Below are 144,179 nucleotides of genomic sequence, written 5' to 3' on the forward strand. Positions count from 1 at the left end.
GAACTTGTATGACCTGAATCTAAGTTTTTTAAATTGTCTCTAAGATTATATTCAAGGTTACATTTGAGGAAATTTGAAGCACACATACATCTATAGAGGTTTTAAACTTGAAATCACATATAGGCCGTAAAAGGGATGCATGGAATGGGTTGAGCATTTTTAGCATGGTTGCCTTTTGATCTTGCAATTCTAAGGACATAGATGATTTTAGAAAATAGATTAGGTTTGTGAATTTTGGGACCCAAATGCAAATAGTGAAAATTTAGGATTTTAGTGGAAATTTTGTTAAGTATAGGGGCAGTTTTGTAAATAATAGTTATTTAACCATTTTGATTATGAACATCTTCTTTAGTGGCTCAAATCCTAACTTAGAATAAGTTTGATAATTTATTTATGATTTATTAATAAATATTACATTCATGATATAAATGTCATTTTGAACATGAAGCATCATGTTATATGATATATTGAATATTAGTTACTTGCTTACATGAAATGTAGAATTTCTACAATTTTTGCATATCATATGAAATTTTCATCTTCACAAAAAACATACTTTATATGTCATGAAAAACACTTTCAAGTATAGTAGGAAAATATAAATTTTTATCATGACCCTAAAGGCTAGGATGTGGAATTATTCTAGTAAAATTCATTTGTACACTCTGGAGTAAATAAAAATGAAGTAGTAACTCATTGGTTGACGAAGAACAGTCAACGATTTTTGAATGAATTCTTTTTAAAGAATACTGAAGCAGAATCAAATTTATGACACATAAGGCTAATGGGTGCAAATGTATGATGTTGTAATGATATTATGATGAAATGTTATGTTATCAATACATTGAGAAGTACTAATATGCAAACAACATAATTTTAACATAAATTATACTACGGTCACCAGTAGGAACTCACAGTACATATGGGGAATTGTCATGATAATATACATTTTGATGTTAATGTTAATATTATTATTAATGATAACTTTAATAATGATGAAATGTTACGTTCTTGAAAAGATAAACCGAAAAAATATTCTCTATAAAACAATGTGCATCAAAATTTTTTTTCGTAGGACTTAAAAGAATTTTTTATTCTTTGTTTTTCTTCCCCCGCCCCCAACCTCTTCCCTTCACATAAGTTCTCCCCCTTGCCCCGTCTGAATTTCTCTCTCTCACACACCCCTCTCTCACCTTGTCTCTCTCTCTCTACCCCAGACCCACTCTCTCTTTCTTTCTTTCTCCCAACCCCATCATTCTCTCTCTCTAACCCCACCATATATATATATACACACACACACTCTCTGTCTCTCTTCCTTTATCGTACATATATATTTTTTCTCTCTATGTGTGTAACCTCTACCACAATCACTGCTCCTTATTGTTTCATTACCACTAACGACATTTTTAAGTGAGTTCTTATCCCTCATAAATAGTATATTTAATGAATTTTGAATATAAAATTTGTTAATATTTGGTACTGTGAATTGTTGAGAATATACCTAGTTGAAAAGGCTAGTAGGGTGTATTGAAGATTGATTTAATATTCAAGTGTTAGTGGTGGGTATTAGCTAGAATTAATCCATATGTATGTCACTATTATATGGTTGAGTGTAGACCTTACTTATATTGAAATAATAAGGGGATGGAGGCCGATGTATGTGCTGCTCGGCAACATATTCGTAACCTAACAATGTGAAGTTTATCAATTTTGGAGGATAATCTTTTAGAACAAGTTTAAATTTATGTTATTAATGATTGTGTGAAATTGTAGAGTTAAGTGAGATCATTTTTAGAATAGAAGTTAATGAATTATAATGGCCTTGAAATAGGTTTCGAGTGACCGTTAGCAAAGGAATATTGTGACTATTTTGACTCGAAATCAAGGTAAGTGGCTCTTTAATAAACTTTTACTGAAAGAATTGTTGGTTTTGTTTAGAATAGTGCACTTGGGTATTATATTTTAAACTAGTGTAAACTTTAGATTTGTGCACATTGATCTTATGGTATTTTGGCTTTACTTGTGGGATTTGTGTAAATTTTGTAATAGTTGAAATGTTTGAAAAATGCTATATGATTTATTAAATTTGAAAAATTAAATGTGAGCATGCTATTTATTCTTAAACCCATGATATGAATGTCTTTGTGGCATGTTCGACCTTCCTCGTAGCGTGATATCTTCATCGCATGATATCTTTGTGGTATATTGATATCCTCGTGGCATGATATTTTTGTGGTATATTTGTGATTTCCCTATTATCACATGACCTTGAATATGATACTTGATTGAATATGTTGGTTGAGATAGAATTGTATTACCATAATATTTTATTGAAAATTTATTCACTTTCTTCTAGTCAAGAAAATTGCCAATGCCCATCCTTCCATTAAATTGCTACTTATTGAGTACGCGGTAGCTCACCATTTTATTTCACATATTATTCAGAATTGTAGAAAGTTTCTTCCTTTGAAGTCATAGCTTTTGAGTCAAAAATTCTAGAGTGGACTTGGGTTAGTCACTTAAGGTTGGAAGTTTGCAAGCATGATGGTTTTGGTTGTATAAAGAGTTTTTGAAGTATTTATATTGTAATTATTTCGAATTTAATTAATAGCTCCAACCGAACTTGTGAATGAGATTTTGATGATCATTGTATGATAGTTATGAATAATTTGAAGGTTGTATATTTGATATATATTTATAAACAGAAAAAAAGTTTTAAAAATATAAGCGAAACTCTGTCTGTTTATTGCTTCGGATTTGGGGCGTTGCAAATGAATGCTGATCTGGTTGCTAATCTTTACATGGTTAGGACGCGTTACGCTTGAATTTTGAATTCTGCAAAAGGTAGTGGGGCCATTCAAAGATGGATTGAAGTTTACGAGATTAATATTTTTTTTTTTGGGATTTCGTGAAATGCATGATAAACGGCAAACAATTAAGTAAACATGATGTTGACAAACGGTACAGATAAAGAAGTACAAACAATTGTTAAGCCTAAGATGATGACCCCGAAGCATGAACCTACAACCTTCAAAGAAAAGTACAAGGTCTTCCCGGTGGAGTGCCCGCAATACCAAGAATATAATTAGCTTGCTTTAACTAACAGCTGCCATAGGTGATTAGGCTACGTCTCCCTTGTTCTTACATATAATATACCAACAAAGACTTCTACGAATAAGTAATCTATTGATTAAGGGAATGTTTGGTTTACTCGGTAATCTTCTAAAAGGAATCTTACAAATTAATATAATTCAAAACTATGATTGTAAAATTAATATAATCAAAAATTGACACGTGACATAATGATGCCATGTGACCTCCTTTAATTATCAAATGAGAGGTTGGCAGTGGCCTCGAATTACAAAAATAAAAATAAAAAATTAGATATACATTAATTTTACGAAAATTGAGAACTCATGAAGTCTCGCATTACAAATAAGCAAAAATCAGGTGTTGATTTTGCAATTAATCAAGCATGCCTTTTACTTTCATTTGATCAATGATGTGTGCGATCCTCTACTCATTGCACATCATTCTCAATATATAGGCCGGCAAACGCATTAAGTAAAGAAAATAGGCCACTATTCTATATTGGATAATGCGGTTTGAAAAGGTTATGTACCGACAGTTAACCTTTTTTTTTAATCTTTTTTTTTTTTTAATTTTTTAAGCGATTTTATGTATTTTTTATATAAAAAAATTAAAAGATGTTAAAAAAATGAATAAAACAAAAAAATTAAAATTAAAATAAAAAATTAAATTAAAATACAGTTACAGTTGGATTTGTAGGTAGGGACATCGGTCCCTGTAGCTGTATCCTTCTATATGACGCGTTAGCGAAGACATCCAATGACTTTCGAATTGGGGTAGCCACTAGCCTAGCTTAGTCCAGGCTCCAAGCTGAGCTGTAAAACCATCCATATTCTCGCTCATACGCTTTTGGAGCTCTTACTTTATATATATATATATATATATATATATTCGTCAGTAGTGCTTCATCATCAACGATCAAACACTCCCGTTTTGTTCCTCTTCATGTATTTCACCTTATATATTATTATTGGGCGCTGCTTATAGAAGAAGCTATTAAAGAAGATATGGCTTATCTATCTCTGCATAGAGGTTGGTCAGCTATGGCGGTAGTCATGCTGGCTTGTGTATCCATCTTTTTCCTCTCGAATGCCGGTTGTGGCGGCGGTGTGGCTGCTGCTCGGCTCCAAACCACCAGTGCTCTGTCGACTAATCTTCTTGCAAATGGACTTGGGAAAACTCCTCCTATGGGGTAAGCCCCTTTGATCTGTTTCTTTTATATATTAGTCTTAATTAAGAAATAATTAAGAATCTTGCTCTTGGTGTCTGTATGTATACATATACACACAGATCTAAAAGAAATGTTCCATCCAAGTTTCCCTCTTTTCTGCCAGTTTTGATCAGTTGCTCAGAGATGAAATCTTCAGATTGACCTTAGAGTTGTTCTTTCAGATGGCCGGTTTATAACTGGTTGGCATGAGATGTAGTTTAAGCTTAGGATGATGCACTGATGTGAATCTGGCACATCCAGGATCAGTAATACAAGTTTAGGGATGTGAGTATATATTAATTCTTGTCGTGCATGGCGGTAATATCAAAATAGCCCACAAAAACCATTATATAATATATATATATAATCATATTTGTAATTTTAGGGTATGCCAGCCAAGCGTATTCTTTTTGAAAATATAGATAAATATGAGAGCTATATAAAAAATATTATTTTTTTAATGATAAATTCTATTTTTTTTAAAAAGAGTGTTCAGTACTTGCATGCTTTAAAATTGTATTTAATATTATTCAGGAAAATACTTTAGATATAAATGGATCATATAAAAATAAACCCACAAATTAATATGACTTGATGTAATATATCAGATTATAAAATTACTTTTATTATAAAGTAGATCTAATGATCTCATAAAACCAAATTAGTTTATAAAATTATTTTTATATAATCTTTTTATATATGTAGTAGTTCTTATATATATATATATATATATATATTTAATATTGATATGTATAATCCAGTTTTAATATATTTATCTGACATATCATGTTTCATATAATCCAGTTTTCATGCTATGATATATCAAGAAGTTATTGAATTTATTTTCTTCTAAATCCTGAATTTCAAAGAAGTCGAATCAAAATGACTTTCTTTTTCTCCTGTGTGACTGAATATGTGAATAATGATGAACTGATTTGAATTATAATATTTTATAGGATTTTAGAAAATGAGAAAAAAATTGAGTAAAAATATTATAAAATTAAAATAATGTTAGAATATAATTTTTTAACATGTTTATTTTTATTTTTATTATTTTTTTAGATTTGAAAAAATTGTATTGTCTTTTATGTTTTGTTTGAAAATTCAAAAAAGTTATAATAATTAAATTAAAAAATTAAATATAATAATATTTTCTCTTAGTGCCAGACATATATAATATCACGCGCGCATGCATGTGATATGAAAATGTCTCCATTATTTCACGAGTGCTTACATTTCACCAACTACCACGTGGTTAGGGATTATAATATTATATGGTTCAAGAATCTCTTGAAAAATCTTTCCTGCATGCTTCTCGATCCATCCAACTCATTTTCGGACCCTTTTTATCCTAATTGCATTTTTTATTTTTTCACTCTCAAAGGATAACCGGCCCAGCCGAGAAGGTTCCCAACCCCAACCCTGCCCCCATAAAGAAATGCAAAGATACCCTTTAAGTATTCCCTCTTAAAATAATCAATAGTACTGTCCTTTGGTTCAAAGTCATATATAAAAGACCAAATAGATTAGGTTAATCCTCATTTCTTTTTCCTTAATTTAATTATTGAAGTTGATTTTATGTTTGGCAGTTGGCAAAATGGCCAATTATATATCTACAAAGTGGGTCCTACAATATTTATGAAATATTTAATTTCGTTCGAATAAATTTGTATAAACAACATCATCCCGCTTATATGTTGTAGGGCGCATTTCATTTGTCCATCTCCCTTTTACTTAACCGCGAAGTTCTCATAAAGTTTTTACGAAAACTCGAAAGTATGTTTTCCTAATTTGTAAGTTACTAAAAGTTAGTTTGGATTTAGAGAATATAGAAATGATATTTGTAGTCGTGGTTGTGCAAACGGTGTGCAGTCGCTTTAAAAAAAATAAATTAATATGGGACCCACATGAAAAAAAATTAACTTTTTAATCGTGGACCTCACTCTTTTTTTAAAGCGATTACGCGGCGTTTGCAATTCCACGACTGTATGTAGCATTGTTCTTAGAGAATATTTCATCTCATTATATTATTATAATTTTTTTTGAATTTTTACACAAAATATAATAAATAATTCAAATTTTTTAAATTTTAAAATAATAATAATATTAAAAAATAAAATTATAATATTAAAATTTTATTCAACTTTCAAAAAAACTTTTTCATTTGATCTCTGAATCCAAACGAGCCATAAATTATCATTCATATTTCATGATTACCATCACCATCAAAGTTGAAACATGACTTGATTGACTCTTTTTAATTTTTCTAGCTTTGTCAATTGTCATTAACTTGTTATAATTTACAAGTAAATTAGCCGATTCATTATGAAGTTTAAATGTTGATGATCAGATGGAATAGTTGGAACCACTTCAGCTGTCAAATTGAGGAGAAATTGATTAGAGAAACAGGTAATTTAGTCATCACCTACATTAATATTTGTTTAGGAAAACTAGACTTTGATGAAGTTCCTCACATAGCTAGCTTTCTGTTGCAAAATCTCTGGCTACAGCGGATGCAATGGTGTCGTCGGGACTCGCCGCAATAGGATACGAGTACATAAATCTAGGTAAGGCGTCGACAATTTTCTGTATTTTTGCAACTCTGTAGTACAAAATACGATTAAGCTAATCCTCAACCACTTTCAATATATATCTTTTAGATGATTGCTGGGCTGAACTTAATAGAGACTCCCAGGTATATATCTCTTGTATATATGCACGAGAATTAATCGTACGTTCTATATTATATGCATGAATGTTATAAAAGTGATTTTACCAAGTGATCGATGTGTGCATCATTCAGTTTTATGAGTAATATTACATAAGGTCATCAAGTGCGTAAGTGATGTACAATTGTTTTGAAAAAGAGTGGAATCTATTATTAAAAAATTAATTAATTTTTTCATATAAGTCTAAAATTTACTCACTTTTTTCAGAAATTGCACAGCGCTTACGCATTCCATAACTGCAAATATCATTTTTTTAGTATTAATTTGCCTTTTGTAAAAACTTGTGTTATATAGCCAAGAATTTTATTAATTTTGTACATATGATCTTAATATAGAGTCCTCTCCTCAATAAGTGGATGCATTTGTGAAAAAATAAATAAAAATTTATAATGTGTATATATTTTGCATTTATTTTTCAATAATTTGTTTATGGATTACATGTAAGTACTGGAAATATAGATTCTCATAAAATTGAATTATGGCAGGGAAATTTGGTGCCAAAAGCTTCAACATTTCCATCTGGGATCAAGGCATTAGCAGATTATGTCCATAGCAAAGGGTTGAAGCTTGGGATTTACTCTGATGCTGGGTATCGATTTAATGTTTGCTCATTTTCCATAATGATCTTAATTCTAGTCTATACCTTGATCAGTACTCAATTTATTTCTTGATATTCTGTGTAGAGCTCGAACTTGTAGTGGGACTATGCCTGGATCCCTAGGCCACGAGGAACAAGATGCAAAGACTTTTGCTTCCTGGGTAACATTTTTATTTATTTTTATTTTTGAGGGTCTATTAGCCATAAAAATATTAACTTGTAGTGCCATTTTGAGATGCTAATAACTGGTAATTTATCCTACACATAATAGGGTATTGACTACTTGAAGTATGATAATTGTAACAATGATGGCACAAGTCCAAAGAAAAGGTATTAGATAGTAATTGTCATTCTATATAATGTACACATGATTTTAGTTTATAAATTATAATAAGGAATTCTCAACCTACATGTGTTGTAACAGGTATCCAAAAATGAGCCAAGCTTTATTGAATTCTGGCAGATCCATCTTCTTTTCTCTTTGTGAATGGTGAGTAGATAATTGAGAGTTTTTTTTTTTTTTTTGCATCAAGCTCTATGTTTTTAGAATAATGATTTGTATAAGTCCCGTATAGTTTCTTTGTAGAAAAGTGGGATCTCCTACTTTTACGAAAGGTCTACGCAAGACTTGCACACTTTAGATTTATATCTATCATTGCTCTTGATTTGAAGTGCCCAAAAAGCAACATTTGCCATTTAGAAAAATAGTATTACAACAAGAGAAGCTAAGACCCAGCCAATTAATTATGGTTCCCCTGCTTAACATGGAAGTGAGTAGATGGAAGTAAATGGTTCGTTTCAATATTTTAGGGGACAAGAAGACCCAGCCACTTGGGCTGCTAAAATAGGAAATAGCTGGAGAACAACAGGTGACATCGAAGATAAGTGGGAAAGGTAAGATCGATGCTGATTATAATGCTCTTTTTCTCTCCATTTTTGCCATACACAACTTTGAGAATACTATAGTCTTGGTATTTTTGTTCTTTTTTTGGTTTCAATTAGAGGTTTTGCATGTAAAGTGTAAGTTTCTCCTTACTAATTATTTTGTCAGCATTGGTATTAACAACGTGGCTGGAAATAAATAGATAATTCATTACTCATTTCGAAAGTTCTTTCATTGTGAGCTTAGTTGTTCCATATTTGCAGGCTCTTTGAAAAAAGTTCTATTAAACATTTTAAAATAATTTGTATAAAAAATCCTGGTTAATAAATCTCTCATCATTATCATCATTATTATTATTATTACTTAATCATTTGTCATGAATTCTGTATGAAAATCTAAGCTCGTGATTCGACTTTGATCGTTATGGACTGGCACCTAGATCGAGTCCTAGACAGACAAACCTATATTGAACCAGATACCTAATATAGGCCTAGCCGCTGGAAAGAAATGTAAAAAATAAGAATCATTGAAATTAGATCAATCGACCAAAATAACCACGAGAGGTTTGATCTAATTAACAAATGATGCATATTTTTTTAGTAATTTACAATGTAATTAATTGCAACTTATTGCAAAACGGGTAATAATTCTTAGTATTGGTTATAATTGTCAAAAATGATTGATTGATTCGCAGGCAATTTTCATATTTGTGTGGAATTAATCCCTTAATTCAACAATGGAATGAGTCTTGTTAATTTGTTCTTATATATTCCAATGACTCTTTAAGGAAAATTAATATTTATTTTTACTTATTTCTAATTATTAGCATGACATCGCGTGCTGATCAAAATGACAAATGGGCATCTTATGCTGGACCTGGAGGGTGGAATGGTAATTAAACCCTATTTAATTGGTAATCTTCCTGATGTTGTAAGAACCATATTGATCTAATTTATAATTGACGTCAGATCCGGACATGCTTGAAGTTGGAAATGGAGGCATGACAACAGAGGAGTATCGTGCTCATTTTAGCATTTGGGCAATAGCCAAGGTACACATGATATCATGAATTACTAAAACTGACTCATTACATTTTTCAACTTCCACAAATTCGTCAAAATTAAAAACATAACGTGACACGATCTTGATAGTCAAATGCTGATAGAAAGTACACATATTTTAACGTTTTTGCTAGTTTGAGAGTGAAGTTCTAGGATTTGGATTCATTAGAGATCTGGATCGAACTCTCAGGTCTAGAGTATGAGAGACATAGATACATAAAGTAGATGTCTCAGTAATTTCGCTTAGACAATATTAAATGCATAATAAATATTGTGAGGATTATTTTATGTAATTATTTTATGTGGACAGACTGATAATTTGTTGGTGTAAAATGTATTACTTTGAAAAATAATATTAATTAATTAATTAATTAATTAATATTTTGATGTGAATAGGCTCCTTTGTTGATTGGGTGTGACATTCGAGCAATGGACAATGTGACATTAGAATTACTCAGCAATGAAGAAGTTATCGCAGTCAATCAAGGTAATTAATATTGATATAATGCAAGCCATTTGAAAGTAGGAAAATTTTTTATCAAAAGAAAGTAGGAAAATTTAAAATTGCTTACCATTAGTACTTTTGGACAGACAAATTGGGAGTTCAAGGGAAAAAAGTCAAGAAGGATGGGGATCTGGAGGTAAGCTTTTTATCTAATTCTTCTCTTTTATCTCTTACAAAGTCTATATTTTTCCATCAATTTCAAAGTTACATAAGAATAATAAGAGAACTGCTACAATTATAAAACAATTTTATAAAAATAAACTCACAAACTGGCATGATTTCATGTGATATGTTAGATCTACTTTATAATAAAAGTAGTTCTATAATCTGATATACTATATTAAATCACATCAGTTTGTGAATTTACTTTTGTAAAATTTCTTTGTAACTAAAGCATTTTTCGAATAATAACATTCAACACATATTCTAAGAAGCCCAATTTCTTAGTGATTATATATGTTTTGAATGCTAGATTTGATCAATCAATACTCCCTCCATAGTTGGAGTGCCAAAAACAAGCATTGAACATAGAGAAGTATTAAGTCTACACGTAAATCTTATACAAAGAATTAGTTTATTAGCTGATGGGTTTTGATGTAATGCATCAGATTTACCTTATAGTAACAAGAGTTTTACAATCTGATGGATTGCATTAAGCAACATTAACATGCAAATTTTCTTGTATAAAACTTGCCTGCATGTAGACCAAATATTTTTCTTAAAGATTACTCTTACATATATATATATATATATTTCTATATAAAAATTGTAGGTTTGGGCTGGTCCTCTCAATGATGGCAAGGTAGCTGTAGTTCTGTGGAATAGAGGGCCATCAAATGCTAGGGTTTCTGCTAATTGGTCTGACATTGGCCTTAAATCAACAACAGTGGTTGGTGCACGTGATTTATGGGAGGTAAGATACATATCATTTACTCACATATTGTCACATATAATATCCAAGAAAAAGGGATCTGTTATCTGTATTCTTGAATAGTGTAATCAAGAGGTTGTTTGATGAATCGTGCAGCAATTATCAGAGTCATTAGTGGACGGACAACTCTCTGCTAATCTTGAGTCTCATGCTGCTCGAATGTATGTTTTAAGTCCCCAATAAAGCTATGATTGTCCAAAAGAACTGAAGGCTTCGTAGTTTGCATTCAATAATATTTGAACAAGACTTGTAATTTTTTTTTTTTTTTGGTCATCATTTGTATGGCTCGATAAATTCAATTATACGTAGTGGAGCTTTCCATTTCGAAGCACCTATAAAACTTAGTTTTACACCCTCCAACTATTATTAACATCTAACGATTCTTCAAATTTTTTTTTTTTTTTCGATGGAAACAGACTTCATTGAATTCATTCAACAAACCGAAGTTACAAATGTGACTTATCAATACAAGAAAATCCAGACTATAAGCCAACCTACGCATCTGCTCTGGAGTATCCCCGCACACATAGTGGCGGACATTGTCTTAACTTCTAAATCTCTCCTACGCGAGAGAGAGAAAGAGCGCGCTCTGTATAAACAAAGCGGAAAGAACCCATCCATCCTCTCAAAGAGGTGGAATACGGGACACTACTGCTATGGACACCAAGTCCAATAGCCTATTTCTATATTACTAATAACTGAAGAGCAAAGACTACAATACAACATACACAAAAACAAAAACAAAACAAACCACAAGCACCGACGTGAGCCCCGACAGCACACCTACTGCAAGCATCGGCGGTACGAGCCCAGAAAAACGGTGCGAGCACCCAGCTCACGCACGGACAGCAACCTCCACCATGGAGGCTGGCCGTACAATCACCAGCCGTAACATTGCCCGCCACTCTCGACCAAACTCTTGCTTCAGGTTGGGTCCGATGTAGCAGCTCATCACCGATCAAAATATAAAGAGAAAATTACTAAAAAAAAGACGCTTCCAAGGCACGGAACAAAATACATGCTAATGGCCTACGATCTGCAGTTGTCAGTCATGATGGGCATTTCCCAAACAATTGGCTGTTTGTCTAGCCCATGCCGCAACTGTCACTATCTGCCTGTCCGGCTCATTTCCTGCACATAATCCGATAGCGTGTTCGCCTCAATCCTCCATGGCCCCACTATCTGCCCGTCAAAGCCTGTTTGAGCTCAGAAAAGCCACATGAAGTTCCGCCATGGACTATAACTTGTTGACCCGTCGTTGTCCACCTGTTTGAGCTCTCCCTCAGTTTGTGTTTTTGAAGATGAAACCAGAGCTCGGCCATGAAGCATGACCCCGTTCTTGTTAGTCAGCAAGTTTTCTAAGAGACCGACCATGACAACGAACACCAGTAGCCCATTACGTCCCCATAACCGCAACCCCTAAGCCTTATTGACAAACGGCAAAACCAAACACAACAACATAAAACTAGAACGGACCAACAGAAGGACTGGAAAAAACCAAAACAAACCAAATAAAAACTGACGTACACAAACAACCTAAAAACACTAATAACCAGTAAAATGCATTGAAAAGAAAGTGGGTCTTGATCGGCTGTCTTCATGTTGTCCAGCCCACGCCTCAAAAAAATTACGCCCATCCCTATCTGTCCCCCGAAAACGCCGTGAGAAGCTTCACCCCATGACAGAACCCCATCCATGCATACCTCTGTTTTCTTGGCCAACAAACAGAGCATTCCCAAAAACACTCCTTCTTGGCCAACACAGAGCCGTCCATGCACGTCTGTGTGCTTCCACCTCCTCCATTTTGGGATCTCGTCCGCCGAAAGCGTTTCCGCAGGAACGCTACCATGCATTCCGTCTAGATTGGACCCACCATAGTTTGAGCATTTCAAGCATGCATCTGAGAGCGCCACCACCACATTAAGACCGACTCTGAGACCCTCCACCTCCATCGTGTAGGACCACCACACCCAGCTGCGTGTTTTTGTTTGGTGCAAGACTCAGAATCAGCCAACTAAGCCATGACCCTCCACCTCCATCGTGCAAGACCACCTCCCCCAACTGTGTGTTTATGTTTGGTGAAAGACTCGGAATCCAACGAATCCAAGACTCCCCTTCTCCATCGTGCAGGACCACCACGTCCAGTTGAGTTGTTTATAAGGTGAAAGGCTCGGATCAGTACATGGTGATCGGGCTGTTAAGCCTCCATACCCACAGCCAACGAACCCTTATTTACACACATAGCAAAAATAAACAACCCAAGTAGGAAGCTTGGGAAAACAGGAAAAAAATTAAAGAGGAGGGAGGGAGGAAGGAGCCGAGGCTCCCGCCTCCCTCAGTTTGGTTGCTCTGTTGTGTGTTCTAGAGAGAAGTAAAATCAAAAAAAGGCTCAACGATTCTTCAATTTTAAAAATATACTAGACTACAATTTTAGGATCTACTCCTTCCCCCTCTCCCTCTCTCTCTCGTAAAAAAACCAAGGACTCTAGATCTGATATTTGTCAAAGGTGTCCTCCTCCTCCTACATTTGTTTTCCCTCCTTCCTCCATCTACCTACCTTATCTATCAAGATAATTCTTTTTTTATTATAAGTTTTATTTTGCTTCATTCAAGGTCCAAAAAGACAGATTTATAGCTTTCCTGGTAACTTCTAAGAGACACGCGTGGTATAAACACACTCCCAAGTTGCAAACCTTTCAGAGGAAAGTGACGGTTTTGCAAAAAACACTGCTCGTAGTCCTCATGTGCTGCCCACATATGCATGTTGTCTTCATGCACCACCTCTTCAGGTAGCTCTTCTCGCCACACATGTCAGATCACCGAACCCGCCACCACCAGATCTTTCAGATCTAATCTTTGTGGTTGAAAAGAGACAAGCGTATTGTCTTCACATACTATTGTAGATTTTGAAGCCTATCGGAATTGGTCCAAATTGTAATCTTTTTTTTTTTTTTTTTAACATCTATCTTGTTACTTTCCTTTTTGGTTTCCTTATTGTTAATTAAAATAATTAAGGGGTTTGTCTCTCATACTTTTGTTGTAGAGGTCGAGTCATCTTCTTCTATAAAGAGTGGGGTTGGGTCTCTATTTAGGCAGAGAGTGCTGTCTCTTAAACTTTTGTCTGTAGAGAGTATCAAAGTAGTGAAGACCAAACCAATCATAAAATGAAATCATATACTGGTGGAGTTCCAAATGCATTATTTTGGTTTATGATGTCATGTTTGATATGGGGACAACTTAGAATGTATCCAATCATAGATATAAATTTCTTGATGAATGAATGATGACAGTTTCCCTTAAAAATATATATATATATATATATTAGACTACGTAAAATTATAATAGAAACTCTAAAATAGGAAGTTTGAATCCAAAAACCACTAATACTAATTAATTTTAAGATTGTCTTCAATCATTACTTCAAACGGTCTCTTGGGGTGGTAGTACAATCAGTCTTTACTAGTGGTGGCTACCACGCCAAAAAATGGTTGGAATAACCATTAAACATGGTTAATTCAGCCGTTGCTTGTGGTGGCAACTGACACTAGCCACATAATAGTGGCCTAAGCTCAACCTAGATGCCCAATCAAGTAAATTGATGGTGCTTGATCATCTAAAAAGTTGGGGATGCACCAAATCTTGATGGAGAAAGAAATCAATGATGAGGGATTCTTAAGAAGGCAAACGGATGATAGTACCGTTGGTTATCATTCTTGAACAAAAATAAAAATAAGGAATAAAAGCGTAGGAATAGTTACAAACGGTGTGTGTCATGTCTTGGACATGTAGGAAACTTAAATCTACAAAAGCTCGTATCCTAGTTAGCTTAAACCCCTCGCTAGGTATCATCCCTGGGGTTTCCATCTGTCTAGAGCTAGTGGGGTAGAAGGAAAGCACGAGCTAGTGAATTTTCCACGCGCAAGCACAAAGGAAATTAGTGGGATAACTGGAAGGGATATTTAGGGCCTCGAAGAAGTAAGCTAAAGGGCCCAAATCTGAGGCGCTAGGGGCTGAACTACGAGCCTAAGAGTTAGTCTTATTAATATGTATTGTAGATAATGGGAATAGATAACACATCTGACTAATCAGGAAAGTGATCACTCTCATTTACATGAAAAGCTTTCAGGATAAACTTTGGAGATTAGTCGTTATCGCTCTCATCACACTCTTATAAATAACACCTGAAGGTAACACATTGATTACATTAATTCATATAGTTATATTGAGACCCCTTCCCTCTAACTTAGACATTGGAGTTCCAATGGGCATCTGGTGTAGCTCTATAAATTTGCAAGTTATCCATACTGTTGGTGGTGTAAAACATGTCTTTAACAAGCTGCAATGTGTTTGCTTTGAATAATAGCCATATTTCTTCTATATCATAGGTTCGATGCTATTGTAAAGGAATCAACGTGAAAAATAATTTTTTTTATATTTTCTTGTATAAATAAACTAATTCTTTTGTTTTGTCACTTGCTAATCTAGTTTAAAAGCCTGACCCATGCATTTAAGTTATTGAGTTAGATATTCAAAAATGGGAAATGATATTCCACCTATAAATCTTTTCGAGGATTTTCACTAAATCTATTTTTTAGGTTAAGGAAGAATTTTTTTTAATGAATTTGTAATTTTTCTTATTTATTTAAAATGTTAAAGAGGGTTTAAAAAATGTTTGGATTTTTTTTTTTAAAAATTTACACTAGCTTGATGTAATACGTCAAATTATAAAATTATTTTTATTATAAAGTAAATATAAAGTATCACATGAAATTATATCAGTTTTTTATAGGAAAATTGACCAATGATTGCTGATCTGGTTGCTAATCTTTACATGGTTAGGACATTTTTATTGAGATTTGTCGAAATAAGTAGTAAATCTCACTAAAAAAAATGTTTACGATCAAGGTTTATGAGACTAATATTTATTTTTGAGATTTCATGAAATGCATGATAAATAAGAAACAATTAAGTAAATATGATCATGTTCGCAAACCGAATAGATAAAGAAGTACAAACAATTGCTAAGCCTAAGATGATGATGACCTCGAAGGATGAAATTACAGCTGTCCAAGAAAAGTACAAGGTTAGAGCCCCAGTTTGGGCCTTGGCTCAGGGTGGAAAGTATTTCAAGGCGTGGTTTTAATCCATTTATGGGCAATTCACAAGCAGAGGTAATGGTCAGGTAGAGACAGAAGGAGACGAAGGCAACGGTGAAGAAGGCCAACAAGTCAGCGGAAAGAACAGACACTCTACATCTACCTCTTCCCATACAAAGATCTCAACGACCGTCAAAGCTGGAAGTCGCCCAGCAAATGGGGAAAAGGTACGGTTTTTAGCGGATTCAGAGGAAGGGATGGTAGCTTTGGACGCTGCGCACCAACCCGGTATGGGGGGGAAAAGAGAAGAAGGGGGAACAGCGGGAAGAAAAACTGCATGAAACAAAGGAAGATGGGCCGAAAGGCAGGTATGGGCCCAAGAGGAGAATAGAACAAACCTATACCCACTCGAAGCCCAAGGGCCAGATGATATGTTCTCCAACAGCTAGCTCACTTGTAGAAGGGGAAGACAGAGTTATACTTTCACTATAGTCTTCACAAAGACAAAGGGAAGGTCGAAGATGGAAACGGCAAGCCTGGGTGCTAAAGAAACCAGCTTCATCCTCATTAGTAACCTGATCCCAAGGGGAAAAGCGGTTAGCAAAGGTAAGTAAGGATAACTCTAGTCCTTTGAAAAAACATAAAAAACTTTTGTTGAGTGGAAAATCAGTGGAGGATGCCCTCCCATTGGAGATGGTGGTGGTTGCGAGTCAGCCCCCCCCCCCCCCCTTTTATACTACTTCATCAACGACTTTATACAATTTTAGAAAGGGAAACACAAAACATTGCATATCAATTTACTACTTAAACTATTACAACACAGAATATTAAAAATGACATTGCCTACTTAATCCAAATGACGTCACTTTACTCAAAAAGTTGTGTTGTACTAAGTAACAAACTTAATTGTCATCTTCCCTTCATACTTTATGCTGCTAGTAATAGAATTAACTGTCATCTTCCCTCCATACTTTGTGCTACTGTCCCCCATTCCTTCCCAATTTTGGTCATCTTCCATGACTCCAATCCGTGACATGCATATGACCCTAATTCGAAAATCTCTTTTTAGTGCGCTAAGCCTAGTAGCTCATGTTTCGACCCCCCCGAAATTAGCCCTTTTCTCCTTGTAATCATCAATTAAGTTATTTTTTTTTTTTAGAATACTTAGATTTAACTTTTAAATATGATTTTAGTTTTTACTTAGGCTAAATGTTTGACAAGATCCTTATTTTATTACGTATTTTAATTTTACACAATAATTGAAAATTTGCATTTTCAAGCAAAATCCTCATAATCTCAGGTAGATATGTAAGGTCTACCCTACAATTTTTATTATTTTCAGCATAACTCTTTAGGTAGTAATCGAATATTAAATATTAAATACCATGAAACTTACTTTATATCTCATTATCTTTTTCATAAATACTACTACAATTGAAAAACATAATTTAATATCAACTAAGGTGATATTTTTGTGTTTGCCATTTCACAACTCTATGTTAAGTGGTAAAGGAATATGAAGTGCTATTAAATGAGAACAATATTAATTTCAAGAAAAATAAAATCATGAAAAAAAAAAAAAGAATTGTTCAATAGCCAACATTTTGAATTGGTTCTTATAAGTTGCTTATTTGACTCAATTTAAGACTAATCTGTTATTAACCTTATCTATACACATGAAAGTCTTGAAGCTCATTTCTATAACCTTAAGATCCTATAAATTTCTTTATGATATTGTGGATGGCCTTCTGCTTCCGATTAACCAATTAAAACGACCAAGACTGAAAAGGTTTGGAGAGAGATCACACTACAAGAAATTTGATCTTTAGAGATGAAATTTTTCAGAGACGAATTAAATATCATCCCTAAAAGTACTTATTTGGGACAAAAATTAAATTTCGCCTCAAAACATGGAAGATGTTTTTTACGAGTTCGAATAGACTTTCTAGGAACTAGATTTTCTAGGATGAATGAAATATCTTTTCAAACTAGACTTTTTGGGCAGAAAATAGTGTCTAAAAAAAACTTTTGAACGTTCACAAACATGTTCAAACAATATTGCAATTCACGTTAGATTGTTTACATAACTATTTGAATAATAGTCGTGGGGGGAAAATATAGAAAATTGTGTTGAGGGAAAGGTATAACCCATTCGAACGCAATATTGAATCATTCAAACTAATTTTTTTTGTAAGAAGTTATAATTAAATCTGGTGGAGATGGTTGCTATACGGTTCAAATGTACCCATACTTATTTGAATAGTATTGTAATTCATGTTTGAGTGTTGACATAATTGTAACAATCGTCATGAAGGGAACGTATACGAAATTGTACTTGGGGAAATTTAGAAACCATTCAAAAGTAATATTTAATCAGTCGAATGAATTTCTTAATGGGAAATTATAAATAAATTTGGTAGGGATGGTTATTTGATTTATAAAACGTTCAAATTTCTCATAAGAGTCTTTCATACTGTGGCGTAGACAATCAAAATAAGTTTAATTATAGAAAATGGAACTATTAACAGTTTTGTACCATTAATTAAAAATCAGAGAAAAAGTATTCTCTCTTTTTCTCTTTTAGAGAATGAGATGGTATTTCTAATTTGTTGAAGTTTTACTTCAACTAATTTTCTTTGTCTTTCTCTATTCTTTCTGATCCGAGTGGGTAGTATGGAGTCATTGGTAGAGTTTTGTAGTCACTTACATTTGATAAAAGAGGAAGGTGTTATCGCTTTGGAGGGGAATGCAACAAAGGATAGTATACGTAAGGGGGAACTATATTTGATTGGTAAGGTGTGGCTTGATCAAATCATCCCAAAATTTGTTACACAATCTACCATGGAAAAGGTCTAGAGGCTAAGCAAACAGGCTGTCTTTAATGGGGTAAGGACTTATTTGCTAATCATGCAGATAAGCAAAGGGTTGAGGAGGGAAAGCCATGGTTTTTTGATAATGCGATCTTTGTCACTAAGAAGTTTGAGGGGCTTGTCCATCCCAGTAAAATGAATTTTTATCATGCATCATTTTGGTTACAATTGCACAATCTTCCACTGGCCAGCATGAACAAGGAGTGTAGCGTATGAATTGGGAGTTTAATAGGGGATGTCGAGGACATGGAGGTTGACAAAAATGATCAGGGATGGGGCTTGTTTTTACGCCTCAATTGAAAAAACCTCTTACATGAGGCAGAACAATAGCAATTGATGGGAAACGGTTCTAGATTCCAAATCAATATGAAAAGCTCCCTTTATTTTGTTTTACATGTGGCCATATTGTTCATGAAGCACAAAAGTGTTTAGTAGATGTTTCAAAGGATCCGAAGAGCATGCAGTTTGGTTCTTGGTTACGGGATGCACAATTGGGACGTAGGGTCTAGGACCACTCTCAAGATCATACTCTTCATTCAGATCAGGCTATGAGTGGTGGAAAAAGGCCATATGAGCAGAGCAGGGTGGTGCTACATCATCTGAACCATTACAAGTGAAGACCTCAAGTTTAGAAATTGACAATGGGAAGGGAGTGATTTCCGGTGTGAAACAAGTATCTTCCAATATTCTTAATGGAATAGCGGATGATGGGGGCCATAATGTGATAACGATAAAAAATTCTTTTAATAGTCAATCTTTCCATACTCATCGACTTGATCCTAAGGACTCTTTATTGCATGATAAGGGTCACCTTTTGGTTGAGCAAAGGAGAAAGGTGATGGGCCAGGAAGTGTGTGGCTTTGCGGATGATAGGCCTATGGCCTAGAAGAAAGGTTTACAAAGTAAGAAGAAGCACAAGTAGTTATCTATTAAAAACACTATTCTCACAAGGACCAAGCAACAAGCAGGAGTTGATGGCTTTGAGTTTGAACTTGCTACATCTAGTCAACTATCCTCAAAGAAAAAAGTGCTTAATATGAATGATACTAAGACTAAAACACAGACTTCTTATAAGAGGTCAAAACTGGACAGCTTGACTGGAATGAGTATGGAAGGGTCTAGAGTGGATGTTGAATGTTTGTTATCGGCAGGAGTTGGTTGCCAGCCCTGCCGACAGTCAGGAGTTTTACAAGTTGAAACTCTTGTGAGCTTGGGAACCCATGGGGAGTTTGAGCACTTTGAGACATGATTTGAAAAGAAGATGTCAATGTCTTGTTTCTGCAAGAGACAAGACCTAGTGTTAACATAATGGATAGATTGACGTTTACTATGGGTTTCTCTAACTGTTTAGTAGTGAGTAATGAAGATCGTTGAAGGGGGGGCATTGCTCTACTTTGGAAAAGTCAACTCATATTGAAGATTCTTCATTTATCTAAATCTCATATTCATGTTGAAATTAAGTTAAATAAGGAAAGTGGTATCCTGGTTCCTAACAAGAGTGTATGGTCATCCTGAGGTTTCAAAGAGGCATGAAACGTGAGCTTTGTTAAGGTCAGTTATTGTACCCTCAGGCTGTGCTTGACTTCTGTTGGGTGATTTTAATGAGATCTTACACATGGAGGAAAAAAGAAGGGGCAGGTGTAGAACAGATAGGCGCATGAAGAACTTTAGAGATGTTTTGTATGATTACCATTTGTTAGACTTGGGTTTTTGTGGACCTCAATTTAGCTGGTGGAATGGGAGTCAGAATGGAGGAAGCATTTTTGAAAGATTGCATAGGTTCATAGCTAATAATGAATGGAGATCCATTTTCCCAATGATGGCTATTGAGTATCTTCTTATTGCTTATTCAGACCATCTTGTTATTAGATTGAAGCAACATGATGATTGTATGGCAGAAAGGAAAGGGCCTAGTTTTAAGTTTGAGGCTATATGGATAGATTTGACTGAGTGTCAACAAATTATTACCTCATCTTGGGACATGATGGGAGAAGGAGTTTTCAATGGTTATGTAGAAGATCAAAAGGTGTGGGGAGAGGCTTCAGTATTGGAACAAGCAAAATTTTGGCCATGTAAAGAAACAGATTACTAGAGCTCGTGACAGACTTCATCTTCTGTATTAGGTTGATCCCGATTGTTTGAGGGCTAATGATCATAGACAAGCAAATGTTGAGATGCAAAAGACAAAGGTTAAAAGCTTTATGGTTAAAAGAGGGAGATCAAAGTAGAAGATTTTTCCATAGAAAAGCATCCAAAATGTAGAAAAGAAATTTTGTCAAAGGGGTTAAGGAAAACAATAATGTTTGGCACATGGGGGAGGGAAGGGATAGAGTTATTTTAGAGTACTTTCAAACCATCTTTACTGCTACAGATCAACAAGGTGATGTGGGTTTCTTGGATGGGCTCCAAGGTTGTGTAACAACTGAGATGAATGAGAGTTTGCTTCAGAATTATAATGCTGAGGAGGTTATCAAGCTCTTAATCAAATGGATCCCTCCAAGGCTCTTGGACCAGATGGCATGCCTCCTTTATTCTATCAGAAATACTGGTATGTGGTTGGTAGAGATGTCTCTGAGGCTGTGTTGAAAGCTCTAAATGAGGGGGTATTTCCATCTGCCTTAAACCATACCTAACTTATTTTGATCTCAAAGAAGAATAAACCAAAAGTAGTGGTAGATTACAGACCAATTAGTCTTTACAATATAGCCTATAAGTTAATTGCTAAATTACTACTAATAGACTCAAAAGAGTTCTTGCATAGATAATTTCCATGGCTCTGTCAGCTTTTGTGCCAGGGAGGTTAATATCAGATAATGTTTTAGTTGCTTACGAACTAATACATTATCTGAGACAGAAGAGGCATGGAAAGAAAGGGTACATGTCTTTCAAATTATACATGAGTAAAGCATATGATCGAGGGGAATGGGGCTTTCTTGACATTATTATGGAAAAAATGGGATTTGAGGAGAAGTGGAGGAAGATGGAACCCTAGAGGGACCTATCATGCCTTCAAGAGGATTAAGACAAGGGGATCCTCTATCCCCTTATCTTTTTCTTTTATGTACTGAGGGTTTGGTTGCTTTGTTAAAACAAGCAGAGGAGAATAAGCTGGTGAAAGGCATCAAAATCTATAGAGGTAGCCCAAGGATCAACCATCTCCTGTTTGCATATGACAGTTTATTCTTTTGCAGGGTGTCTATACAAGCAAATGAAAATATCCATCAATTCCTCAAGATGTATGAAGATGCCTTAGGCCAAAGTGAATAGGGAAAAGACTGCTATGGTGTTTAGTGCAAATGTTGATCCTCAATTGAAGCAAAATATCATGGCCTTTTGGGGAGTATAGCAAATTCAGCATTTTGAAAAGTACCTTGGACTTCCATCAGTGGTAGGCAGATCAAAGAACAAGACTTTTATGGATATCAAGACCAAAGTTTGGAAGAAATTGCAAGGGTGGAAGGAAAGGTTACTATCTCAAGGTGGCAAGGAAGTCCTGATAAAGGCAGTGGCTTTATTAATCCCTACATACTTGATGAGTGCTTCAAACTGCTTGGGAGTTTATGTAGGGATTTGGAAAATATGATGGCTAAGTTTGTTGGGGCCAAAGAAAGGAAGAGAATAAAATAAGATGGGTGAGTTGGTTTAAGATGTGTGTAGCCAAGTCTTATGGGTATGGGTTTTAAAGACCTACAAAGTTTCAATATGGCATCATTGGCTAAACAGGCTTGGAGAATTATGAATGAGACATCATCTTTTTTGCACAAAGCGTACAAATCAAAGTATTTTCCCAACTCATATTTTCAGAATGCTCAATTGGGAAATGCACTTTCATATGCCTAGAGAGAAATCTAGGAGTTCAAAGGTTTTTTGCTACAAGGTTGGAAATGGCGTGTAGGCAATGGAAAGTCTACAAACATCTGGCCAAATTTCTGGCTGCCTAGTCAAAGACTTGTCTTTATGGTTCATGATCAGGATAGACTACAAAGTTACCAAACAATTGCCCACCTCATTGATGAAGACACTAACTAGTGGGATGATGAGCTATTAAGAAGCCTTATGACCCCTCGAGGCTTGCAACTGTGTATTTAGATGGGTTTTGGTGATCTAATTATGGAATCTGATTCTTTGTTAAGTGTTAATACTATATTAGCAAAAGGGGATTCAATGTCTTCACTAGGTAATCTGATTTTCTCAATCCAAGATCTACTCAAACAAATGCCAAAGTTGCAAATTCAACATGCCAGTAGAGTTTCTAATGCTGCAACTAATGCAATAGCAAAATATGCATGGTTTGTAGAGAGTTTGACAGTTTGGAGGGATTTAGTTCCCAATTATGTTTCCCAAATTGTTTGGCATCAAGCCTAGTTGTAACTCTTTATGATGGTGTTATTGCAATGACGATGATTATGTTATTATAAAAAAAAAGTTTTATTATAGAAATTTATTGAAAGATATTCAAATATTTTAAAAATAAATATTATTTGAGTCTGTTAATTATCATTTTCAAAAGATGAAAAATCTACCTATACTCATGTGATGGAAAATTTAAGCCCTTCTAGTTACCCTGCGAAGTCCGATCAGGCGTAGTGTGATGGGACTTGTACTTACGATGCTGCTTCATGATTTGGGCTTTGCCCCTTCAGATTCTGTGTCAGAGGCGTCGTTCCACTTTCGCGCCTCTTCACCTCCCTCATTTTCATATTTGACACGTTTCCTCCCTTTGAGTCGTGCCTTGTCACATTGTATAGCCCTTCTTTAGTGAGTGCTCCCCTCCACTCCAACTCTGTTGAATATTTTTCTTCTTCTCTAGGTTGCCTCTTTCTCATTGCATTCTCTACCTCCTATTACCTTCGTCTCGCTCTCCTTGCACTCGTTATGGGGTCTCAAAAATCTTCTTGCCCAACTACTTCGCAAGGGGGTGGTAGATCTTCGCGACCCCACTATTCTTCTGCCAACTATTAAGGACATGTTTCATATACCTGCTCACTCTATGACTTGCAACTAAGGGAGAGAAAAAGTCGAGAGCATATAGAAAATGTAGGTTTGGGCTGGTCCTCTCAGTGATGGCAAGGTAGCAGTAGTACTGTGGAATAGAGGGCCATCAAATGCTAGGATTTTTGCTAATTGATCTGACATTGGCCTTAAATCAACAACAGTGATTAGTGCACGTGATTTATGGGAGGTAGGAAACATATAATTCACCCACATATTGTTACATATAACATCCAAGAAAAAGGGATTTGTCATCTGTAGTCTTGAATAGTGTAATCAAGAGTTTGTTTGATGAATTGTGGAGCAATCAATAGAGACATTAGTGGACGGACAACTCTATGCCGATCTTAAGTCTCATGCTTCTCGAATGTACGTTTTAACTCCCCAATAAAGCTATGATTGTCCAAGAGAACTGAAGGCTTCGCAGTTTGCATTCAATAATATTTGAACAAGATTTGTAATTTCCATTTTTTTTTTTGTATGGCCCGGTAAATTCAATTACACATAGTGGAGCTTTCCATTTCGAAGCACCTATAAAACATAGTTTTGTACCCTCCAACTACTTATTAACATCTAACGATTCTTCAATTTAAAAATATACTAGACTACAATTTTAGAGATCTACTCCTTCCCTTCCTCTCATAAAAAACCAAGGACTCTAGATCTGATTTTTGCCAAAGGCGTTCTCCTCCTCCTACCTCTCTTTTCCCTCCTTCCTCCATCTACCCACCTTGTTTGTCAAGATAAATTTTTTTTATTAGTTTTATTTTGCTTCATTCAAGGCTGAAAAAGATAGATCTATAGCTTTTCGGGTAACGTCTGAGAGACACATGCGGTACAAGCAGACTCCCAAGCTGCAAATCGTTCAGAAGAAAGTGATGGTTTTGCAAAAATCACCACTTGTAGTCCTCATGCGCTGCCCACATCTGCATGTTGTCCTCCCTTTAAGTAGCTCTTCTCACCACACACGTCAGATCACCGAACTCGTCACCATCATATCTTTCAGATCTAACCTTTGTGGTTGAAAATTGATAAGCATATTGTCTTCACGTGCTATCACAGATTTTGAAGTCTACTGGAATTGGTCCAAATTGTAATCCAATTTTTTTTTAGATCTATCTTATTACTTTCATTTTTGGTTTCCTTATTGTTAATTAAAATAAAAAAAGAGTTCATCTCTTAGAATTTTGTTTGTAGAGGTCGAGTTATCTCTTTCTATGAATAGTGAGATTGGGTCTCTATTTAGGCAGAGAGTGCTATCTCTTAGATGTTTGTCTATAAAGAGTATCAAAGTAATGAAGACTAGACCAGTCATAAAATCAAATAATGTATTGGAGGAGCTCCAAGTGCATTATTTTGGTTTATGATATCATGTTTGATATGGAGACATCTTAGAATGTATCCGATTATAGATATAAATTTCTTGATGAATAAATGACGATAGTTTTCCTTAAAAAAATATATATTAGACTACGTAAAATTATAATAGAAACTCTAAAATATGAAGTTTGAATCCAAAAACCACTAATACTAATTAATTTTAAGATTGTCTCTAACCATTACTTCAAACGTCTCTCGGGGTGGTAGTAATAATCAGTCTCTACTAGTAGTGGCTACCATGCCAAAAAATGGTTGGAATAACCATTAAAAAAAATTAATTTAGCCATTGCTTGTGGTGGCAACTGACACCAACCACATAATAGTGGCCTAAGCTCAACCTAGGTGCCCAATCTAGTAAATCGATGGCGCTTGATCATCTAACAAGTTGGGGATGAATTGAAGCTTGTTGGAGAAAGAAAGAAATAATGAGGGATTCTTAAGAAGGTGAATGGATGACAACATTGTTGGTTATCATTCTTGAAGAAAAAAAAAAGGATTAAAGTGCGTGAACAGTTACAGATGGTGTGTGTCATGTCTCAGACGTATAGGGAACTTAAATTTACAAAAGCTCGTATCCTAGTTAGCTTAAACCCCCAGCAGGGTATCATTCTTGGGGTTGCCATCTGTCTAGAGCTAGCAGGGTAGAAGGAAAGTACTAGCTAGTGAATTTTCAACGCACAAGCACGATAGAAATTAGCAAGATAACTAGAAGGGATATTTAGGGCCTCGAAGAAGTAAGCCCACATATTAAAGGGGCCAAATCTGAGGCACTAGGGGCTGAACTATGAGCCTAAGAGTTGGTCTTATTAATATGTATTGTAGATAATGGGAATACATAATACATCCGACTGATTAGGAAAGTGATCACTCACATTTACACAAAAAGCTTTTGGGATAAACTTTGGAGATTAGTCGTTATCACCGTCATCACGCTCTTTTAAATAACACCTGAAGCTAACACATTGACTACATCAATTCATATACTTATATTGAGACCCATTCTCTCTAACTTAGATATTGGAGTTCCAAAGGCATCCTATACACCCCTCTCATTTCATTATAGGTTATCCGTACTGTTGGTGGCGTGAAACACATTTTTAACAAGCTGCAATGTGTTTGCTTTGAAAAACAACCATATTTCTTCTATACCATAGGTTGAATGCTATAGTAAAGGAATCAACATGAAAAATAATTTTTTATATTTTCTTGTATAAATAAACTAATTCTTTTGTTTTGTCACTTGCAAATCTAGTTTAAAAGCTGACCCATGCATTTAAGTTATTGAGTTAGATATTCAAAAATGGGAAATGATATTCCACCTATAAATCTTATCGAGGATTTGTACTAAATCTATTTTTTAGGTTAAGAATTTTTTTTAATGAATTTGTAATTTTTTTTATTTATTTAAATGTTTAAGAGGGTTTAAACAATATTTGAAAATTTTAAAAAAATTTCCACTAGTTTAATGTAGTACGTCAGATTGTAAATTAAGCTATTTTTATTATAAAATAAATATAACGTATCAGATAAAATTATATCAATTTTTACATTTACTTTTATAAAATCTTTTTATAACTATCAGACTTATGATCGTATAGGAAAATTGACCAATGAGTGCTGATCTGGTTGCCAATCTTTACTGGTTAGGACATTTTTATTGAGATTTGTCCAAATAAGTAGTAAATCTCATTAAAAAAAAATGTTTATGATCGAGGTATACGAGATTAATATTTATTTTTGGGATTTCGTGAAATGCATGATAAATGAGAAACAATTAAGTAAACATGATCATGTTCACAAATGGTCCAGATAAAGAAATAGAAACAATTGCTAAGCCTAAGATGATGCTGACCCCGAAGGATGAAATTACAGCCAAAAGTACAAGGTCTTCCAGGTCGAGAGCCCGCAATACCAAGAATAATCAGCTTGCTTGAATTAACAGCTGCCATAGATGATAACCCTACATCTCTCTTGTTCTTACATATGGGCTGGTTTTAATTTAGAGATGAGATGAGATGATTTTAAATAAAATATAAAAGTTGAATAAAATATTTATTATTGTTTTGAGATTTGAAAAAGTTAAATTGAGATTTAAAAAAGTTGAATTATTTATTATATTTTGTGTGAAAATTTAAAAAATTTATAATGATAAGATGAAACGTTTTCCAAATCCAAATAAGGCCATAATATAGTTTTCCAAATCCAAATAAGGCCATAATATAGTTTTCAAAATTCAAATAAGACCATAATATACCAACAAAGACTTCCACGAATAAGCTATCTAAGAAATAGTTGGTTTACTCGATAATGCTATGAAAGAAAACTTACAAATTAATATAACTCAAAATTATAATTGTAAAGTTTTTTAACAATTATGCTAGGTACAAGCGGGATGGGCAAGCGGCGGGTAAACGATTGCGTACGTGGAATAAAAAAATGAAAACCAAAAGACAAGAAAACAAAAAGGAAGAGCAGAGCAAAGTAGTAGAGTAAAGTTTCTTCTTCAGCGAGAAGACCACCAAATATAAAGCAAATCTCTCTTTTCTCTTTCTCCTGGAAAATCTCTCTCTTTCTCCCTCTTTTTTCTTCCAATTCTATCTTTTGGGTTGCACTAGTTTTGTGTTTTTTGACTCAGGAATTTTGAATAAATCCATCCTTTTCTTCTTCTTCTTTTTTTTCTTTTTTTTTTTTTCAGTGTTAGTTATGCAGTTTGATATCTCCCTCATGTTTTTGGGTTTACTTGTGAAACAAAATTTCAAGTTTTTCCTTTTTAATGCTATTTTAACTCCATACCAGAATGCGAAGAAAATGGTTATGAATGTGAAATCTCTCCCTTTTTTTTTCCTGTATTTCTCTTGCTTTTAATTCTGGAATAGGCACTTAACTAAAGAATTCAATGGGACTGAGGTAAGGATAGCTTTATTTCAAATGAATCCATTAGGTTCTCTCGGATCTGATGGATTCTCCGCAATATTTTATCAAAACCATTGGGACATAGTGGGAGAAGACATAACTTGAGCTGCCCTTGACATCCTAAACCTTGAACGTGACTTGACCTGTATCAATGAGACTTATATAGTTATGATTCCTAAGGTCAAAAATCCTCAATTAGTCACTGAATTTAGGCTAATATCTTTATGCAATGTCATATAAAAAATAGTGTCAACAGTCCTAGCCATCAGACTGGAAACAATATTGCCTTAAATCATATCTCTCACTCAAAGTGCCTTGGTACTAGGCAGATTAATAATAGATAATGTAATTGTGGCTTTTGAGGCCATGCATGCCATGAGAACTAAAGGAAAAGGACAACAGGAATACATGTCTTTGAAGTTTGACATGAGCAAAATATATGATAAGGTGGAGTGAAACTTCTTGAAAGTCGCAATGAAAAAGATGGGTTTTAACCCAAGATGGTTTGAATTGGTAATGAAGTGTGTTTCAACTGTCTTACTCCCTACTTATCAATGGAGCTCCTCAATCATGGTTTCAAACTACTAGGGGAATAAGACAGGAAGATCCCTTATCTCCCTATCTATTTATCCTGGTAGCAGAAGCTTTGAGCTGCCTCTTGTACCAAGCTAAAGCCTTAAAGCAAATTCACAGATAGGAGTAAGTTGTGCATTAATCAGTTGCTTTTTGCAGATGACAGCTTATTTGAAATAGGCTTTGGATAGAAACTCAATAAGGAGAAAACTTCAATATTCTTCGGTGCAAATACTAAGAAGATGACTAAAGATCATATACTTGACATGAAAGGCCTTAGAGCTACTCAAAGCCATGAAAATACTTTGGCTTGTCTACCTTTATAGGCAAATCACAGTGTCAGGCTTTCAAAGGAATCTTGGGTAGAGTAAGAGGTAGAGTGAGCAATTGGAAAAACAAACTCCTATCATAGGCGGGAAAAGCAGTATTACTCAAGGCCATTATTTAAGCACTACCAACATATTATATAGGGGTATTTAAACTGCCAAAGACACTTTCTTCAAGAACTGAATAAAGTTATGAGAAACTTTTGGTGGGCCAACAACAAATAGAAAGAAAGACACACTGGGTATCATGGAACCAAATGGTAAAGGCAAAAAGTGCAGGAGGAATGAGATTCAAAGACTTCGAATGTTTCAACAGTACATTGTTAGCCAAACAAGTATGAAGGATCATGCAATAGCCTCAATCACTAGAATCACAGGTCCTTAAAGAGAAATATTTCAACAAAATGGATTTCTTGAAAGCAAAAGTAGGGTCTAGATCATCATTCATATGGAGAAGCATTTGCTTAGCTAGACACCTAATTGGAAAGGGATCAGCTTGGAGGATTGTCAATGGCTAGAGCACATACATTTGGCAGCATAGGTGGCTTCCAAGTCCATCATCATACAAGGTCCAATCTACAAGTCAGGTGTTGTCGAGGAAGGCTAAAGTAGCAAATCTTATCAACCATTCAGAAAAACAATGGAATAAGGACTTGATAAGGGAAGTATTTGAGGAAAATGAGGCTGAAACTATTCTTAAAATCCCAATTAGCTCCTTTGGTGCAAATTAATTTGGCTAGGAAAAAAAAAATGGAGCCTTCAATGTGAAAAGTGCATATCATCTTCAAATGGAGCTGAAAACTATGAGTGAAGGTCAACCATCATCTTCAATTACTAAGAATGCAGATTGGACCAACTGTTGGAAGCTTAAAATCTCGAATGCAGCTAAGAACATCATGTGGAGAGCCTGCCTTGAGTCATTACCCACAAGAATGAACCTGGCCAAAATGAAAATTTTTGAATCTCCTAAGTGCCCTATATGCAGAAAAAAGGAAGAAAATGTGGCAAATATTCTATGGAATTGTCCCTCATCAATGGATGTGTGGAGTCATGCTTCATTTGGTCTACAAAAATGTTCTATCAAGTCAAAAAGTCTTAGTGAATCCGTTGAGGCACTAATGTCAAAATGTGATCAAGATACAATGACACTATTTGCAATAATAGCAAGAAACATTTGGTATAGAAGGAATCCGTTTGTTTTGGAAAACTCATTTATTCACCCAAATACTTTAGCCAAGATAGCAAGGAAATCTTTTGAAGAATTTAAAGCTGCACATAAAAAACCAACAACACAGAATCGAAGGATTGTAGAGATAAATAATAGATGGCAATCTCCACCTTTAGGGGTTATCAAAATTAACTGGGATGCAAGTTTGAGTGAAGGAAGAGGAAGAGTAGGCTTTGGTCTAGTGGCTCGGGATCATGAAGGCAGAGTGTTGGCTACCAAAAAATTCTCAAAACCAAGTCTAATGGATCCTCTAAAGGGAATAGAACAACAACTAGATAAATGGGACAGAGTGGGAATGATCATTAGTGATACAAAAACTAGGCTTTCATCTTTAGCTAGTTGGAGGGTGTCTCATGTCAAAAGATTAGGCAATGTTTATGTCCATAATCTTGCCAAAGAGGCAATCCCAATTCCAAATGATGTAGTAAAAAATGGTTATCTGTTCAGACAACTTATCACTTGTAACCCCTTGTTAAGTTAATGATAGTTGATGTTTTTTTTTTTTTTCAAAAAAAGTAAAGAAAATAGGCCACTATTCTATGTTATGCATTCATAAAGAAACCCAAGACTTAGGAATTGGAGTAGACTTAGTCCAGGTTCAAGCTAAGACCCAGGCCCATAGGTATACAAAACACAACGTTAACAATTAGAATATTATTATTTTAAGATTTGAAAAAATTAAATTATTTATTATATTTTATATAGAAATTTTAAAAAGTTATAATAATGAGATGAAATGCTTTCACTATCTAAATGGGTTTTAATTTTGCAATTAATCCAGCTTGACTTTTACTTTCAGTTGATCAATAATGTGTGTGATCCACTAGTCAGTGCACATCATTCTCAATATAAATGAAGGTACACGCATTACATAAAGAAAATAGGCCACTATTCCATATTACGTGTTAGCAAAGAAATCCAATGACTTTAGAATTAGGGTTGACTTAGGTTGGTTTGGATAGTAAAATGAGATGAGATGATTTTAGATAAAATTTTAAAGTTAAATAAATTATTATTAGTGTTAAGGGGTTTTTCTCCTAGGTCCAAAAGACCTAGAGGTGGAGCCCAATACCCAGAGGCTTGTGCCCTGCATTGAGCCACTTGGTGGCCCACCCAAGGGCTCTCGAACCATCTACCACGGCAAAAAGAATTTACTATCCTGGGAGCACAAGAAAGCTACCACGACAAAAAGAGAAGAAAAACAAGCCATCTTGACAGGAATGAATCCTAAGATGAAATAGAGGATCACGCCGCATTAAATGCACTTACCAAAAAACCATGCTGCATTAAATGATATGTTTAATAAGATTCCTTAGATATATACTTTGAAGTTTTTGAATTATTTTCTTTCATTTTTTTTTTTCATATAGCCTAACCTAAGCCACATACAATATTTTTTTGACCGTTCTGATCCGAAGTAAGCCTGTAGAAAGAATGATTGAATTCTCATTTGTTAATGTTCTTATCATAAGATCAATACTTATTTGTTGTTTATTCATAATTATCTAAATCTCCATGTGATTATGTACTCTACTTGTTAACTCCAAAGTGAAAGCCCTTATACAAAACACTATTATACATGTAAGTTATAGAGTTGAACTTTTTCTTGAGACTTTCTTGATGTTGCATATGTCAAGGTTAGTGGTAAGATGGTTATGCCTTGGGGAACACACACACGCTTTGTGAATTACTATAGGTGGATTGATCTATGGGTTGATTACCTCTCTACGGGGTACCAAAGGGATAGGTGTAATGTCGAAAGCTAGTTTATCTCTCCCACGGTGGAGTACGGGCCATCATTTAGCTGCTGAACATTTACATTTCTCGTGAGCTTCGACAGACGGGAGCGGGTACAGTCGTAAACTGCCTAAATAGACTACGTCTACGTATGGGTCAACAGGCAGGTTTAGCCCTCCAGTGGCCCAACCTCCCCAGCAGAGGAGAGCGGGTTAGGCCTTGAGGCTTCTTAAATGAGTTACCCCATCCTGCCACGATGAAGAGTGGATACAGTGCTAGCCTGAACATGACTTACCTTCCCTGTGACACCAATGGAAGGTATGGGTCCAGTCGCTGATTTGAAATATTGCATATTTTTATACATTTAGAATCAATATATTTTAATTCTTTCATTACATTATTATTAGTTTTAGATAAAATAATGATTAAGATGCATAAATCTGAGTTGTGATTTAAATTGATAAACAACATGAATTTTGCTTAATATCATAACTTGCAAGTTAATTAGACAATGTTCCTTTACATATATAACATATTTTTAATATTATATTCTTTGTTTTTATTTTATTTTATTTCTAATTATTTTTTATTTTTATATAGGCTAAGAAATGGTTTTTCATTTATAAAAGGGAATTGCATGCATACGGACTGAAGTGCTTTTGGTTTATCAAATTAATTCAAGCCGCATGGATTGAAGGGGACCACACAGAACCATATAAAAGGGAGACTTTTGAGTTGCACGTATTATTTTAATTTCCTTGGAGAGCATTAGGGCGCCACACATAGCTATTTTGGCCTTTTCACGCCGCACAGGAGAAAAAAAATTGCTTCTTTTAGTTTCTGATTCAATTCACGCTGCACGTATTTTTTCTTTTGGAGATTCAATTCATGCCTCACGGCAATATACACTTTGAGGAATTGCAGTGCATTGAAGAGCTCCTTAAAGGGTCCAATTGCTACTACAGTCTAGGCTCTTCCACTGCTTTCAATCTCAATCTCCATTCATTTGGCTTGCTCTTTCTATTCCCCACCTTTTATTTAATTTCAATTCGAAGTTTGTGGTCTATTCATGATATTTTTGAATTAAAAGTTTGAGCATTTTATTTGTTGTTTATTTTATTTTATGTCAGTTATTTTTCTTGTTTCTTTAAACTTCTATTAAATATACATTACAATTATGTTTTAGATTGATTAAAGGTTAATTAGGATTTCAATAATTTTAGTTTATTTTTTAATTTTTAGATTAATTAAAATTGTTTAATGTATTTAAATTTTTAATTGTTAATTTCAATTTGTTAGTCTTTTATATTCCATTTCGACACTAAAAACTATCTAAAAATATGAATCTAGTTTATGACTAGTGCATTTTTTTTATTTTTGTTACACTCTTCCATTCATTGTACATATCACCACTTTTGTTTGTAAAACTTTTCTCTATTTTATACGAGTTTGGATTTAAGCAACTTTCCCTGAGGAGACGATTTAGAAATTTTATTCCTAATTATTACACGACATCCTTCTACACTTGGGATAACCTTTGTGCTACCCCCACGAACGAGAGTGGGTCGAGCCCCAAGGCTGCTTGAGCAACTCATCCTGTCTCACCATGGTGAAGAATAATTCAACTATAAGGCCGTCGACTAATTACCTCCCCTAGGGTGTTAATGGGGAGGGTGTGGCTTGAGTCACCCCTACCCCTTCTTTGGCAAAGTGTGGGTTAGTCCTAAAACTTCCCAACAAAACTGTGCAAAGATTGTCTCCTCCAATGGATAACGCCTCAAAGCTACACCACATACCAGCCAAACAGCTCAGCTTAGTGAACGTCAATGATTGTCCATGCAATGGTTTGACTTCTACAGCATACCCAAACGATCGGCCCTTTATTGCCAAGCACAAGGATCAATGGGTCGAGTTTTAACCTAAGTGCTACTCAACCTTTGCAGGTATATTTGGGCAAGCTTGACATTACATGCCGCTCGGCCCCTCTCGCAAAGTGCAAGGGTCAACGAGGCTAGCCTAGCCTTACCTGCCGCTTGACCTTTGTCAAAGTATTTGAGCAAGCCTAGCCTTACATGCCGCTCAGACCCTCTCGCCAAGCACGAGGGTCAACAAGGCTAGCCCGGCCTTACATACTGCTCGGCCCCTTCTCACCAAGTATGAGGATTAATGAGGCGAGTTTCAGCCTAGATGCTGCTCGAGCTCTGCAGGAATATTTGGGCTAGCTCGACTTTACATGCCACTCAGCCCCTTTTTACCAAGCACAATGATCAACGAGGCAAGTTTCAGCCTAAGTGCTACTCGACCTCCACAGAAGTATTTGGATAAACCCGACCTTACATACTGCTCAACCCCAACTCACCAAGCATGAGGATTAACGAGGCGAGTTTTAACCTAAATGCTGCTTGAGCTCTGCAAGAGTATTTGGGCTAGCTCAGCTTTACATGTTGCTTAGCCCCTTTTTACCAAGCATGAGGATCAACGAGGTGAGTTTCAGCCCAAAAACTACTCAACCTCCACATAAGTATTTGGACAAACCCAGCCTTACATGCTGCTCAGCCCCTTCTCACCAAGTTCGAGGATCAACGAGGCGAGCCTATCCCTACACTTGATCTTCGTCAAAGCATTTGGGCAAGCCTGGCCTTACATGCTACTGGACCTCTCTCTCCAAGCGCTAGGGTCAACAATGTGAGTTTCAACATAAGTACTGCTTGACCTCTGCAAGAGAATTTGGGCAAGCTTAGCCTTATAGGCCGCTTGAGCTCCGTCAAATTATTTGTGCCAGCTTGGTTTCACATGCCACTTGGACCCTTTTTGGCCAAGCCAAGTGCAAGGGTCAAAGAGATAAGTTTAGCCTTAAGTGCTGCTCAACGTTCCCCTAATGGTCTGAGTCTTTACGGCCTTATAGGCCCCTCGACTACCCCTCCCCGGTTTGACGGATTGGGAAAACGACAAGGTGGGGTAGCTCTAAACGTCCTGACCTGCACTCGTAGGTGGGAAGCCACTCACTCACAAGGGAAAGAGAGAGCCAAGCCCCCAGCACAAGTAGTACCATCTTAGGCTCAACACTTAGCCACTCCTGAAGGGTATGCGCGAAGTGCAAACAGACAATAAGGAAGTGAAGACAACATAACACGGGAATATAAGCAAGGAAGAGTTTACTCATTAACGATCAAAGTGTTTACAAAGAGGAAGATTACAACATCCTTGCAAAGGACCTTACAAGAAGAAAAAACAAATGTGTACAATTGAAAAAGGAAAATAATCCATTGGCAAAATCATAGTAGGCAAGGTCGCCCAGAGGCACACGCTCTCTTGCACCATCCCAGAAGTATATGAAAGATAGAAGCCGGAGGGCATTCTCACCTCATCCACCTCGAGACCCTTTAGCTTTGAGACTTCCACCAAAAAAGCTGTTGTCAGAGTAAAGCATTTTCTAGTAGAAGTTGTAGACAAGAGATTCTTGGAGCATGATCATCATCGCTATCAAGGATTTCAACGATGTGTCAAGCTTAAGTAGAGCCCAGCAGGGACCCTAGACCTGGACTAGGGCTTCCTTTTCCTCCTACACCAACCAAGCTTGAGTGAGAGGCCTTAGTCTGACCTGATTAAACAAACGGATCATGATGTAATAATGGAACATGGATTGCATGGTGAGTCTTGAGATAGGAAAAACCATTGAACAACGTGGCCATGAAGCCTAGGCTGCACCACCTCTACAATGCATCTTCAAGTGACAAGGAACAACATGACCTTAGAAAAAGTTTCCTCTGAACATCGTAAAGAGTCACTGAGCATCTGTTTCAATGCGAGCCTATGGCAAGCTTTCATACAAGAAGCCTCGCCCAGAGCCAAAAGGCTCATTAGAGTTAGAACTCACTAGGTAAAACCCACACAATGAAGACAGAAAGGCCCTAAATGCTTGAAGGGTATGAGGGAAAATATGATGACAACCCACTGAGTAGGAAGGACTTATATAGGCAATTCACGACGATTGACTCCTTGAGATTTTGAGAATGTGTGTATCCCATGGCCCTTTCAAATACAGCATGAATCTCACAATTGGCGAAACATGGATCTCACGGCATACCCAGTAAATATCATTTGGTACCATTAATGCAAGAAGAGTATAACGGGTGAGCATCAACATATAACTACCCAAAGCCCACGGGAATTCACATGTGACACATCAATTGCCAAACAGGCTTTGCCTAGAAGCCTAAGACTACCATATGTCAGAAGTACAAAGTGTAAAATGCAATGTGCAAGACCCCCTCCTCGAAGGAGGAACACCTCACAAATAAGTACAGTGAGTGGATAGACAACCTCGACAAGTTGGACATGAGAGAATGGAAAGCATGGAGCAATGCAACGAGAAGCAAAGTATGTATACAATTATAATAGAATGTTGAGCATAGCGATCCTTACAAATTAGATATTAACAAGGAGGGATTTACATCATGCTAAGTATAAGAAAGAAAAGCAAAATCAATCAAGGGAGGCATTAGGGTCCATTTCAGAGTCAACAGAGCCCACCTCAGGTGCATCCAGATTTGCCAAGTGCCCGAAAGGGTTGACCTTAGCACCTTCAGGACCGTCTTCCTCGAGGTCCGACAACCTCGGGAGGATGATCCATGGGAGAATCATATGCGGCAGAGAAGGCATCAAGGATCATTGTCCGGCCAATTTCGCCAGCATGATTAAGGGTAGTGAGATCAGAATCAAGCTTCTTGAGATTGACAGCCCTCAAGTGGGCCTCCAATGCTCTGGAACTCTTTTTAGGATTTAAGATGACATGGTCCTGCATCCTCTTAAGATATTTGCATACCCAAGCATCGTCGTGAATGTAAAGGGCCCTCCCCAGCTAGTCGCTTATGCAGGTTGCAACCTGCTGCACCTAAGTCAAATCACTTCGAAAGTCTCTGATGATCACATCCTGGGCAACGATCTTGGTCTAGGCCACCGACAACTAGTCTTCTCGATCCTTCAAGGAGATCGACAGGGATGAGCACTCACCTCCCAATAGCTTAAACCCAGAGTATTAGAATCGCGGAGGCCCCTCAGCTCTTCATTCTCCACTTGAAGATGACCTAATGACTCCTGAGTAGTCATGGCTCGTCCCCTAGCCATCATGAGCTTTGCCTCTAGGCAGCTTCTCTCCTCCCTCTCCTCGTTGGCATAGTGGAGAGTCATCATCACCATAGATTGAAGCTCTAGATTCTCCTTCTAAATTGCCTCCTGGTTGCTCACGATAAAGTCAACCAACCTATCAGCTCCCTACAACCTACCATGACAAGTAGCAATAAAGTGATAACAAGAGGACAAAGAAAGACAAACAAAGCGAGAAAAGGGCAGGACAAAGTGAAGAAAACCTTGGAGAAAAGGCCCCGCAAAGATCTAGCCACCAGCACCAAGGCCTCCACCTGCATAGTCTTGCCCTCAAGACCAGGGGACGTGGGAATAGCCTTTACCAAGCCACCTACGGAAGGTGATCATTGGTCCAACCTAGCACTGTTAGCATCACCCAAAGCCTCTCTTTCTTGCCCATTGGTCGAAGGGATGGGAAGACCTCGGTCGGGGGCAGTAGGTCGACCTAGGAAGGCAAGTGATCCATCCTCTCTCCTGAGGCATGCGAGCTGGCCTCCTTGGACGTTGGAGCAGCAACCAAAATCCCCCTGACAGTTGGCGAGGTGGGCACAGGAGACTTAACAACTGATTAATGAGCCTCCTCGAGAAACTAGATAACTAGCCCAACTGGGAGGCGAGCAGTAGCAATTGTGGCCAATATACCACTTGCAAAAGCTTCACCATGGGAAGACCCTCAAGCTGACATATTCTCCACACCAGGTCCACAAAGTCCCCATAGGCATTCTCAGAATCGAGGGTCCCGACCATAAACCAAGTAGTGGACACCAAAGAGGGTGACATCTCAATGTTGGCTTCAGGAGGCAACTCCACCATGTGTGATTGATAAGAGGCCTCATCTAAAAGAACCCTCCAGAACTGCATTTAAACTAAGTTGCCCTTTCGAGTCGTGTCCTAGGGTTCCGCAGGCACTGTGGGCACCCTTGAGTTGAAAACCACCATAGGCTCGACGACTAGAGCAATAGAAGAAGGAGTTGCTACAGGCATACTAAGGCCAAGAGACTACCCTTCTCCCAACCTGCGAGCAAGCTCCACGAAAAGGACTGGAGATGTAGGATTTTGGATAGGCGCTACGGGCCTCGGCTATTGGATGCCGACTGGCCCTAAAGATTGGCCCAATAGAGACACAGGATCACTGCCAGCCCTGCCTACCTCTAAGCAAGCTTTCTTCCCCTTCTCCTAGAAGGGAAGGCTCGGAGTGCATTTTTCGGTGAGGCCTTAGGCGGACGAATGAAAGTGCCACAGCTGTAATGGATGGTGTGACCAATGAGAGGAAGATACGCGCTAGGTTATCCTCCCCGAGAAGGACCTTTGAGTGAACAAGAAAGGGTCACTGTCTCACCCACTTCTTAACGATAGTGATGCAGTGCAGCTCATTGGGAGTGGCTATTGGATGCATGTCCTTATCGCATGGGAATGATGTCTCATTGGGCCCTAATCGGGAACTCGGCACAACCAATTTGCCCAATTGGGCGAGGGAAGAGTAGCCTCAACGTGTAAGAGAACATGCTGAGAAAAAGAGCGATGCGTGATGCCAAACCATTAGAGATTTTGGCCCTCTCGCAGGGCCTAGAAGCTTTGAAGAGCACTATGTCAGGTATGCAGTAGGCAGAGATTAGCAATTATAGAAGGTAGTGAGAGGCCTCCAATCGCCAGAAGTGACCAGCATAACACTGCTCTAGAACGTCGGATCAAGGGGTTGAATTGAGCGGCAGGAAGAGGAATAAAGACCCGACGAGTGGAAGGATCAAGGGGTAATAGTGTCATCTCACCTTGGGCAACTGGGTATAAAATGACAAGTAACAATATTGAGACGGGGAAGTAAGATAAATTCCTATCGGCCTAATCTGATGAGAATTGATGAGATAATTGTTAGGAAAATTTTTTCCAAGCCCAAAAGGCCCAAAGGTTGAGCCTAATACCCAATGGCCTATACCCACCGAGCCACTTGGTGGCTTACCCAAGGGATTTGAGGCTTTGAGACGGAGGGTAGTCTGCTATCTGAGGAGCACGGGAAAGCTGCCCTGTTGAAAGGGGAAGAAGAACAAGTCATTTTGATGGGACCCCCAAAAAGGAAACAGAGAATCGCGCCCCATTAAATACACTCACCAAAAAATCACGCCATATTAAATGCATTGCTTAAAGGGTCACGCTGCATTAAATAGGTATGGGACAAGGGACTTCAGAAGGGCACCTCTCCCCCCAACCGTAAGACATGGCTACTTAGCCCTCGAGGCAAGGTATAAAAGGGAACCCAAAATTTGGGGTTACGCTCTACATACTCGTTATGCTTTCTAAGTTCTCTACTTCTCTCTATTCTCCAGCATACTTTCCGAGAACATTATTAACTTAGGCATCGGAGACTCCCTTGGCCACCTAAGGGCCACCTCCCATTGATCCCTTTTCTGTATTCGCATGCTACGACACTGAAGACTCGAACTTTTGAGACCTAGGCCTATAGGCATACGAAACACGATGTCAACAACTAGAATATTATTTTGTAATATTATTATTATTTTAAGATTTAAAAAAATTGAATTATTTATTATATTTTATGTGAGAATTTAGAAAAGTTGTAATAATGAGATAAGATAAGATAAAACGCTTCGACTATCCAAACAGGTGTTGATTTGACAATTAATCCAGGATGACTTTTACTTTCATATGATCAATGATGTGTGTGATCCTCTAGTCCGTCCACATCATTCTCAATATAAAGGTAGGTACACGCATTAGGTAAAAAAAATAGGCCACTATTCCATATTAGAAATGCAATGACTTTGGAATTGGGGTGGACTTTAAAGGCTATTTTAGACAGTAAAATAAGATGAGATGATTTTAAATAAAAGTTTAAAAATAAATAAAATATTGTTAGAATATTATTTTTTAATATATTTTTTTAAATTTGATCAAAAAATTAAATTATTTATTATATTTTATATAAAAATTTCAAAAAACTTATAATCACGAGACATGATAAAATAAAACGTTTTCACTATTGATTTTACAATTAATCCTGCACGACTTTTACTTTCATATGGTTGATGACGTGTGTGATCCTCTAGTCAGTCCGCATCATTCTCAATATAAAAGCAGGTACACACATTAGGTAAGGAAAATAGGCCTACTCCATATTACACGTTAGCAAATAAATGCAATGACTTTGAAATTGAGGTAGTCTTAAAAATAGTAAAATAAGATGGGATAATTTTTAATAAAAATTTAAAATTAAATAAAATATTATTAAAATATTATTTTTTTAATATTATTATTATTTTAAGATTTGATCAAAAAATTAAATTATTTATTATATTTTATATAAAAATTTAGAAAAATTTTTAATAATAAAATGAGATGAAATAAAATTTTCTCAACTTTCCAAACAAATGTTGATTTTGCAATTAAGTCAGCGTGACTTTTACGTTCATTTGATCATTAATGATGTGTGTGATCCTCTAGTCAGTGCATATCATTCTCACTAATATAAAGGCAGATACATGCATTAAGTAAAGAAAATAGGCCACTATTCTATATTACGCGTTTGCAAAGAAACCCAGGTCTCTGGAATTGGGGTAGGCTTAGTCAAGCCTCCAACTAAGCTTTAAAACCAACCGTATTCTCGGTCATACGCTTTCGAAGCTCGCTCTTATATATATATATATATATATATATCCATCAGTGCTTCATAAACAACGATCAACCACCTCCCGTTTTGTTCCTCTTCATGTAGTTCACCTTATATATTATTACTGGGCGCTGCATATAGAAAAAGCTAATAAAGAAGATATATAATGTATCATGAAGTATTTGAAAATCATACACATCACTTAGTTGAATTTATTTTCTTTTGAATCTTGAATTTCAAAGAAGTTGATCAATCAAAGCATCGTCTTTCCTTTTCTCTTGTAACTGAAATATTTTATCCTAGTAGTTTTTTTAAAAGAAAGATAATTATCTTATTCATAACCAACTACACTTACATCAAAGACTCATACCAAATAATTTGTGAGATACAATCGGTCAAAGAATTCCACCAAATTATCAAGTCATCTAGATGCTAGGCATATTTTACCGAAGTGTGAGCTGCTTCATTAGCCATACGTCCATTATGCTGAATGGAACATTTTGATATCAATTTCATCATGTTCTTGACCTCATAAACTAAGTTGCCCCATAAAGACATTGAATCACATGGAACAAGTATTTCATTAACCATCAGAAGTGAATCACAGCTTTCAACAACAAGCTCATTTATGCCCAAGGGGATGCAGACTTGTATACCTCTTAATATAGCAAGTAACCTCCACTTCCATAGGATCATTCACCTCATTTTCTTTCTTATTAGCAGCCAGTAACACACCACCTGCATCATTCCCACACCTGCTCTTCTTTGGTCACTGAAAATGACACCATCAACATTTAACTTCAACACCCTGTGGGGAGGAGGCTGCCAAATGCAACTGTTTAGCTGCTGTGAGGGCTTTTGTATTTTAGCTTCTTTGAACTCTTGAACTAAGATCAGCTCATGTTCAATGACTTACTTAGGTGTTAAAACTTTGTCTTCATACACCTTTTGGTTCCTTCTGTACCACAAACCCCAAGCCAATAGAAAAAAAATTTCGTGCTGCCCCTTATTGCCTCTGACCATGACTTTCCATACAATCTACAAAAAATCCATTTTGTCATCAATTGCCATAAGATCATGACAGTAGTGTTTCCAGGACTCTCTAATTAAAGGGCAGGAGCATAAATCATGTCTCACATCCTCTTTCACTTCATAACACCACTTGCAAGAAGCCTTCTATATTATATGCTTCTTTTTCAATTTCTGCAGAGTTGGAAGTCCATTCTTGTAGGCTCTCCATGCAAAAAATTTCACTCTATTTGGAACCTTCATCTGCCATAATTTCTTCCATAGCTTTCTCTGATTTTTAGCATTTGAGCATTCACCACCTTGTCGATAATGATCAAGAGACTAAAAATGCCTATATACACTCTTAACACTGAAATTTCTATCCATATAAGGTAGTCAGGTCTCCTTTCTACATTGAGCATAATCTTCAAAACATCACCTGCTTCTCGAGGGGGGTAATATTCTTCTGACCATTTCCACATTCCACCATCGTGTATCCTCATCAATAAGGCTCTCTACTTTTGAAAAGTCTTGCTCATCCCTTTGAGAGGAGTTATAAATCAGTTTATGGCCTAAAAGTCAGTAGTCTATCCATATATTTATTGACTTACCATCTCCCACTCTCCATCTACACCCTTTCAATAGCTTCTTCTTAGACTCCCATATACCTCTCCATACATAAGAAGGGGCAGGTCCTAGCTTTGCATCACTTAAGCTTGTGTGTGGGAAATACCTGGGCTTAAAAACTTTGTGCAGCAGTGATGTGTATTTTGTCATTATCCTCCAACCCTACTTGGCAAGTAGGGCCCGATTGAAAATTTGTAAAGTTTTGAAACCCAACCCTCCATTTGCTTTAGCCTCACACATTTTCTTCCAGCTTACCCATCTAACCTTATTTTCATAATTCTTTTGGCCCCACTAGAACTTAGCCATCATGTTTTCCAACTTAGTGCAAAGTGTACTTGGGAGTTTGAAGCAGCTTATGATGTAAGTTGGGATAGCCAATACCACCACCTTAATCAAAACTTCTTTTCCTCCTAGAGACAACAACTTCTCTTTCCTGCCTTTATGCTTGTTGCATACTTTTTGCTTCAAATCAAAGAAGGCTTTCTTTTTATCCCTACCCACAATAGGAGGAAGTACAGTGTATTTCTCATACTGTTGGTACTATTGGACCCCCCCAAAATGCCATTATCTCCTCCTGTTGTCTACTTGGAACATTCTTTCTAAACACCATCAAGGTCTTGTCTCTATTCACCTTTTGACTAGAGGCTTTCTCATAAAGCTTGAGGAGATGCTGTATATCAGACTAGTCTGTAAAGTTTCCCTACAAAACAACACATTGTCATTTGCAAATAAAATGTGATTAATCTTTGGGACTGCCTTGCATATTTGTATGCCATTGACCTGTTTGTATACTTTTGCCTGTTGAAGTAATGATATTAATCCTTCAGTGCATAATAGAAATAGGTAAGGGGATATGGGATCCCCTTGCCTCAAACTTTGAGTAGGGAATATAGGAGATTTTGGCTCTCCATTCACTAGTATTGAGAAATAAACTGACTTCACACACAGCATAACCAAATTGATCTATTTCACATCAAAACCCATCCTCTTCATGACTGCCTCTAAAAACTCCCAATTCCACTCTATCATATGCCTTACTTATATCAACCTTCAAGGACATGAAACCTTTTTTATCAGCTCTTTTTTGTATGAGGAAATGCACAAGTTCAAAAGCCACAAGGATGTTATCTATAATGAGCCTTCCAAGTATAAAGGCACTTTATGAATCGAAGATGAGGTTTGGCAGGACATCCTTGAATCTATTTGCCAGAATTTTTGAGATCAACTTGTAAATAACATTGCATAGGCTTATAGGCCTAAAATTAGAGATAAACTCAGGCTGCTCTTTTTGGAAATCAGAGTGATGAAAGCGTGATTTATTTAACTTGGAAACTTTCCACTATTGAGGGCCATCAAAACAGCAGCGGTCACTTCTTTACCCACAACACTCTCAAAATTTTTGATAGATGATTGGAGCCATTCCATCAGGCCCAAGTGCCTTAGTAGGGTTTATTTGTTTTAGAGCAAAGCTAACTTCATCTTCACCAAACTCATTTGAGAGCTTCTCATTCATATCAGTGTCTACTCTACCTCTCAATCCCTCTTAAAAATCCAATTGGCTAGCCTCTTCAAATGCTTTGAAAAGAGTACTAAAATACTCGAGTATGAGCTTGTCCCTGTCTTCATTCATCAGTCATAACCCATTTGCATTTCTGATCCCTTTGATAAAATTCTTTTTTTTCCTCTTTGTGGCTTTATTGTGAAAAAACCTTGCAATTATATCACCTTCTTTCAACCATAGAGCTTTTGATGTTTGTCTCCACATTATTTCCTCCCTCTCTAGCCATTTCTGCATTTTAGCTCAAGCTACTCTATGTTCTGATCTATTTTGACAGCCAGGATCAAAACTGTGCAACAGTTGCAATCTTGCTCCAACCTGTTCAATTCCCTTCTTGACATGTCCAAAGGTATGATTGTTCCAAACTGTTAGTTTCTCTCCACATCTCTCAAGTTTCCTCATAATAGTATTCAATTCATTCCCCCCTAACTCCCCTTTCTAGTTATCCTCAATAACCCTTTTGCAATCTAAGCCTTCCACCCAAATAGCCTCAAACCTGAATAGCTTCTGTCCCTTCCTCTGGTGGTTCTCAAATTTCATATTTAGTATGATGGGCACATGATCAAGGTAGGCTGATGTTCCATGTTGCACATGAGCCATTGGATAATTTGAGCACAGTCTCAAATTAGTAAGAAACCTGTCAAGCCGCTCATTGATACAATGATTGAGCTCCCTTTTGTTTCCCCAAGTGAACTAGCGCCCTATGTAGCCCATATCCTTAAGTGTACAGTCATCCAAAACCGCTCTAAAATCCAACATCTATCTTTCTGGCCTTTGTTGACCCCCACATTTCTCATTGTTCTCCAGTATCTCATTAAAATCTCTAATTATTAACCAAGCTTGGTGTTGAGCCACTTTGAGTGATCTAAGAAGGGCCCAAGTCTCATGCTTTTTAGTAGTGTCAGGGTGACCATAGACTCTAGTAAGGATCCATGGTTAAATAGTATCATCTTCTACTTTAACCTAAGCATGAATACATGCCTTCGAGTAGTTAAGAATAGTAAGCTGAACTTCCTTCTTCCAGATAATGAAATTCCTCCACTTCTACCTTCATAGCTAACTGCCATTCAATTTTCAAACCCAACCTTAATTTAGTCTTATTTCTTGCAGAAACATGACCTTGGGAACTTCCGTTTGACCAAGTCATGAAAGACACAAATTCCCCGTGGGTTCCCAAGCTCATGGAAGTTCTGGCTTAAGCGAATCATTGCTCCTAGCAGAGCTAATTCACAGCCTCTACCGATCTCTTCAAAGGTGACTCTGTCTTTCTCCTCCACTACCCTCAAAGCTACATGTTTAGAATCATTAAGCTTCTGTTTTTTCATATTATGGCTTTTAGCAATCCCACAACTGCTATCAATCGATACTATCTTCTTACTGCACCTTTCTTCCATGAACGTGTTTTCAGATTTCCCTGCATGAGCTGTAAAGGAAGTTGATGGGCCTATGAGCTGCTTAAAGGAACTGGATCATAGAAAGCAGGCCCATTAGGTATCTCTAGTTGACTCTTAATATTCTTTCCACTTCCCATTTTCGTTTGCCTTTTTTAAAGCTCTTCCTAAGCCAGAGTCCTCTTTAACTACCAGATCACCTCATTTGGCTACATAGCCATTGCCCTCAAATTATGCTCGCTCTGATTATTTCCATCTCCCTCTTCCGCTTGCCTTTCACTTCCTATAATAGCCTCCTCATTTTCACATACTCCCACGATCTACTCCATAATATCCTCCTGACTTTTTGTGATCCTCATCTACAATAGTTGACCTAGTATTTTGATCCCTTGTCAGAGAAAAGCCACTTTCTATTGCACTGTCACCCCCAAACACCTGTTTGTGATGCTTCTCCGTCGTGATAGGACCCCCCATTTGTTGTATGTGCTTCCTTCTTCCATCCAAAGCCACCCAAAACCAGGAACCAAATTGAGTTGGTTCATTTTTAAGTTGAATAGCTTCGGGACAGACCTCTATTTCATGTAAAATTCTCCCATACATAAAACAAAATCGTGGTAACTTCTCATACTGTAATGGGATCCAGTGCTTCAAGCCATGCAAAGTGATTGTTCTTCCTCTGGCTGGAGGTTTACATAGATCTAGTAGAACCTTCACTCTCATAAAACTATCCCATCCCACATCATCATCCTCACCCTCCACTTCCTTCACTACCCCTAGTGACTTGCCCATTTTTTCTCCACACTCACCATTCATGCCAACCAGTAGTAGGTGATGAAACTGAACCCACAAAGCAGTCTTGTCAAACTTCGTCATAGTCAATTGGATAAATCCATCAAACTGGTTAATCACAAACAAGTGTTTATTGAATAGCCAGCTCCCCTCCATGAGTCTACTTTTCTCAGCTTGAGTGGCAAATGTAATGACAAATACATTTTGCCCAACATCTAGGAAAATGGCTAGCTTATTCAACCTCTATATTTTGGCCATCATTGATTCCACAATGATCTTTCCTATTGTTCTGTCTGTCCATATCTTCCCTATGAAACATCTTTCTCCTTTGCTTTAGATCTTCTATGGTTTCTTCACTCTCCAATTCAATAGCAGCATCTTCCTCTTCATTAAGTTTAAAATTCCCCCATAACTCCAGTAATCGCTCCATTGTTATCTCCAGAACCCCAGCTACTCATGAAAACAGACAAGACCCACCCTCCTCTACTAGAACACTTTGGTGACTAAACACTACCATCTCTATTCTCTCTAGAGAGTAGAGAGATGAGACTAAAATTACCCTAGTAATTATGTATCGAGAGAAAGAACGATATAAACATATGAAATAGGTCTTACAACAATGAGTATTGTTTAAAAAACTCGCAAGGATATTAATTGTTACTAGAGGACCAACCTCATATGATCTCTCTTACTCTAAACTTAAAAGTTCAGCTAGAAACTGATCTAAATCATCCAAATTTCATATCAGGCATTCCATTTGAAGTGATGCTACTTATAGTCGTGGAGTATACAAATACCGTACAATTACATTGAAAAAGAGCATGGTCAACTATTAAAAAATTAATTTCTTTTCATGTGGATCTATTATTTATTCACTTTTTTCAAAGTGACTGCATGATGCTACCCTTTTTTCCCTAATTTCTATCAACATAAACCTACCTAATAGATAATTAAGGCTTGGTTTGGATATTAAAAGTGTTTCATCTCATCTCATTATTATAATTTTATCAAATTTTTACACAAAATACAATAAATAATTCAACTTTTTCGAATTTCAAAATAATAATAATATTAAAAAAATAATATTCTAATGATATTTTATTCAACTTTTAAACTTAATTTCAACTCACTATCTAAACGATGCCTAAGGATTTTCATTTCTAATTTCTTTATGACCCCCACATTTTTGTCATTTATTAAATTAATTGCATTTTCTTTTCCTTTTTTTCTTTTTTTTCACCCTCAAATGATAAACCCCAGCCGACAACGATCCCACCCCCAATCCTTCCCTCATAAAGAAATGCAAAGATACCTTTAAATATTTCCTCATAAAATAATCAATAGTATTGTCTTTTGGTTCAAAGTCATATATAAAGACTGATCATGAACAAATAGATTAGTTGACATTAATTCTCAATATTTCTTTTTCCTTAATTTAATTATTGAAGTTGATTTTCAATATCTATGAAGTTTGTCCTACAATATCGATTGAATATTTAATGTTTTTCTAAAAAATTTGCATAAACAACAACCAGCTTATATATTGTAGGGCCTGCTTCTTTTGTCTATCTCCCTCTTACTCGATTTCGAAATTATCATAAAATTTGATCAAAAACTTGAAAGTATATATGCTTTCCTAACTTGTAAGCTAATAATTATCATTCCTTTGTACGCAACCTATTTCATTACCATTGAAAGTTTAAATTGTCATTAACTTCTTATAATTTACAAGTAAATTAGCCGATACATTATGAAGTTTAAATGTTGGTCAGATGGAATAGTTGGAACCACTTTCACTGTCAAATTGGGGAGAAATTGATTAGAGAAACAGGTAATTGTAGTCATCACCTACATTGATATTTGTTTGGGAAAACTAGACTTTGATGAAGTTCCTCACATAGCTAGCTTTGTGCTGCAAAATCCCTGGCTACAGCGGATGCAATGGTGTCATCGGGACTCGCCGCAATAGGATACGAATACATAAATCTAGGTAAGGCGTCAACGAATTTCTGTATTTTTGCAGTTCTGTAGTACAAATTACGATTAAGCTAACCCTCTAACATTTTCAATATCTTTTAGATGATTGCTGGGGTGAACTTAATAGAGACTCTCAGGTATATATATGTATTCTATATATACACTAGAATTACTCGTTTTATACATGATATTGTCATTGCTAAGTTAGAGTATTGTAACTTGCCTTTAGCAAAAGCTTGTGTAAACATAGCATGCAGTTCTCTCTATGCATGATATGCTATATAGCCAAGAATTTTATTTTCTACATATGTTATCTTAATGAAGAGTCCTCCTCAATAAGTGGATGCTTTTTTGCACAAGTACAGATAAAAATTTATAATGTGCATATATATTTTGCATTTATTTTTGAATAATTTGTTTATAGATTACATGTAAGTACTGGAAATATAGATTCTCATAAAGTTGAATTATGGCAGGGAAATTTGGTGCCAAAAGCTTCAACATTTCCATCTGGAATCAAGGCATTAGCAGATTATGTCCATAGCAAAGGGTTGAAGCTTGGGATTTACTCTGATGCTGGGTATTAATTAATGTTTGCTCATTTTCCAGAATGATCTTAATTCTAGTCTATACCTTGATCAGTACTCAATTTATTTCTTGATATTCAGTGTAGAACTCGAACTTGTAGTGGGACTATGCCTGGATCTCTAGGCCATGAGGAACAAGATGCAAAGACTTTTGCTTCCTGGGTAACATTTTTATTTATTTTTATTTAATTTTATTTTTGAGGGTATATTAGCTATAAAAATATTAACTTGTAGTGCCATTTTGAGATGCTAATAACTGGTAATTTATCCTACACATAATAGGGTATTGACTACTTGAAGTATGATAATTGTAACAATGATGGCACAAGTCCAAAGGAAAGGTATTATATACTAATTGTCATTCTATATAATGTACACATGATTTTAGTTTATAAATTATAATAAGGCATTCTCAACCTACATGTGTTGCAACAGGTATCCAAAAATGAGCCAAGCTTTATTGAATTCTGGGAGATCCATCTTCTTTTCTCTTTGTGAATGGTGAGTAGTAATTGAGAGTTTTTTTTTTTTTTTTTTTGCATCAAGCTCTATGTTTTTAGAATAATGATTTGTATAAGTCCCGTATGGTTTCTTTGTAGAAAAGTGGCATCTCCTACTTTTACGAAAGGTCTGCGCAAGACTTGAACACTTTAGATTTATATCTATCATTGCTCTTGATTTGAAGTGCCCAAAAAGCAACATTTGCCATTTAGAAAAATAGTATTACAACAAGAGAAGCTAAGACCCAGCCAATTAATTATGGTTCCCCTGCTTAACATTGAAGTGAGTATATGGAAGTAAATGGTTGGTTTCAATATTTTAGGGGACAAGAAGACCCAGCCACTTGGGCTGCTGAAATAGGAAATAGCTGGAGAACAACAGGTGACATCGAAGATAAGTGGGAAAGGTAAGATCGATGCTGATTATAATGCTCTTTTACTTATTTCTAATTATTAGCATGACATCACGTGCTGATCAAAATGACAAATGGGCATCTTATGCTGGACCTGGAGGGTGGAATGGTGATTAAACCCTATTTAATTGGTAATCTTCCTGATATTTTAAGAACCATATTGATATAAGTTATAATTGACGTCAGATCCGGACATGCTTGAAGTTGGAAATGGAGGCATGACAACAGAGGAGTATCGTGCTCATTTTAGCATTTGGGCAATAGCCAAGGTACACATGATATCATGAATTCCTAAAACTGACTCATTACATTTTTCAACTTCCACAAATTTGTCAAAATTAAATACGTAACATGACAGATCTTGATAGTCACATGTTGATCATAGAAAGTTCACATATTTTAACTTTTTTGCTAGTTTGAGAGTGATCTTGATTCATTAGAGATCTTGATCGAACTCTCAGGTCTAGAGTATGAGAGACATAGATACATGAAGTAGACATCTCAGTAATTTAGTTGTCCGAACGGTTCGCTTAGACAATATTAAATATAGAATAATAAATATTGTGAGGATTATTTTATGTAACTATTTTATGTGCAGATAGTGATAATTTGATGGTGTAAAATGTATTACTTTGAAAAATAATATTAATTAATTAATTAATATTTTGATGTGAATAGGCTCCTTTGTTGATTGGGTGCGACATTCGAGCAATGGACAATGTGACATTAGAATTACTCGGCAATGAAGAAGTTATCGCAGTCAATCAAGGTAATTAGTATTGATATAATGAAAGCTATTGGAAAGTAGGAAAATTTGTTATCAAAAGAAAGTAGGAAAATTTAAAATTGCTTACCATTAGTACTTTTGGACAGACAAATTGGGAGTTCAAGGGAAAAAAGTCAAGAAGGATGGGGATCTCGAGGCATGCTTTTTTTATCTAATTCTTCTCTTTTATCTCTTACAAAGTCTATGTTTTCCATCAATTTCAAGATTACCTAAGAATAATAAGAGAATTACTATAATCACAAAATAATTTTAAAAAAATAAACTCATAAATTGATATATTTTCATGTGATATATTAGATCTAGTTTACAAGAAAAATAGTTCTATAATCTGATACACCACATCAAACTACATCAATTTATGAGTTTACTTTTATAAAATTTCTTTATAACTAAAGCATTTCTTGAATAATTACGTTCAACACATGTTCTAATAAACCCAATTTCTTAGTGATTATATATGTTTTGAATGTTAGATTTGATCAATCAATACTCCCTCCATAGTTGGAGTTCCAAAAACAAGCATTGAACATAGATACGTTTTAAGTCTACACGTAAATCTTATACAAGGAATTAGTTTATTCACTTATGGGTTTTGATGTAATATGTCATATTTACCTTATAGTAACAAGAGTTTTACAGTCCGAGGGATTGCATTAAGCCACATTAACATGCAAATTTCTTGTATAAAACTTGCCTGCATGTGGACCAAATATTTTTCTTAAAGATTACTCTTACATATATATATATTTCTATATAAAAACTATAGGTTTGGGCTGGTCCTCTCAGTGATGGCAAGGTACCGGTAGTACTGTGGAATAGAGGGCCATCAAATGCTAGGGTTTTTGCTAATTGGTCTGACATTGGCCTTAAATCAACAACAGTGATTAGTGCACGTGATTTATGGGAGGTAAGATACATATAATTCACTCACATATTGTTACATATAACATCCAAGAAAAAGGGATTTGTCATCTGTAGTCTTGAATAGTGTAATCAAGAGGTTGTTTGATGAATTGTGCAGCAATCAACTGAGTCATTAGTGGACGGACAACTCTCTGCCGATCTTGAGTCTCATGCTTCTCGAATGTACGTTTTAACTCCCCAATAAAGCTATGATTGTCCAAGAGAACTGAAGGCTTCGCAGTTTGCGTTCAATAATATTTGAACAAGATTTGTAATTTCCTTTTTTTTTTTTGTATGGCCCGGTAAATTCAATTACACGTAGTGGAGCTTTCCATTTCAAAGCACCTATAAAACATAGTTTTGTACCCTCCAACTACTTATTAACATCTAACGATTCTTCAATTTTAAAAATATACTAGACTACAATTTTAGAGATCTACTCCTTCCCCTCCCCTCATAAAAAACCAAGGACTCTAGATCTGATTTTTGCCAAAGGCGTCCTCCTCCTCCTACCTCTCTTTTCTCTTCTTCCTCCATCTACCAACCTTGTTTATCAAGATAATTTTTTTTATTAGTTTTATTTTGCTTCATTTAAGGCTGAAAAAGATAGATCTATAGCTTTTCGGGTAACGTCTGAGAGACACATGCGGTACAAGCATACTCCAAAGCTGCAAACCGTTTAGAAGAAAGTGATGGTTTTGCAAAAATCACCACTCGTAGTCCTCATGCGCTGCCCACATCTGCATGTTGTCCTCCCTTTAAGTAGCTCTTCTCACCACACACATCAGATCACCGAACTCGTCACCATCATATCTTTCAAATCTAACCTTTGTGGTTGAAAAGAGACAAGCATATTGTCTTCACGTGCTATCACAGATTTTGAAGTCTACTGGAATTAGTCCAAACTGTAATCTGTTTCTTTCTTTTAGATCTATCTTATTACTTTCATTTTTGGTTTCCTTATTGTTAATTAAAATAAAAAAAGAGTTCGTCTCTTAGACTTTTGTTTGTAGAGGTCGAGTCATCTCTTTCTATGAATAGTGAGATTGGGTTTCTATTTAGGCAGAGAGTGTTATCTCTTAGATATTTGTCTGTAAAGAGTATCAAAGTAATGAAGAATAGACCAGTCATAAAATCAAATCATGTATTGGTGGAGCTCCAAGTGCATTATTTTGGTTTATGATGTCATGTTTGATATGGAGATATCTTAGAATGTATCCGATTATGGATATAAATTTCTTGATGAATAAATGACGATAGTTTTCCTTAAAAAAATATATATTAGACTACGTAAAATTATAATAGAAACTCTAAAATATGAAGTTTGAATCCAAAAACCACTAATACTAATTAATTTTAAGATTGTCTCTAACCATTACTTCAAACGTCTCTCGGGGTGGTAGTAACAATCAGTCTCTACTAGTAGTGGCTACCATGCCAAAAACTGGTTGGAATAACCATTAAAAAAAAAAAATTAATTTAGCTGTTGCTTGTGGTGGCAACTGACACCAACCACATAATAGCGGCCTAAGCTCAACCTAGGTGCCCAATCTAGTAAATTGATGGCGCTTGATCATCTAAAAAGTTGGGGATGCATTGAATCTTGTTGGAGAAAGAAAGAAATGATAAGGGATTCTTAAGAAGGCGAATGGATGACAACATTGTTGGTTATCATTCTTGAAGAAAAAAAAAAGGATTAAAGTGCGTGAACAGTTACAGATGGTGTGTGTCATGTCTCAGACGTATAGGGAACTTAAATTTACAATAGCTCGTATCCTAGTTAGCTTAAACCCCCAGCGGGGTATCATCCCTGGGGTTGCCATCTGTCTAGAGCTAGCAGGGTAGAAGGAAAGTACTAGCTAGTGAATTTTCAACGCACAAGCACGATAGAAATTAGCAAGATAACTAGAAGGGATATTTAGGGCCTTGAAGAAGTAAGCCCACATATTAAAGGGCCCAAATCTGAGGCACTAGAGGTTGAACTATGAGCCTAAGAGTTGGTCTTATTAATATGTATTGTAGATAATGGGAATAGATAATACATCCGTCTGATTAGGAAAGTGATCACTCACATTTACACAAAAAGCTTTTGGGATAAACTTTGGAGATTAGTCATTATCACCATCATCACGCTCTTTTAAATAACACCTGAAGCTAACACATTGACTACATTAATTCACATACTTATATTGAGACCCATTCTCTCTAACTTAAATATTGGAGTTCCACTAGGCATCTTATACACCCCTCTCATTTCATTATAGGTTATCCATACTGTTGGTGGCGCGAAACACATTTTTAACAAGCTGCAATGTGTTTGCTTTGAAAAACAGCCATATTTCTTCTATACCATAGGCTGAATGCTATAGTAAAGGAATCAACGTGAAAAATAATTTTTTATATTTTCTTTTATATAAACTAATTCTTTTGTTTTGTCACTTGCAAATCTAGTTTAAAAGCTGACCCATGCATTTAAGTTATTGAGTTAGATATTCAAAAATGGGAAATGATATTCCACCTATAAATCTTATCGAGGATTTGTACTAAATCTATTTTTCAGGTTAAGAATTGTTTTTAATGAATTTGTAATTTTTTTTATTTATTTAAATGTTTAAGAGGGTTTAAAAAATGTTTGGAAATTTTAAAAAGATTTCCACTAGTTTAATGTAGTACGTCAGATTGTAAATTAAGCTATTTTTATTATAAAATAGATATAACGTATCAGATGAAATTATGTCAATTTTTAAATTTATTTTTATAAAATCCTTTTATAACTATCAGACTTATGATCGTATAGGAAAATTGACCAATGAGTGCTGATCTGGTTACTAATCTTTACTGGTTAGGACATTTTTATTGAGATTTGTCCAAATAAGTAGTAAATCTCATTAAAAAAGAAAATGTTTATGATCGAGGTATACGAGATTAATATTTATTTTTGGGATTTCGTGAAATGAATGATGAATGAGAAACAATTAAGTAAACATGATCATGTTCACAAACGGTATAGATAAAGAAATACAAACAATTGCTAAGGCTAAGATGATGCTGACCCCGAAGGATGAAATTACAGCCAAAAGTACAAGGTCTTCCAGGTCAAAAGCCCGCAATACCAAGAATAATCAGCTTTCTTGAATTAATAGCTGCCATAGATTATAACCCTACATCTCCCTTGTTCTTACATATAGGCTGGTTTTGATTTAGAGATGAGATGAGATGATTTTAAATAAAAAATAAAAGTTGAATAAAATATTTATTATTGTTTTGAGATTTGAAAAAGTTAAATTGAGATTTAAAAAAGTTGAATTGTTTATTATATTTTGTGTGAAAATTTAAAAAATTTATAATGATAAGATGAAACGTTTTCCAAATCCAAATTAGGCAATAATATAGTTTTCCAAATCCAAATAAGACCATAATATACCAACAAAGACTTCCACGAATAAGCTATCTAAGAAATAGTTGGTTTACTCGATAATGCTATGAAAGAAAACTTACAAATTAATATAACTCAAAATTATAATTGTAAAGTTTTTTAACAATTATGCTAGGTACAAGCAGGATGGGCAAGCGGCGGGTAAACGATTGTGTATGTGGAATAAAAAAATGAAAACCAAAAGACAAGAAAACAAAAAGGAAGAGCAGACCAAAGTAGTAGAGTAAAGTTTCTTCTTCAGCGAGAAGACCACTGAATATAAAGCAGATCTCTCTTTTCTCTTTCTCCTTGAAAATCTCTCTCTTTCTCCCTCTTTTTTCTTCCAATTCTATCTTTTGGGTTGCACTAGTTTTGTGTTTTTTGACTCAAGAATTTTGAATAGATCCATCTTTTTCTTCTTCTTGTTTTTTTTTTTGTTTTTTTTTTCGGGGTTAGTTCTGTAGTTTGATATCTCCCTCATGTTTTTGGGTTTACTTGTGAAACAAAATTTCAAGTTTTCCTTTTTAATGCTATTTTAACTCCATACCAGAATGCGAAGAAAATGGTTATGACTGTGAAATCTCTCCCTTTTTTTTTCCTATATTTCTCTTGCTTTTAATTCTGGAATAGGCACTTAATTAAAGAATTCAATGGGACTGAGGTAAGGATAGCTTTATTTCAAATGAATCCATTAGGTTCAATCTCTAGATCTAATGGATTCTCAGCTATATTTTATTGAAACCATTGGGACATAGTGGGAGAAGACATAACTTGAGCTGCCCTTGACATCCTAAACCATGAACGTGACCTGACTTGTATCAATGAGACTTATATAGTTCTGATTCCTAAGGTCAAAAATCCTCAATCAGTCACTGAATTTAGGCTAATATCTTTATGCAATGTCATATAAAAAATAGTCTCAACAATCCTAGCCATCAGACTGGAAACAATATTGCCTTAAATCATATCTCTCACTCAAATTACCTTGGTACTAGGCAGATTAATAATGGATAATGTAATTGTGGCTTTTGAGGCCATGCATGCCATGAGAACTAAAGGAAAAGGACAACGGGAATACATGTCTTTGAAGTTTGACATGAGCAAAATATATGATAAGATGGAGTGAAACTTCTTGAAAGTCGCAATGAAAAAGATGGGTTTTAACCCAAGATGGTTTGAATTGGTAATGAAGTGTGTTTCAACTGTCTTACTCCCTACTCATCAATGGAGCTCCTCAATCATGGTTTCAAACTACTAGGGGAATAAGACAGGGAGATCCCTTATCTCCCTATCTATTTATCCTGGTAGCAGAAGCTTTGAGCTCACTCTTGTACCAAGCTAAAGCCTTAAAGCAAATTCACGGATTCCAATTTGGTAGGAGTAAGTTGTGCATTAATCACTTGCTTTTTGCAGATGACAGCTTATTATTCTGCCTTGCCAATGCATTTGAATGGGCAAGGATGCTTGATTTGCTGGACCTATATGAAATAGGCTTTGGATAGAAACTCAATAAGGAGAAAACTTCAATATTCTTCAGTGCAAATACTAAGAAGATGACTAAAGATCATATACTTGACATGAAAGGCCTTAGAGCTACTCAAAGCCATGAAAATACCTTGGCTTACATACCCTTATAGGCAAGTCACGGTGTCAGGCTTTCAAAGGAATCCTGGATAGAGTAAGAGGTACAGTGAGCAATTGGAAAAACAAACTCCTATCACAGGTGGGAAAAGCGGTATTACTCAAGGCCATCATTTAAGCACTACCAACATATTACATGGGGGTATTTAAACTGCCAAAGACACTTCTTCAAGGACTGAATAAAGTTATGAGAAACTTTTGGTGGGCCAACAACAAATGGAAAGAAAGACACACTGGGTAGCATGGAACCAAATGGTAAAGGTAAAAAGTTCAGATGGAATGAGATTCAAAGACTTCAAATGTTTCAACACTACATTGTTAGCCAAACAAGCATGAAGGATCATGCAACAGCCTCAATCACTGGAATCACAGGTCCTTAAAGAGAAATATTTCAACAAAACAGATTTCTTGAAAGCAAAAGTAGGGTCTAGATCATCATTCATATGGAGAAGCATTGGCTCAGCTAGACACCTAATTGAAAAGGGATCGGTTTGGAGGATTGTCAATGGCTAGAGCACATACATTTGGCAGCATAGGTGGCTTCCTAGTCCATCATCATACAAGGTCCAATCTACAAGTCAGGTGTTGTCGAGGAAGGCTAAAGTAGCAAATCTTATCAATCATTCAGAAAAACAATGGAATAAGGACTTGATAAGGGAAGTATTTGAGGAAAATGAGGCTAAAACTATTGTTAAAATCCCAATTAGCTGCTTTGGTGCAAATTAATTTGGCTAGAAACCAAAAATGGAGCCTTCAATGTGAAAAGTGCATGTCATCTTCAAATGGAGCTGAAAACTATGAGTGAAGGTCAACCATCATCTTCAATTACTAAGAATGCAGATTGGACTAGCTTCCAACTGTTGGAAGCTTAAAATCTCGAATGCAGCTAAGAACTTCATGTGGAGAGCCTGCCTTGAGTCATTACCCATAAGAATGAATTTGGTCAAAATGAAAACTTTTGAATCTCCTAAGTGCCCTATATGTAGAAAAAAGGAAGAAAATGTGGCAAATATTCTATGGAATTGTCCCTCAGCAATGGATGTGTGGAGTCATGCTTCATTTGGTTTACAAAAATGTTCTATCAAGTCAAAAAATCTTAGTGAATCCATTGAGGCACTAATGTCAAAATGTGATCAAGATACAATGACACTATTTGCAATCATAGCAAGAAACATTTGGTATAGAAGGAATCAGTTTGTTTTGGAAAACTCATTTATTCACCCAAATACTTTAGCCAAGATAGCAAGGAAATCTCTTGAAGAATTTAAAGCTGCACATGAAAAACCAACAACACAGAATCGAAGGATTGTAGAGATAAATAATAGATGGCAATCTCCACCTTTAGGGGTTATCAAAATTAACTGGAATGCAAGTTTGAGTGAAGGAAGAGGAAGAGTAGGCTTTGGTCTAGTGGCTCGGGATCATGAAGGCAGAGTGTTGGCTACCAAAAAATTCTCAAAGCCAAGTCTAATGGATCCCCTACTTGCTAAAGGACTAGGTGTTTTATATGCTGTAGATATGGCCAATGAAATGGAATACAACTCTGTCACAATAGAGGAGGACTCTCTAACAATTGTAAAGGGAATAGAACAACAACTAGATAGATGGGACAGAGTGGGAATGATCATGAGTGATACAAAAACTAGGCTTTCATCTTTAGCCAGTTGGAGGGTGTCTCATGTCAAAAGATTAGGCAATGTTTATGCCCATAATCTTGCCAAAGAGGCAATCCCAATTCCAGATGATGGAGTAAAGAACGGTTATTCTGTTCAGACAACTTATCTCTTGTAACCCCTTGTTAAGTTAATGATAGTTGATGTTTTTATTTTATTTTTTTCAAAAAAAGTAAAGAAAATAGGCCACTATTCTATATTATGCATTCGTAAAGAAACCCAAGACTTAGGAATTGGGGTCGACTTAGTCCAGGTTCAAGCTAAGACCCAGGCCCATAGGTATACAAAACACAACGTTAACAATTAGAATATTATTATTTTAAGATTTGAAAAAATTAAATTATTTATTATATTTTATATAGAAATTTAAAAAGTTATAATAATGAGATGAAATGCTTTCACTATCCAAATGGGTGTTAATTTTGCAATTAATCCAGCTTGACTTTTACTTTCATTTGATCAATAATGTGTGTGATCCACTAGTCAGTGCACATCATTCTCAATATAAAGGAAGGTACACGCATTACATAAAGAAAATAGGCCACTATTCCATATTACGCGTTAGCAAAGAAATCCAATGACTTTAGAATTAGGGTTGACTTAGGTTGGTTTGGATAGTAAAATGAGATGAGATGATTTTAGATAAAATTTTAAAGTTAAATAAATTATTATTATTGTAAGGGGGTTTTTCTCCCAGGTCCAAAAGACCTAGAGGTGGAGCCTAATACTCAGAGGCTTGTGCCCTGCACTGAGCCACTTGGTGGCCCACCCAAGGGCTCTCGACCCATATAGATTGGATTTGGGGCTTTAAGGTATATGACAATCTACTATCCTAAGAGCACAAGAAAGCTATCACGGCAAAAAGAGAAGAAGAACAAGCCATCTCGACAGGACTGAATCCTAAGACGAAATAGTGGATCACGTCGCATTAAATGCACTTACCAAAAAACCATGCTGCATTAAATGATATGTTTAATAAGATTACTTAGATATATACTTGGAAGTTTTTGAATCATTTTCTTTCATTTTTTTTTTTTAATATAGTCTAACCTAAGCCACATACAACATTTTTTTGACCGTTCTGATCCCAAGTAAGCCTGTAGAAAGATTGGTTGAATTCTCATTTGTTAATGTTCTTATCATAAGATCAATACTTGCTTGTTGTTTGTTCATAATTATGTAAATCTCCATGTGATTATGTACTCTACTTGTTAACTCCAAAGTGAGAGCCCTTATACAAAACACTATTATACATGTGAGTTATAGAGTTGAACTTTTTCTTGAGATTTTCTTGATGTTGCATATGTCAAGGTTAGTGGTAAGATGGTTATGGCTTGGGGAACACACACACGCTCTGTGAATTGCTATAGGTGGATTGATCTATGGGTTGATTACCTCTCTGCGGGGCACCAAAGTGATAGGTGTAATGTCGAAAGCTGGTTTATCTCTCCCATGGTGGAGTACGGGCCATCATTTTGCTGCTGCACATTTACCTTTCTTGTGTGCTTTGACAAACGGGAGTAGCTACAGTCGTAAACTGCCCAAACAGACTACCTTCACATATGGGTCAACAGGTAGGTTTAGCCCCCCAGTGGCCCAACCTCCCCAGCAGAGGAGAGCGGGTTAGGCCTTGAGGCTTCTTAAATGAATTACCCCATCCTGCCACGATGAAGAGTGGATACAGTGCCAGCCTGAACATGACTTACCTTCCCTGTGACACCAATGGAAGGGATGGGTCCAGTCGTTGATTTGAAATATTGCATATTTTTATACATTTAAAATCAATATATTTTAATTTTTTCATTATATTATTATTGGTTTAGATGAAATAATGATTAAGATGCATAAATCCGAGTTGTGATTTGAATTGATAAACAACATGATTTTTGCTTAATATTATAACTTGTGATTTAATTAGACAATGTTCTTTTACATGTATAACATATTTTTAATATTCTATTCTTTGTTTTTATTTTATTTTATTTCTAATTATTTTTTATTTTTATATAGGCTAAGAAATGGCTTTTCATTTATAAAAGGGAATTGCATGCATACGGATTGAAGTGCTTTTTGATTTGTCAAATTAATTCAAGCCGCATGGATTGAAGGGGACCACACGAAACCATATAAAAGGGAGACTTTTGACTTGCACATATTATTTTAATTTCTTTGGAGAGCATTAGGGCGCCACACATAGCTATTTTGGCCTTTTCAAGCCGCATAGGAGAAAACAAATTGCTTCTTTTAGTTTCTAATTCAATTCACGCTGCACGTATTTTTTCTTTTGGAGATTCAATTCATGCCGCACGGCAATATACACTTTGAGGACTTGCAGTGCATTGAAGAGCTCCTTGAAGAGTCCAATTGCTACTATAGTCTAGGCTCTTCCACTGCTATCAATCTCCATCTCCATTCATTTGGCTTGCTCTTTCTATTTCCTACTTTTTATTTAATTTCAATTCGATGTTTGTGGTCTATTCATGATATTTTTGGATTAAACGTTTAAGCATTTTATTTGCTGTTTATTTTATTTTATGTCAGTAGGGGTAGGCTCGCCTCGTTGATCCTCGAACTTGGTGAGAAGGGGCCGAGTAGCATGTAAGGCTGGGTTTGTCCAAATACTTATGTGGAGGTTGAGTAGTTCTTGGTAAAAAGGGGCTAAGCAGCATGTAAAGCTGAGCTAGCCCAAATACTCTTGCAGAGCTCAAGCAGCATTTAGGTTAAAACTTGCCTTGTTAATCCTCATGCTTGGTGAGCTGGGGCCGAGCAGTATGTAAGGTCGGGTTTGTCCAAATACTTTTGTGGAGGTCGAGTAGCACTTAGGCTGAAACTTGCCTCGTTGATCATTGTGCTTGGTAAAAAGGGGTTGAGTGGCATGTAAAGTCGGGCTAGCCCAAATACTCCTGCAGAGCTCAAGCAGCATTTAGGCTAAAACTCGCCTCATTAATCCTCATACTTGGTGAGAAAGGGGCCGAGCAGTATGTAAGGCCGGGCTAGCTTTATTGACCCTCATGCTTGGCGAGAGGGTCTAAGCGGCATGTAAGGCTAGGCTTGCTCAAGTACTTTGACAGAGGTCAAGCGGCGGGTAAGGCTAGGCTTGTCTCGTTGACCCTTGCGCTTTGCGAGAGGGGCCGAGCGGCATGTAATGTCAAGCTTGCCCAAATATTCCTGCAAAGGTTGAGCAGCACTTAGGTTAAAACTCGACTCATTGATCCTTGTGCTTGGAAATAAAGGGCCGATCGTTTGGCTGGTATGTGGTGCAGCTTTGAGGCATTATCCATTGGAGGAGACAATCTTTGCACAGTTTTATTGGAAAGTTTTAGGACTAACCCACACTTTGCCAAAGAAGGGGTAGGGGTGCCTCAAGCCACACCCTCCCCATTAGCACCCTAGGGGAAGTAATTAGTCGATGGCCTTATAGTTGAATTACTCTTCACCATGGTGAGATAGGATGAGTTGTTCAAGCAGCCTTGGGGCTCAACCCACTCTCCTCCGTGGGGAGGTCAGACTCGACTGGGGCTAAGTCTGCCAATTATCCCCCACATGGAGGTAGTTTGTTTATGTAGTGTGCGATTGGACCCACTCTCGTTCGTTGGTACCAGAGGGAAGGTAGGTGAGGGCCAGGCTAGCACTATGCCCACTCTTCCCTGAGAGGGTAGAGATGGCCTCCAGCTCATATTGCCATTTGATGCCTCATGGGGAGGTAAGGATCGAGTAGTTTGCGACTGTACCTACTCCCACCTTGTCAATACACACAAGGAAGATAAGTTGTCAGGCAGCTGAGCACTAGCCCTTACTTCACCATGGGAAGGATCAAGCAGCCTCAGGCATTATACCCATCCCTTTGGCATCCCGCGAGGAAGATAATGTCAGACAGTTGAGCAGCCGATCTGCACTTCGATTGTGCCAGGATAGGGTAATTCATTCGGGTGGTCTGGAGACTAAACTTGCTCTCCTATGCAAGGTGGTTGGGCCATCGAGGGGGATTGACCTGCCTATTGACCCTGATGTGGAGGTAGTCTATTTTGGCAGTTTACGATTGACTCACTCAAAAACGAGGAGCACAAAGGTTATCCCAAGTGCAGAAGGATGTCGTGTAATAATTAGGAATAAAATTTCTAGATCGTCTCCTCAGGAAAAGTTGCTTAAATCCAAACTCGTATAAAATGGTGAAAAGTTTCACAATCAAAAGTGGTGATATGTACAACAAATGGAAGAGTGTAATGAAAATAAAAAAATGCACTAGTCATAGACTAGATTCATACTTTTGGATATTTTTTAGTGTCGAAATGGAACGTAAAAGACTAACAAATTAAAATTAACAATTAAAGATTCAACTACATTAAACAATTTTAATTAATCTGAAAATTAAATAATAAACAAAAATTATTGAAATCCTAATTAACCTTTAATCAATCTAAAACATAATTGTAATGTATATTTAACAGAAGTTTAAAGAAATAAGAAAAATAACTGACATAAAATAAAATAAACAGAAAATAAAATGCTTAAACTTTTAATCCAAAAATATCATGAATAGACCACAAATTATTTGTGCCAGCTTGGCTTCACATGCCGCTTGGCCCCTCTTAGGCCAAGCCAAGTGCAAGGGTCAAAGAGATAAGTTTAGCCTTAAGTGCTGCTCAACCTTCGCCTAATGGTCTGAGTCTTTACGGCCTCATAGGCCCCTCGACTACCCCTCCCCGGTTTGACGGATTGGGAAAACGGCAAGGTGGGGTAGCTCTAAACGTCCTGACCTGCACGCGTAGGTGGGAAGCCACTTACAAGGGAAAGAGAGAGCCAAGCCCCCAGCACAAGTAGTACCATCTTAGGCTCAACACTTAGCCACTCTTGAAGGGTATGCGCGAAGTGCAAACAGACAATAAGGAAGTGAAGACAACATAACACGGGAATATAAGCAAGGAAGAGTTTACTCATTAACAATCAAAGTGTTTACAAAGAGGAAGATTACAACATCCTTGCAAAGGACCTTACAAGAAGAAAAAACAAATGTGTACAATTGAAAAAGGAAAATAATCCATTGGCAAAATCATAGTCGGCAGGGTCGCCCAGAGGCACACGCTCACTTGCACCATCCCAGAAGTATATGAAAGATAGAAGCCGGAGGGCCCTCTCACCTCATCCACCTCGAGACCCTTTAGCTTTGAGACTTCCAACAAAAAAGCTGTTGTCAGAGTAAATCATTTTCTAGTAGAAGTTGCAGACAAGAGATCCTTGGAGCATGATCATCATCGCTATCAAGGATTTCAGCGATGTGTCAAGCTCAAGTAGAGCCCAGCCCTAGACCTAGACTAGGGCTTCCTTTTCCCCCTACACCAACCAAGCTTGAGTGAGAGGCCTTAGTCCGACCTGATTAAACAAACGGGTCATGACGTCATAATGGAACATGGATTGCATGGTGAGTCTTGAGATAGGAAAAACCATTGAACAACGTGGCCATGAAGCCTAGGCTGCACCACCTCTACAACGCATCTTCAAGTGACAGGGAACAACAAGACCTTAGAAAAAATTTCCTCTGAACATCGTAAAGAGTCACTGACCTTACAAGAAGCCTCGCCCAGAGCCAAAAGGCTCATAAGAGTTAGAACTCACTAGGTAAAACCCACACAATCAAGATAGAAAGGCCCAAAATGCTTGAAGGGTATGAGGGAAAATATGATGACAACCCACTGAGTAGGAAGGACTTATATAGGCAATTCACGATGATTGACTCCTCGAGATATTGGGAATGTGTGTATCCCATGGCCCTTTCAAATACAGCATGAATCTCACAATTGGCGAAACGGGTGAGCATCAACATATAACTACTCGAAGCCCACGGGAATTCACATGCAACACATCAACTGCGAAACAAGCTTTGCCTAGAAGCCCAAGACTACCATATGGAAAAAGTACAAAGTGTAAAATGCAAAGTGCAAGACCCCCACCTCGAAAGAGGACCCCTCCTCAAAAGAGGAACACCTCACAAATAAGTACAGTGAGTGGACAGACAACCTCGACAAGTTGGACATGAGAGAATAGAAAGCATGGAGCAATGCAACGAGAAGCAAAGTATGTATACAATTATAATAGTGCATTGAGCATAGCGATCCTTACAAATTAGATATTAACAAGGAGGGATTTACATCATGCTAAGTATAAGAAAGAAAAGCTAAATCAATCAAGGGAGGCATTAGGGTCCATTTTGGAGTCAACATAGCCCACCTCAGGTGCATCCAGATTCGCCAAGTGCTCGAAAGGGTTGGCCTCAGCACCTTCAGGACTGTCTTCCTCGAGGTCCGACGACCTCGGGAGGATGATCCATGGGAGCATCATATGCGGCAGAGAAGGCATCAAGGATCATTGTCCGGCCGATTTCGCCAGCATGATTAAGGGTAGCGAGATCAGAATCAAGCTTCTTGAAATTGACAATCCTCAAGTGCGCCTCCAATGCTCTGGAACTCTTTTTAGGATTTAAGATGACATGGTCCTGCATCCTCTTAAGAACTTCAAGATATTTGCATACCCAAGCATCGTCGTGAATGTAAAGGGCCCTCCCCAGCTGGTCGCTTACGCGGGTTGCAACCTGCTGCACCTAAGCAAATCACTTCGAAAGTCTCTGATGATCACATCCTGGGCAACGATCTTGGTCTAGGCCAACTAGTCTTCTCGATCCTTCAAGGAGATCGACAGGGATGAGCACTTACCCCCAATAGCTTAAACCCAGAGCATTAGAATCGCAGATGCCCCTCAGCTCTTCATTCTCCACTTGAAGATGACCTAATGACTCCTGAGCAGTCATGGCTCGTCCCCTAGCCATCATGAGCTCCACCTCTAGGCAGCTTCTCTCCTCTCTCTCCCCTTTGGCATAGTGGAGAGTCTTCATTACCATAGATTGAAGCTCTAGATTCTCCTTCTAAATCGCCTCCTGGTTGCTCATGATAAAGTCAACCAACCTATCAGCTCCCTACAACCCACCATGACAAGTAGCAATAAAGTGATAACAAGAGGACAAAGAAAGACAAACAAAGTGAGAAAAGGGCAGGACAAAGTGAAGAAAACCTTGGATAGAAAGCCCGCAAAGATCTAGCCACCCGCACCAAGGCCTCCACCTGCATAGTCTTGCCCTTAAGACAAGGGGACGTGGGAATAGCCTTTACCAAGCCACCTATGGAAGGTGATCATTGGTCCAACCTAGCACTGTCAGCATCACCCAAAGCCTCTCTTTCCTGCCCATTGGTCGAAGGGATGGGAAGACCTCGGTCAGGGGCAGTAGGTCGACCTAGGAAGGCAAGTGATCCATCCTCTCTCCTGAGGCATGCGAGCCGCCTCCTTGGACGTTGGAGCAGCAACCAAAATCCCCCTGATAGTTGGCGGGGTGGGCACAAGAGACTTAACAACTAATTAATGAGCCTCCTCGAGAAACTTGATAACTAGCCCAGCTGGGAGGCGAGCAGTAGCAATTGTGGCCAGGATACCACTTGCAAAAACTTCACCATGGGAAGACCCTCAAGCTGACATATTCCCCTCACTAGGGATGGACTCTTCCACAAAGTCCCCATAGGCATTCTCAGAATCAAGGGTCCCGACCATAAACTAGGCAGTGGACACCAAAGAGGGTGACATCTTAATGTTGGCTTCAGGAGGCAACTCCACCATGTGTGATTGATAAGAGGCCTCATCTAAAAGAACCCTCCAGAACTGCATTTAAACTAAGTTGCCCTTTTGAGTCGTGTCCTAGGGTTCCGCGGGCACTGTGGGCACCCCTGAGTTGACAACCACCACAGGCTCGACGACTAGAGCAATAGAAGAAGGAGTTGCTACAGGCATACTAAGGCCAAGAGACTACCCTTCTCCCAACCTGCGAGCAAGCTCCATGGAAAGGACTAGAGATGTAGGATTTTGGACAGGCGCTACGAGCCTCGGCTATTGGATGCCGACTGGCCCAAAAGATTGGGCTAACAGAGACACAGGATCACTGCCGGCCCTGCCTGCCTCTAAGCAAGCTTTCTTCGCCTTCCCTTAGAAGGGAAGGCTCGGAGTGCATTTCTTCGATGAGGCCTTAGGCGGACGAATGAAAGTGCCACAGCTGTAATGGATGGTGTCACCAATGGGAGGAAGATACACGCTAGGTTATCCTCCCTAAGAAGGACCTTTGAGTGAACAAGAAAGGGTCACTGTCTCACCCACTTCTTAACGATGGCGATGCAATGCAGCTCATTGGGAATGGCTATTGGATGCATGTCCTTATCGCATGGGAATTATGCCTCATTGGGCCCTGATCGAGGACTCGGCACAACCAATTTGCTCAATTGGGTGAGGGAAGAGTAGCCTTAACATGTAAGAGAACATGCTGAGAAAAAGAGCGATGCGTGATGCCAAACCATTAGAGCTTTTGGCCCTCTCGCAGAGGCCAGAAGCTTTGTAGAGCACTATGCCATGTATGCAGTAGGCGGAGGTTAGCAATTATAGAAGGTAGTGAGAGGCCTCCAATCGCCAGAAGTGACCAGCATAACACTGCTCTAGAACGTCGGCCTCGGGTTGGTTTTGTCCGTCAAAGTTTGCAGGTTTAGCGAACCTTATTGCAGCCATTTGGAAGCAAGTACGGTGAGGAAGACGAAGAGGGAAAGAGAGATGTAGGGAATGCAAATGAGATGAAAGGGAAGCGGTGAGAGCAAGACAGAATTTATATAAGAGGAGCGACTATTGGCTCTTCAACTTTCGCTAGTGAATATGGAAGGTGAAACAGTTCAAATCCCAAGTACGCACGACCTAGCGCAAAGAAGAGGAAACCAACCATCACCACGGAAGAGACAGAACAATCATCATTGAGTATCGAGATCCAATCTTCAAGGATGGCACCAAAGAAATGGGAAAGTGGAATATGGTCGGTTGAATTGAGCGGCAGGAAGAGGAATAAAGACCCGACGAGTGGAAGGATCAAGGGGTAATGGTGTCATCTCACCTTGGGAAACTGGGTATAAAATGACAAGTAACAATATTGAGACGGGGAAGTAAGATAAATTCCTGTCGGCCTAATCTGATGAGAATTGGTGAGATAATTGTTAGGAAAATTTTTTCCAAGCCCAAAAGGCCCAAAGGATGAGCCTAATACCCAATGGCCTATACCCACCGAGCCACTTGGTGGCTCACCCAAGGGATTCGAGGCTTTGAGGTGGAGGGTAATTTGCTATCTTGGGAGCACGGGAAAGTTGCCCTGTCGAAAAGGGAAGTACTACAAGTCATTTTGATGGGACCCCCAAAGAGGAAATAGAGAATCACGCCACATTAAATACACTCACCAAAAAATCATGCCATCACTACAACAGATCGCATTTTTCCCGGCGATGATAAATCGCTGGGAAAAGCATAAAAATCACCGCCATGCAAATATCCCGGCGATTTCTAAGTTGCTAGCCGATCACCGGTACTATTCAGCAAGTTCCTATATACTACGGCAGAAAAGAAAAATCGCTGTAAAAAATAGACCCTATAGCAGCGATTTCCAAATCGCTGGGAAATAAATTCAAAAACACAATCTCATTTGGCAGCGACAATTCACTCGCTGCGATTTTATATTCCAGTGATTTTATAATCGCTGGTAAATATATTTCCTGTTTAAAATTTCTTTCCCAGTGATTACAAAATCGCTGGGATATACTATGGCAACGATTTATTTAATGCTGGGAAAATTATTTTCTTTTTATATTTCTTTGCCAGCGATTATATAATCACTGGAATATAATATTCCAGTGAGATTTTTGACTCTGGGAAAAAAAATTTTCTTTTAAGGCATCTTTACCAGCGATTACAAAATCGCTGCTATATCATATGGCAGCGAGATTTTTATTCGCTGGGATATGATTTTTCCTTATTAAATTTCTTTCCCAGCGATTAAAAAATCGTTGGTAAAAGTTTTCCCAGCGATTTTATAATCACCGCGATTGAGTTGACATTTGTAAAATATTTCCCAACGATTAAAGAATTGCTGTTCAGATCTTTACCAGCAAAAAAAACACTATGTGTGGTGACTGAAAATCACCGCAAATATGTATTTTAAAAAATAAAAAAAAAATATAAAGTCAGGTGAACATATATGGCTGTCATAGCCTAAAACATACAACATCCTTGTCATAAAATGCACAAAAATATACTATAAAAGGCTAAACAAGTTTATAGTCAAATGTACACAACTTTTGTGATTAAGAGAAAATAAAGGGCTAAGCAAAACATGTAAAATGTACACAACTTTGGTCAAGAGAAAGTTCAGAATAGCAAAATAGATAGCAAAGTTAGGGAAGATCACCATATGCCAATATAGTGCTTGACAAGAAGGAGAGCTTTAGAATCTATACAGCAAAAATACATCTTTTACTCATAAGTCACTCCAAATTCCCAAATAAAATTCACACAGAGAACCTAAACAGAATCCTCTAAGGTTAAATGCTTTGGGAATTATCCACAAATATCCCTAGAAGAAAAACAATTCACAGATCATTTCCAGAAGGCCCAAAAAATCCTAAAGTTCTATAGAATTACCACATAATCAGTTTTGGATCTCTCCGAGAAAAACTCTCACATGTTAGTGGAAAAATGTGCTTCTCAAATTCTTAATACAAGCAGCAAATATCAGAACACATCTAGTTTTCGCTCTTCCTTATAGCTTACCATTTACCAAACCAAATCAATTTAAACAATAGATGCAAAAACACCCACAAGAACGTTCATGACAATGGACCAAGAGAGTTTGTTGGTCTACCACCCACTGCATATGAAAAAAAAAAGGCTACCTATTCTTTAGTTAGGCATTACAAGTACACCCAAAAAAATAAAAAATAAAACTAGAATACACGAGGACCTAAATAAGATTAGAGCATATTTGAGCAAATATATTATAGAAGTTGGTTTAGTCTTATTTATAGTCCACTTGCCAACACAATGATCCCACTTAAACTAAACATGCTAACCCAACACAAGTATCTCAAAAATACCTTGCTCTCCATCTCAAACTTTTGAAATTCATTCACATTTTAAATGCATGGACTGGCAAGCCTCGCACACAGTAAGAATTGGGACTCTCTCGGCCTTTGTTTCTAACTAACAGCAAAATGGAAGAAATTACTCTGCTCTAGATCAGGACAGAGGCCGATTTTGGCTTTGATCGCCTTCTGTACATATGCATTCAACAGAAGGGGGATTTAATTTTTGGTACACGCAGTGCAAGGTTTAGAAAGTTTAAGATTTGAAGGGGGTAACATACAACCTAATGGGTAAGCCGAGAGTCCCCAGCACAGCTTTGGTTTTGGTTGGAAACGTTGAACAAGCTTCTATTTGACGGCGAGAATGTAGTGGAGGCCAGAGAGGGAGCTTTGGGAGTGATTGGGAAAGGGGGATTATCGTCGCCATCGTTGTATCGATTCGCCTGAAGGGATTTAGTAAGAAATCGACTGAAACACAAACGGAGGGAGGAGAGGCACTGTGACTAGCTCGAGGTCGCGGGGAGGGAAATAGAAAATAAAATTGGTGTTTTGGCACCTGGATTTTATTCATGGTATTGCAGCGAAAATTGTCGCAGCGAAAAGAATTATAATTGCTGGGATATGCAGAATGACACTTATCGTCACTACTCAATGAATTTTACCCAGCGATTAATAAGTTGCCGCTATATGATCTATATTACGGCAAATTTTTTTGCAGCAGCACTAAAATCGCTGGGAAAAGTCCAAATACTTGTAGTGCATATTAAATGCATTGCTTAAAGGGTCACGCTGCATTAAATAGGTATGGGACAAGGGACTTCAGAAGGGCATCTCTCCCCCCAACCGTAGGACATGGCTGCTTAGCCCTCGAGGCAAGGTATAAAAGGGAACCCAAAATTTGGGGTTACACTCTACATACTCGTTATGCTTTCTAAGTTCTCTACTTCTCTCTATTCTCCAGCATACTTTCCGAGAATATTATTGACTCAGGCATCGGAGACTCCCCTAACCACCCAAGGGCCACCTCCCATTGATCCCTTTTCTGTATTTGCATGCAACGACACTGAAGACTCGGGCTTCTGAGACCTAGGCCTATAGGCATACGAAACATGACGTCAACAATTAGAATATTATTTTGTAATATTATTATTATTTTAGGTTTTAAAAAAATTGAATTATTTATTATATTTTGTATGAAAATTTAGAAAAGTTGTAATAATAAGATAAGATAAGATAAGATAAAACGCTTCCACTATCCGAACAGGTGTTGATTTGGCAATTAATCCAGAATGACTTTTACTTTCATATGATCAATGATGTGTGTGATCCTCTAGTCCGTTCACATCATTTTCAATATAAAAGCAGGTATACGCATTAGCTAAAGAAAATAGGCCACTATTCCATATTAGAAATGCAATGATTTTGGAATTGGGGTGAACTTAAAAGGCTATTTTAGACAGTAAAATAAAATGAGATGATTTTAAATAAAAGTTTAAAAATAAATAAAATATTATTAGAATATTATTTTTTAAATTTGATAAAAAAGTTAAATTATTTATTATATTTTATATAAAAATTTCAAAAAAATTATAATCATGAGACATGATAAAATAAAACGTTTTCACTATTGATTTTGCAATTAATCCTGCATGACTTTTACTTTCATATGATTGATGACGTGTGTGATCCTCTAGTCGGTCCGCATCATTGTCAATATAAAGGCAGCTACACACACTAGGTAAGGACAATAGGCCTACTCCATATTATACGTTGCAAATAAATGCAATGATTTTGAAATTGAGGTAGACTTAAAAATAATAAAATGGGATGAGATAATTTTAAATAAAAATTTAAAATTAAATAAAATATTATTAAAATATTATTTTTTTAATATTATTATTATTTTAAGATTTGATTAAAAAGTTAAATTATTTATTATATTTTATATAAAAATTTAGAAAAATTTTTAATAATAAAATGAGATGAAATAAAACATCCTCACTTTCCAAACAAATGTTGATTTTGCAATTACGTCAGCGTGACTTTTACGTTCATTTGATCATTAATGATGTGTGTGATCCTCTAGTCAGTGCATATCATTCTCACTAATATAAAGGCAGATACATGCATTAAGTAAAGAAAATAGGCCACTACTCTATATTACGCGTTCGCAAAGAAACCCAAGTCTCTGGAATTGGGGTAGGCTTAGTCAAGCCTCCAACTGAGCTTTAAAACCAACCGTATTCTCGGTCATACGCTTTCGAAGCTCGCTCTTATATATATATATATATATATATATATATATATCCATCAGTGCTTCATAAACAACGATCAACCACCTCTCGTTTTGTTCCTCTTCATGTAGTTCACCTTATATATTATTACTGGGCGCTGCATATAGAAAAAGCTAATAAAGAAGATATGACTTATCTATCTGATAGGCCGAGACGTTCTGAGAGAGGCCATAAGCCGAATCCCAAGTATTTGGGATGAGCAGCAGGGAACGGGTGGGACCTCTGCATGGTGCATGCAACGTAGGAAGAGAGAGAACGTGCAGGAGGGGACTGGGTCTTGGCCGTTCTACGTGCAGAAAGAAGTGGTTGCAAGTTTTACGCAGTGTTGCGAGTTTTACGTTGTTTCATTTCAGTTTATTGAGTACTCTGTTTCATACTCTGTTTTACGTGAACTAAGTCCATTTTGTTGGTTGTTATTTTTCCTTGTATTTCGGGTTGTTTGTTCATGGCTTGTTTATTTAAACAAACCGTACTATCGTAAAGCATTATCAAGTATTTTCAGTAAAAGTTGTGGTTTATTCTCAACCGAAGAGAATTGTTTCTTTATTGTCGGCATTTGTAAATTGTTGGGACCTACCATTGGCATCAGAGCAGGTTCATAATGGGGACGAACAAGGAGCGTATTGAGCACTTGGAGTTTGGACTGGGTACCGTTCAAGAAGGACTACAGCGGATGGAGGAAGCTCTCAATCGCATATCGGGTATGCTGATCGTAAACCAGGAAAACCCCAACCACGGCAACCCACATCGAGACGGCCACGATGGGGGTCGACAGATCGTTTCTTCGAAAACGGCGAAGCTGGAATTTCCACGATTTTCGGGGGATGATCCAACCGAATGGTTCAACAGGGTGCACCAGTTTTTCGAATACCAAGGCACGGCAGAAATTCAGAAGGTTTCCATGGCAGCATACCATTTGGAAGGAGAAGCCAACCAATGGTGGCAGTGGATTCGTAGAACATTTCGAGATGAAGGACGTGAGCTTTCATGGGAACGATTCGAGGAAGAACTCTGGGCTCGTTTCGGACCATCGGAGTGTGAGGACTTCGATGAAGCGCTTTCCCGTGTTAAACAACTGGGGACTTTGAGGGACTACCAACGTGAATTTGAAAAACTCGGAAATCGGGTCCAAGGGTGGACTCAGAAGGCATTAGTAGGCACTTTCATGGGCGGGTTGAAGGCAGAAATAGCGGATGGCATTCGAATGTTTAAACCGCAGTCACTTAAAGAGGCCATTAATTTAGCACGGATGAGGGATGATCAACTGGCACGGCAAAGGAGGTTCATGCGGTTACCACCTGCACGAGCTCCATTAGCTCTTCCACAAGCCACCCGTATAGCTCCTGCTGTACCTGCAGTACCTGCTGGACCCGTTAAACGTTTATCGTGGGAAGAAATGCAGAGAAAGAGGGCACAAGGCCTCTGTTTCAACTGCAATGAGCGGTTTACAGCAGGTCACCGATGTCAGAAGCCGCAGCTGTTACTCTTGGAAGGCCATATGGGTAATATGACATGTGAAGACATTACTAATCAAACACTAGAAGATGACCACGGAGAAGATACGGTAGAAGTACTCGAACTCGAACCTGAACCGGAGATCACCTTGCACGCCTTAACGGGATGGACAGCACCAAAAACCATGCGTGTAACAGCGAAAATGGGTCCCCACGAGGTAATGGTCTTGATCGACAGCGGATCAACCCATAACTTTATCAGCAACCGCCTTGCAAGCATGCTCAGATTACCTGTAGTACCTACTGAGACCTTCCCTGTCCGAGTGGCCAATGGAGACAAACTCACATGTCAGGGGCGTTACGACAAGGTACGGGTGGACTTACAGGGCACCAAATTTTACCTTACCCTTTTCTCTCTACCTTTATCAGGTCTTGATCTGGTCCTCGGGGTTCAGTGGCTTGAAATGTTGGGATCTGTGGTATGTAACTGGAAACAGTTAACCATGGATTTTATTTGGGAAAATAAAAACCGGAGATTGCAAGGGGTGGACGTGCAAACCATTCAGGCGGCTTCACCAGCAGAACTTACGAAGGAGTTCCGTCAAGGGCATGCGATCTTTGCTGTGTGTTTTCAATCGACCTTGGAACCGGCACCAGCCGATGCACCCACTGGCGACAAACAACAGAGTATGCAAGAGCTGTTAAAAGAATACGAAGATGTATTCCAGGAGCCCTCCGGTTTACCACCTGCACGTGAAGTGGACCATTGCATTACGTTAAAAGAGGGAACCGAGCCCATTAACGTACGTCCATACAGGTATGCCCACTTCCAGAAAGCCGAAATCGAGAAGCAAGTTCAAGAAATGCTGGATTCTGGGCCCATTCGTCCGAGCACCAGTCCTTTCTCGTCACCGGTACTGCTAGTAAGAAAAAAAGACGGGAGTTGGCGATTTTGTACCGATTACCGATCACTTAACGTCGCCACTGTTAAGGACCGTTTTCCCATTCCAACAGTTGACGATATGCTAGAAGAATTATACGGCGCCACTTACTTCACCAAATTTGATCTAAGAGCCGGCTATCATCAAGTAAGATTGAATCCTCCCAATGTTATCAAAACTGCATTTCGCACTCATAATGGCCATTACGAATATCTCGTAATGCCTTTTGGCCTTTGTAACGCGCCTTCGACATTTCAAGCCATTATGAATTCAATATTCCGTCCCTTCCTTCGAAAGTTCATCTTAGTTTTTTTTGATGATATTCTCGTATATAGTCCCACTTGGAATGACCATTTGGTACATGTTAGACAAACATTGAACATCTTGCGGCAACACCGATTTTTTGCCAAAGCAAGCAAATGTGCGTTTGGTCAGCAAGAACTGGAATACTTGGGGCACGTCGTCACCCACCAAGGAGTGAAGGTTGATAGCAGTAAAATTGCAGCCATGGTCGCATGGCCATCCCCCACTAATATTTCTGAGTTACGTGGTTTTTTAGGCTTGACAGGATATTATCGGAAGTTTGTTCAAAACTATGGCATCATCGCACGGCCCTTGACCAACTTGCTCAAAAAGGGACAATTTTGCTGGAGTGAGGAAGCCGACGCAGCTTTTCTGGCTCTCAAACATGCTATGACCACGACTCCGACGTTAGCAATGCCTAATTTCAATGAGTCCTTCACCATAGAAACGGATGCATCTGGAGAGGGAATTGGCGCAGTATTATCACAACAAGGCAGGCCGATAGCTTTTATGAGTCGAGCTTTGGGGGTTACAAAAAAATCTTGGTCCACTTACGCCAAAGAAATGCTTGCAATTGTAGAGGCCATACGCCTATGGCGACCTTATCTCCTGGGAAAAAAATTCTTCATCCTCACAGATCAGCGTAGCTTGAAATTTTTCTTAGAGCAACGCGTGGCTACTCCAGAACAGCAAAAATGGGTGATCAAGTTAATGGGTTATGACTACGAGATTGTCTACAGGCCAGGCCGCGAAAATTCAGCAGCAGATGCCCTCTCACGCAAGCCGGACAGCCCAGTTCTCCACCATATTCATGTGCCGGCCATACCTGTATGGGAGGAGATTAAACAAGCTTATGAAGGTGATTCTTACGTCAAGAATTTGACTAGCCGAGCTAATAATCAACTGGAGGGACCGTATGCATGGCGTAACGGATTGCTCTTCTTCAAAGGTAGAGTTGTCATTCCTGCCCATGCCGCGTTACGTACAAAATTGCTCCACGAAATGCATGATACGAACATAGGAGGCCATTCGGGAGTCTTACGGACATTCAAGAAATTAGCCCAACAGTTCTACTGGCCAAAAATGTATCGGGCAGTGCAAGAATATATCAAACAATGTCCAACTTGTCAGAAGGTGAAGTCTGAAACGATGTCTCCAGCTGGGCTCCTGCAGCCGTTACCCATTCCGTGTCAAGTATGGGACGACATCACCTTGGACTTTATTGAAGGACTTCCGACATCGCACGGCAAGGATACGATTTTCGTAGTCGTCGATCGTTTGAGTAAGTCGGCACATTTCCTCTCATTAACTCATCCTTTTACTGCTAAAATCGTGGCTGAAAAATTCGTCGAAGGGGTTATTAAGTTGCACGGCTTACCAAGGTCCATCATCAGCGATCGGGATCCCATTTTTATCAGCAAATTCTGGCAGGAATTTTTTCAGATGTCGGGAACCAAGCTACATCTCAGTACCGCCTACCACCCACAGACGGACGGACAAACCGAAGTTGTAAATCGCTGTGTTGAGCAATATCTCCGGAGTATGGTTCACCAATGGCCGCGCAAGTGGAGCACTTATCTTCCGTGGGCTGAACTCTGGTACAATACCACATATCATGCGTCCACGGGAATGACCCCGTTTCAGGCACTTTACGGACGTTTGCCTCCTCCAATGCCCATTTATCAGACTGGGTTTTCCTCTGTGCATGAAGTAGACCAGAGTTTAGAGGCTCGCGACGAACTACTACGACAGCTCAAAAGCAATCTGGAGGTTTCCATTAATCGCATGAAGCAAATTGCGGATCAAAAACGTCGAGACGTTTCATTCGAAGTGGGCGATCTGGTGTTCCTTAAGTTACATCCTTACAGGCAGCAATCGGCCTTCAAACGTGCACATCAGAAGCTCGCAAGTCGCTTCTACGGACCTTACCCGGTGATACAAAAAATAGGGGCAGTTGCATACAAACTTCAACTGCCGGAGGGAGCCCGTATTCATCCCGTGTTTCACGTCTCGCTTTTAAAAAAATTCGTGGGCGAGCTTGCGACACCGTCCAAGGAACTGCCACCAGTAAGTGATGAAGGAGCTGTTTTGCTTGAACCCCAAAATACACTGGATACTCGTTGGGTCAAACGGGGAAATAAATTTGAAGAGGAAAGTCTGGTCCAGTGGAAGCATCTCCCAGTCGAGGATGCCACGTGGGAGACCAACCAGTCCTTGCTTGACCGGTTTCCTTCGATGGACCTTGAGGACAAGCGTCCACTTCATGGGGAGGGCATTGATAGGCCGAGACGTTCTGAGAGAGGCCATAAGCCGAATCCCAAGTATTTGGGATGAGCAGCAGGGAACGGGTGGGACCTCTGCATGGTGCATGCAACGTAGGAAGAGAGAGAACGTGCAGGAGGGGACTGGGTCTTGGCCGTTCTACGTGCAGAAAGAAGTGGTTGCAAGTTTTACGCAGTGTTGCGAGTTTTACGTTGTTTCATTTCAGTTTATTGAGTACTCTGTTTCATACTCTGTTTTACGTGAACTAAGTCCATTTTGTTGGTTGTTATTTTTCCTTGTATTTCGGGTTGTTTGTTCATGGCTTGTTTATTTAAACAAACCGTACTATCGTAAAGCATTATCAAGTATTTTCAGTAAAAGTTGTGGTTTATTCTCAACCGAAGAGAATTGTTTCTTTATTGTCGGCATTTGTAAATTGTTGGGACCTACCACTATCTCTACGCAGAGGTTGGTCAACTATGTCGGTGGTCTTGCTGGCTTATGTATCCATCTTTTTACTCTCAAATGCCGGTTGTGGCGGTGGTGTGGCTGCTGCTCGGTTCCGAACCACCAGTGCTCTGTCGTCTATTAATCTTCTTGCAAAAGGAATTGGGAAAACTCCTCCTATGGGGTAAGCCCCTTTGATCTGTTTCGTTTATATATTAGTCTTAAGAAATAATTTAGAATCCTGCTCTTGGTCTCTGTATCATGTATACACATAGATCTAAAAACAATGTTCCATTCAAGTCTCCCTCTTTTCTGCCTGTTTTGATCAGTTGCTCAGTGATGAAATCTTCAGATTGACGGTAGAGTTGTTCTTTTAGATGGCCGCGGGTTTATAACTGGTTGGCATGAGATGTAGTTTAAGGTTATGATGATGAGCTGTGAATATATATGGCACATCCAGGATCAGTAATATGAGTTTAGTGAAGGGAGTATTAATTCTTGTCATGCATCTTGGTAATATCAAAGTAGCCCACAAAAGCCAAATGATATATGTAGTTCTAGGGGGAGCAAGTGCCATACATTCCATTTGATAAAAATTGATAAAGCTGACTTAGCTGAGACTTACATAAAAAATAATTTTTTTTTTAATAGTAGATCTCACTTTTTTAAAAAACAAGTTGCATACCCTAAAATTATATCCAGTATTACTTTTATATATATATATATAATACTGATCAGTATAATCCAGTTGTCAATTCTTTATTTTTCATATTTTATAGTTGTCTACATAAGAATAGATTATATGCATGTTTTTCTTACTATTGTTATCTATGAGTACAAAATATTGTTCAATATTCTATATATAATATTTCATGAGACCATTATTTTTCCACTATATATATATACACACACTATAATGTATCAAGAAGTATTTGAAAATCATACACATCACTTGGTTGAATTTATTTTCTTTTGAATCTTGAATTTCAAAGAAGTTGATCAATCAAAGCATCGTCTTTCCTTTTCTCTTGTAACTGAAATATTTTACCCTAGTATTTTTTTTTTAAAAGAAAGATAATTCTCTTATTCATAACCAACTACACTTACATCAAAGACTCATACCAAATAATTTGTGAGATACAATCGGTAAAAAAATCCCACCAAATTATCAAGTCATCTAGACGCCAGGCATATTTTACCAATGTGTGAGCTGCTTCATTAGCCATACGTCCATTATACTAAATGGAACATTTTGATATCAATTTCATCATGTTCTTGACCTCATAAACTAAGTTGCCCCATAAAGACATTGAATCAGATAGAACAAGTATGTCATTAACCAACAGGCGTGAATCACAGCTTTCAACAACAAGCTCATTTATGTCCAAGGGGATGCAGACTTGTATACCTCTTAATATAGCAGGTAACCTCCACTTCCATAGGATCATTCACCTCATTTTCTTTCTTATTAGCAGCCAGTAACACACCACCTGAATCATTCCTTAGAATCATTCCCACACCTGCTCTGCTTTGGTCACTGAAAATGGCACCATCAACATTTAACTTCAACACCCTGTGGGGAGGAGGCTGCCAAATGCAACTGCTTAGATGCTGTGAGGGCTTTTATGTTTTAGCTTTTTTGAACTCTTGAGCTAAGATCAGCGCATGTTCAATGACTTACTTAGGTGTTAAAACTTTGTCTTCATACACCTTTTGGTTCCTTCTGTACCACAAACCCAAGCCAATAGAAAAAAAATTTCATGCTGCCCCTTATTGCCTCTGACCATGACTTTCCATACAATCTACAAAAAATCCATTTTGTCATCAATTGCCATAAGATCATGAAAGTAGTGTTTCCAGGACTCTCTAATTAAAGGGCAGGAGCATAAATCATGTCTCACATCCTCCTCCACTTCATAACACCACTTGCAAGAAGCCTCCTATATTATATGCCTCGTTTTCAATTTCTGCAAAGTTGGAAGTCCATTCTTGTAGGCTTTCCATGTAAAAAATTTCACTCTATTTGGAACCTTCATCTGCCATAATTTCTTCCATAGCTTTCTCTGATTTTCAGCATTTGAGCATTCACCACCTTGTCGAGAATGATCAAGAGACTAAAAATGCCTATATACACTCTTAACACTGAAATTTCCATTCTTTTCATGTTCTCATATAAGGTAGTCAGGTCTCCTTTCTACATTGGGCATAATCTTCAAAACATCACCTGCTTCTCGAGGGGGTTAATATTCTTCTGACCATTTCCACATTCCACCATTGTGTATCCTCATCAATAAGGCTCTCTACTTTTGAAAAGTCTTGCTCATCCCTTTAAGAGGAGTTATAAATCAGTTTATGGCCTAAAGGCAGTAGTCTATCCATATATTTATTGACTTACCATCTCCCACTCTCCATCTACACCCTTTCAATAGGTTCTTCTTAGACTTCCATATACCTCTCCATACATAAGAAGGGGCAAGTCCTAGCTTTGCATCACTTAAGCTTGTGTGTGGGAAATACTTGGCCTTAAAAACTTTGTGTAGCAGTGATGTGTCTTTTGTCATTATCCTCCAACCCTACTTGGCAAGTAGGGCCCGATTGAAAATTTGTAAAGTTTTGAAACCCAACCCTCCATTTGCTTTAGCCTCACACATTTTCTTCCAACTTACCCATCTAACCTTATTTTCATAATTCTTTTGGCCCCACTAGAACTTAGCCATCATGTTTTCTAACTCAGTGCAAAGTGACTTGGGAGTTTGAAGCAGCTTATGGTGTAAGTTGGGATAGCCAATGCCACTGCCTTAATCAAAACTTCTTTTCCTCCTAGAGACAACAACTTCTCTTTCCATCCTTTATACTTGTTGCATACTTTTTGCTTCAAATCAAAGAAGGCTTTCTTTTTAATTTATATATGATCAGCAGACCTATAATGTTGGCATGTGTATAAGTTAATTAGAAGAACCTGGATGTATTTTGGATATATAGATAGTTGATCATCAAGAGTGTTATTGTGTTGATGGGGAGTGAATATTGTATTGGATATTGATTATAGAATTATCAATGCACGATGAAATTATCAATTTGAATGAATGTGATGATATTATGCTTTATTTCCTGATTGTATCGGTCCCTAATTATAAGTAATCAGCAGGCGTTTATTTTATGATATTATATAGGGTACTGCAAAAAGATAATTTTTTCCGGCTACCCATTTCTAATAAAAAAGTAAAATTCACTTTTACACTGCATGCCTGCCACCATAAATTAATTCTGGCGTTAAAAGTAGCCATGATTATTGCTGCCTAAAAGCTAATTCTAATGGTGAAATATTTTTTTACGGCGGTGCGTATTGTAGCCGTGAAAGATTTCTGATTCCTTTTGAGAGTGACATTTACCGGCGACACAAAACAGCCACAACAATTCAATTTCAGATATTAATCATGTAACCAATAAAGTTTCCCTGCGGCAACATATTATCGCCGTAAAATATCAATTATACTGGCGATAAAATTGAATATCTGTGCATATTATTTCCGGCTACTTTGTGTACCTATTGCGGCGAGATTTGGCCGCCGGTAAAAGGCATTGTCGATAACAGTAAAAACAAGCCGGAATTTTCTTTCTGGCGCTAGTCAATAGCGGCTACTGTTCGGCGATAAAAATTAAGCCAGAATTATTTATTTCCGGCTATTTATTAGCTTTTTCCGGCTATATTATTTTGCCGGAAAAGCCTATAATTCTTGTAGTGTATATTTTGGCCATCATTGATTCCACAATGATCTTTCCTATTGTTCTGTCTGTCCATATCTTCCCTATGAAACATCTTTCTCCTTTGCTTTAGATCTTCTATGGATTCTTCACTCTCCAATTCAATAGCAGCATCTTCCTCTTCATTAAGTTTAAAATTCCCCCATAACTCCAGTAATTGCTCCATTGTTATCTCCAGAACCCCAGCTACTCATGAAAACAGACAAGACCCACCCTCCTCTACTAGGACACTTTGGTCACTAAACACTACCATCTCTATTCTCTCTAGAGAGTAGAGAGAGGAGACTAAAATTACCCTAGTAATTATGTATTGAGTGAAAGAACGATATAAACATATGAAATAGGTCTTACAACAATGAGTATTGTTTAAAAAACTCGCAAGGATATTAATTGTTACTAGAGGACCAACCTCATCTGATCTCTCTTACTCTAAACTTAAAAGTTCAGCTAGAAACTGATCTAAATCATCCAAATTTCATATTAGGCATTCCATTTGAAGTGATACTACTTATAGTCGTGGAGTGTACAAATACCGTACAATCACATTGAAAAAGAGTAGGGTCAACTATTAAAAATTTAATTTCTTTTCATGTGGATCTATTATTTATTCACTTTTTTCAAAGTGATTGCACGATGCTCGTGCATTCATGACTGCAACTATCATTTCTTTTCCATTTGAGGGACAAAAAAAATTAGGTTTGCAAATTATGCAACTAAAGTTTTGTCTGAATTCTAAAACCTAATTAAAGTGGAGGAAAAATAGACATATAAAACAAGACCCATGACACTTATGGTTGTCTAGGACTATTTTTAGACAACATTAAATAATCAACAAATATTGTAGGACTATTTCAGAGAAAAATATTGTAGGACTATGTTAGAGAAAAATAATAACCATTTTGTTTTAATGCCGACATAATATCACACGCGCATGCATGTGATATGAAAATGTCTCCATTATTTCCCGAGTGCTTGCATGCATTTCACTACCTACCAAGTGGTTAGGGATTATATGGTTCAAATCACATGAAAAATCTTTCCTGTATGCTTCTTGATCCATATATCCAACTCATTTTCAGACCCTTTTTTCCCTAATTTCTATCAACATAAACCTACCTAATAGATAATTAAGGCTTGGTTTGGATATTAAAAGTGTTTAAGCTCATCTCATTATTATAACTTTATCAAATTTTTACATAAAATACAACAAATAATTCAACTTTTTCAAATTTTAAAAAAATAATAATATTAAAAAAATAATATTCTAAAAATATTTTATTTAACTTTCAAACTTAATTTCAACTCACTATCTAAACAATGCCTAAGGATTTTCATTTCTAATTTCTTTATGACCCCCAAATTTCTGTCATTTATTAAATTAATTGAATTTTCTTTTCCGTTTTTTCTTTTTTTTCTCACCCTCAAAGGATAAACCCCAGCCGACAAGGATCCCACCCCCAATCCTTCCCTCATAAAGAAATGCAAAGATACCTCTAAATATTTCCTCATAAAATAATCAATAGTAGTGTCTGTTGGTTCAAAGTCATATATAAAGACTGATCATGAACAAATAGATCAGTTGACATTAATTCTCAATATTTCTTTTTCCTTAATTTAATTATTGAAGTTGATTTTATGCTTGGCAGTTGGCAAAATGGCCAATTATCTATGAAGTGTTTCCTACAATATCTTGTAGGGCCTGCTTCATTTGTGTATCTCCCTCTTACCCGATTTCGAAGTTATCATAAAATTTGATCAAAAACTTGAAAGTACGCTTTCCTAACTTGTAAGCTACTAAATTATCATTCCTTTGTACGCAACCTATTTCATTACCATTGAAAGTTTAAATTGTAATTAACTTCTTATAATTTACAAGTAAATTAGCCGATACATTATGAAGTTTAAATGTTGATCAGATGGAATAGTTGGAACCACTTTCACTGTCAAATTGAGGAGAAATTGATTAGAGAAACAGGTAATTGTAGTCATCCCCTACATTGATATTTGTTTGGGAAAACTAGACTTTAATGAAGTTCCTCACATAGCTAGCTTTGTGCTGCAAAATATCTGGCTACAGCGGATGCAATGGTGTCGTCGGGACTTGCCGCAATAGGATATGAATACATAAATCTAGGTAAGGCGTCAACGAATTTCTGTATTTTTGCAGTTCTATAGTACAAATTACGATTAAGCTAACCCTCTAACATTTTCAATATCTTTTAGATGATTGCTGGGGTGAACTTAATAGAGACTCTAAGGTATATATATGTATTCTATATATACACTAGAATTACTCGTTTTATACATGATATTGTCATTGCTAAGTTAGAGTATTGTAACTTGCCTTTAGCAAAAGCTTGTGTAAACATAGCATGCAGTTCTCTCTATGCATGATATGCTATATAGCCAAGAATTTTATTTTCTACGTATTGTTGCGACTAAACTTTGACTCAAATTAATGAATCAAAAATCTAGTGCAGTTTTACCTGCAAGTATACAGGTGTTGTAGTATCTTACAGGATAGAATCCACAGGGATTGACTTTTGTGATAAATAAAATAAATTCAGACAATGAAACAAAATTACGAAAAGAAACGTGCAATCAAATGAAGATTGATAAAATGAATGGAAAAAGACTAAGGTTTCGAGGATCCGTTTAATAATTTATGATATTATTTCCGATTGATTTACTTCAATTAAACTAGAATAATGATTCCGTTTAATTGGTAGATTTAGCATTTAAGATCGAGGAAAACATACGCTTATGGTTGAGCGTGAACGATTGATGATTAAAACATTTACAAATCTATTTGAATACCACAGGGATTCCTCAAGCATTCACTGTATTCAGAAATCACAATGAATCAAGACGAGTATATAGATAATCAAATTATCCAAATAAAATCTTTCAATCAATCAAGCTCGCAAAATAGATTTTACGTCGATTCGGAAACGATATGTAAATCATTAAACTTCACCTCTAACCTTAGTATGGAAATTTAGCCAAACATATTCATTGCAAATACTATAGTAATATTGTTCAGGATAAAATTAAAATAAAATACAATGAAACAAAGAGAATAACTCAAATCATAAAATAAAATTAGAGAGAAATTAGAAACCAAAATAACTCCCCTCCCGTATGGTGGTTCCTACGAAAAATATATATCCCTCCGTTCAAGCCTCTTGCTCTCCTTTCCCACACTCTCCGTCCAGCTATACCAAACGAAAAATCACAATATTTCTTTCAGGAACCATCATTTGCAAGTCGAAAAGAACCAGCTCTCTATGTCACGTAACACGTCTCCCTCTCTCACCAAGCCGGTCTCACTCCAGCTCGAGGGGGTTTTTCTACTTTCTTTCCTTTCACAATTTAAACCAATCGGTTCCTTCTCTACTCTACCAAACCGACCCCACACATCTCTTCTTGTCCTCACTATATTCATGCACTGACCGATTTCTTTCACTTTCAGCACAACATCTCCTTACACATCACTCCTTCGGCTGCCCCACACATCACTCCTTCAATCACTCGGCTGCACACTCCTTTTCACTCCTTCAATCTCTCAGCTGCACCATCAACCAACATCTAGGGCCCACGTAATAAATTCCTATCAGCTAACACAATTCCCTTCCACTCATTACTCTCCCTCTCTACTCACTTTTTCTCCCTTTCCTATCTCTTCTTTCCTCTACAATCCCAATTCTATCCTTCTCTTTTCAACTCTCCTACGTAACCTGCCCTCTCTCACCAGCTGCTCCTTCAATCTCGGCCTCAATTTCTCACCGATTCCTCTCCTTTTACCATCAACCAAGAAGCCAATCAACCTTTCTCTCATCTCACCTTCTTTTCTTTAATGAGGGCCCACGTAAACACACCTCAATTCTCTTCTATCTCTTACGTAACCCCTCACTTAACTCTCTCAATTCCTATCTCAAAAATTCTGCACCTATCCCTTTCACTCTACATCTCCAATTCTCTCCTTGTCTCCATCCCTTTCTTCACTTTGTCGTCCAGCATTATATATATATATATATATACATATGCCTCACATCAGTGCCAACTTACGTAATCAGATTATACTTTTAAGCACAATAAAATTCCAGCACCACACGGCTTTGCTCACCCACTCTCCTTCAATCACGACACTTTCTTCACACACCAACTTCTACATTATTCTGCCGAATGTAAAGTCTGCTGCTTTCGGTCCATGTTTTCTGCATGTAACTTTTCTGCATGTGTGTTGCATGTTTGACCGAACTTCTGATTTTTCTACAAGTGCTGTCCATGCTGCTGGTAGTCCGAATGTTTGCTCTGCTGTCTTGGTGTAGTAGCTGCTGCACATGTGTGATTTATTGCATGTGAGATGTCTAGGTTTTCCTTTCTTTTGCTGTAGTGGCTGCTGTCCATGTTCTGCATGTGTGCCAATTTATTTGAGTGAGTTTGTTTGCTTTTAGCATGTGTGAGTTTGTGTTGCATTTATGTGAGGTGCTTGTCTTGTTTCATGTGAAACAATTATATTATAAATCTTTTTAAGCACTAAAATACTAGAGTTTATCAATTGAATCAAGTAATGTGATCTATTGCATAATTAAGTACTTAAATCATTTTTTATTAAACAATTTGTTTGCTTAAGTAACTTTAATCATGCAATTTTAGCGCTTTATCACACCCCCCAACTAGCTTATTGCTAGACTCTAGCAAACAAAGCGAATGAATTCATGCAAAGGTGAGATTTCCAACTACAATTTCAGAAGAAGTTCGCGAATCACATGCTATGAAATAGATTTGTTGAGTTTAAAAACACTGGAGATAGATTAATTTGAATTTTGTATCAACTAAGAGATTTATACACAATTTAGTTGATCAACCAAGGGAATTACATGTAACAAAACTTGCTTTCTTTCAAGTGCATGGAAATTGGGTTAGAATTCCAAGATCGACTACCAAGAGACATTAACAGTTTCAATCACAACAACCAATCTGAGAAAACCACATGGTCTTACTCTAATTCAAAACTATTGTAGTGGCGGCTTTCACGCTATTACACTTTGAAAGGCGCCTACTTTTTTTTTGTAAGGACCCCGGTGATAGGCAGCCTTTTCCACTACACAAACGTAATTTAATTTAATTTAATTTAATTTTTTTTTTTTTTTTTTTTTTATGTTTTTAGATTTCCTAGTGGGGGAATCGGACCTATGAATGTGCGCCTATCCACACTTTCACAAGTCAGCCCTTACCACTAGTCTACCTAAAGGATTTTTTTTTTATTATTATTATTTTTTTTATTTTTTTTTATTTTTTTTATTTTTTATTTTTTGGATCCTTGGCTTGTCCCTTTTCTCATTTAATTCATTTCAAATTTCTTCCTAAGCCATTAGGATATGGTTCATTAGAGTCTCAAACAATTGAAATGTAAATCGACCAATAATGACTCAATGTAGTCTTTCTAGGCCTTCCGGGTATGTGTTGTGTGTGTTTTTGCAAAACTTTTAACATCTTTCCCTTGATTTAACAACTAAATAAAATGGATAAGTCCCTCTTTTGACATGTACTCATATTTGCACTACATTCCACATGTTCCATGACCTCAAAAAATCATTTTTTTTAACACATTTTTAACAGAAAACCCTCCCCCCAACTAAATGTGACATTGTCCTCAATGTTCAGCAGTTGAATGTTTGATGATGTATGTTATACAGACATGAATTGGATCAAGATAAATACTGTAGAACATATATTGAGACGAAAATGATTAAACAGAGAGGAAAAATTCACCTGAGATATTCAAGCGTACACAATGAGTAGATTTCTGTCAACATTAAAAACATAAAAAGCAAAAGAAAGAAAAACAAAACAAACGAAATGCAAAATACAAAAAGCAAGCAGAATCCTACAGAGTAGTGGACTCAAAACAAAATAAACAAAATGCAAAACAAGCAAGAAAGAAATATTTTTTTTTTTTTTTACATAAACTTGAGGTTCTTAGCCTCCTGTTTGAGACGCTCATGCTCTTCATACAACATCAGGTCATCCTTAGCCATGGGAGCTGGCAAGCGGAATGAAGAATCTAAAAGAGACTTCAACTGTCTATTCTTCTGCCGTTCGATTCCTTCCCTTATGTGAGACTCTTGAGAAATTCGTTGAAGTACAACAATTTGTTCTTTAAGCCTTTCAACCTCTTGATTTTTGGCTTGTACCCGCTGGGAAAAAGCAACAATGGAGGATGAGTAGCGAGTCCCAAGACTCACCAAGTCATAGATAGCATCGGAGTCTGACTTATTAGCCATACTCGTATTCTCTTGTTGCAACATGGCACTAATGGTAGCTGCAAAAATGACAGGAGGTTGAGGTGCAGAATGCCTCATGGATTGATCTAGAGAAATGCTTGAGGAATGAGCCATTGACAGAAGAAAATAAGGCTTAAAAACGAGAATGTTGAAAGAATGCAGATGAGTTTATAGAGATTAGAAGAAAACTTGATGCGGATTTGATGAAGTTCAGGACTGATTTTATAGAGATAGCATAAAGAACCAGACGAGCTATCATCCAAGTCAAAAAGTAATGTGATTTCGGTGAAATGACATTTCTTAGAAACTCGGAGCCTCCAATCCCGTTTTTCAACAACATCAGGTGATTTTTTCAAATCTCCAGCCACTCTTGTCAGGTCACGGACGGACCCAATCTTTTTTTCAACTATCTACAGTGTCTACTAACGCACCGTTTTCTTCTGTCTACACCCCCCAACTAGTGAGAGACATAGTCCTCAATGAATTGAACGACAGAAAACAAAGTGCACAGAACCAAGCAAGCAAAACAAACAATCAACATGAAATATAAAATCAAAGCAAATGAACAAATAAAAACAAAGCAAGTAAAGAAAACTGTAAAGAAGGAAAAACAAATCAAGACACTTCCCTGGGATTTACAATGTATGGCCCACTCCATCGGGATTTGCAAAATTTTTGAAACTGTTTTCTTTGCACGGAGAGATATCGACATTTATTTTGGATGGACCATTCAGACGGCATTCGCTTAGTCTCTTGAAGTGGTAAAGAAGAATCAGAATTGTATGGCTCATGTGCTGGAATGTCTACCACCTTACCGCTTCTTGTGAGGGAACTCCGTATGTCATTAATTGCCAATGAATTCTGATTGTTGAGTGTTGCTTGAACTTGCATGAACTGATGAAGTGTCATACTCAGCTGCTGAACTGTATCTTCAAATCCCTTCTTTTGCATTGGAGGTGCTTGAATTGCCAGTTGAGAGGTCTCCGGGGCCAAGGTTGCTGAAGTTACATGTTGGTCACCCCTCCAACTGAGATTTGGGTGGCTCCTCCATCCTGGATCATAAGAATTAGTGTAAGGACCAGAATCATTAGATTGGTCCAATAACACTTCCTTGAAAGCAGGGATCATGGGATATTCATCAGTTGAATGCCCACGATCCTCACATATGTCACCCTTCTCAGAAAATTTAGGGACAGCATGCACTTCATTTACTTTCTTCAATTCCACGGCTTCCACTTTTCTAGGCAACAAAGTTAATTTCACACGTAAATCATCATCTTCATTTAAAGTATATTTTCCATGACTAGACTCAACTTGCCTAGACCTATCATGCACATCAGTTGTGCCCCAAGTTTGGGCATTTCCAGCAAGATAATCAAAATATTCAAATGTCTCCTCAGGCTCTTTGTCAAAAAAATTTCCATTACACATGGTTTGTACAAATTGGCGCATTTTAGGTGTCAAACTTTCATAAAAAAAACTAATCACACGCCAACGTTCATAACCATGGTGTGGACATGAATCTAATAGATCTTTGAATCTTTCCCAACATTGATAAAAAGTTTCAGAATCCTTTTGAGAAAAATTCATGATCTGTCTTTTCAAAGCATTTGTCCTCTGTATTGGGAAGAATTTTTTCAAAAATCCTGCTTGCATCTCTTGCCATGTATGTATGGTTCTAGGTCTCAATGAATTCAACCATGTTTTAGCTTTATCTTTTAAAGAAAATGGGAACAACTTAAGCCTTATAACCTCCTTAGTGCAAGTCCGGTCCATGAATGTAGAACAAACCTCTTCAAACTCTTTGATATGCAAATAAGGGTTCTCAGAATCCATGCCATGAAAATGTGGAATTAATGGAATCATTCCAGGTTTGAAATTAAAATTGTTTGCATTCAAAGGTTGAAAAATGCATGAGGGTGTGCTAGTTCTAACAGGTTGCAAATAATCTCTACGTATCCTGTTTTGATTCCCCATTTCTCTATCATGATTCTCATTTTCAGCCATGATGCTATCAGTGTCTGATGATGATTCTACAGAAGATGATGCAGAGCTAAAAGATGTCAATGATTCTGTCCTAAACAGTCGAGATGTATGGTCTCTAGTCCAACCAGTCATACAAACAGGAGCAGAAAATCAAAGACTATGAAGAATAAACAGAGCGAAGGGAAAAAGATTAGATGTCACCCAGGCTGTGAAAAGGTTCACAGCTCCACAACGTCCTCTCTTCTCAATCTACCCGTTTGATCACGTTGCCACGAAATCATTCATCATAGAGGATCGAGTACATTCAAAAAGTAAAAACAAAAATGCTAAACAAGCAAAAAAATTAAAAGAAAAAATTTTTGGAACGAGATTACCAAATGGTATGAATATGGAAGCAATGTTACATGCTCTCTTTTCTGGAAAACAAATCGTACCTGCAAAAAGGATATGAAAAACAATTAACAAAAAAAAATTAAAAAAATTATCACACGTTGCAATCCCCGGCAACGGCGCCAAAAACTTGTTGCGACTAAACTTTGACTCAAATTAATGAATCAAAAATCTAGTGCAGTTTTACCTGCAAGTATACAGGTGTTGTAGTATCTTACAAGATCGAATCCACAGGGATTGACTTTTGTGATAAATAGAATAAATTCAGACAATGAAACAAAATTACGAAAAGAAACGTGCAATCAAATGAAGATTGATAAAATGAATGGAAAAAGACTAAGGTTTCGAGGATCCGTTTAATAATTTATGATATTGTTTCCGATCGATTTACTTCAATTAAACTAGAATAATGATTCCGTTTAATTGGTAGATTTAGCATTTAAGATCGAGAAAAACATACGCTTATGGTTGAGCGTGAACGATTGATGATTAAAACATTTACAAATCTATTTGAATACCACAGGGATTCCTCAAGCATTCACTGTATTCGGAAATCACAATGAATCAAGACGAGTATATAGATAATCAAATTATCCAAATAAAATCTTTCAATCAATCAAGCTCGCAAAATAGATTTTACGTCGATTCGGAAACGATATGTAAATCATTAAACTTCACCTCTAACCTTAGTATGGAAATTTAGCCAAACATATTCATTGCAAATACTATAGTAATATTGTTCAGGATAAAATTAAAATAAAATACAATGAAACAAAGAGAATAACTCAAATCATAAAATAAAATTAGAGAGAAATTAGAAACCAAAATAACTCCCCTCCCGTATGGTGGTTCCGACGAAAAATATATATCCCTCCGTTCAAGCCTCTTGCTCTCCTTTCCCACACTCTCCGTCCAGCTATACCAAACAAAAAATCACAATATTTCTTTCAGGAACCATCATTTGCAAGTCGAAAAGAACCAGCTCTCTATGTCACGTAACACGTCTCCCTCTCTCACCAAGCCGGTCTCACTCCAGCTCGAGGGGGTTTTTCTGCTTTCTTTCCTTTCACAATTTAAACCAATCGGTTCCTTCTCTACTCTACCAAACCGACCCCACACATCTCTTCTTGTCCTCACTATATTCATGCACTGACCGATTTCTTTCACTTTCAGCACAACATCTCCTTACACATCACTCCTTCGGCTGCCCCACACATCACTCCTTCAATCACTCTTTTTTTTTGAAGCAAAGACTGTATTAATATTTTTAAATCAAGTCCTTAATATAGTGCGGGATTAGATCAAAAGATGTGGTATAACCACTAATGCATAACGCATCCCTGCTTAAGGCATGAGCAACAGAATTGTTTGCTCTCACAGTGTGCCTTGCTAACCAAGATGAAAAGGAGTTCATGGTTATTTTTGTGTCTGAAATGAGTTGGCCTACATATGTATGGGTTTCTGTTGACGAGTTGAGGCCTGACACGACTTGCCGTGAGTCCCCTTCCATAATAATGTCTCTGTGTCCGGTGGCCTTGCAAAATAGGGAGGCTTGAAGTGCTGCAAAGGCTTCTGCCATAAATGGATCAGGGAACAGATTGTGCTTCATTCTGAGGGTGGCCAGTACTCTGCCTTCCCAATCCCTTATGACAGCTCCCACTCCCACCGTGCAGGTACCTTTAGAGATAGAGGCATCCCAATTTAACTTCACTTTGCCTGGAGGAGGAGCTTCCCAGCTAGGACCACACTGTCTGAAGGTTAACTGAGGCTTACCCTACTGAGAGACCTGCTGTAGCTCTTCTAATAGATAGGTGGATTGCTGGGACACCTTCCTAGGGTGTTGTAGAGTGTGTTTAAACACCAGTTCATTCCTCCTCTTCCATATTAGCCACGAGGTGACAGCAAAGACTTTCAGGTCCTTTATGTCCAAGGCCTCTATGAAGACCTCCACTAGCTCCCTGAAGTGGTGGAAAAGGGGGCCAGCTTTCTGCAGCTTCCTTGAGCTCAGTGACCACACGTCCCTGGCTGAGGCGCAGCTCCATAGGATGTGCTCCACTGTTTCTGGCTGCAGACCGCAAACTGGGCAGGCAGGGTCTTCCACTACTGTCCTCTTCATCAGATTGTCTCGAGTAGGGAGTCCATTGAGGCAAGCCCTCCAGAGGAAGGTTTTGGTGGCATTGGGGACATTTAGGTTCCAGACTTTGGTCCAGGGGGGCTTAGAAGGGCTTGGGGCTGAAGATTGACCATTCAGTTGCTCATCCTTCTCAGTAAGAAGATGGTAAGCACTCTTGACACTGAATTCACCCGAGGTGGTGCACCTCCACACTCTTCTATCTGGCTTGGGGTAAGGGCTGAGTGGTATGGCTACTATGCATTCGGCTTCCTCCCTTGAGAACATGGCATAAACAAGGTCTCTCTTCCACTGATTTGTAGAGCTACTAATGAGATTAGAAACCTTGGTATCAGCCTGCAGGAACCTGACTGAAATGGGAGTTCTGTAGATCGACTGTCTTAACAGCCACCTGTCATTCCAAATTTCAGTTGAGGCCCCATCACCTATCCTCCATACCAATCCCTCTTTAAGTAATGACCTCGCTGCTAGGAAACTCTGCCAGAGGTATGAAGAGTTTTGTCCTAACTTTGTGGACAGGAAGGAACTGTTACTGAAGTACTTTTCCTTAAGAACCCTTGCAGCAAGGGAGTCTGGGTTGTTTACAACCCTCCAGCCTTGTTTGGCGAGGAGGGCCAGATTAAAATTGGAGAAATCCCTAAGGCCCAGGCCACCTTGGCTCTTTGCCTTCCTCAGCTGGTTCCAATGGATCCAGTGTACCTTGTGTTCCTGTGGTTTGTGATTCCACCAGAAACTTCTCACCATTTTGTTAAGTTCCTGTAACAGGAGTCTTGGAAGCTTGAAGATCCCCATGCTGTACGTAGGGATGGCCTGAATGATGGATTTGATGAGGACTTCTTTCCCTGCTTGGGAAAGGAACTTGTTCTTCCAGTTGGAAATTCTGTCTTGCACCCTGTCCAGGATTCCCTTGAAGGATTGAGCTCGGGACCTGCCTATGAGGGCAGGTAGGCCCAGGTACTTTTCATATGAGGATGTGCCCCTTATCCCTGCTATGCTGGTAATGAATGCCTTAGCTTCCTCCCTGGTGTTTTTGCTGAAATAAATAGAGGTTTTGTCCTTGTTGAGCCTCTGACCAGAGGCAAGTTCATAGACTGCCAGTAAGTTGTAGAGCCTGCTCCATTCTACAGGGTTAGCTTTGCAAAACAAGAGGCTGTCATCTGCAAAAAACAAGTGGTTAATTGAAAGAGATTTCCTTCTAATTGGTAGTCCAGTGATAAGGCCCGAACTCTCAGCCTTGTTGAGCATGCAACTCAGCACCTCTGAGCATAGGATGAAGAGGTAAGGGGATAGGGGATCCCCTTGCCTCAGCCCTCTTGTTGGATAGAATTTGTCTTGAGGATAAGAGAGTAAGACACTGATTCTACACACCTCATGATTAGATTTACCCACTTCTAGTCTAGGCCAACCTGATGCAATACTGACCTAAGGAAGGGCCACTCAATTCTATCATAGGCTTTGCTCATGCCAAGGTTGAGTGCCATAAAACCATCCCTGCCCTTTAATCTAGCTTTCATTGTATGTAGTGACTCAAAAGCCACTATTATGTTGTCTGTTATCAGCCTGCCTGGGACAAAAGCTGTCTGAGTTGGAGAAATTATTGCTGGCAACACTAGTTTCAACCTGTTGGCCACAGTCTTTGTTATAATCTTATATAGGACATTGCAGAGGCTGATGGGCCTGAAGTCTGCCACTAGGGAAGGGGATGGTTTCTTAGGGATCAAAGCAATGAGAGTGTCACTAAGGCCATTTGACCACTGACCTTTGTTTAGAACTTCTAGGACAGCAAAGGTGACTCGAGGTCCTATGGTATGCCAATGATCTTGGTAGAAGCACGCAGGAAAGCCATCTGGTCCAGGTGAGCCTAGGGGATTCATGCTGAACAAGGCATCCTTGACTTCAGCTGCAGTGAAGGGTCTTGCAAGGGTAGCACTCATCTCTGTGTTGAGTTTTCTAGGCATAGCTCCTGTGCACTCAGCAATGCCTTTTGGGCTTGATGAGGTAAAAAGCTCTTGAAAGAAGTTCTGAAAAATTTGGCTAATCTCCTTCTGACTAGTGGTCTCATTTCCTTCATTATCCCTTATGTTACAGATGAGGTTCTGTTTTCTCCTTTGGCTGGCACACTTATGGAAGAATGAAGTGTTTCTATCCCCACCTCTCAACCAGTTTTGCTTGGCCCTTTGTTGCCACTTGGAGTTTTCTGCCTCTAAAAGCGAGTCCACTTCCTTCTGAAGTACACTTATTTCTGTGTAAAGGTGTCCCTCATTAGTTTCTTTAAGGGAGCTGAGAATTGACAGTTTTTCCTTAATAAGTGCCCCTTGATTTCTTCTCATTTCCATACTCCAATCCTTCAGACCCTCTTGACAATACTTTAAACCAGTGATGGATCCTGTTAGGGGGTCTAAATGGCCAGTTGTCATACCCCAGTGTTGTTTGATTAGGGCCTCACACCCCTCTTTTTTACTCCATGATGCTTCATACCTGAAAGGTCTCACACGTTTGGGAGTTCCCTGGTTGACCTTAAGCTGAACCATGATGGGACTGTGATCTGACGAGGCTGCTGTCAAAAGAAGAACTGAATGGTACTCAAACTTGCCCAACCATGCTGTGTTCCCAAAGGCCCTATCTAATCTTTCTTTTGTGAATTGCTCTCCACTCCTGTTATTAGCCCAGGTATACTTGTCCCCTTCGAACCCCAAGTCAAATAAGTCACACTGGGCTAGAGTTGATCTAAAGTCTCTGATTTGCCTGTAAGGCCTATGTGCTACCCCATGTTTTTCATCAATGCTGGTTATCTCATTGAAGTCGCCAAAACACAGCCAAGGGAGATTTGTTGTGGGGACTAGCTCCCTGAGCAGGAGCCAAGTTTCACTTCTCTTGGCTGTGTTGGGGTGACCATAGAAACCTGTTACCAACCAGGGAGCTTTGTCACTAGGTAACTTGATGGTTGCTGATATGTGCCAACTGGTGTATGTTGAGATATTGAGCTCAATGTTAGAGCTCCAGAGGAAAGCCAAACCACCACTTCTGCCTCTACTACTCACTGTGAAGCAGTTGTCAAAACCCAACTTATATCGGATGGACTCCATTCTATCTCTACTGCATTTGATCTCAATGAGAAAGACCAAAACTGGGGACTTAGCCTTCACCAACAGGTGAAGCTCATGAATTGTCCGGGGGTTCCCAAGCCCCCGGCAATTCCAACTCATGCAGTTCATTAGACTTGGTGGGGCTGCTGAGCAGCCTCCACCTCAAGTCCCTGGTTTAGGCTCCTGTCAGGGATGAGCTTTGCCTTGAGTCTTTTGGATACATGGGTGTGGGACCTTGTCTCGATTAGAGATGCTGGTCTTTTTGCTTTGATAGGAGAGGGAATGGACAGTTGGGTATTGGTGATATCTAATAGGGTTGGGCTTTGTTTTCTGGCCTGCCTCTTCCAGGTACTGCTTTTTTTAGAAATGGGAGTTGGCTTTGGTCCAACCTTGTTAGAAGGGTTACTAAGAAGGGTAAGTTTTGGGCTCGAAGAGGAAAAAACTTTACCCCCCTTATTTTCTGCAGTGGGCTGGCAATTATCCAAAGAATTAAAAAGGAAAGGCTGTTGAGAGGGGCGAACCTGAAACGTATCCTTTGGGGCCTTTAGTTGCTCCATGATTGTTTCTGCATAATTCCCAGGTTTTAAGGGGTCTGCATGCCTACTTGTGTTGTTTGCAAGTAGTTCATCTGGCGTGTCCCTGGCTTGGCTAGTTTGACTAAGGGTAACCCGTGTACTTTCTGAGCCGTAGGCACTGGCAGGGATGTCATGCCATGCCTCCCCAACAACTCCATCTGACATTGATCTTCCATGGCCATCTCTTTCTGCACTTTCTCTCTCCGCCTGTTTCCAAGGGTGTGTTCCCTGAGGTTGGTTCTCCGGTGAACCACCATACTTCTTCACTGAAACTTGAGGTGGGAATGAGTTGGGAGCTCTCATCCATTGACCATATTGGTCTTGGGGTTGGTTGTTTAGACCAAAGTTGGGGCATTTGCCATTGGCATGTTTGAAAAGGCCACATTTAAAACAGAAATTGGGCAGACGTTCATATTTGAAATGAGACCAGAGTTGTTTACCTCCTGAGTTAACCATCCTACCTCGAACCAGTGGCTTGGTGACATCCACTTCTACTTTGAGTCTGAGGTAGCTCCCCCAACCGTGTCCTTGTTCATCTACTTCCACCGTATGTACCTTACCAATAGCTTCCCCTATCTTTTCCCCCAGTTGTCTATTCATGCCTGCGAAAGGGAGGTTGTGTGCTTGCACCCAAAATGGCTCTGTGATGAATTGCACTTCGTTAGGAGACAAATCACTCTCGAAATCCTTGAGGCATATAAGGTGGCGGTCAAAAGACCATGGCCTGCCATGCAGGACTTTCTGCTTATCGGACAGAAGTTGGAACTCAAGTAAGAATTTGTTGGGGCCAAATTCTTTGAAGGCTATCCAGCCAGATGTATTCCACACTTTTGCCATTGTACTTTTGAATGCCTCTCGGTTAGCTATTCTGTCGTTGAGTATTGAAGCAAGGAGGCACAAGTGACCTCTCAATTTGGAAGACAAGGCTTCTTCCTCTGGAAGGAAAAGCTCCTGCTGTTCTGCTTCTGTGAGTTTTAGTGAGCTCCACCTTAGTGCAAGCTCTTCTTCCATGTTGAAACCTCTCAGGACTGAAGTCCAAGAGACTAGAGCTTTGTCAAGCGACAAAGCAGAGAACCCCACTCGACCGAGGAGGGCCAGATCTGTTGTCCTGTCTGCAGGTCACTCCTTCAATCACTCGGCTGCATACTCCTTTTCACTCCTTCAATCTCTCAGCTGCACCATCAACCAACATCTAGGGCCCACGTAATAAATTCCTATCAGCTAACACAATTCCCTTCCACTCATTACTCTCCCTCTCTACTCACTTTTTCTCCCTTTCCTATCTCTTCTTTCCTCTACAATCCCAATTCTATCCTTCTCTTTTCAACTCTTCTACGTAACCTGCCCTCTCTCACCAGCCGCTCCTTCAATCTCGGCCTCAATTTCTCACCGATTCCTCTCCTTTTACCATCAACCAAGAAGCCAATCAACCTTTCTCTCATCTCACCTTCTTTTCTTTAATGAGGGCCCACGTAAACACACCTCAACTCTCTTCTATCTCTTACGTAACCCCTCACTTAACTCTCTCAATTCCTATCTCAAAAATTCTGCACCTATCCCTTTCACTCTACATCTCCAATTCTCTCCTTGTCTCCATCCCTTTCTTCACTTTGTCGTCCAGCATTATATATATATATATACATATGCCTCACATCAGTGCCAACTTACGTAATCAGATTATACTTTTAAGCACAATAAAATTCCAGCACCACACGGCTTTGCTCACCCACTCTCCTTCAATCACGACACTTTCTTCACACACCAACTTCTACATTATTCTGCCGAATGTAAAGTCTACTGCTTTCGGTCCATGTTTTCTGCATGTAACTTTTCTGCATGTGTGTTGCATGTTTGACCGAACTTCTGATTTTTCTGCAATTGCTATCCATGCTGCTGGTAGTCCGAATGTTTGCTCTGCTGTCTTGGTGTAGTAGCTGCTGCACATGTGTGATTTATTGCATGTGAGATGTCTAGGTTTTCCTTTCTTTTGCTGTAGTGGCTGCTGTCCATGTTCTGCATGTGTGCCGATTTATTTGAGTGAGTTTGTTTGCTTTTAGCATGTGTGAGTTTGTGTTGCATTTATGTGAGGTGCTTGTCTTGTTTCATGTGAAACAATTATATTATAAATCTTTTTAAGCACTAAAATACTAGAGTTTATCAATTGAATCAAGTAATGTGATCTATTGCATAATTAAGTACTTAAATCATTTTTTATTAAACACTTTGTTTGCTTAAGTAACTTTAATCATGCAATTTTAGCGCTTCATCACATATGTTATCTTAATGAAGAGTCCTCCTCAATAAGTGGATGCATTTGTGCACAAGTACAGATAAAAATTTATAATGTGCATATATATTTTGCATTTATTTTTCAATAATTTGTTTATAGATTACATGTAAGTACTAGAAATATAGATTCTCATAAAATTGAATTATGGCAGGGAAATTTGGTGCCAAATGCTTCAACATTTCCATCTGGAATCAAGGCATTAGCAGATTATGTCCACAGCAAAGGGTTGAAGCTTGGGATTTACTCTGATGCTGGGTATCAATTAATGTTTGCTTATTTTCCAGAATGATCTTAATTCTAGTCTATACCTTGATCAGTACTCAATTTATTTCTTGATATTCTGTGTAGAACTCGAACTTGTAGTGGGACTATGCCTGGATCCCTAGGCCATGAGGAACAAGATGCAAAGACTTTTGCTTCCTGGGTAACATTTTTATTTATTTATATTTTATTTTATTTTTGAGGGTTTATTAGCTATAAAAATATTAACTTGTAGTGCCATTTTGAGATGCCAATAACTGGTAATTTATCCGACACATAATAGGGTATTGACTACTTGAAGTATGATAATTGTAACAATGATGGCACAAGTCCAAAGGAAAGGTATTAGATACTAATTGTCATTCTATATAATGTACACATGATTTTAGTTGATAAATTATAATAAGGCATTCTCAACCTACATGTGTTGCAACAGGTATCGAAAAATGAGCAAAGCTTTATTGAATTGTGGGAGATCCATCTTCTTTTCTCTTTGTGAATGGTGAGTAGATAATTGAGAGTCTTTTTTTTTTTTGCATCAAGCTCTATGTTTTTAGAATAATGATTTGTATAAGTCTCGTATAGTTTCTTTGTAGAAAAGTGGGATCTCCTACTTTTACGAAAGGTCTGCGCAAGACTTGAACACTTTAGATTTATATCCATCATTGCTCTTGATTTGAAGTGCCCAAAAAGCAACATTTGCTATTTAGAAAAATAGTATTACAACAAGAGAAGCTAAGACCCAGCCAATTAATTATGGTTCCCCTGCTTAACATTGAAGTGAGTATATGGAAGTAAATGGTTGGTTTCAATATTTTAGGGGACAAGAAGACCCAGCCACTTGGGCTGCTGAAATAGGAAATAGCTGGAGAACAACAGGTGACATCGAAGATAAGTGGGAAAGGTAAGATCGATGCTGATTATAATGCTCTTTTTCTCTCCATTTTTGCCAAACACAACTTTGAGAATTCTATAGTCTAGGTATTTTTGTTCTTTTTTTGGTTTCAATTAGAGGTTTTGTAAACTGTAAATTTCTCCTTACTAATCATTTTGTCAGCATTGGTATTAACAACGTGGCTTGAAATAAATAGATAATTCATTAATCATTTCAAAAGTTCTTTCATTGTGTGCCTAGTTGTTCTATATATGCAGTCTCTTTTAAAAAAAGTTCTATTAAACATTTTAAAATAATTTGTATAAAAACACCTGGTTAATAAATCTCTCATCATCATTATTATTATTTAATCATTTTTCGTGAATTCTGTATGAAAATCTAAGCTCGTGATTCGACTTTGATCGTTATGAACTAGCACCTAGATCAAGTCCTAGACAGACAAACCTATATTAAACCAGATACCTAATATAGGCCGAGCCGCTTGAAAGAAATGTAAAAATTAAGAATTATTGAAACTAGATCAATCGACCAAAATAACCACGAGAGGTTTGATCTAATTAACAAATGATGAATATTTTTTTTAGTAATTTACAATGTAATTAATTGCAACTTATTGCAAAACGGGTAATAATTCTTAGTATTAGTTATAATTGTCATAAATGATAGATTGATTCATAGGCAATTTTCATATTTGTGTAGAATTAATCCCTTAATTCAACAATGGAATGAGTCTAGCTTGTTTGTTCTTATATATTCCAATGACTCTTTAAGGAAAATTAATATTTATTTTTACTTATTTCTAATTATTAGCATGACATCACGTGCTGATCAAAATGACAAATGGGCATCTTATGCTGGACCTGGAGGGTGGAATGGTAATTAAACCCTATTTAATTGGTAATCTTCCTGATGTTGTAAGAACCATATTGATCTAATTTATAATTGACGTCAGATCCGGACATGCTTGAAGTTGGAAATGGAGGCATGACAACAAAGGAGTATCGTGCTCATTTTAGCATTTGGGCAATAGCCAAGGTACACATGATATCATGAATTATTAAAACTGACTCATTACATTTTTCAACTTCCACGAATTCGTCAAAATTAAATACATAACGTGACACGATCTTGATAATCAAATGTTGATAGAAAGTACACATATTTTAACATTTTTGGGAGTTTGAGAGTGAAGTTCTAGGATTTGGATTCATTGGAAATCTTGATCGAACTCTAAGGTCGAGAGTATGAGAGATATGATAGATACATATAGTAGATCTCTCAGTAATTTAGTTGTCCGAATGATTCGCTTAGACAATATTAAATATTGCATAATAAATATTGTGAGGATTATTTTATGTAACTATTTTATGTGCACATAGTGATAATTTGATGGTGTAAAATGTATTACTTTGAAAAATAATATTAATTAATTAATTAATATTTTGATGTTAATAGGCTCCTTTGTTGATTGGGTGCGACATTCGAGCAATGGACAATGTGACATTAGAATTACTCGGCAATGAAGAGGTTATCGCAGTCAATCAAGGTAATTAATATTGATATAATGCAAGCCATTTGAAAGTAGGAAAATTTGTTATCAAAAGAAAGTAGGAAAATTTAAAATTGCTTATCATTAGTACCTTTGGACAGACAAATTGGGAGTTCAAGGGAAAAAAGTCAAGAAGGATGGGGATCTGGAGGTAAGCTTTTTTTATCTAATTCTTCTCTTTTATTTCTTACAAAGTCTATGTTTTCCCATAAATTTCAAGATTAACTAAGAATAATAAGAGAACTGCTACAATCCCAAAATAATTTTAGAAAAATAAACTCACAAAATAACATGATTTCATGTGATATGTTAGATCTACTTTACAATAAAAGTAGTTCTATAATCTGATGTACCACATTAAATCACATCAACTTGTGAGTTTACTTTTGTAAAACTTCTTTATAACTAAAGCATTTCTCGAATAATAACATTCAACACATATTCTAAAAAGCCCAATTTCTTAGTGATTATATATGTTTTGAATGCTAGATTTGATCAATCAATACTCCCTCCATAGTTGGAGTACCAAAAACAAGCATTGAACATAGAGAAGTATTAAGTCTACACGTAAATATTATATAAGGAATTAATTTATTAGCTGACGGGTTTTGATGTAATGCGGCAGATTTACCTTATAATAACAAGAGTTTTACAATATGATGGATTGCATTAAGCCACATTAACATGCAAATTTTCTTGTATAAAACTTGCCTGCATGTAGACCAAATATTTTTCTTAAAGATTACTCTTACATATATATATATATATATATAAAATGTAGGTTTGGGCTGGTCCTCTCAGTGATGGCAAGGTAGCTGTAGTTCTGTGGAATCGAGGGCCATCAAATGCTAGGGTTTCTGCTAATTGGTCTGACATTGGCCTTAAATCAACAACAGTGGTTGGTGCACGTGATTTATGGGAGGTAAGATACATATCATTCACTCACATATTGTCACATATAATATCCAAGAAAAAGGGATCTGTAATCTGTATTCTTGAATAGTGTAATCAAGAGGTTGTTTGATGAATCGTGCAGCAATTATCAGAGTCATTAGTGGACGAACAACTCTCTGCTAATCTTGAGTCTCATGCTTCTCGAATGTACGTTTTAACTCCCCGATAAAGCTATGATTGTCCAAGAGAACTGAAGGCTTCGCAGTTTGCATTCAATAATATTTGAACAAGACTTGTAATTTCTATTTTTTTTTTGTTGTCATTTGTATGGCTCGATAAATCCAATTATACATAGTGGAGCTTTCCATTTCGAAGCACCTATAAAACTTAGTTTTACACCCTCCAACTACTTATTAACATCTAACGATTCTTCAATTTTAAAAATATACTAGACTACAATTTCAGGATCTACTATTCCCCCCCCCTCTCTCTCTCTCTCTCTCTCTCGTAAAAAACCAAGGACTCTAGATCTGATTTTTGTCAAAGGTGTCCTCCTCCTCCTACCTTTCTTTTCCCTCCTTCCTCCATCTACCTACCTTATCTATCAAGATAATTCTTTTTTTATCAGTTTTATTTTGCTTCATTCAAGGTCGAAAAAGACAGATCTATAACTTTCCTGGTAACTTCTAAGAGACACGCGCGGTATAAGCACACTCCCAAGCTACAAATCGTTCAGAGGAAAGTGACGGTTTTGCAAAAAACATTGCTCTTAGTTCTCATGCGCTGCCCACATATGCATGTTGTCTTCATGCGCCACCCCTTCAGGTAACTCTTCTCGCCACGCACGTCAGATTACCGGACCCGCCACCACTATCTTTTAGATCTAATCTTTGTGGCTGAAAAGAGACAAGCATGTTGTCTTCACGTACTATCGTAGATTTTGAAGCCTACCAGAATTGGTCCAAATTGTAATCCTTTTCTTTCTTCTTTTTTTTTTTTTTTTTTTTTTTTTTTTTTTTTTTTTTTTTAACATCTATCTTGTTACTTTCATTTTTGGTTTCCTTATTGTTAATTAAAATAACTAAGGGGTTCGTCTTTCATACTTTTTTCTGTAGAGGTTGAGTCATCTCCTTCTATAAAGAGTGAGGTTCGGTCTCTATTTAAGCAGAGAGTGTTGTCTCTTGGACGTTTGTCTGTAGAGAGTATCAAAGTAGTGAAGCCCAGACCAATCATAAAATGAAATCGTATACTGGTGGAGCTCCAAATGCATTATTTTGGTTTATGATGTCATGTTTGATATGGGGACATCTTAGAATGTATCCAATCATGGATATAAATTTCTTGATGAATGAATGACGACAGTTTCCCTTAGAAAAAATATATATTAGACTATGTAAAATTATAATAGAAACTCTAAAATAGGAAGTTTGAATCCAAAAACCACTAATACTAATTAATTTTAAGATTGTCTCTAATCATTACTTCAAACGGTCTCTTGGGGTGGTAGTACAATCAGTCTTTACTAGTGGTGGCTACCACGCCAAAAAATGGTTGGAATAACCATTAAAAAAAATTAATTCAGCCGTTGCTTGTGGTGGCAACTGACACTAGCCACATAATAGTGGCCTAAGCTCAACCTAGGTGCCCAATCTGGTAAATTGATGGTGCTTGATCATCTAAAAAGTTGGGGATGCACCGAATCTTGATGGAGAAAGAAAGCAATGATGAGGGATTCTTAAGAAGGCAAATGGATGACAGTACTGTTGGTTATCATTCTTGAACAAAAATAAAAATAAGGAATAAAAGTGTAGGAATAGTTATAGACGGTGTGTGTCATGTCTTGGACGTGTAGGAAACTTAAATCTACAAAAGCTCGTATCCTAGTTAGCTTAAACCCCTCGCTGGGTATCATCCCTAGGGTTTCCATCTGTCTAGAGCTAGCGGGGTAGAAGGAAAGCACGAGCTAGTGAATTTTCCATGCGCAAGCGCGAAGGAAATTAGCGGGATAACTGGAAGGGATATTTAGGGCCTCGAAGAAGTAAGCTAAAGGGCCCAAATCTCAGGCGCTAGGGGCTGAACTACGAGCCTAAGAGTTGGTCTTATTAATATGTATTGTAGATAATGGGAATAGATAACACATCCGACTGATCAGGAAAGTGATCACTCTCATTTACACGAAGAGCTTTCGGGATAAACTTTGGAGATTAGTTGTTATCGCTCTCATCACACTCTTATAAATAACACCTGAAGGTAACGCATTGATTACATTAATTCATATGCTTATATTGAGACCCCTTCCCTCTAACTTAGAAATTGGAATTCCATTGGGCATCCTGTGCAGCTCTATCATTTCATTGCAGGTTATCCATGCTGTTGGTGGTGTGAAACACGTCTTTAACAAGCTGCAATGTGTTTGCTTTGAATAATGGCCATATTTCTTCTATACCATAGTTTTGATGCTATTGTAAAGGAAACAACGTGAAAAATAATTTTTTTTTTATTATATTTTCTTGTATAAATAAACTAATTCTTTTGTTTTGTCACTTGCTAATCTAGTTTAAAAGCCTGATCCATGCATTTAAGTTATTGAGTTAGATATTCAAAAATGGGAAATGATATTCCACCCATAAATCTTTTTGAGGATTTTCACTAAATCTATTTTTTAGGTTAAGGAAGAATTTATTTTAATGAATTTGTAATTTTATTTATTTATTTAAAATGTTTAAGAGGGTTTAAAAAATGTTTGGATTTTTTTTTTTTAAAAAATTTACACTAGCTTGATGTAGTACGTCAAATTATAAAATTATTTTTATTATAAAGTAAATATAACGTATCACATGAAATTATATCAATTTTTTAATTTACTTTTACGAAATCTCTTTATAACTATCGGACTTATGGTCATATAGGAAAATTGACCAATGAGTGCTGATTTGGTTGCTAATCTTTGCATGGTTAGGAAATTTTTATTGAGATTTGTCGAAATAAGTAGTAAATCTCATTAAAAAAAATGTTTACAATCGAGGTTTACGAGATTAATATTTATTTTTGGGATTTCGTAAAATGCATGATAAATGAGAAACAATTAAGTAAACATGATCATGTTCACAAACGGTACAGATAAAGAAGTACAAACAATTGCTAAGCCTAAGATGATGATGACCTCGAAGGATGAAATTACAGCAGGGCGTAAAGTATTTCAAGGCGTGATTTTAATCCATTTATGGGCAATTCACAAGCGGAGGTAGTGGTCAGGTAGAGATGGAAGGAGACGAAGGCAGCAGTGAAGAAGGCCCAGCAAGTCAGCGGAAAGAACAGACACTGTACATCCACCTCTTCCCATACATAGATCCCAACGACCGTCAAAGATGGAAGTCACCCAGCTAATGGGGAAAAGGTACGGTTTTCAGCGGATTTAGAGGAAGGGATGGTAGCTTTGGACGCTGTGCACCAACCCGGTATGGGGGGAAAAAGAAGAAGGGAGAATAGAGGGAAGAAAGTGGGCGGAAAGACAAACTGCATGAAATAAAGGAAGATGGGCCGAAAGGCATGTATGGGCCCAAGAGGGGAATAGAACAAAGCCATACCCACTCGAAGCCCAAGGGCTAGATGATATGTTCTCCAATAGCTAGCTCACTTGCAAAAGGGGAAGACAGAGTTATACTTTCACTACAGTCTTCACAAAGACAAGGGAAGGTCGAAGATGAAAACAGCAAGCTCGGGTGCTAAAGAAACCAGCTTCATCCTTAGTAGTAACCTGCTCCCAAAGGGAAAAGCGGTTATCAGAGGTAAGTAAGGATAACTCTGGTCCTTTGAAAAAACATAAAAAACTTTTGTTGAGTGGAAAATCAGTGGAGGATGCCCTCTCACTGGAGATAGTGGTGGCTACGACTTAGCCCCACTAGGCATTATGAGGATCCTAAGTTGGAACTATCGGGAGCTTGGGAACCCCCGAAAAGTCCAAAGCCTATGCCTGATGGTTAAGGTAAAGAAACCCGAAGTGTTCTTCTTAATGGAGACCAAGTTGTCATACACAAAAGCTCATAGGATTGCAAAGAGATTCAGTTTTTATGGTTGTGTAGTTGTAGAAGAAGTAGGAAGAAGTGGAGGACTTATGCTTTTGTGGAAGGAGGAAAGGCTTCTATAATTAGTCAATTATTCCCAGCACCATATCAATGTACGAGTAAATGATGAACCAAACAATAACAGTTGGTTACTGTCTTGCTTTTATGGTCACCTAGTTTCAAATTTGGTGGGTGAGGAGTCATAGGAGACTTTAATAAAGTGCTCTACAATGATGAAAAAGAGGGGGGGAATCCTAGGAGTGAAAACCTTATAAGATTGTTTAGAACTACAATGGAGGAAGGGAAATTGTATGACCTGGGTTGGATAGGCAATAAGTTCACCTGGAGCAACCATCACGAAGATGATTCATTCACAAGGGAGAGACTTGACAGAGCCATAACAAATGATGAGTGGAAATCTCAGTACCTGGTGTATTCAATTGAGACCCTTCCAACCATATGTTTTGATCACAACCCAATACTGCTGAATTGCAGTATTGAGAGGTGCTCAGTTCAAAGAAGCCCTTATTCCTTCAAGTATGAGGCTAGCTGGAATAAAGAGGAGGGTTGCAATGAGGCAGTAGTTAAGGCATGGAGAAAACATGTGGGATTGGGGAGTGATCTGGAAAGGGTGATGAGCAAGTTAGAATTCACTCAGGGGAAGCTCAGACAGTGGAGTAGGAAGCTTAATAGGGAGAGATTAGAAGCCATAAGAGTGAAGACTCACCAGTTGAATATGTTACAAAGATGTGCACAGCCTGGAAATGTAAAAGAACAAAAACAGCTACAACTAGAGCTCGATCAGTTGTTAAATCAAGAAGACACGAATTGGAAACAAAGAGCAAAAAGGCATTGGTTGGTAGGGGGTGACAGAAACACTAAATTTTATCATGCATGTGTAAACCAAAGAAAAAAGAAAAATACCATCAAAAGGGTATTGATATGAATGGTACATAATTGTTTGAAAAGGAAGCTATAGCAGCAGGTTTCAAAGCCTACTTCAAGTCAGTCTACCAGTCCACACAGCCTGATTCAGAGTGCATCAACTAGTGTGTGCAGGGGATAGAACACAGGGTAACAGATGAGATGAAAATTAAGCTAGAAAGGAACTTCACTGTTAAGGAGGTAGAGATGGCTTTAAGGCAAATGTCCCCCTTCAAATCACCTGGCCCCGATGGTTTTAGTGTAGGATTCTATCAAGAACATTGGAAAATTGTGGGACAGGATGTGTCTATAGCAATTTTGGAGTTTTTAAACTCTAGAAGGATGCCATGGGAATTGAACCATACTCATATCGTGTTAATCTCCAAGGTGAACTCTCCAAATTCTGTCCATGATTTTTGACCTATATCTCTGTGCAACGTTGCCTACAAGCTAATCTCCAAAGTCTTAGCTAATAGAATGATAGGTGTTTTGGAGAAGGTGATTTCTTGGAACCAGAGTGCTTTCCTTTCTACGAGCTACTCCACACCATGCTTTCAAAGAAAAAAGAAAGAGAGGGATCAATGACCATTAAGATATGTCAAAATCCTATGATAGGGTGGAGTGGAATTTTTTAGAGGCTATGTTGATTAAGATGGGATTCGGCATGAAATGGACTGAACTATTGATGGCTTGTGTTAGAACAGTAACTTATTCCACTATTGTTAATGGGGTTCCAGGGGAGACAATCATCCCTACAAGAAGACTGAGACAAGGTGATCCCTTATCACCTTATCTGTTCTTGCTATGTGCTGAAGCCCTTAGTTCCCTATTGGCTAGTGCTGAACAAAGAAGCCTCATCAAGGGGATAGCAGTGTCAAGGGGTGGTCCAAGAATAAACCACCTACTTTTTGCTGACGATTGTGTAATATTTTGCAGAGCAAAGATCGTTGAGTGGTACCAGATCAAGGTCTTACTGTCTCTTTATGAGGAAGCATCGGGTCAAACCTTGAATAAAGAAAAGACAAGTGTGTTCTTCAGCTCAAATACAAAGATGGAAGCAAAGGAATTTATATTGCAGCAAGTAAATGGATCGATGTGCAACAATTACAATAGATATCTCGGACTTCCTACCATAGTGGGAAGATCAAAATACAACACCTTTAGAAGTCTAAAGGAGAAGATCTAGAAAAGAATCAACAGCTCGAAGTCCAAGTTCCTATCCTCAGCTGGAAAGGAAATTCTCATAAAGAGTGTGCCGCAAGCAATACCAGCCTACTCTATGAGTGTGTTCAAGATGCCTGGACTGCTCCTAAAAGAGGTTGAAGCACTTATGGCCAGGTTTTGGTGGAACCAAAAAGAGATGGGGAAGGGCATCCATTGGAAATCCTAAAAACATATGGGGGAAGTTAAAAACCAAGGAGGATTAGGATTTAGGGACCTTAGCAGCTTCAACAGAGCCCTCTTAGCAAAGAAACTATGGAGAATGATAAAGGAACCACTTTCCTTAGTCTCAAGAGTCTTCAAACAGAAATACTTTCAGCATTGTGATGTAATGGAGGTAGAGTTAAAAAGGATTTCCCTCTTATATATGGAGAAGCCTATGGTCAAGTATGGGTCTGGTAAAGGAAGGGTTAGTAAAGAGGGTGGGAAATGGGAGAGACGTAAGAATCTGGAAGGAAAAATGGCTGCCCAGGCTAGTAACTTTTCAGGTTCAAACCCACATCAATACATTAGATCCAGACTGCAAAATGGATGCTTTAATTAATGAAGATACTCGAGCTTGGAAGGATGATCTAGTGAAGGCCATTTTCAATGAAGAAGAAGCAAAGCTAATATGCTCAATTCCCATTAGCAAGAGAGGGGCAAGAGATAAAAGGATCTGGGCAGGGTCTACAAAAGGCACATTCTCAGTTAAGAGTGCCTATTTCATGGATACTAAACTGTCAAGCAGAAGTATGGGTGAATCTTCTTCAAGAGGGGGGAATAAAGGGATATGGAAAGAACTCTGGCAACTAGAAGTCCTGGGCAAGGTAAGAATGTTCATATGGAGAAACCTATCTAATATCCTTCCAACAAAAGATAACCTATACAGAAAGAAAATTGTGGAAAGCAATTTTTGCCCAATTTGTATAAGAGAGGCTGAAACCTCACTACATACCCTTTGGGCCTGTCCAATAGCAAAGGATGTGTGGGGCGGGGGGGGTGAAAGTAGCAAGCTTAAAAAGTGGAATAGCTCATTCTTTGATTTCCAGCACCTATGAGAAGAGATGACTGCTAGATTAAACAAAGAAGATCTAGAAATGGCTGCAGTCTTATGCTACCACTTATGAGGTAGAAGAAATGCCTACATCTTTCAAGACCAGTTTAAAAGTCCAGAAACAATCACAGCTATGGCTCAAGCTGATATTGCAATGCTAAAGGAGATTAATCAGCAGAGTACTAATAGACTAGAAGGGAGGACAACAACAGCAACTTCTAATCAGTCTTGGCAACCACCTGAGTGGCCTTTTTTCAAAATAAATTTCGATGTAGCTTATGACAAGAACTTGAACAGAATGGCGATGGGAGTCATAATGAGAGATAGTGAAGGGAGCCTACAAGCTTGCTTAATAGCCCCATAAGAACAGGTATTCTCAGCTGTCCAAGCAGAAAGAGCAGCCCTTCAAAGGGCCATGGAAATGTGTATTGAGATGGGTATGAATCAAGTCATCTTCGAAGGGGATGCCAAAGCAGTCATTGATGCAGTCAATTCAAAAAATGAAGACTATTCTTGGCATGGTCAAGAGACAGAAGATCTACAACAGCTGCTGGAGCTTCATCCGACATGGAGGTTATCTTTTGCATACAGGTCTACTAATCATGCTGCTCACACAGCAGCTGAGGAAGCCATAAAGGGAGCTGATGAGAAAGTTTGGCTAGAAGATGGACCCATAGTGGTCAAAATTTCTATTTTAAATTATGTATCTCAGATACTTATCAATTAGATTAATGAAGCATTTTTAATTATATAAAAAAAAAAGTACAAGGTCTTCCAGGTTGAGAGCCCGCAATACCAAGAATAATAAGCTTTCTAGAATTAACAGCTACCATAGATGATAACGATACATCTCCCTTGTTCTTACATATGGGCTGGTTTTGATTTTGAGATGAGATGAGATGAGATAGTTTTAAATAAAAATAAAAGTTGAATAAAATATTTATTATTGTTTTGAGATTTGAAAAAATTAAATTGAGATTTGAAAAAGTTGAATTGTTTATTATATTTTGTGTGAAAATTTAAAAGATTTATAATGATGAGATGAAATACTTTCCAAATCCAAACAAGACCATAATATACCAACAAAAACTTCCACGAATAAGCTATCTAAGAAATAGTTGGTTTACTCGATAATGTTACAAAAGAAAACTTACAAATTAATATAACTCAAAATTATAATTGTAAAGTTTTTTGACAATTCTGCTAGGTACAAGCGGGATGGGCAAGTGGCAGGTAAACGATTGCTTATGTGGAATAAAAAAATGAAAACCAAAAGACAAGAAAACAAAAAGGAAGAGCAAAGCAAAGTAGTAGAGTAAAGTTTTTTCTTCGGCAAGAAGACCACCGACTGTAAAGCAGATCTCTCTTTTCTCTTTCTCAAATCTTTCTCCTTTAATATCTCTCTCATTTTTCTTCCAATTCTATCTTTTGGGTTGCGCTAGTTTTGTGTTTTTTGAATACATCCATCTATTGTGTGTGTGTGTGTCCCTTTTTTTTTTTTTTTTTTTCTCTCTCTCTCTCTGGGTAAGTTCTACAGTTTGATATCTCCCTCATGTTTTTGGGTTTATTTGTGAAACAAAATTTCAAGTTTTGCCTTTTTAATGCTATTTTAACTCCATACCATAATGCGAAGAAGATGGTTATGACTGTGAAATCTCTTCTTTCTTTCTTTTTTTTCTTTTTTTTCCTATATTTTTCTTGCTTTTAATTCTGTTCTTAATATGCTTTTTGATTTTCAAATCATTTTGATGAAGAGTTGTTTTCTTTTTCTTATTCATTCTTTCCAAGGATGTTGATTCAGTGTGTGATTGTGGGTTAAGACCAAAACTTGAAAAAGAAAGAAAAAGAAAAGAAAAGAAAAGAAAATGGAGAGGGAAACAGAGAGGGAGTATGCTAATTTTGGGTGTGGTACCAAATTACACAGCTTTGAAGATTATAAAAAAAAAATAAATAATTACGCAACTTTGTCGACAAGATTCACAGGCTTGGACGTGAGGGCAATTCGGTTATTTAAGTAAAAAGTTGTCTATGCGCAGAGTGTCACATCATGAAAATTTGGTGGGACTTGCAGGGCGATTTGGTAAATTCTTTTAAAGAAGCATCGTGATATCACTGCACAATATGGTTCATTAAAAGAAATAAAAATTGAAACTAACGTGGCATGCCGACTGCATGCCATTTGCATCAGGCGCTTGCCTTTAGTATTTTTCATTTTTTAATTATAAAATTGATAAGTCTCGTATCAAGTTATGGCATTTTGTAAGATTTATGTATAGACATATCACTTCTCATATATTAGTGGGTTAATTTCAAAATCAATATCTAGATTTTCACGGTTTTGCAATTCAATGCCTTAGTTTTCAACATTTATAAAATTGATACCTAATTTTTCACATTTTTACAATATGAGATTTCAGTCAATCTCCGATAAAAAAAGTACCGAGAGGCTACCTGTTGGTCTTTGTCTGGCTAGCATGTAGCATCGATAATCATGTGAGCCAATAAAAAATTGACACGTGACATAATGAAGCCATGTGACCACCCTCCCTTAAATTTTCAAATGAGAGGTTGATAGTGACCTCCAATTACAAAAACGTAAAAATTGGATATTAATTTTACGGAAATTGATATTGCTATTAATGAGAGGTTGATGTGTGTGATCCTCTAATCAATGCCTCAGTTCTCAATTTTTACAAAAATTTCCTGTTAGAAAACTAACAGGAGGCTATGCATCATTTGTAACATCAATAGTCATGTAATATAATCAAAAGTTGACATGTGACATAAAGATGCCATGTGACCTCTTTTAATTTTCAAATGAAAGGTTGACAGTGGTATCGAATTACAAAAATGAACAAATTAGATACTAAATTTTGGAAAATTAACAACTCATGAAGTCTTGCATTACAAATAAGCAAAAACCAGGTGTTGATTTTGCAATTAATCCAGTGTGGCTTTTACTTTCATTTGATCAATGATGTGTGTGATCCTCTATAAGTACACATCATTCTCAATATAAAGGCAGGTACATGAATTAAGTAAAGAAAATAGGATGAGGAGGTCCTTCTTTTCTCTAGAGAAATAGTAAGGTAGTGTATCCTTGTTTTGAGTTAAGGCGATTTCTCTGCTTCAAACCAAGGTTTAGTCTCTTTTGCTGAGAGTGTAGTGCAAAAAACAATGGTGTTGGTAGAGTAAGAATTTTCTAAACACTGGGAAATATTGAACCTGACTAATGAAGAAAACTCAACTTATCATGCTACTCATACAAAGGAACATGGAGTGCATGGACAACACTACATAACTAGTAAAATCCGCTTTGAAAAAGGCCTTAACAACGAAGCTTTTAGGAAAACAATGGCCTTAGTATGGAGGCTAAAGGGATGGGTGAGGTTTAAGGAATTGGGGGATTAAAAATTCCTAATTGAATTCCAAAACATAGTTGCTAAAGAGAAGGTTCTTAGTGGGAGACATTGGTTTTTTGACAGAAATCTCGACCTTTCAAGAAGTGGATGAATCTGATGCTCTTAACTTAGTTCAATTTAGATATGAACCTTTTTGGGTACAATTCCATAAATTTCCCTAGCAGCTATGACTGAATAGATGGGAAATCAATTTGGAGCAGGCCTTGGACATGTTATCAGGGTCGATGTAGAATCAGATCGCTCAACTTGGGGTAGATGCCTAAGAGAAAGAGTTGCTATAAACATTGACAAGCCTTCACTGAGAGGTCGATGGCTGAACTTTGAAGGAAAAAAATGTTGGATATACTTTAAATATGAAAGACTACAATCATTCTGCTTTCATTGTGGAATTCTTTTCCATCAAGGGAAGGGATGTACCAGACGAAGAACTAAACAGAGGGGAGAAAGGGAGAAGATCCAGCAGTTTGGACCTTGACTTCGAACTCAACCTATGAACACAAAATATATTTGACTGTAGGAAGTATGGGGGTGCAACTGAACTGGACCAAAATCAAGAGAAGCAGGAGATAGAGGAAAGGAGTTCTAGTCATAAGGAATCAAAGGCTGAAGAGAAGAAAAGACCACAAAAGCAGACAAGCAAAAATGAACACCAAGATATAAATAGGACACGTTCGCATACTAAGAGTAAGGATTGTATGGACATAGAGGAAAAGAATCAAGAGTCTATTGCCATAGAAAAGACTACATAAGTGAAAGGAAAGTCAAAAGTAAAATTAGAGATAGAAGGAATAAACAAAGAAAGTAAAGAGGGAAGGATGGAACTGGAAGATCACATGCCAGAAATGGAATACAACCCAAAAACTGATGTCTTGACCCAACTCAACTTAACTAGCCAAAAAGAGGAGTCGGTGGTATTAAAAACAGTAGAATTGGCGATGAAAGGGACCAAACCTAAAGGGAACACATGGAAAAGAATGACAAGGGAAGCAAACCACAACTCTCAAACAATTACTGAAAATGAGACTCTAAGTCATAAAAAGAGAGAATGATATCATACAAGAGGAGAGAAGAATCAAAGTGGAAAGAAACAGAAAACAGAAAAGGAAAGGGAACAAGGCAATTGTAAAACTGGGTTGGTGGAGGCTACTGTGTAGCTCCACCAATAGCAATGATGGGCTTTAGCTGGAACTGTAGAGGGCAACCCTCATACAGTCCAAGAACTTTACTTTTGGGTGAAGACAAAGAGGCCAAAAGTAATATTACTAATAGAAACTAAGTATGGAAGAAGGAAAGTAGAAGAAGTCAGGAACTCAATGGGCTATGACAGTAATTTTGTAGTTGAAAGTAGAGGCCTAAGTGGAGGACTTGCGTTTATATGGAATAGCACATATGAAATCTACTTAGAAAATTATTCCCACAATCACATCTCCTTATCTTATAAAAAGGATGGATCCCAAACATTCCTACAGTTAACTGGGTTCTATGGACATCCCTCAACCTCACAAAGAAAAAATACATGGCAACTGATAAGAGTGCTCAAACCCACCAATGACAAAGCTTGGATATGTTTTAGGGACTTTAATGAGGTACTACACCAACATGAAAAACAAGGAGCAGCCCCAAGGCCTTATCAACAAATGGAAAATTTCAGGGAAATAATGGAATTCTGTGGCCTAAGTGATCTAGGATATGAAGGGATAGAATTGACATGGAATAATGGAAGGGAGGGAGCTCAATTTACTAAGGAAAGACTGGATTGAGTCCTTGCTAACTCAGCCTGGATCAACCAATTTTTTGAGAAAATGTCTTGGCAACACAATCTTCTGACCATTGTCCTATTGTTTTCAACATGGGAAATGGAATTGAAAGAAGAAGAAGTGAAAGAGGAGGCAGAACCAAGATATTCAGGTATGAGGCTAGTTGGGAACCAAGGGAACAATGCAATGAAATTATAAAATCTAGTTGGAACTAGACTACTTCATGGCAAGGATCTTATGCAAGGGGTATTCACAATAAACTACAAAAATGTAAGGATTCCCTAGTGCATTGGAAAAAGCATTCTCTTGACAAACATTGAAGACAAACTCAAGAAAAGCTTGATAAACTAACTAAGATGCAGAATTCTAACATGGGAAATCTGTCAGCAGCAGTCAAAAAAGGGCAAAAAGAAATAGAAGCACTATTGGAAGCAAACAATGTTAGATGGAAACAAAGGGCCAAACAAGCCTTACTCAAAGATGGAGATAGAAACACAAAATTCTTCCACTGAGTTGCAAATCAAAGAAGAAAAACCAATGAAATCTAGAAAATTGTGAGAGATGATGGAACTGAAGCTTGCAACAGAGAGGGCATTGTAGAAACATTCGAGATATATTACATGAAACTTTTTTCAACTTCCCAACCTGACAAGATCCATGAATGCTTGGAGTTTTTAAAGAAGAAAGTGGATGGCCACATGAATAGGCACATAACTAAAGAATTCAATGGGATTGAGGTAAGGACATCTTTATTTCAAATGAATCCGTTAGGTTCTCCTAGACCTGATGGATTCTCAGCTATATTTTATCAAAATCATTGGGACATAGTGGGAGAAGACATAACTCGAGCTTCCCTAAACATCCAAAACCATGAAGGTGACCTGACCTGTATCAATGAGACTTATATAGTTCTGATTCCTAAGGTCAAAAATCCTTAATCAATCACTGAATTTAGGCCAATATCTTTATGCAATGTCATATACAAAATAGTCACAAAAGTCCTAGCCAACAGACTGAAAACAATATTGCCTCAAATCATATCTCCCACTCAAAGTGCCTTTGTACCAGACAGATTAATAATGGATAATGTAATTGTGGCTTTTGAGGCCATCCATGCCATGAGAAATAAAGGAAAAGGACAACAGGGACATATGTCTTTGAAGCTTGACATGAGCAAAGCATACGATAGGGTGGAGTGGAACTTCTTGAAAGTTGCAATGAAAACGATGGGTTTTAACCCAAGATGGATTGAATTGGTAATGAAGTGTGTTTCAACTATGTCTTACTCCCTACTCATCAATGGAGCTCCTCAATCATGGTTTCAAACTACTAGGGGAATAAGACAGGGAGACCCCTTATCTCCATATCTATTTATCCTGGTAGCAGAAGCTTTGAGCTCAGTCTTGTACCGAGTTGAAGCCTTAAAGCAATTCCAATTTGGTAGGAGCAGGTTGTGCATGAATCACTTACTTTTTGCATATGACAACTTATTATTCTATAATGCCAATGCATTTGAATGGGTGCATTTGAATGGGCGCATTTGAATGGGCACATTTGAATGGGCAAGGATGCTTGATTTGCTGGACCTATATGAAAGAGGCTCTGTACATAAACTCAACAAGGACAAAACTTCAATATTCTTCAGTGCAAATACTAAGAAGATGACTAAAGATCACATACTTGACATGGCAGGCCTTAGAGCTACTCAAAGCCATGAAAAATACCTTGGCTTACCTACCCTTATAGGCAAGTCAAGGTGTCAAGCTTTCAAGGGAATCTTGGATAGAGTAAGAGGAAGAGTGAGCAATTGGAAAAACAAACTCCTATCATAGGCGGGAAAAGATGTATTACTCAAGGCCATTATTCAAGCACTACCAACATATTGCAAGGGGCTATTTAAACTGCCTAAGACACTTCTTCAAGAATTGAATAAAGTTATGGAAAAATTTTGGTGGGGCCAACAACAAATGGAAAGAAAGACACACTGTGTATCATGGAACCAAATGGGAAAGGTAAGAAGTGCAGAAGGAATGAGATTCAGAGACTTCGAATGTTTCAACACTACATTGTTAGCTAAACAAGCATGGAGGATTATGCAACAGCCTCAATCACTGGCATCACAGGTCCTTAAAGAGAAATATTTCAACAAAACAGATTTCTTGAAAGCAAAAGTAGGGTCCAGACCATCATTCCTATGGAGAAGAATTTGTTCAGCTAGACACCTACTCGAAAAGGGATTGGTTTGGAGGATTGGCAATGGCCAGAGCACATACATTTGGCAGCATAGGTGGCTTCCTGGTCCATCATCATACAAGGTCCAATCTACAAGTCAGTTGCTGTCGAGGGAGGCTAAAGTAGCAAATCTTATCAACCATTCAGAAAAACAATGGAATAAGGACTTGATAAGGGAAGTATTTAGGGAAAATGAGGCTGAAACTATTCTTAAAATCCCAATTAGCTCCTTTCGTGTAGAAGAAAAATTAATTTGGCTAGGAACCAACAATTGAGCCTTCAATGTGAAAAGTACATATCATCTTCAAATGGAACTAAAAACTATGAGTGAAGATCAACCATCATCTTCTATTACTAAGAATGCAGATTGGACCAACTGTTGGAAGCTTAAAATTCCAAATGCAGCTAAGAACTTAATGTGGAGAGCTTGCCTTGAGTCATTACCCACAAGAATGAACCTGGCCAAAAAGAAAATTTTTGAATCTCCTAAGTGCCCTATATGTAGAAAAGAGGAAGAAAATGTGGCACATATTCTATGGAATTGTCCCTCAGCAATGGATGTATGGAGTGATGCTTCATCTAGACTACAAAAATGTTCTATTAGGTTTGAAAATTTCATTGAATTGGTCGAGGCACTAATATCAAAATGTGATCAAGATACAGTGACACTATTTGCAATAATAACAAGAAACATTTGGTATAGAAGGAATCAGTTTGTTTTTTAAAACTCATTTATTCACCCAAATACTTTAGCCAAGACAACAAGGAAATCTCTTGAAAAATTTAAAGTTGCACATGAAAAACCAACAACACAGAATCGAAGGACTGCAGAGATAAATAATAGATGGCAATCTCCACCTTCAGGGGTTATCAAAATTAACTGGGATGCAAGTATGAGTGAAGGAAGAGGAAGAGCAGGCTTTGGTCTAGTGAGTTGGGATCATGAAGGCAGAGTGTTGGCTACCAAAAAATTCTCAAAACCAATTCTAATGGATCCTCTACTTGCTAAAGGATTGGGTGCTTTATATGCTACAGATATGGCCAATGAAATGGACTATAGCTCTGTCACAATAGAGGGGGACTCTCTAACAATTGTAAAGGGAATAGAACAACAACTAGATAGATGGGACAGAGTGGGAATGATCATTAGTGATACAAAATCTACACTTTCATGTTTAGCTATTTTGGACTAGCATTGTGATCTCAGTTGTATAATATGTCTTTATGTATGAAGTATGTTTTAAACATTTGGGATATTTTTTAGTTTGGTGCATAGTATTGCTAAAAGAAAAAAAAAATTATTCGTTGCGAATATTACATAATGTTATATGCATGTTAGGAACATTGCATCTTATATGTCATGAATAGGAGCAGGTAACCTTGTGTTTCGTATCTCGATACTTCAAATGTCCGTTCGATCTCAAGCGAAATTTGGGGGAGTCACAATTAGTCCATTGGAACTTTGAAGGATAGGTGGCATGTGTGCGAAGTGGCATAAGCAAATCATCCTCCTTCTTTCTCAAGATTTTTTTTCTTAAAACTCTAAGGAATATTGTACATGGATGCCAAGTTCCATGGTCCTACCCAAAATCAAGCACCCTTCATCTCCCTTATAAAAACTTCTTGAAACCCTAAAAGGCTTCTACACATGGATGCTAATTGTCATCCTTATACTCAAAACTGAAAAACACATGGCTTAAAAAGACATGAGCTGTTATCCATTCCAAAATGTAAGGAACACTCTTAAAAAGTTTTTTAACAAGTTCTAATTTGTCATGGCCAAAAAGTCTACTAACTCTATAATTACTCAAGCCCAAATAAATGCTAAGTATGACCTCAAAATCCTAGCTTTAAATCGGGATGTCACACATACGTACTCTAGAAGCAGATTGTTGGCGTACCCTTATCCTTGTCATAGATTTCTTAGAGGAACCCAAACTGTTGCCTTCCCCCATAAACGTCCAACAATTTTGGCTTGCCATAACAATTGCAAAACTACAATGCTCATGCACTTCGATGGAGGCCATGTTCACTAACCTTTGGAAATCTCTTAAACCGATAAAAGATTCATCTATTAATAATAATAATAATAATAATATCTATATGTCACTATCACTTCCCAAATAAGTTTTTATTGTACTAATTGTTCATCACTCAAATCCATGTACAACATACCAACAATGATTTATTGCTTGACGAAATAGTACATTTTCACAAATCTAAATAACTAAAAGTGGAGATAGGCCTTCATTTCTATGACTCGGGTGGTTGATCCTTTCCTCTTTGGGAACCTCCTCTCGGACTATGTCTATATCAAGGCATACAATTCCGATGAATTAAACCATAGGTATGTTAAATATCTATGATAATACTACTAATGAGAGACAATGCAAGTGAAGATGCATGAACTATTTCAACTAAATGATATGTGAACTCATCTATTTATGCATGGCGAGAAATCATCATCTGAGTAGAAAAACATGTATTCATAATTATGGTAAGAAAACACTTTCTGAATATAACACAAGTATATATGCATGACAATGATTCACCCTCTGAGCAAATCTCAAATATACATAAATATCACCAAGGAACCACCTTGTTGTCAAAACTCGTAAAATCCATCATACCCTATTGTCCAAATAAGCAAGGAATCACTTCACTATTCAATGTGGGGAATCACTCTACCTTAACAACATGTAAGCTGATTTACTAGTTTCAAACCATCCGATATGGGGAATCACTCAACCCAATCAACACACCTGAAGACAACATACATGATCAACCCAGGGAATCACTTTACCTGCTTAACCGACTCGAATACACCACACATGATATTCTCATAGAATCTCTCTATTTGTCTATCAAGTGAGGCCAATACAAAAGTGTTTCACCCTGATCATCAAGGGGATTCCATCTACCTGTATGAAACTCGTGGCAATGTGTCTTAGGAATGGTGCGGGGAATCACTCGACCCGTCCATGATGATTGACACATGATAAGACTCAAGCACCTAGAATCACAATCATTATCAATCCACACCATTCAAACTCATAATCTCAAAATCATAGTGTAAAGATGAACCATTAATATAATGAAGAAGATATATATAGATATATACACACACTACTCTTTCATGTAGAAGGGGGTAGAGTTACAAAATATGCAAAGCCTATCCTTAAAACATACTCACAAATATTCATCTCACATTCCCAATATGGTCCTAGAAGCTAATCTACCTAAAAATTATTTAAAATATTACAGTGGCATTGACACTGCTCCTCCCATCACTTCCTTCAGAGTCACTTGCTTTCTTTGAAGTCTTTGACTACAAAGAATAACAATCACTTCATGATCTAAAAAGTGAAATTTTGTCCCTTTTCTAATGCCTTTTATGGGCAAGACCATCAGGTGTCTTTCTGATATTCTTCTGACTCCAAATATACTTGAAAATGATGCTGTTGATCTCGATCGTCCATTTGTCCGCTAGACTTGAAGAATTGTAAAGACTGAGTGACAGATGGGAGAAAGAATACACATTCCTACGACTTGCGTGGGGTCTAATCTTGCAGCCCTTCTCCTAATAAGGGTCTCCCTTGTGGCGCTGGACCATAGCTTTGAGGTAAGACGATATGGCCTGTAGGTCCATAATTTTTTTCTTTCTTAGGCTGAACTCTAGACTGATGTCTTAGGTGTAGTATGGGCTTCTACGTATGATAGCTAATGTCTTTTGGACATCTCTTTATTATATCGGAGAGCCCTTTTGCCATATCGGTTTTCTCCTTGACCGTTGCTCTCCCTTGTATTGTGAGCCGTCCTTTTCCAGAACTATCAGCCACTTCAACTCTTCTTTCTCACCTTTATAAGGTTAGCATAGTGCTTGCTCCTTAGCACAAGGTGAAAAAGTCCTTTATCAGCCAAACTTTCTACATAGTGCGGCTCGCCCTATCCTTTGGACTAGCTATACTTTGCTTGACCACTGCTCATCTTCCATAGCACCTTGCCCACCTGAAGGGGTCTATTCGCTTGTTTATATATGCTTCTCACACTGTATCTTAATGTGGATCTCCCACTTGGTGCTGGACCATACCTCTAAGATCAGATAGTATGGTCTGTAGGTTCATAATATTTTTTTCATGGGCTCACTCCAAATGTGACCTCTCTTATTGAGTATGAGCCTTTGTGTACAATACCTGCCGCCTCTGAGCACATATGTGTCGTGTCGGAGAGCTCTCACTCCCATATTGATCTTGCCTTAATCGTTGCTCACTTTTGTCCAGCAAGCCACATTTTTCTAGAACTACTAGTCTCTTCATCTCTTCGTTCTTGCCTTTGTACAGTCAATGCATCTTTTGCAAATTAATCATCCTTAGGCTCGATATTGAACTATGTCTACTAGGCTTTCTACCTCATCTTCTATAGCACCTTGCCTGCGGGAAGGGGTCTCTTCCTTTACTTTAGTGGGTCCTCACATTTAAGTACTGCACACTCCATTTAAAAAAGAGTGGACAAATTTGTGATTAATATGAAAAAATTTATTTTTTAATGGTGGGCTCTACTATTTTCAATTTCAGTGCAAGGAACTTGCACACCCTGAAACTGTATCGAACTATAATTTTTGTTTACATAGTATGGCAACTTTTCATTGGGCAGGTGCTGTATGTTTCGTAGGAAACCTACTTTTTATACTCCCAAGTTCCCATCCTCTCACGTTTTTGACTTCTCAAGTTTTCAATCTCTCAATTTTTTGAGCTTTCAATTTCTGAGTTCTCAATTTTTCAACCTCCCACTTATTTGAACTACCAATTTTTTGAGCTTTTAGTTTTCTAAGCTCTAAATTATGAGCTCCCAAATTTTTTGAGTTCTCACTTTTCCAATTTCTCACTTTTCTGTCAACCTCTCAATTTCGGAGCTCTCAACTTTTCGACCTCCCACTTTCTGACCTTGCAATTTCTCAAGCCTCAATTTAATATACATTCAATTAATATGCCTTAATTTATTTTCATTTCCAACTGTATATTATTCTTTGTGAATGATTTGGATATAAAATTGAATTTTCATGTATAATCTTTTAACGGAAGTTATGTCCAACTTATAATACTCCCAACTAATGTCAGACGTTAAATAATTGAAAAATGTTCCATCTACTCAGACTTGCAACAAAAGTGAGTTACACCCTAATGTGGTATTGTCATTTATCAATGCCATGTCGGTAGTTTAGACTCAAGAGCTCATAAAGTTCTCAGACTTTGGGATATGGACATTGTTGGGGTCAAATCAACAACCTATAATTTAGCCTCGGGATAAAACAGAAAATCAAGCTAAGAAATAAGGCTAAAAAGAAATAAGGTAAGTTGACTTAGACTTCTAAAATGAAGGAGACTCAGACTCCTAAAAGAAAATGGGTTTACAAGGTAAGTTGGACTTAATCACTTCAAGGAAGGAAACATACCTCCATATAAGGAGGAGATCTCCACAAATTTAGATAGGCTCCCTACGTATATACTCTACCATGCACAATGACCCACAAGATCTCTCTCAAAGGAGGTACTGTCTTCAACCTCCTGAAACCTAAATTTCTCCATTGTATTGAGCAATATGTGAGGTCATGAGATATTATAAAATCATAGATCATAATGGATTTTGACCCCTAACAACCCGTTGATGTAGACTTTTATGCCGAACCACGTCAATCTATGTGTTTCTCTTTATTTATTTTTATTTCTTACGTACTATTTACTTTATTGATTAAAGCAAAGAGGACAGTATCGATACCCGAATCATCATCATGGGCCGGAGATAATTCTTTCATTCATTCCATCCTGTTGTGCAAATTTTACCCATTCAATGTTGGCACCGTCTGTGGAATCAACTAATCTTCTGCACTGAAATTAGGAAAACTACAATCTCTGACTCATGAGATCGCCTTCGAAAAACCAGATAAGATCTCCTCCACTTCATTATTTCCTATTATTTACTCCCTAAACACTGCAGTGAATGAAAAAATATATATAGAGGAAGAACACAAGAAGTACACCACATGCACTATTCATGTGCCATGCACAGTGCATGTAACGGGTGCGAGGTGTGCATGCAATTCTTTCACCAGGCTAAGCTTGTATCCATTGGTAACTTGCTAGTAACTCACAAGTGATACAATGATGGTGGAGATTTCTGCTTGCAATTCACCAATGCAGGTAGAGAGCACCAAGCTGCCGGAGGCCCTTGCATAGGAATCCGTGAATTAGCAGGGACAACACTGGCAGAGACCTGAACAACTACACTTTCTCTCGCCAGCGGAGTAGTTCCTCCACCACCAAATTCATTCACATCGGGCATACTGTGAGTAAAGGATGCACGCTACCAAAGGACCACCAAAACCAAGCATCCATGTGTCAACAAGCCCATCATCGGCCACCGTCTAACTCGCCGTGATCTTCTGTCATAGGAATGTCGATTCCCGACCACAACGATGTTCTTCTCCACCATTCCTCGCCATCCACACCAGTTCACACTGTGGCAAGATTGCTTGACGCCAATTGTTGCTCACCACGAAAATCGGTTCAACCACCCCGTAGCACGTCGGCATCTTCTGTGATTGGCGTGGTGGTTCCCGACCACGACATCGTTCATCGCCACCATTCCTCAACACGGAGGATTTTTTCTTTGTCTAGCCTTGCCACTGGCCACCACAAGAGTTGCTCGACACCAAAGTCCCTCGCCCACAGAAATTGCTTCTACCCAGCCTGGTGTGCCTACGTTTTCCACTGCCACCAAGGCATTCCACGACCCAGAAGTCAAAGGCAAGTTCAACTGCACCATGAGCTTGCAAGCGAAGCTAGCTGAGTGACTCCATGCATCTCACCAAGCCATCCATGATTGAAAGTTGCTCACTAGTCTCACCCCATGCAACAACTCACACTTGGTGGCAAACATGCAATGTCTCACCACCCTTGAGGCGAGCAACAACACACGGACAGGCAACCACTCCACTACAGGTATAGGTGCCGGGAAGCCATACTCCACCTTTGAGAAACCACCAAGTCACTTCTTCACTACCACCATGTTTTTCGATCAATGACAACAGTGGTCGCTACTTCAGGCAACACTCCCACTAAGTTTGCTCGCCATAGTTTGCATTGCTTTCAGCAAAAGTTTTGCCCACAAAAACCATTTCTCTCTATTACCAGCTTGCTAGTAGAGTGTTTCCTCATCACAAAGACTTCAGTCCCGCTTGGTTTGTCAACACAGTTGAATTCCACTAGGTTTACTTGCCACCCTTTAGTCTCGTTGGATTTAATCGCCCACAATAGTTCACTCACCACTGTAGGTTGCTCGCCCATGACAACTTGCTCACACACTAGTTACTTGCCCATAACAAACCGCTCCAACATCAAGTTGTCTGTTGCCCACGTTGCATGGCACCCAGACCCATACAAACTTGGTACGAAGTTGGTGGGCATTAACCCACTAACCAACCAAAAGGCACGCATGGGCATGGTGCCCATTGTACGTGCCACCAGATTTGACTAACAACTAGAGCCCATGGGCCCACTGGTCTCAAAAGCGATCATAAAGCTCATCAGTAGTATGTAGTAAAACACTACATAAATTAATTCGGAGGAGATGTGAATATTGAGCATCAAACAATCTTAGCGAAGGAATACTTGATAGAAACAGCTAAATCTCTCTAGTTTATCTTTCCTAAACTTGCTGTTTTAATTTAATTTTTACTAAAAAATTTGGCTTTTGGAGATTTTCCCCATTGAAACTTTTTGAGATTTCATGAGAATCCAAGGGGCTACGCACTTGGGGAATATACTTTGCTAGAAATCACCCAAGTGGCACGAAACACTACCTACAAAGTCCTTCTTGGGCATCTTAATCTATCTTCAACATAATAGATTTCTCGATATCGTGGACACCCCTAAGCGTTCATCACGCTCTAGTGAAATGACTTAGGTTTATCAATCTCAAAATGTTAATTTGTATCATACTAACCTATTTAGTTTTGGAGAAAACCTCTCAGAATGGTCAAACTCCGCCTCCCACCACATATGTCCAATTGAACAATATTCCCACCAAAGTTGAGTCTAAAGACTAGGCGACGGGCTTCCTGGGTCCACCCTAGGTGGTTGTAGAGCCCATCATCTTGTTCCCAAAGGAAGCCCACACGAGGCAATTGTGGAGCTAAGAGGCTCATTCCCGAAGGTAACCTGCTGGCGGCAGTTGTGGCATGAGTGTCGTCACTCAGCATTTGTTGGAGAAGGCATTATGTGAGGGTCATGGGGTCCCCCTTTTTGATGATCTAGGGTCGCATGGTCTTTTGACCTGCATGCCCTATATTATGACCTTGGGTCACTTAAGTGCAGGTTACTGCAAATAAACTCTAACATCAACCTCAAAATTGGAACATCAAACGACGATTAACACTAATCATGAGAATATGCACTCTTTCCCAACAATAAACAGTCTCTTAGGCAAACATTCACACAAATAAACTAACTCAAAGCTGAGCTCTACGCTCACAATTAATGCGGTAGAGAACATCTCTCACCGAAGCCGAGTTCCGCGCTTGCACCTTAGGTGAGATAAAGCCAAAAATCAACCTAAGAGATAAGACTAAGAAGAAATCAGGTAAGTTGACTCAGATTCCTAAAATGAAGGAGACTTAGGCTCCTTATAGAAATGGGGTTCACAAGACAACTTAGACTCAATCACTTCAACGAAGGAAAAAGACCTCTATTTAAGGAGGAGATCTCCACAAATCTAGAAAAGTTCCCTACGTATATACTCCACCATGCACATTGACCCACAAGATCTCTCTCAAGGAAGGCATTATCTTCAACCTCCTAAAATCATAAATTTCTGTATCGTATTGAGCGATATGTGAGGCCATGAGAGATTGTAAAATCACCTATCATAATGGATTTTGTCCCTAAACAAGCCATGGACATTAGGGATAAAAAAAAACCCAGTGAACAGATTAACCAGACGTGATCAAACCTGTGGGTTTGGTCCAATACTAAGTTCGGTCCAGTGTGATACCAGTTCAATTTTTATCAAAACCTGTCGAAATCGATCTGGTTCTGATTCTCTTTTTCCTAACACCAGACTGGACCAGTTCATATATATATATATATATTTAATTTTTTATATTGTATAAAATATTTTTTATATTATATATAATTTTTATATATAATATATATAATTATATATAAAATAAATTTGTATTATATGATAAATTACTAATTAATATAATATTAAATTTTAAAATCTTATATAAATAACTAAATATTACCACCATAGTCTATTGTATTAGTAGTATATAATACTATATATATTACTATATATTATAATATACTATAATATATCACTATATTATATATTATAATATATCAATGTAGTCTATAATACATTATAATATATATTATACTATACTACTGTATATTATCACTATATTATTATATACTATACAATATATACTATATAATATATCGAAAAACGGACCGGAACCAGTAAAACCAAAAGTACCAGTTTAGGGATGTAACCAGTATGGTATCGATTCTTCAAATCTCAAAACCAGTATATACCAGTTCAGTTCGAAAATATATACAAAATAGGATCGAATTGGACCATTTATATCCTAATGGACGTAGAGTTTTATGTCGAGCCACGTAAATCTCTATGTTTCTTTTTATTTTTTTATTTACTTATTTGCTATTTATTTTATAGATGAATGCAAAATGAATGCAAAATCACTAGATGGTTTGCTATGCACATGCAAAAAGCACCGCATCAATACTTGAATCATCATCGTGGCTAGAGATTCCATTCCGACATCCTGTGCAAATTTTATATATATACAGGCATGCATTCATGAGTCAAAACGACAGGACTTTGTGATAAGGGGTAGCCGTACGTAGTCCAACTGAGCACTAAGATCACCATTAACCATATTCTCTCATATTTTTTTAAAATATTCTTTCGGTGCTTCTACTTTTATCCAGTGCTCCATAAACGATATTCGACCACTGCCAACCTAATTCTTCCTTTCTCCGCTTGAAGGTTGCCGCTCAGCAATGGCGGTGGTGCTTGCTTTTGTATGCATCTTTGTGCTCTCTAATGCCGGTGGGGGCGGTGTTGCTGCTGCTCGGCTCCAGATGCATTTGTTGGCAAATCTTCTGGCAAATGGACTCGGTAAAACCCCTCCTATGGGGTAAGTCACTTTCATTTTTTTCCTTCTAAACTGTCTTGAAAAGTAATTAAGAATCCTGTTCTTGGTCTCTGTATGTAAATACATAGATCTAAAAACAACCTTCAATATTCCAAGTTTCCCTCTTTTTTGCTAGCTAGTTTTGATATTCAGTTTCTAAATTAGTAATGAAATCTTTAGATTGACTGTAAACTTGTTCTTTCGGATGCTTAGGTTATAACAAGTTGGCATGTCAGGCATGAGACTTCATTAAATTCAAGTTATTGTGGCATGTGATATTGTAAAATTCTTTTTACTTTAAATTAAATTGACCATATTACAACTGTCTACATAAATTTTTGAGTTATACCAGACACTTTTTTTTTTTTAATTAAACTACCACTTATAAAGAGTGTAATATATCAAGATATTATTGAATCCTAATTTAATTTGCATGAAACAGGTCTCATGATATTTAGGCTCAGTTTGGAACTTGAATTAAACTGAGATTAACTCAATTCAATCTAATTTAATGTTGAGTCTAACATCCAAACATCAAACTTTCAAATTATTAAATTCATCTCAATTCAAAATTTCTTTATACGAGAGACCTACAACCTTTTCAATCTCCCATAAATAGATCTAAACTCAACTTAACATCCAAGCACATCTAAATTCATCTTAGGCGGGTCTAACGAAACTCACTCTACCATCTCAACTCAATACTATTTATAAAGAACTCAACTCAATTTAATATCGAAACAAAATCTTAATATTGTCGAAAAAATTCACAAGTCTATCCCTCTAACCATAAACTTTATAAAGTACAGTTACAAACAGTACAAGATCCTAATATTATGCATAACTATAAGAATGAGTAACAAATGTTTATTTTTACAGCATCGCATCACAAAGTTTTGATAACTTTTTCTCCTTATATATTATTGCTCAATTTGGCAGGCAAAGGATAAATGAATTGAAGAAGATAATGCTAAATATTATTTTATTTAGTGTAAACGTCATCACCATTAATACAAACGATTTCATTTTTGTCAAGAAGAAAATAGTAACCCTTGTCTTTTAGTGCCCACAAATCACTGTACTTTATAAACTTCACTGAACTGCTGAGTAGTTTTGTTGTATTTCTAGGGTTTCAGCAAGAACATAAAATATCTCAACAAGATACCAAGATTGATTCAAGAAATATAAAATAGAAAACACAATCAGATTGTAAATAAGAAAATAGAACGAATATACCAAGAACACGAGGATTTAATGTGGTTCGATCCTTTCGGATCTACATCTACTGGGAGAACTGGCCAGAGATCATCTTATTAAAACTTCCAATCGCAACAGAGGAATAGGTTACAAGATTCAGATCATAAAATGACCTTAACTCCCTCTCAATCTTCACTGATTTCAGTTTCTCTTATAAACCCTAATTTCTCTCTATTTGCCCCTTTCTCTCATACGGGTCTATCTCTCTCTCCTTCTTCTACAGTGGCCATCACTTGGCCTTTTATACTACTAACTCATAACACAGCAGAACCCTAATGTATATGATCTAAACACGTGGCCATGTAATAACCACCGGATACAAGAACAGAATAATAAGATACAAAATTACAAATATGTCCTTCTATGGACAAATTATTGACATAGAACACGACAATCTCCACCTTGTCATCAATTTGACTTCAAGGTTCCCCATCTCTGGCCAGATCCCACCTTTTATTCCCTGGTCAGCTCTCCTCCATGTTGATCAAGTCTAGGCAGTGCCTGAACTTTGATCTTGGCAATGGTTTGGTCATCATGTCTGTTGGGTTTTCTTCTGTTGGCACTTTCTTCACTCTGACAGTGCCACCTGCAACCACATCTCTAACAAAGTGAAGTCTAATGTCAAAATGTTTTGATCTTTCATGAAAAACTTGATTTTTAGTGAGATGTATAGTGCTTTGATTATCACAGTAGACTGTGATATTACCCTCAAATAAGCCTAGTTCATTTGTTATACCTCTCAACCATAAAGCCTCCTTTATGGCCTCTATCAAGGCTATGTATTCAGCCTCTGGTGTTGACTCAGCTACAACTGATTGTAAATTAGATTTCCAACTCACAGCACCACCAAAAGCAGTGAATACATAGCCAGTCAAGGACTTCCTTGTATCCAAGTTTCCAGCAAAATCAGAATCTACAAAACCACAGATTTCTTGACCACTTAACACATTGCCACCAAACCTTAATCCTAAACCAGAGGAGCCTATTAAGTACTGAAACACCCACTTCAATGCTTGCCAGTGGGGTTTCCCATGAACCTACTAACTAAACTAACAGCATAGGTAAGGTCTGGTCTTGAACAGACCATTGCATACATGATACTACCTACCATACTTGCATATGGTATTTTTATCATAAATTCCCTTTCATCATCAGTTTTAGGGGACTGATTTACAGAAAGTTTAAAATGCTGTCCAATTGGGGTACTCACAGATTTAGCTGAATCCATGCTAAATCTTTTAAGTACCCTTTGTAGATATGTTTTTTGTGATAAGTAAAGTAATTTCCTTTTTCTATCTCTAATTATCTCCATACCTAAGATTTTTTTAGCAGGTCCAAGGTCTTTCATTTCAAAAACAGATTTTAAAATTTCTTTTACATGCTCAATTTTACACTTATCTTTACAAGCAATGAGCATGTCATCTACATATAATAAAAGGTAAACAGTGACATCATCAGAAACTTTAAAATATACACAGCTATCATAATTGCATCTTTTAAAACCATTCTCAACCATATGTGTGTCAAATCTTTTATACCACTGTCTTGGGAATTGTTTTAGTCCATACAAAGATTTTTTCAACAAACACACATGGTTCTTATTGGATTCGTTTATAAAGCCTTCAGGAGGCTGCATGTACAGAGTTTCTTCTAATTCACCATGTAGAAAAGCAGTTTTAACATCCAACTGTTCTAGAAACAAGTCATGATAAGCAGTGTAGGCTAACAGCAATCTGATAGAACTGTGTTTTACTGCAAGAGAGAAGATTTCATTGAAATCTATACCTTCTCTTTGTGTAAAACCCTTTGCCACTAACCTAGCTTTGTACCTAGGTTTTTCTACTCCAGTTATACCCTCTTTTTTCTTGAATATCCATTTAGACCCTATGATTTTAACTTTTTCAGGTTTTAACACCATTTCCCAAGTCTTATTCTTATAAAGAGATTCTATTTCTCCTTGCATTGCAAGAAGCCAATTGCTAGATTCTTTACTATTCATTGCTTCTTTATAACACCTTGGTTTAGGATCTTCAATGTCTTGTGCTACAGAGAGAGCATAGGCTGTTATATCAACATGTGCAAATCTCAATGGTGGTCTTATAACCCTTCTTGATCTATCACTTACAAGGTTATAAGAGTCAGTGATTTTCCCTTGGTCACTTTCTAATCTAGATTTCGAATCATCTCCAGACTGTATAAATGTTTCTTGAGGTGGTGAGTCCAAGGACTCCACCTCAACCTGAACCTTTTCTGGGACTATGGCAGGTTGAGTCTCAACTGAATCCAGTTGAGATTTGGCCATTTGTGACTCATTAAAAATCACATCTCTACTTATTATACACTTTTGTTTTCCAGGTTCCTCTATCTATAGTTTATAACCTTTTACTCCTTCAGGATACCCAACAAAAATGCATTTCACAGCCCTAGGTTCTAGTTTGTCAGTTTTAATGTGTGCATAAGCAACACAGCCAAATACCCTCAAATTACTATAGTCTGAGGGTTTCCCAGTCCATAATTCTTGGGGAGTTTTACAATTAATGGCAGTGGATGGACTCCTATTTATCAAATAAATAGCAGTACTAACTGCCTCTGCCCAAAAAGTTTTAGGTAATTTTGCATTGGACAACATGCACCTAACCCTCTCAAGAATTGTTCTATTCATTCTCTCAACTAGGCCATTCTGTTGGGGTGTTTCCCTCACTATCCTATGCCTTGCAATACCCTCCTTTTGGCAATAGTTATTAAATTCATTTGATTAGTACTCAAGTCCATTGTCTGTCCCAAGCTTTTTAACCTTCCTCCCAACTTGATTTTCAACCAAGGTTTTCCATTCTTAAACTTGTTAAAGGTGTCACTTTTATGTTTAAGGATATAAACCCAAACCTTTCTAGAATAGTCATCAATAATGGATAGGAAATAATTTCCCCCACCATGAGAACTAACCCTTGCTGGCCCCCACAAATCAGAATGGACATAGTCCAAACTTTGTTTAGTAAGGTGTGTACTAGGTTTGAAGCTAACTCTAGTGAACTTGCCTAGTATACAATCTTCACAAAAGGGAAGGTCTCCTAGGTCTTTGTCACCAAGTAACCCCTGGTTTTGGAGTTCCTTTAAGCCTTTATGGCTGACATGCCCCAGTCTTTTATGCTAGAGTACAGTGTTATTTTCCAAAGGTTTCTGGACAGCAGAGGCATGTCCTCTAATAGTTTGACCTACCAGGGTATAACGACCATTCTTTTTTTCCCCTTTCATTACTATTAAGGACCCTTTAGCTACCTTTAGAACTCTTGACTCAGACTTAAAAGTGCAACCAGATTTATCAAGCATTCCAAGGGAAATTAGATTTCTCTTAAGGTCAGGTATGTATCTTACATCTTTTAGTATCCTTTCCACACCATCATGCAATTTAAATCTAATTGAACCAATTCCAAGAACTTTGCAAGATTCATTATTACCAAGCATAACATATCCACCATCAAAATCAGAAAAAGTTTCAAACCAAGATTTACAAGGGCACATATGAAAAGAACATCCTGAATCTAAAATCCATTCATTATTAGATTTAGTCTCAGAGATACAAAGTACCTCAGCACTCTCATAGCCTTTAGATGCAACAGATGCATTTCCCTCATGTTTGATCTTATCACCCTCTCTCATTTTCTTTTCAGGACAATCTTTCTTGAAGTGTCCCTCTTTGTGACAAAGGAAACACTTCAATTGTTTTCCTTTTTGATTTTGATCTAAGCTTATTCTTCTTTCCTTTATAAACAGGTTTATCAGATCTTCCCCTAGCCATTAACCCCTCACCAGTCTGAGTTTTAGCTTCAGAATTATTCTGAAGTTCCCTTGCATGCAATATAGATTGCACCTCATCCAATTACAAACTCTCTCTGCCATACATAATTGTTTCTTTTAGGTTAGAGTATGAACTATCAAGGGAACTCAGTAACAGTATAGCCTGATCCTCATCATCTATTGTGATGTCTATGTTAGCAAGATCTAGGATGATTTTGTTAAATTCATCTAGATGATCTTCAATAGACATCCCCGGGGTCATTTTAAATGTATACAGCTTAGTCTTCTTGTGAAGACGATTGGCCAGGGACTTGGTCATGTAGAGAGCTTCTAACTTTAACCAAATCCCTGCAGCTAAATCTTCATTGGCTACTTCCCGTAAGACCTTATCCCCTAAAGAAAGAATAATGGCACTATGTGCCTTTTGCAATATCTCGGGTTTAACCCTCTCTATAGTAGAGGAACTTAATTGTTCCTCTGAGGACCCTTTAGACAGCTTCTTGTCTCCAAGAAGTGCTTCTTGGAGACCATGCTGCACTAACAAAGCCCTCATTTTCATACGCCATAAACCAAAATCATTTTTTCCTGTAAATTTCTCCACCTCAAACTTAGTAGACCCCATCTCAACCTAGGCTCTAGATACCACTTGTTATATTTCTAGGGTTTCAGCAAGAACACCAAATATCTCAACAAGATACCAAGATTGATTCAAGAAATATAAAACAGAAAACACAATTAGATTGTAAATAAGAAAATAGAACGAATATACCAAGAACACGAGGATTTAACGTGGTTCGATCCTTTCGGATCTACATCTACAGGGGGAACTGGCCAGAGATCATCTTATTAGAACTTCCAATCGCAACAGAGGAATAGGTTACAAGATTCAGATCATAAAATGACCTTAACTCCCTCTCAATCTTCACTGATTTCAGTTTCTCTTATAAACCCTAATTTCTCTCTATTTGCCTCTTTCTCTCATACGGCTATGTCTCTCTCTCCTTCTTCTACAGTGGCCATCACTTGGCCTTTTATACTACTAACTCATAACACAGCAGAACCCTAATGTATATGATCTAAACACGTGGCCATGTAATAACCACCGGATACAAGAACAGAATAATAAGATACAAAATTACAAATATGTCCTTCTATGTACAAATTATTGACACAGAACACTACAAGTTTGAATAAGATGGTGCAATATATAAGAAAAAATTTATTTGCAAGTATAATTATGTATTAATATATATATTAATTTAATGTGATTAGTTAAAAAGTATATTTTATTAAAAATAGTATTAATTTAAATTTTAAATATGAATAAATTAGTATTGGTATGCAGATTAGTACGCGATTTTGTTTATATATAGTAAAACTCATATATAATAATCTAGAAATGATTTGTATAAATTTGAAATAATCATATAAAATTCTTTTCTGCTGTTACATTCATAGCATCATCTTTCAAAGTTATTTTTTTTTCTCGTATAAGTATATGGTACAAGTCATTTGAAAAAAATGTAAAATTTATTAATAAAAAAGAGTACTGTTACAATATACATATTATATTGTATAGCGCTTTCATAATATGAAAGAAATGGTTTAATGTGCAGCAAACCAATACAACTCTTTGAAAATACTTAAAACCCAATATAATATAGTACATTCTTTTTTTTATTCAAAAATGATACTTATAGTCGTGAGTATGCAAGTGCTATACAACCACCTAAAAATAAATAAATAAATACATGACACACATAAAAAGAAAATTAATTTTTTAATAGTGAACTCTACTTTTCTTTAAAGTGACTGCATGACGCTTATACACTTCACAGGTACTGTATCTTTTCTTAGAGATGTTTTGACTTGGAGATGTTTTACGTTGAAAATTATCTTTTCTTGTTTTTATGTTATGTAATTTAGATTTGAAACAACGTTGAAACTTGTAATATTTTATTTCGTAGGTTTTAAACGAGTTTGTATTAAAGCAAAATTTCTAGTACTTAGTTAAAAACTTGTATTATTATCCGCTGTGTTAATTTTATTGTACATGTGTTACATGTATACACACTCGACACTTGGCGATGGGATGCGTGACTCGTTTTGTCATCATTCCGACGCCTCGATTTTCAAGTGTCCATACGTGGGAGTTGGGGGCGTCACAATAAGGCTCCTTACTATATGGCACCAGCCTAGTTGAAGGAGTTTAAAAATCAGCTGTAAGAGCTGGTAGATAAGTGGTTCATTTAGCCTAGGTCTTCACCTTGGGGAGTGCCAGTGCTGTTTGTCAAGAAGAAGGATGGTACCCTCAGAATGTGTTTTGATTATCGAGAGCTCAACAAGGTGACATTCAAGAATAAGTATCCACTACCTCGGATTGATAACATGTAATCGGCTCCAAGTGCTGCTACCTTCTCGAAGATTGCTTTGAGGTCGAGGCATTATCAGTTGAGAATAAGAGATAAGGATGTACCCAAGACTGCTTTTAGGTCAAGATATGGACATTATGAGTTCAAAGTGATGCCTTTTGGACCTGCTAATGCCCTTACAGCATTCATGGACATGATGAATTGGGTGTTTCGACCTTATCTGGATTCATTTGTGGTGGTCTTCATCAACGACATCTTGGTTTATTCTTAGGATTTGGAGGAGCATGCTTATCACCTTCAATTGGTTCTGGGAAAGTTAAGAGAGCATCAGTTGTATACGAAGCTCAGCAAGTGTGAGTTATGATTGGAAGAAGTTAGATTTCTTGGGCACATAATTTCTCGGGATGGTGTAGAGGTAGATCCCAGTAAAGTGGAAGTTGTCTTGACATGGCCGCGTCCTTCATTAGTGCATGAGGTTCGGAGTTTCTTGGGACTCGTTAGGTAGTACTAAAGATTTGGGGAAGGATTTTCTTGATTGTTTGGGCCCTTCACTGCCCTGACTAAGAAGAATACTGAGTTTGTTTGGATTGACAAGTGCAAGAGAAGCCTTCAAGAGTTGAAAAGCAGATTGACTACGACACTCATTCTGGCACTTCCTGAGCTGCACAAGCTATTTATGATTTTTAGTTATGCTTCCAAGTTTGGTTTGGGATGTGTTCTTATGCATGAGGGCTGGGACGAGTTGTAGCCTATGCGTCCCGCCAATTGAAGGATCATGGAAAGAACTATCAGCAGCTGTTTTTGCTCTTAAGATTTGGCAGCACTATCTGTATTGAGAGGCTTGGGAGGTCTTTACTAATCATAAGAGCTTGAAGCATCTCTTCTCGTAGAAAAATCTCAACATGTGGCAAAGACGGTGGTTAGAGTTGATTTGTGATTATCAATGCGAGATTAAGTATCATCCAAGAAAGGCGAATCAGGTTGCAAATGTACTGAGTCAGGAATCTCATCTGGTGGATGAGGCTGAGTCGTCGGGGCTAGACTATCTCCTCTGTAGGATGATAGGACTTCTTGTTGAGAGCTCGCATCAAGAGTAGGTGTTAGCTTCGATGCATGATATCCAAGTTGTTGATTTTGAAGAATTGAAGACTCTCTAGATAAGGGACCCAAAGTTGTTGGATATTCGAAAAAGAGTCAAAAAGTCAGAGGACCCTCACACTTTAGCTTAGGCAAGGATGGTATTGGCTCTGTTATTTCAAATTATTTTTATTATTTGGTTTTATTGATTTAAATTTATTATTCCTAAGTTGTTGTGTATTTTTTTTTTTTTTCGTGGGATTTAATTCCCCTTTTCTTTATTTTGTCATATGACTGTATAACCTCCTAGAGGGTACTAGTTTTGTTGTACTGTTTTTAAATTTTTGGTACTTAGCTTGACTACTATTCATATCTTAGCGTTGCAATTATTATTGATGTACACTTATTGCATGTTGCACACACTAAACACTTGGCGATGAGGTGTGTGATCTCTGTGATCATCATCCTAGTGTCATGACAGCCACCAAATCAAGGGCGCTACAATATGGTTGTTTTATGAGGCTACAGTTGGACTTTCTGTTGGAGAAGAGTTGTGTTGGTGGAGACTTGTTGTGCAAAACAGCTGTGGGAAGTTGATTGATCATATAAAAGAGTTGTGTGAAAGCATCGAGCCAGGACTCGGGTGGCCAATTTGGACTATGCTAGAAGGGTAAGACCTATCTCAAGTAGATGTCTATGCGTTCTTTCAGCAATGTCATTCTACTGGGGTTGTAGAGACATGAGACTCAGTTGTAAATGCCACTAATTTGGAGTTAGTCATGAAATTCCTTGGGGCAAGTATTCCTCTTTCCAATGAGTTTGAAAATACTTAATTTTAATGCTCAGGACATTTTCAGCAATGCAATTGAATTTCACAAAACAAGAAAAGTTGTCTGATTTGTGATGCCCAAGTAGAGCTGTTATAGCTGATCTCCAAGAAACTTCTTAATTCTGAAGCCTATTTAATTTTCTTATACTTCTTTCTCCCGTTGCTTGTCAAAATACATATGCTTCAAGACGAGACCAACAGGGCATTCTCCACGCTCAGCACAACCGGCCACCCACTCTTACATATCATTCGATCTTGAAGATCAACCACCCTCCATTTGTTGAAGTTCTCTTGATCTCTTTCATTCATGTCATTTGTCGCTAAAATGAGTATGTTTTAATAATATATAATCATCTTCGTAGGAAATAAGTGGTAATAACTGCCATGTTTTATTGTAGTGACGCCATGCATTACTCTCACCAAATTAAAAGTTCTTTAATTTTGACCCCTTCAAACTAGAAGCTAAATAATCCCATTTTTATTATATATATGACTTTATATAATTAAATAGTTGTATTATTATATATCTCGTCCTATTTCTTGTCTATATTGATGCAATAATGTTTATTTAATTCAGAATAAAAGACCATCGTGATCCAATTGATCAATATATATATACTCGTAGCCCAGAAAATGATTTGGGCGGGTTTCAAAGAAATTGATCTAGAGTACGTGCTCGAAAGCCAGCGGGGGCTCTCATGAAAAATTAATATCAAACTGTACGTGTCAAATGCTTAATTTTATATATAGCCGACTACAAGCTTATAAATATATATGATCAGGAGTGATTATTTATTTGATCAGCTTCCGTATATATATATATATATAATCTCATGATTAATATAAGCGTACAAAAATTGCATGAAATAAAACTCAGACTAGATTATTATTATTATATAAAATAACAGTACAATTATTAATGCATGACTGCAGACAAACTAAATTATTAAGAAATTGATCCCAACGAGAACGACATCACAGATTTATATCATGTACATGACCCGTACGTACATGACACATATCATACGTACATACTTGCCAGTGGCATGACAAGATACACATAATTAAACTTAGACACGACTACATCTTTCCGTCTTTATTTGGTACGTAAGTGCTGCATGCAGTCCATTCATATGTAGCACCCGTCAACGGACTTAACTAATTAAAGGCGTTGATAGAAATTCATGAAACTACCTCCGAAGCCTTGTACTCGTAGGTCTCGCATCCAGCGCTCCTGCTGATCAAAATTCTCCAAGACTTGCAGCAGTTTTTCCCCATCATCAGAGAGCAATATGACATTTCCCTGGCTCAGCACAACGCATCCGCTCTGATTATTTATCAAACGTTTGAATATGTCGCTAGCATCTACTCGGCTCCCATCTGCGTAACTTTTCGGTAATTGCTGTTGAACCACTCTTTTGTTGTTGGATCGAACCGCAAGAACTTTTACGGAAATGTTGAGCGGATGTTGTTGAAGGACCCGATGTTGAGCCACCCTATTTGCTGTCTCAGTAAATCTGCTCACCCAATCTTCGTTAGAGCCTCCGAACACCAAAATGCAATTCTGGTTTGATTGAAGAAGATATAATGTCAATCCTCCATTTTTTTTTTTTAAATGCAGATCATAAACTTTGGTAAAAACTTCTCTTAGAAATACTTCAATTTTAAGGAAAAATAATTTTACATGGTATAAGAGCAAATGTCCTAGTCTTGCCTATTTATAATGGGGTTGTCAAAAATATAATATAAATAATTGAATCTTTCTATTTCCATTTGCTTTTACTTTTAGAAGGTATATGTGTGATTTCACATGGTATTCACTACAAGAAAATAGGTTTTTGCGATCATTATTTTATAACCAAAATGACTATTTCCGACGAAAACGATCGGAAATAGTAATTTTGGTTGCAAAATAATAGTCATAAAAATCTATTTTTCTTGTAATGATTTAATTAAACATTCTCCGTGGTGTGTGAATGGACTCTTTATTAAAGAGAAACCCAAACCACACAAGAGGTGGAGTGGTAAGAACAATGAAATGTTTTAGCTTTTTTAGGATATGTACCGGAGATTGCACACATGAACATATACTGCTGTTGAGGTGTGTACAATGGGCACCCAAAAGGCTAAATCATTTTCTTGATAATTAATAATTTACATACGCACGTCATGTATTTGAATTAGCTAGTGTGAAACAAATTTCCTTGTGCCTGCATGTGATGGCCTAAATGCTAACATATATATGCTGAAAACTGCACCACAAGCTCAAGACACAAGATAAATGATAACATGAAATGAACATTGGAAAAAAAGAAATTGAAGAAAAAACATTAATATGTATCAATTAATGATTGCATGGCTACTACAAATTAAGCGCGAGAACTTTTGTGGAAGAACTCATGATGAGGTTTGAGGAACGAAATAGGGTGAGAAGGAGAGATCAGTTGTTCGTCAGGATCATGTGTATGGGTTCAAATTTGCATGCAGCTATCTCACCTCATTTGTAGCCATAGTATAGTCTACTACGTACACAGCACGAATGTTGGAAATTCTTTGGTTTAGTACTGAAGATCGAGAGTGATGTGACTTGTGAACTTTATACAAGAGCGTATGGCTTATTTATATCAGAAGTAGAATAAAGCCAGGGTTGTTTGGAAGAAGAGATGGTATCACCTCCTTTTATTTCATTCTCAAATGTAATTCAAATACAAAAATTTTATAATTTCAATTGATTTTCAACTTTTTTATTTAATCATTACCTAGTTATTACCTAGTCATTGCTATTCTGGCCGCTTGCACTACAATAAAAAATGATTTTTGCAACAAAAATGACTATTTTCGACGAAAATGAATACGTTTTTGTCGAAAATAGTCATTTTTGTTGCAAACTTTTAGTAGTAAAAATTCGTTTTTCTTTTAGCCATTGTTATTTACCATGAACAGTGGATTAAATATTATTGCCAACGATATTTTTTACAACGAAAATGGCCTTTACAAATAAAAACACACCTTTCCAACAAATAAAATTCGTTGCAAATGGTAATTAATGTATATTCTTATTTGCAAGTAAACAAATTCATTACTATTAATTAATTGCAACAAAATAAGTGTTGTCACAAATAATAGCACTAGGCAAATAATAACAAGTTTTTAACGAAAAGTTAAATCCTTGCAAACAAGAGTATTGTAATTGCAATGACAGTGTCAATGCAAATAATTGAATATTTGCAACGGCTTTTCATTTTCTCGTAAATAACAAGTAGTTTTTCCATTTTTGCATATAATGAGATATTTGCAACTGTTTTTTTATTTTCTCACAAATACCAAATTTTCCCAACGAAAAACTAATTCCTTGCAAATAAGTGTATAATTGCAACGACAATGTCGTTGCAAAACAATGAGTACTTGCAACGGTTTTTCATTTCCTCACAAATAATAAGTTTTCCCGTTTTGCAAATAATAATAAGTACTTGCATTAACGGTTTTTCATTACTTTTCGGTAATTGCTGTTGAACCACTCTTTTGTTGTCGGATCGAACCGCAAGAACTTTTACGGAAATGTTGAGCGGATGTTGTTGAAGGACCCGATGTTGAGCCACCCTATTTGCTGTCTCAGTAAATCTGCTCACCCAATCTTCGTTAGAGCCTCCGAACAATTTTTCCTCTGAAAAATTAAATCCTTGCAAATTATTGTGTAATTATAACGAATGTCATTGCAAATGGTTCTTCGTTTCCTCTCAAATAACAAGCTGTTTTCCTCATTATTGCAACGGTTTTTATTTCCTCGTAAATAACAAGTTTTCCCAATGAAAAATTAACTCCGTGCAAATAATTGTGTAATTTCAACAAAAGTGTCGTTGCAAATAATGAGTATTTGCCATAGTTTTTCATTTCCTCACAAATAACAAGTTTTCCTAATAAAAAAATTAAATCATTGCAAATAAGTGTGTAATTGTAATGAATGTGTCATGTGTATTTGCAACAGCTTTTCATTCCCTTTCAAATTAATATTTAGACGCAAGAAGCCGTTTCTGTTGTAGTTATATTAATATTAAAAAATAGTGCTTTGCACTCTTGAACTATTACAAGCTAGTTTTACACTTTGCACTCCAAATTATTAAAATTTCAAAATTTTTCCGCAAAAGTACTTGACACTTTACATTTAAGTTCAAGTTTAATTTATAGCGATTGAGATGACTAAAAATTAAGTGACTTGACACGAGATTTTGAATTCAAATCTTAACAGGAGAGGAAACTCCCAGGAAAGAAGGTTTAGTGAGACAATGTCGACAGATCCGAGAAACTTGAGACAAAGAAGAATGCATGCATGCATGCAGGAGGTATGAACGTCGAACGAACGTCTTTTATGAACTTGCGTTAATCTTAAATGACAATTCGCTTGGTCTTTCTTTTTATAAATTAGTTGCAACCGTGACCCTTTATTTCTTTATTTTTTGGAGGAATTTCTAATTATTACAAGTTTTACACTTTGCACTCAAAATTATTAAAATTGCACAAATTTTCAGCAAAAGTACTTGATACTTTACATTCAAGTTCGAGTACTATAGCGATTGAGACGACTAAAAATTAAGTGACTTGACACGATTTCGACGATCAAATCTTAACAGACGAAGAAACTGCCAGGAAAGAAGGTTCAGTGCGACAACGACAGAGAAACACGTAAAAAACAAGACTTGATCCCGGTTTTGAGACAAAGAAGAATGCATGCATGCATGCAGGAGGTATGAGTATGACAGCCACCCGATGCGCCTGCATCTTTTCCGTTAGAAGTTAATATATGTGCAGTGACCGACCATAAAGAAAATAAAACTGATCATTTGAATTTGACTTTGAGAAAATTACATCATGATCAATTAATAAACTGTATAAGCTAATTGTTTAGTGATTTTTACGTAAATCACTCGTTGACTTGCTAAAGATCAACTTGAGATCGACAATAACGTATATTATATATATGTCGACCACGCCCATATATAGCGAAGACAATTTATCCACGTACATGGCTCTTAAACATTTCTTGTCCTTTTCTATGATTGAGGGTAAATGATCACTTGCCTGGCAAACAACCTTACCTATGTTTGGGTAATGAGATGAAATGAGAATTCTGTGAATAATAATGAAATAGTTTGTGAATAGTTATAAAAATGTTTAAGTGTTTTATTGAATTTTGGGAAAAGATAGAGAAAAAATTGGATAAAAATATTATACGCTATAATATTGTTAGAATATAATTATTTAATTTTTTTTTTTGAAATTTGAAATAGTTGTAGTGTTTGTTGTGTTTTGGTTGAAAGTTTAGAAAAGTTCTAATGATTATGTGAAAATGTTTAAAAATTTAAAATTGAAAAGTATATATTTTTAACAATATTTAGAAAAATATTACGAAGATGAGATATGACACTGCCCAAAATCTGTCTACTTTTTTTTTTTTTTATTTGAAACTGGGATACTAACTTCATTGATTATGTTGAAAATAGCTCAGAGATTACAATTGACTGAATGCACAAAGGACACTTTTCAATGTCATATACATCTTCATCTAATTGTAAAGCAGATTTTGCTAGCTTGTGAGCTGCTTGGTTGCCTTCTCGATAGACATGTGATGCATTCCAGTTGCCACAACTTGAAATGATGACCTTTGCATCTTCAACTAAGAGACCCCTAGACTCCAGTTCCTTTCCATTCCCTGCATTAAGTTGATCACTTGCTTTGAGTCCCCTTCTATGTGGATCTGTTTGAGGCCTAGTTCTTTGCAAAAGGTGGCTGTACTACTAAACCGTAGGATTCTGCTTCAAATGCTTTCCCTGCTAATGGTCTCCTAGCTCTTAGTGCTCCAATGACATAGCCTTGGTGGTCTCTAACAAGAACTCCCAACCCATTATACCTATTTCTATATTTAGGGCTGCATCCCAATTTACCTTGTATGATCCACTTGCTGGTTTTAGCCATGACAGAACTCTCTGGGGAGAAGGCTGTTGGTGGTCACGTTGGGACCTATTTGCATCTTTGTAGTCAAGGACTTCTGTTTTGGCTCCTTGTATAATGTTATTTGGATGCTTAAAACCCTTACCGTGAATGAGATCATTTCTCCTGGACCATATGCCCCTCATCGTGACAGCACATTCCTCGAGTTCATATGAATCCAGCTTTTGATTCAGCTTTGACCACACATTGAAAAAAAGATCATTTTGGAAAGACATCTTTTGGGTCTTGATACATCCCTGGTTCCACACATCCATAGCTGCTTTATTGCCCCATAGTGCATGGCCAGAGGTTTCGGGTTCAAGTTTGCAAATAGAGCATTTACTATCTTTAAGTATTTTCCTTCTTTTCAGATTGGCTATGGTGGGTAGTGCTTCTTTGCATGCTCTCCAAATGAAATGCTTGACTGCAAGGGCCACTTTCATTTTTGATAGCCTTTTCCACACTCCTATTTCCATATGTTTGTGTGAATTCTCCCCGAGTTCTTCTGCCTCTAGTTGCTTTTGGTGGTGGTATCCACTTTTTACAGAATATAGGCCATTGTTAGTAGGGTGCCGAGTAAGTCTATCTTCCTTGCCTCTGGCACTGATTGGTATGGAGGTTATGGCCTTGATTTCCTCTTCTGAAAACGTCACCATTAGGAGTTCTTCATTCCATCTCCTCTGTCCTGGTTCAAACAGATCACACACTTTTTCACACCAGTAATCAGGTTCTCTGTAAGTACTCACTTGGAAGTGAGGAAGGGATGGAACCCATTTTGCAGTCTAGATGTTGACGCTGCGCCCATCACCCATTATCAACATAAGGCCTAATTTGAGGGTATGCATTCCAATTGTGATGCTTCTCCAAGCAAATGAGGGACCAGCTGCTAGTTTGGCATCCAAAAGTTCCCCTACATTGAAATACTTTTGTTTTAATACTCTGGAAACAAGTGAGGAAGGGTCTTGTATCATTCTCCAGCTTTGCTTGGCAAGCATTGCCAGGTTGAAAGCTTTGAGGTCCCTGAAACTGAGGCCTCCCTTCTCTTTTGCTGAACTAAGTTGGTCCCAAGGGATCCACTGAATCTTAGAGGAGTCCTCATTAAAGCACCACCAAAACTTTCTTAGAAGTTGGTTTAGCTTTTTGGTTATGGACTCAGGGAGTAGAAATATTCCCATTGAGTAAAGTGGAATGGCTTGGAGCACTGCTTTGAGTAGAGTTTCTTTGCCTGCTGAGGAAAGTTGGTTGGTTTTCCAGTTTACAATATGTGACCAGGTTCTGTCTATAAGGGAGTGGAATACTCTAACTTTAGGTCTTCCCAAGATAGTTGGTAGACCGAGGTATTTCTTAAAGGTCCTAGTGGATTTCATTCCAGATCAATGCTACATACAGTCCTCAAACGGAGACTGCAATGCAGGCCTAGATAATTTTATCTTTAAAATTTTTTAAAATTACAGATATATTCCTTATAAAATGATGTTTGTTCTCATTTAATAAAATGCCTGCACATACAGTCCCCATGTGGGGACTGCAAATAGAATTTCTCTTCATTTCAATATGTTGTAGAACATGGGCCTGCATCTCTTTCTTAGTATTCTTGCTGAAAAGACTGATGATTTGTCTCTATTAAGGACTTGTCCCAAGACATGCTCATAGGTGTCCAAAATGGCCATGATATTTGAGAGTTCCATGGGGGATGCTTAGCAGAACAGTAAACTGTGATCTACAAAGAATAGGTGACTTACTCTTATGGATCCTCTACCAATTGGTACATTAGTGATGTCCCCCCTCTCTTCAACTTTGTGTAGTAATGCTGATGGGGCTTCAGCACAGAGGATAAAGATGTATGGGGATAATGGGTCTCCTTAGCGAATTCCTCTAGTAGGCTTAAACTTTTGTTGAGGCTCTCCATTAATCAATATTGAGTAGGAGAGAGAATTAAGGCACTTTTGAACTAGTTGGATTCATTGAGGAGGGACACCTAATTTGGTTATAACAGCTTTCACAAAGACCCATTCCACCCTATCATAAGCCTTGCTTATGTCCAATTTGAAGGCCATAAAACCTTTCTTTCCTTCCAGGGATGAAGGCACTTTGATTCACAGAAACCAGCTGAGAGAGGATTAGTTTCATCCTGTTGGCTAGTGTTTTCTAGACTACTTTATAAAGCACATTGCACAAGCTTATAGGCCTGTATTCAACTACCTTCCTTGGATTTTTGACCTTTGGTATAAGGGTAATGTAGGTATCATTCACTTCATTCAGAGATCCTTTGTGGTTCAGGACTTAGAGAGCAAAACAACACACATCTTTCCCTACCACTTCCCAATTTTTTCTGATAGAATTGTACAGGAAATCCATCAAGGCCAGGGGACCCTAGTGGATTCATTTCGAATAAGTTCATTCTTACTTCATCCTCTGTAAAGGGTTTGCTTAAACATAACTTCATCTCAGTTGTGATTTTTGGTTGAAGTCCAGACAAACAGGTCTCAATGTTAGTAGACAGTGAAGAGTTGAATAAGGATGAGAAAAAACATGTGAATGTTGAACCAATCTCCTTTTGCTCAGTGACTATGTTTCCAGATAGGCTAGTTATGGACTTAATAGTGTTAATCTTCCTTCTATGAGTAGCTTGCATGTGGAAATAGCTGGTGTTTTTGTCTTTAGTTTTCAGCCAGAGTTGTTTTGCCCATTGTTTCCATTTCAAGTCATTTTCTTCAAGGAATGTTTCAGCTTTCCTTTGCAATGCCTGCAACTAATCTATGTGAGTACCATCTCCTATATCTTGTAGGTGACTAATTTTGGCCCAAATTTGATTAGTGCCCTGATTATCCTTCTAGTTTAAGAATTTTTTCCACTCTGTGAGTCCCTTTTGACAAGATTCTAGTTTTTTCCTCATGGTTTCAGCAAGGTTGTTTCCCATTACAGTCTTGTTCCATTCTCCCTCTATCACTGCACCACTTCCTTCTTTAACTTCCCATGCTACCTCATACCTGAATACCCCATGTCTCCCTCTCCCTTTCTTTATCTGATCTGGTAAACTGA

The 144,179-nt window shown here is 37.4% G+C and overlaps 3 protein-coding genes across 6 annotated transcripts; all 3 read left to right on the plus strand.

Moving 5' to 3' along the window:
• Positions 1–3,884: 3,884 nt before the first annotated feature.
• Positions 3,885–51,864, plus strand: LOC122299426 (alpha-galactosidase-like). Of its 4 annotated transcripts, none has more exons than XM_043109700.1 (15): positions 3,885–4,282; positions 48,035–48,093; positions 48,196–48,252; positions 48,342–48,376; positions 48,716–48,819; positions 48,913–48,988; positions 49,109–49,167; positions 49,262–49,327; positions 49,650–49,733; positions 49,784–49,848; positions 49,926–50,008; positions 50,418–50,508; positions 50,613–50,662; positions 51,293–51,433; positions 51,548–51,864. In XM_043109700.1, the coding sequence occupies exons 1-15, from the start codon at positions 4,098–4,100 to the stop codon at positions 51,632–51,634; spliced, it is 1,242 nt and encodes a 413-aa protein (XP_042965634.1). In that variant the 5' UTR covers positions 3,885–4,097; the 3' UTR covers positions 51,635–51,864. The 4 variants fall into 4 exon arrangements, with proteins under 4 accessions (XP_042965634.1, XP_042965633.1, XP_042965635.1 ...); XM_043109699.1 differs by lacking the exons at positions 48,035–48,093; positions 48,196–48,252; positions 48,342–48,376; ... (7 more) ...; positions 50,418–50,508; positions 50,613–50,662 and adding exons at positions 6,651–6,709; positions 6,811–6,867; positions 6,961–6,995; ... (7 more) ...; positions 9,968–10,058; positions 10,163–10,212 and having other exon boundaries at positions 3,985–4,282; XM_043109698.1 differs by lacking the exons at positions 48,035–48,093; positions 48,196–48,252; positions 48,342–48,376; ... (9 more) ...; positions 51,293–51,433; positions 51,548–51,864 and adding exons at positions 6,651–6,709; positions 6,811–6,867; positions 6,961–6,995; ... (9 more) ...; positions 10,849–10,989; positions 11,104–11,335 and having other exon boundaries at positions 3,988–4,282.
• Positions 51,865–71,299: 19,435 nt separating this feature from the next.
• LOC122298902 (alpha-galactosidase-like) lies at positions 71,300–82,891 on the plus strand. The gene is made up of 5 exons (XM_043108744.1): positions 71,300–71,567; positions 76,844–77,022; positions 82,520–82,578; positions 82,681–82,737; positions 82,827–82,891. Exons 1-5 carry the CDS (start codon positions 71,559–71,561, stop codon positions 82,889–82,891), a joined length of 369 nt encoding a protein of 122 aa, XP_042964678.1. The 5' UTR covers positions 71,300–71,558.
• Positions 82,892–96,070: 13,179 nt separating this feature from the next.
• On the plus strand, positions 96,071–101,412 carry LOC122298903 (alpha-galactosidase-like). The gene is made up of 12 exons (XM_043108746.1): positions 96,071–96,171; positions 97,451–97,606; positions 97,700–97,775; positions 97,896–97,954; positions 98,049–98,114; positions 98,433–98,516; positions 99,318–99,382; positions 99,460–99,542; positions 99,963–100,053; positions 100,158–100,207; positions 100,838–100,978; positions 101,093–101,412. Exons 1-12 carry the CDS (start codon positions 96,071–96,073, stop codon positions 101,177–101,179), a joined length of 1,059 nt encoding a protein of 352 aa, XP_042964680.1. The 3' UTR covers positions 101,180–101,412.
• Positions 101,413–144,179: the final 42,767 nt, after the last annotated feature.

This window comes from Carya illinoinensis, chromosome 16 (assembly GCF_018687715.1).
Source record: "Carya illinoinensis cultivar Pawnee chromosome 16, C.illinoinensisPawnee_v1, whole genome shotgun sequence".
In the NCBI taxonomy this organism is placed as follows: Eukaryota; Viridiplantae; Streptophyta; class Magnoliopsida; order Fagales; family Juglandaceae; genus Carya; species Carya illinoinensis.

Excerpts from the sequence above, each read along its gene's own strand:
- LOC122299426 (XM_043109700.1), top strand. The coding sequence starts at position 4,098 with ATGGCTTATCTATCTCTGCATAGAGGTTGGTCAGCTATGGCGGTAGTC. Across the intron at positions 48,820-48,912 it reads GGGATTTACTCTGATGCTGG|AACTCGAACTTGTAGTGGGA; the intron begins GTATTAATTAAT and ends TATTCAGTGTAG. Across the intron at positions 50,663-51,292 it reads AGAAGGATGGGGATCTCGAG|GTTTGGGCTGGTCCTCTCAG; the intron begins GCATGCTTTTTT and ends TAAAAACTATAG.
- LOC122298902 (XM_043108744.1), top strand. Across the intron at positions 82,579-82,680 it reads GAAATTGATTAGAGAAACAG|CGGATGCAATGGTGTCGTCG; the intron begins GTAATTGTAGTC and ends ATCTGGCTACAG. Across the intron at positions 82,738-82,826 it reads ATATGAATACATAAATCTAG|ATGATTGCTGGGGTGAACTT; the intron begins GTAAGGCGTCAA and ends AATATCTTTTAG.
- LOC122298903 (XM_043108746.1), top strand. The coding sequence starts at position 96,071 with ATGTTGAAACCTCTCAGGACTGAAGTCCAAGAGACTAGAGCTTTGTCA. Across the intron at positions 98,115-98,432 it reads TTCTTTTCTCTTTGTGAATG|GGGACAAGAAGACCCAGCCA; the intron begins GTGAGTAGATAA and ends TCAATATTTTAG. Across the intron at positions 100,054-100,157 it reads GGTTATCGCAGTCAATCAAG|ACAAATTGGGAGTTCAAGGG; the intron begins GTAATTAATATT and ends ACCTTTGGACAG.